Source organism: Schistocerca piceifrons, chromosome 11 (assembly GCF_021461385.2).
Source record: "Schistocerca piceifrons isolate TAMUIC-IGC-003096 chromosome 11, iqSchPice1.1, whole genome shotgun sequence".
Classification (NCBI taxonomy): Eukaryota; Metazoa; Arthropoda; class Insecta; order Orthoptera; family Acrididae; genus Schistocerca; species Schistocerca piceifrons.
In genome coordinates this window covers 124,624,265-124,768,443 of record NC_060148.1, presented here as the reverse complement: position 1 = coordinate 124,768,443, position 144,179 = coordinate 124,624,265, and the positions used below count along the sequence as shown (strand labels likewise).

The 144,179-nt window shown below is 46.7% G+C and overlaps 1 protein-coding gene and 1 long non-coding RNA gene across 3 annotated transcripts; one reads left to right on the top strand and one right to left on the bottom strand.

Moving 5' to 3' along the window:
* The first annotated feature begins 45,938 nt into the window (after positions 1-45,938).
* LOC124719787 lies at positions 45,939-124,501 on the top strand. Its single transcript, XM_047244984.1, has 2 exons — positions 45,939-46,386; positions 124,167-124,501. The coding sequence occupies exons 1-2, from the start codon at positions 45,939-45,941 to the stop codon at positions 124,499-124,501; spliced, it is 783 nt and encodes a 260-aa protein (XP_047100940.1).
* A 12,020-nt stretch (positions 124,502-136,521) lies between these two features.
* Positions 136,522-139,819, bottom strand: LOC124720350. Of its 2 annotated transcripts, none has more exons than XR_007006132.1 (3): positions 139,394-139,819; positions 139,057-139,191; positions 136,522-138,934 (listed from the first exon to the last, which is right to left on the bottom strand). It is a non-coding gene; the product is annotated as an uncharacterized LOC124720350 (long non-coding RNA). The 2 variants fall into 2 exon arrangements; XR_007006133.1 differs by having other exon boundaries at positions 139,081-139,191.
* Between the last annotated feature and the right edge of the window lie 4,360 nt (positions 139,820-144,179).

Below are 144,179 nucleotides of genomic sequence, written 5' to 3'. Positions count from 1 at the left end.
TGAAGCTCCAGTTACGCAGTATTTCATTCTTTTGCAGTTACATGGAATTTCTATATTTTTTTTAGTTTGTTTAATTTAAGCAGTATATTTTCCACCTTCATTTGCATTGTAAGGAAATGGAAATCCATCATTCTGGCAGAAACAGCTGTGCCTCATATGGCAGCTGAGGAAACTCGGGAAAGGAAAGCAGATAAACTGAAATAAATAATAGCCATAAAATCAAACATGAACCATGGATCTTGCCATTGGTGGGGAGGTTTTTGTGCCTCAGCGATACAGATGGCCGTACCATAGGTGCAACCACAACAGAGGGTTATCTGTTGAGAGGCCAGACAAACATGTGGTTCCTGAAGAGGGGCGGCATCATTTTTAGTAGTTGCAGGGGCAAGACTCTGGATGATTGATTGATTTGGCCTTGTAACACTAACCAAAATGGCCTTGCTGTGCTGGCACTGCGGACAGCTGAAGCAAGGGGAAACTACAGCCATAATTTTTCCAGAGGGCATGCAGCTTTACTGTATGATTAAATGATGATGGCATCCTTTTGGTTAAATATTCCGGAGGTAAAATAGTCCCCCATTCGGATCTCCAGGCGTGGACTACTCATGAGGACATCATTATGAGGAGAAAGAAAACTGACATTCTATGGATCAGAGCGTGGAATGTCAGATCCCTTAACCGGGCAGGTAGGTTAGAAAATTTAAAAAGGGAAATAGATAGGTTAAAGTTAGATATAGTGGGAATTAGTGAAGTTCGGTGGCAAGAGGAACAAGGCTTTTGGTCAGGCGAATACAGGATCATAAATACAAAATCAAATAGGGGTAATGCAGGAGTAGCTTTAATAATGAATAGGAAAATAGGAGTGCAGGTAAGGTACTACAAACAGCATAGTGAACGCATTATTGTGGTCAAGATAGACACGAAGCCCATGCCTACTACAGTAGTACAAGTTTTTATGCCAACTAGCTCTGCAGATGATGAAGAAATTGATTAAATGTATGATGAGATAAAAGAAATTATTCAGGTAGTGAAGGGAGACGAAAATCTAATAGTCATTGGTGACTGGAATTCGAGTGTAGGAAAAGGTATGGAAGGAAACATAGTAGGTGAATATGGATTGGGGCTAATAAATGAAAGAAGAGGCCGTATGGTAGAATTTTGCACAGAGCATAACTTAATCATAGCTAACACATGGTTCAAGAATCATGAAAGAAGGTTGTATACATGGAAGAATTGTAGATTAAACCTGAAGAAACTGCAAAGAGGTAGGAATTTAAGGAGATGAGCTCTGGATAAACTGAAAGAACCAGAGGTTGTACAGAGTTTCAGGGAGAGCATAAGGGAACAATTTACAGGAATGAGGGAAATAAATACAGTAGAAGAAGAATGGGTAGCTCTGAGGGATGAAGTAGTGAAGGCAGCAGAGGATCAAGTAGGTAAAAAGATAAGGACTGGTTGAAATCCTTGGGTAACAGAAGAAATATTGAATTTAATTGATGAGAGGAGAAAATATAAAAATGCAGTAAATGAAGCAGGTAAAAAGGAATACAAATGTCTCAAAAATGAGATCGATAGGAAGTGCAAAATGGCTAAGCAGGGATGGCTAGAGAACAAATGTAAGGATGCGGAGGCTTATCTCACTAGGGGTACGATAGATACTGCCTACAGGAAAATTAAAGAGACCTTTGGAGAAAAGAGACCCACTTGTATGAATATCAAGAGCTCAGATGGAATCCCAATTCTAAGCAAAGAAGGGAAATAAGAAATTGGAAGGAATATATAGCGGGTCTATACAAGGGGGATGTACTTGAGGACAATATTCTAAGCAAAGAAGGGAAAGCAGAAAGGCGGAAGGAGTATCTAGAGGGTCTATACAAGGGCAATGTACTGGAGGCCGATATTATGGAAATGGAAGAGGACGTAGATGAAGATGAAATGGGTGATACAATATTGTGTAAAGAGTTTGACTGAGCACTGAAAGACCTGAGTCAAAACAAGTCCCCGGGAGTAGAAAACATTCCATTAGAGCTACTGATAGCCTTTGGAGAGCCAGTCCTTACAAAACTATACCATCTGGTGAGCAAGATGTATGAGACAGGCGAAATACCCTCAGACTTCAAGAAGAATATAATAATTCCAATCCGAAAGAGAGCAGGTGTTCACAAAAGTGAAAATTACCGAACTATCAGTTTAATAAGTCACAGCTGCAAAATACTCACTTGAATTCTTTACAGACGAATGGAAAAACTGAAAGAAGCCAACCTCGGGGAAGATTACTTTGGATTCCGTAGAAATGTTGGAACATGTATAGCGATACTGACCTTACAACTTATCTTAGAAGAAAGATTAAGGAAAGGTGAACCTAGGTTTTTAGCATTTGTAGACTTAGAAAAAAGGTTTTGACAATGTTGACTGGAATACTCTCTTTCAAATTCTAAAGGTAGCAGGGGTAAAATACAGGGAGCGAAAGGATATTTTCAATTTGTACAGAAACCAGATGGCAGTTATAAGAGTAGAGGGACATCAAAGGGAAGCAGTGGATGGGAAGGGATTGAGGCAGGGTTGTAGCCTATCCTGTATATTGAGCAAGCAGTAAAGAAAAGTTTTGGTCCTTTTCATTTCTAATTTGATTCGACTGTCTCTCTGTAATCTCACTCCATCTTAAATATGTTCCTTCTTACACTACCTGTAAGATGCTCAGATAATCTGCCCTTCTCCCTCCTGTCCAGGTGCAGGCACTAATTAGCTTATTCCTATCTCCTAACTGGAGCAACAGGCATGGCTTGGATGTAAGTCTTCGTTTCAGTCAATAGCAATTGCCCTCAGGACTTTGCTTACACAGCTGATAACTGCATTAACTCAGTGCAGGTTGTGTTGTAGCAAAACCTCCGAAACCCCTCACAAATATGTGCTGTTGCTGCTCTTGTTTCATCCAGATAAGGTTTAATATTCTACGCTGTGTTGATACAACTGTTTAAGTTAAACAAGTCTGTGGCTCAATGTGGACTGTTTCTCTCCATGTTCTGTGTCTTTGTTCATAACCTATTTCCAAATTTTGTTATTTGAAGGAATGTTAAACATTTGTTGCAATTTACAGGTGGATAACATGACTATACAGTTCGCAGTACCAAAAGGCTCAATTGGACTGTTGACTGATGGTGAAAAAAGGAAAGTAAGAGAGGTACAGATACTTTGTTGTAATTCCAAGGTGGTATCATATTGTATCTCAAGTGACCTCTGTCATCCATTGTACAGCAGCATATGATACAACTCAAACAGATGATAAAAGAACATTGTTTCATGTAGTTTACACCACACTGAAAATATATTGAACATGAATTCATAATGCTAAAAGGGTAAGAGTAAGTTCGAGTAGTAATGCTGGTCATAATCAAACATTTTTATTTCTAATGAAACCGTTTAGTTTTGTATGCCAACCCAAAATATGTTTAGTATAATTCACAAGAAATTACATTCAAGGAAGTCCTCTATCGTACAGCAGTAAAGGTTTGTTGGAAATGATCAAGTTTTTTAAATTACTTTTTTGGTTCTTGAATATTTTTTACTTTTCAGGATATGGTTTTTCAGCTCTACTCCCTTACAGTTTCACCATTACTATACAGTTTAGTTGTATGGGGAACTAATCTTCTAACTTTGTTTGGCCTTGTGTCGTGTTGGGGACTCTCCAGGTACCTGTTCAGTCTGTTATGTGACCACTGTTCTAGATATGTGAAATGTTGCAGGATTAAAGTTAGCTTCTTACTTCTGTAGAGAAAACATAGACAAAGGAGGAGTTGCCAGTTTGTCATAAACTGTTTTGATTTCAAGAATATTGATATTAATAAATTTTGATCAGAGTGGCACTTAGAAGCTTGTGCAACAAAATTAGTGTTTTACAATAAGTCCTTTATAATAGAGGTATTTACAGATCACCTTCAGGAAATTTTAACCTCTTCTTAAGAATTATGAAAGGTCTATTGTCCCTTCTCACAGTAAAAAAAATGGATATAGTGATTACTGGTAATATCAATGTACTCGTAAGTTTATTGAAAAGCTCTTGTCAGAGAACAATTATGGCACTCAGTAACACTATCTTTCAATTTAGTTCCCACTGTGAACTTTGCAGCTAGGATATGTAAATGCTCAAAGATTGCCATTCATAATCTCAATGAAACCTTCCTCCAACCCCACCACTCCATCCACACCTCCCCCTATCTCCTCCACCGCTCCGATAATCCCCTCCCAGTTGCGCGTGGCGGAGTTGCCATTGGCCACCACCGCCAGATCCCCGTTCGGCTCCAGCCTCTCCTTCCCGACCCCACCGAACACCTGATCCTTAGTCTCTTCTTCCCCGGCCTTACCATTACCTGTGCCACCATCTATGTCCGCCCCAACGCCCCTCTTCCTTTCGACTTCCTCTCCCACATCGACCATACCTTCTCCTCCTATGTGATCGCCGCCGACCTCAACATCCATAGTCGCTCCGCTGCCCAGTTACGGCGGTGGCATCGGTTCCTCTCCTCCCTTCAAGGCGACCTCATCCCCATCCCCCAGCACACTCGTCCCGAATCCAACTCCACTCCCGATGTTATCCTCTCCTCCCCCAACCTCCTTGGTCGCATTACGGTGGATGTCCTGGAGCCTATTGGTAGCGACCATCTCCCTGTCCTCCTCACCGTTTCAGACGGCCGTCGCCCCTGCCCCGACCCTCGTCATGACCCTCCCCCTAAGTACATCCATGACTATTCCCGTGCCAACTGGAATGCCTACCGGGATACCCTCTCCACTCAGGTCGATAGCCACCCTCTCGCCTACCGCCGTCCCGATGATGTCACCCATGCCGCCTCCTTTCTCCAGCAGACCTTGTCTGAGGCCGTGGAGGCCCACGTCCCTACTGTTGCCATCCACCCCCACCGTCCTACCTTACCACCACAGGCCGTCCTCCTCCTCCGTGAATCCCGTCGTCTCTACCGTGCCTTCCTCCGCACGCGTGACCCGGACACCCTACGACGCCACCGGCAACTACAGCGACACATTCGAAATTTGCTCGCGGCCAGGAAACGCCGGGACTGGCGACAGACATGCACCCGTTTAAATGCTACCCTCCCTATAAACTCGTCCAAGTTCTGGACCGCCTTCCGTTGCCTTACCGGAACTAAACCCTCCCCCTACTATCCTCTTCTCCACGATGACCACCCCTTCCCTGACGCCCTTAGTAAGGCCAATCACTTTGCCTCCTACCTGTCCGATGTGTTTTCCATCCCTGATGATCCCCAGTTCGATTACTCCCTCTTCCCAGATATCCGCGATCGAACTGACACCTCTGTCCCTCCCCTCGCTCCTGGTTTCCAGTACGTGGACAACATTCCACACACGGACCTTAATGCCCCCATCACCACACAGGATCTCATCAATACACTTCGCACCAAACGCAACACCGCTCCTGGTCACGATCGTGTCACCTACCGTCACCTTCGTGAAGCTCCTGTCTCTTTTCTCTCCACCCTGGCCAGGCTCTACAATGTAGTCCTGTCCACCGGTTACTACCCCGACCTGTGGAAAACCTCCTGTATCCTCATGTTCCTCAAACCTGGCAAACCGCCGTCCGCCGTCTCCTCCTACCATCCCATCAGCCTTACCTCGGTCTTCAGCAAGGTCCTGGAATCTATCCTCACCCGCCGCATCCACCAGCATCTCCGCCAGCACCGCCTCCTCCCCGTTACCCAGTGTGGCTTTCGGCCGTCCTTCTCTTCCGACGATCTTCTCCTTCACCTCACTCATCTCCTTTCCGAACAGCTCAATTCCCGTCGCTCCGCAATCTTCCTCTCTCTTGACCTCGAACGCGCATATGACCGCGTATGGCATTCCGGTCTCCTCTTCATGCTCCAAACCTTCGCCCTTCCCATTAACTACGTTCGTCTGATCGGTTCCTTTCTCTCCCGCCGTCCTTCCCATGTCACCATCCATAACACCGATTCCTACACCTTTTTCCCCTCCGCCGGTGTGCCCCAAGGCTCCTTCCTCTCCCCCCTTCTGTACTTGTTGTACACGGCGGACATGCCGCCGCCGTCACCCCCCGTCCACCTTCTCCAGTTTGCCGATGACACCGCCTTTCTTGCCCTTGCCCCCACCCTGCGACGCTCCCAACACCTTCTCCAATCCCATCTTGACCGGTTCACCGCTTGGTGCAACCAGTGGTTGCTCAAGGTCAATCCTTCCAAAACCCAGGCGATCATTGTAGGCAAAACCACTCCCTCCTTCCGCCTCCTTGATTTCTATCTCACCGTTTATGGCCGTCCCATCGCTCTCACCCCCACCCTTAAGTACCTTGGCGTCACCCTCGACCGTCGCCTCTCCTGGACTCCCCATCTCCAGACAATCCTAGCCAAGGCACGTTCCCGACTCCGTCTCCTCAAGCTCCTTTCCGGCCGAACGTGGGGTCTGGACCCCTCCACCATCCTCCACACCTATAAGTCCCTCATCCGCCCTATCCTCTGTTACGCCCATCCAGCCTGGATCTCCGCCCCCCCTTCCTTTTATAAATCCCTCCAAATCCTTGAACGCCATGCTCTCCGCCTTGCCTATCACATCCGTCTCCCTTCCCCCACGCGGATCCTGTATGACCTTATCCCCTTCCCCCACCTCCTCCTCTTCCTCGGAAGGATCCGAATCCTATACACCTCCCGTAAACTCGATCCTCCTCACCCGCTCGTCTCCTCGATCCTCTCCCACCCCCGCCCGCTGCCGCGCCTGTACTCCCATGTCCCACCCGGTCTCCATCACTCCACCCTCCTTACCCTCTCCCAAGGTGGCTTCCGCCAGCTCCCCCTCCCTGATGATGCCCTCCTCCCCTCCATCTACCCCTCCTACCAACTTTGATCCTCCCGCCCTCCTCCTGTGCTTGCTCCTCAGGGCACCCTCCCTCCCTTCTCTCCCTTTTCCCTCCCTCCTCCTTTCCTCGTCCCTCGTCCCCCGGGCCCCCCCTCCCCTGTCCCTATCCTCCTGTCCCCGTCTCCTAAGCCATGGCATCCTCTTTTCCTCCCCTCTCCCCCTCCTCATCCCTGTTGCCCTCTTGGCAGGTCCCCGGACTCGCACACGCTCAGTGGACATTCGCGCGCCGGAGATCACCGCCATCAGTGTATCGTGTGTGCCGTCATGTTTAGTGTTCAGTTTCGCCGTCACGCTCCATTGTTCACCAGTGACTTTCAGTGTTTGTGCGTCGGGTCTCCAGTTCATAGTGTGGATTGTCCTCAAGTGTGAACGGCTTCTTGTGCTTTTATATTCTTGTGTCTCCTGTTTTTTTCCCGCCGTTTTTCTATGTAATGTCTCTTCTTTGTTTTATCTCCATGTACTCTCTTCGGCTGAAGAGCGGCGTATTGTGCTGCTGCCAGCCTACCTGGTTGTTCAGGTTTCAAAATTACAATAAAGAAAAAAAAAACCATTCATAATATCTTTGTATACAAATCAAGGGGAAAAAAGGCATATCACAAAACCAATAGTAAATGGGCTATCTGATCATGACATGCAGCATCTTGTGTTATATTTTGAAACTTCTCAGGATAAAAAAATCTATTAAATCTGAGTACAGGAGGATAATACATAAGTAAAAATTTTTATATTGCTCAAAAACGTGAACTGGATATATGCTTACAACACTTCTGACTCAAATGGAAAATACAAAGCATTCACTAATAAAGTTACCTCCACTTTTGAAAATTGTTGTTCTCTAAAGGTAACTCAAATCACACAGAAGTAAAACAATAAACCACGATTACACAAGGAATAAAGATATATTGTGGGACAAAAAGGAGACTGTATCTACCATCTAGGAACAACTCTGATGTTAACACTGTAATGTATTACAAAGAGTACTGCAAAATATTGAAGCAAGTAATCCAGATATCGAAGCAGGCTTATTATGAGAAAAAGATAAGTACATCAAACAACAAACCAAAAACTGTATGGGATATAGTGAAGACAGACCAGTGAGGCCAAAACGGAAGGGGAACAGATAGCTCTAAAAATAAATGAGACTTCAGTAACAAGTGCATGTAGTGTTGCAAACCTCTTAAACAAGTACTTCATTTCTGTTACAGACAGCTTGGTGTCATCAGGTTCGGTGGGCAGTGCAATTGTGTGTCCAAGACAAGTCTTTAAAAATAACTTCACTAAAATAGAAATGGTGCTCAGGTCTCCCAGAGAAGTAGCATCCATCATAAAGTCCTTCAAATGTAAGTATTCTAGTGGGTATGATAATATATCAAAAGAAGTTAATCAGGCTGGCCGCGGTGGCCGTGCGGTTCTAGGCGCTGCAGTCCAGAACCATGGGACTGCTACGGTCACAGGTTCGAATCCTGCCTCGGGCATGGATGTGTGTGATGTCCTTAGGTTAGTTAGATTTAAGTAGTTCTAAGTTCTAGGGGCCTGATGGCCTAAGATGTTAAGTCCCATAGTGCTCAAAGGCATTTGAACCATTTTTTAAAACAAGTTACACTTTTGGTGGCAAATAATTTTTAATGTGAGTGTTTTGTACCATTTACAACCCTCTTACAGGGCGCATAGTTTATGTGTTTGTGTGAGTTGTTAAAAATTTTAATTTAGGGTCATCTGGTGTGTTGCAGATTTGCACCAGTGTAGTCTTTAAGAGGTGTTGTGAGCGGTCGTGTCTACAGCCATGTTAAAAGGGAGTGACAAGGTTCTCAGCCCAAAAGCTCATACCACAAAAAAAAAAAATTGTTATTTCTGCCTCTGAATAGATTGCAACTTGATATTTAGAGGGTGCTTTCTGATTATAATTTTAAATCTGTTTAAAAAACATGCTTTTAGGAATAAAATTTCCATTTATTGAAAATAAAATTTTTAATTTGTTTTTTCAGTTACCATTGGTAACTACTTTCACGCTCGCATAGTCCAATTATATGTGTTAATGTTCTTCATGAATCACTAGTAAATAAAATAAATTCTTATGGATTTTCTTTGAAAATAAATCAGGTTCAATGGAGGAGGGGATACTGTGGGGAGGGTTGAGATACAGTAAGGTGATGGAAGGCTGACCAGTACGTGGATGAGTTTATAGTTAGCGTATCATTTAGGTAGGTGCAAGCCTGGCGCCAGTCCCAGCGTTTTTTGGCTGCAAGGAAATTACGGGCATGTCTTTGGAGTTTCCGGTGGCATCGGAGTGTATCCCGGTCCTGTGTGTAGAGAAAGGCATGGTGGAGATGATGGGATTCACAAAGGAGGATGGCATGTGGGGGTAAAGTGTGGTGGTGTGCACAAATGGTGGTAGTGGGGATGTGAGCCTCAATGGCCTCAGACAGGGCCTGTTGGAGAAAGGAGGCAGCATGCTGATATCATCCCGATGCTGGATGGTCAGAAGATGGCCACTGACCTGGGTATCTAGGGCTGCCCAGTAGCCATTCCAGTCAGCACGGGAGTAGTTATGGACGAAATTTGGGGGAGGATTGTTGTGAGAAGTGAGGCATGGGTTCTGTCCGTCTCTCACGGTAAGGAGGACACAGAGATGGTCGCTACCAGTGGGGTCTAGTACGTTCGCCATAATGTGTCGAAGGAGGTCACTGGAGGCCAGGACTACATCGTGAGTGGTATTGGAATCAGGGCAGGTGTGGCGGGGGAGTGGAGGAGCTCATCTTGCAGTGAGGCGAGGAACCGATGCCACCATTGTAGCTGTGGATCAGTACGATGGTGGATGTTTAAGTCAGTGGCAATCACATAGGAGGAGAAGGTGTGGTCAATGTGGCAAAGGAAGTCAAACAGGATGAGGGCAGTGGCACAGACATAGATGGTGGTGCTGTTTATGGTAAGGCCAGAGAACAAGAAGCTGAGGATAAGGTGTTCAGTGGGCTCAGGAAGGAGGGTTTGGAGCCCAACAGAGGTCTGGTGAAGGTAGCCGATGGCAACTCCACCATGCGCAATCAGGTGGGGATTATTGGATTGTTGAAGGGGGTATGGTGATGTGCTGATGATACATGGGGGCTGGAGAAATGTTTCATTGAGGAGGGAGGCATCCACAAGGTGGGTTGTAAGGATGTGCATGAAGAGTTGTTTGTTGGTAGGTAGAGAACGGATGTTATTGAACAAGATACGACGCTGCTGCGCCATGGTGGGGTTTAAACTAGGGTGTCGAGATGGGAGAAGGTAAAATGGGCTTGGTTATGGGAGTAGGTGGCGAAGGTGTTAGGGTGAAAGATTGAACGGCAGCTAGGGAGATCTGTTGGATGGTAAGGGGGCGTTGAAAATGGCGGATATTTTGTAGGATGATGGTTACGAATCTAACGATGTCCTCGACTGTGGGGAGAGGGCAAAGGCTGTTTCCAGGAGGTGTGGGATCGTAAATAGGTCAGACAGGGACAGTGAGTTAGGGAGATGTGTATGCGTGGGGGGGGGGGGGGGCGATCTGGCCTTACAGTTTTCAATAGTTTCTTTTTCCTTTATTGTAATTTCCATTCACGATTAGGGACAGGATGGCAGCAGCTTAAGCAGGAAGACATGTAAAACAATATAACGAAGGAAACATGGCGGAATATAGAAACAAAAAATCAAAAAACACACACTAGATTAAATGGCACCAGGCAAATTATGGAAACCAGGGGGTGGGGAGGATCTAGCCTGCAGACAGTGTAAAGGATGCAGATATGTTGGAGGAAAAGGAGGAGGTGGGGGAAGGGGATGAGGTCATAGAGGAGGTGTGTGGTGGAAGGAAGGAGGATATGGCGGGTAAGGCACAGCACATGCCATTTGATGATTTGGAGGGTCTTGTAAAAGCTGGTGGGTGCGGAGATCCAGGCAACACTGGCATAACAAAGGATGGGACAGATGAGGGATTTGTAGGTGTGGAGGATGTTGGAAGGATGTAACCCCATGTCCAGCCAGACAGGAGTTTCAGGAGGCGGAGGCATGAATGGGCTTTCTGCTGGATCGTCAAGAGGTGAGGGGTCCAGGCGATGTGAGGGTTGAGGGTGAGGCCAAGGTATCTCAGGGTGGGGGTGAGCTGGATGAGACGACCATAAAGGGTGAGGTAGAAGTCATGGAAGAAGCAGGTGGTGCGATCTATGATGATTGCCTGGGTTTTGGAGTGGTTGAGATGAAGGGACCACTGGTTACACCAAGTGGTGAACAGGTCAAGGTGGTTTTGGAGGGTGTGTTGAGACCATTGAAGGGTAGGATAGAAAGCCAGGAAGGTGGTGTAATCAGCATATTGGAGAAGGTGGACAGGTGGGGAATGCTTGGGCATATCAGCAGTGTACAGGAGGTAGAGGATAGGGGAGAGGATGGACCCTGGGGCACAGCACCAATGGGATAAAAGGTTGGTGTTGTGGAGGATGACACAGGAAGGACAGTGCGAGAGGAAGGAAGCGATCAGATGTACAAAATTGATAGGCAAGGTGTAGGTAGGTGTAGGTGGAGGAGACCGGGATGCCATACATGGCCATAGGAATTTTGGAGGTCGAAGGAAACAAAAATGGTGGAGCAAATGGAGTTAAGCTAGTGGAGATGAAGGTGAACTACGTTAAGGAGTTGGTTTTCTGCTGAGAAGCAGTGTTGGAAGCCACACTGGGTAAGTGGGAGGAGGTGGTGTTGATGAAGGTGCTGACAGATATGATGGGAGAGGATCGATTCGAAGATCTTACTGAAGATGGAGGTGAGGCAGATGGGACGATAGGAAGAGGCGACGGAAGGTGGTTTGTTGGGTTTGAGGAATAAAAGGATGGGGGTAGAGAGGATGACGTTATAGAAATGGGCAAGGACAGTCAAGAAGGAGATGGGGCTTTCTATAAGGTGGCAGTAGATGACACAGTCATGAGACAGTAGGCATTGTTGCATTTGGACCAGAGACGTTTAATGTCTTGTGCTGTGATTGGAGTGGAGAGAAACTGATGTCACTACTGAAGGGCGGCAGGGGAGCAGCTATGGATGTTTATGTCGATGGCTATTACAAATTTGCAGAAGGTGTGGTCAACGTGGGAATTGTTGGGATGGATGGGGGACAATAGGACAAACAGGGACAGTAGCCTCAGGGTGGTATGAGGGCGTTTACCTTTACACATGTGGCAGTAGGTGGGATGGGGGTGTTGCAGGTGTTACGGGAAGGAGGGGTGGCTAGATTGGGGCAGTTTTTAAGAAAGTGGGAGACCTTGCAATGGGGACAGCTGGGGACGTGAGGTGTAGGTGGGGGGACGATTGGGAGGCTGTGGCTGACAGGGAGAAGAAGAGGAGAGGAAGGGAGTCAGGGATGTGTGGGGGCCAAACATAATGTGCAGTAGTTTACGGAGGAGATCTGTGTGAAAGAAGGGGTCTCGATGAGGACTGAGTCCCTGCAAGGAATCGAAAAATGGTTCAAATAGCTCTGAACACTATGGGACTTAACATCTGTGGTCATCAGTTCCCTACAACCGGTGGTCCCGGTCGCCTACAATGGACTGGATGGCAGAGCGGTGACCTCCCCAGCTGTCAGGATGCTAGGAAATGGCTGTAAAAGCATCAGAAACGCCAAAGAAACATTATAATTCGTGTCGGTACAATGTGGCTTGGTGATATCAACGACCTTCCCCGAGTCCTCGCTGACTCGTAGCGATGACACCAGATCCGGGCCGCACCAGTCTTGTTAGCGCAGCGCTGCGTGCAGTGACGTAGCGGAGGAATGTCCTCACTTCGGCGGCGCGTGGTTGCCGGCGCCCCTCTGGTCAGCCAGCTCGCGGCAGACAGCAGGCTGCTGCATGTAGAGGCTCCGGGTTGGAGTCCCCGGCGGTGTCGGCACCAGAAGCGTTCTCGTAGTGCAGAGTGTACTCTATCCCACCCCATCTCCTTCCCTGTTCCTCCTGGGGGCTCGTCCACGGTGGACGGGCGGAACAGGCTGCAGTCCCCCAGCGTCGTTGGCTCACCCGGTTGTGATGGCGGATGCACAGGGCCTAGGCCCCGCACGATCTCGATGACGGTTCACTGATGTGGTCAGCATTGGCGGCGAGCGAGTCTGCCGCGATGTCTGCTAACCCTGGGTCGATGACTGACAGCGGCAGCAGAGATGACCAGAGCTGGTACTGTCCCCTCACGTCTGCTGCCGGATGGGCCGCCCTTACTGCAACATCTCCTTAATAAAGATTAACATGTCGATCACCGACGTGAGCGTTATGCAGCGACTCAGTACACATCTAACTGCAAGTCTAACTGCGAGTGCGAGTGCCCTGTTGCTATCAAAGCTGGCGTATTTAAAGGAAGCACGAGAGACGTCCTGACGTCATGCTCGTTTGTAATGACCACATTTGTTCCACTTATAGTGCTGACGTATCTGTCGTACTCGCCCCTTAGGTGTTCTTGCCACAGAGTTAGGCCTACGTGTTGTTTCGACAGACTTACGCGAAGTTGTGAAATGCAGTACAGCTGACGCTATACCTCTGTCTTGCACTCTACGAAAGTCTCCGTCTAACACAAACCCACGTGCAAAGCAATTCTCTCTCGCCTGTTGTGTGGAACCAGGACATTGCCCCTGCATGACGACACATTCCATACATATGCAATCCTCTTACTTCTTCGCAAACCTACTGCCTCTGGCTTTCGGCATAGGCAACGAAACCTTGACAATATTCCACATCTCCAACTCTTTATTATTCCGTGACACTACAGAACTACTTAAACCTAACTAATCTAAGGACATCACACACATCCATGCCCGAGACAGGATTCGAACCTGCGACAGTAACAGTTGCGCAGTTCCAGACTGAATCGCGCAGTACCAGTCGGTCACAGTGGCCGGCTGCAAGAAATCAGCTAAGAGATGCGAGCACCAGTGTCTGGGGTGGACAGGACGAAGGTTTGGAGGGTGGGGTGTGGGGTACGGTTGTCAGGAGGAGTGGTAGTGCCCATGGAGTCAATGGGGGAGGGGGAGGAGGTGGTGCCTTTTTGCTGGAGGGGTAGAGTCGGCAATGACGTGTTTGTGGGGTTTTTTGGAGACCATAGGCTGGGAGGAGGAGAGAGGGAGGTGGCGAGTGGCAGATCCTGTAGGCGTGGTGGACATGGTGGGAGAAGCAGCTGGTTCAGTGGCGGTGATTGTCGCATGGCATGGCGTGGTGAATGCGGTGGATGCAGATGATGAAGTGACAGGGGGTGAGAGGGAGCAAAGGGAGCAAACCGACAACCTGAGAGGTGGCAGCGGAGGTGGCAGCAGAGGTGTACTTGAGGGTGGGGGCAGGAGCTGTTGTTGGGGGAGGGGAAACGAGGTATAAGGAGGGAGGCGAGAAGCAGCACTCCAGGAAGGGACAGTGGAAGAGGGGTAGGGGGACGTGTAGATGACAGTGGAGGGGGGAAGGTTTATGATGGACGGATGGCGACGGACAGACGGACAGCAGGCAGCGTCGACGAAGGACAATGGATGGACAAATGGACAGAGGGACGGACAACTGGACAGCAGTTAGCATAGGCGATGGATGTCGGTGAACGGGCAGGTGGGCAGGCTGTCTGCCTGACATCCAGGGCCGCACTGACACCTCTCCCCCCACTTGCTCCTAGCTTCCAGTACTTGGGGGCCACACCACCATCCTATGTCAACACCCCCATCGTCACACAAGACATCGTCACCACACTACACACTAATCGTAATATGGCTCCCGGGCACGACCGTATTACATACTGCCAACTCAAAGAAGCCCCCCTCTCCTTCCTTACAGTCCTAACCACCCTCTATAATGTTATCCTCTCCACCAGCTTGTACCCTGACATTTGGAAGTCTTCCCGGATCCTTAATGTTTCTCAAACCTGCCAAACTCCATTCCAATTCCTCCTCCTAGCACCCTATGGGTCTCACGTCGGTTTTCAGCAAGGTCCTGGAGTACATCATTACCTGCCGCATTCACTACCACTTCCACCAGCACTGTCTCCTTCCCTTGACCCAATGTCGCTTCCAACCTTCCTTCTCTGTTGACGATCTCCTCCTCCACCTGACACATCTCCTTTCCACTCATCTGAATTCCCATTGCTCCGCCATCTATGTGTCCCTTTACCTAGAACGTGCCTATAACCGTGTATGGCATCCCAGGCTCCTCTTCGAACTCCAGACTTACACCTTCCCCATCAACTATGTTCGTGTGATAGCCTAGTTCTGCTCTCACTGCCCCTCCTATGTTACCATCCGCAACTCCAATTCTTACACCTTCTACTCCTCCACAGGCATGCCCCAAGGCTCCATCCTTTCCCCTCTCCTCCACCTGTTATACACGGCGGACATGCCGCAGCCTCCACCACCTGCCCATCTCTTGTAAAATGCCGATGACACTGCCTTCCTAGCTCTTGCCCCTCCCTCCAACACTCCCAGCCCCTCCTCCAGTCCCACCTTGACTTGTTCACCACATGGTGCAACCAATGGCTCCTTAAGATCAATCCCTTCAAGACCCAGGTAATCATCGTAGGCCACACCACCCCCTCCTTCCGCCTCCTAGATTTCCACCTTACCATCACTGGTTGTCCCATTGCCCTCACTCCCACTCTCAACTACCTTGGTATCACCCTCTACTGCCACCTTTCTAGGACCCCCTATCTCCTCACAGTCCAAGCCAAGGCACATATCCGACTCTGTCTCCTCCTTGGTCGAACATGGGGATTAGACCCACTATCCTACATACCTATAAGTCGCTCATCTGCGCCCTCCTATGTTATGCACACCCCACGATCTCCACCTCCCCCACCTATTACAAATCCCTCCAATTCATTGAGCGCCATGCACTCCACCTCACTTATTGCATCTGTCTCTTGTCCCCCATGCGGATCGTTTATGATCTGATTCCTTTCCCCCATCTTTCCTGTTCCTAGAATGGATACGGATCCTATAAGTCTACCACAAACTGGATCCCCCCCCATCCTTTGGTTTCTCCCATCCTCTCCCACCTTAGCCCACTGCCACACCTGCACCACAGTGTACCGCCTGGTCTCCATGTCCACACGCTCCATACCCTCGCCCAAGGTGGCTTCCGCCAACTCCCCCTTCTGGATGATGCCCTCATGTCTTCCATCTACCCCTCCTACCAGATCTAATCCCTACTTTTTCCCTCTCCTCAGGGCTCCCACCCTCTCCCCCTTCCCATCTTCTTCCTTTTCCCATGCCAAACACCTTCTTTTCCTTTTAACCTGCCCCTCCTTTCGTTCTCCCCTCCTTTGTCCCCTCTAACCCCTCCTTGTTTCGTCCTACCATCTCTACCCCCTTCTCTTCCCCTCTCATCCCTTCACCCAGTGGTAGGTCGCCTTCGGTGCAGTGATATTTATCGTTTTTGTTATGGTGTCAGCATTACTCTAGTGCCATGTGCAGTGTCGCCAGAATCACTCATTTGTGTTCACACTGTGGTATTTCTTTATTTTTGTGTCAAATTACAGTGTTCATTCTCCACATGGGTGTGTGGCTCCCGTCTATGTTGTTTTTAAATCTACCATTTATACTCATCTATTTTTGTTCTCGTTTCTTCATCACTTTATACCATTCTATGTTATGTGTTCTTTTCTCATTTGACTATGATTTTTCTGTAACTCTCTTGGCTGAAAAGCGGCGTATTGTGCCACTGTCAAGCGACCCCATTTTGGGGAGTGAAATATCAATAAAGAAAAAAACCATAAAAAACTTTGGGCTGGTATGGAAAATCGGGCCATGCGGCTGTCGCTTGGCGCCACTAACAGATGACAGGGCAGTAGCCGCACTTGACTTTGCTGCAGTGTCGGTCCGTTTCCCCACAGCATTTGACGCTAGTTTCGAAGAAAGAGCGAGTCAAATGTGTGAATTTGTGTCTACAATGTGATCGCCAGATAAAACAACTGACTAGGGACTTACCTATTAAGGTCGTTTCCCAGCAACAGCGGCGACAAATGCTTTCCGCGGTGACGCGGCTGTTTGAGGAATTGGCAGTCCCAGCTAGAAGCGGCAGACGCTGTTGTTGTTGTGGTCTTCAGTCCTGAGACTGGTTTGATGCAGCTCTCCATGCTACTCTATCCTGTGCAAGCTTTTTCATCTCCCAGTACCTAATGCAACCTACATCCTTCAGAATCTGCTTAGTGTATTCATCTCTTGGTCTCCCTCTACGATTTTTACCCTCCACGCTGCCCTCCAATACTAAATTGGTGATGCCTTGATGCCTCAGGACATGTCCTACCAGCCGATCCCTTCATCTGGTCAAGTTGTGCCACAAACTTCTCTTCTCCCCAATCCTATTCAATACTTCCTCATTAGTTATGTGATCTACCCATCTAATCTTCAGCATTCTTCTGTAGCACCACATTTCGAAAGCTTCTATTCTCTTCTTGTCCAAACTATTTATCGTCCATGTTTCACTTCCATACATGGCTACACTCCATACGAATACTTTCAAAAATGACTTCCTGACACTTAAATCAATACTGGATGTTAACAAATTTCTCTTCTTCAGAAACGCTTTCCTTGCCATTGCCAGCCTACATTTTATATCCTCTCTACTTCGACCATCATCAGTTATTTTGCTCCCCAAATAGCAAAACTCCTTTACTACTTTGAGTGTCTCATTTCCTAATCTAATTCCCTCAGCATCACCCGACTTAATTAGACTACATTCCATTATCCTCGTTTTGCTTTTGTTGATGTTCATCTTATATCCTCCTTTCAAGACACTGTCCATTCCATTCAACTGCTCTTCCAAGTCCTTTGCTGTCTCTGACAGAATTACAATGTCATCGGCGAACCTCAAAGTTTTTATTTCTTCTCCATGAATTTTAATACCTACTCCGAATTTTTCTTTTGTTTCCTTAACTGTTTGCTCAATATACAGATTGAACAACATCGGGGAGAGGCTACAACCCTGTCTTACTCCCTTCCCAACCACTGCTTCCCTTTCATGTCCCTCGACTCTTATAACTGGTTTCTGTACAAATTGTAAATAGCCTTTCGCTCCCTGTATTTTACCCCTGCCACCTTTAGAATTTGAAAGAGAGTATTCCAGTCAACATTGTCAAAAGCTTTCTTTAAGTCTACAAATGCTAGAAACGTAGGTTTGCCTTTCCTTAATCTTTCTTCTAAGATAAGTCGTAAGGTCAGTATTGCCTCACGTGTTCCAGTGTTTCTACGGAATCCAAACTGATCTTCCCCGAGGTTGGCTTCTACTAGTTTTTCCATTCGTCTGTAAAGAATTCGTATTAGTATTTTGCAGCTGTGACTTATTAAGCTGATAGTTCGGTAATTTTCACATCTGTCAACACCTGCTTTCTTTGGGATTGGAATTATTATATTCTTCTTGAAGTCTGAGGGTATTTCGCCTGTTTCATACATCTTGCTCACCAGATGGTAGAGTTTTGTCAGGACTGGCTCTCCCACGGCCGTCAGTAGTTCCAATGGAATATTGTCTACTCCGGGGGCCTTGTTTCGACTCAGGTCTTTCAGTGCTCTGTCAAACTCTTCACGCAGTATCGTATCTCCCATTTCATCTTCATCTACATCCTCTTCCATTTCCATAATATTGTCCTCAAGTACATCGCCCTTGTATAGACCGTCTATATACTCCTTCCATCTTTCTGCTTTCCCTTCTTTGCTTAGAACTGGGTTTCCATCTGAGCTCTTGATATTCATACAAGTCGTTCTCTTATCTCCAAAGGTCTCTTTAATTTTCCTGTAGGCGGTATCTATCTTAGCCCTAGTGAGATAGGCCTCTACATCCTTACATTTGTCCTCTAGCCATCCCTGCTTAGCCATTTTGCACTTCCTGTCGATCTCATTTTTGAAACGTTTGTATTCCTTTTTGCCTGTTTCACTTACTGCATTTTTATATTTTCTCCTTTCATCAATTAAATTCAGTATTTCTTCTGTTACCCAAAGATTTCTACTAGCCCTTGTTTTTTTACCTACTTGATCCTCTGCTGCCTTCACTACTTCATCCCTCAAAGCTTCCCATTCTTCTTCTACTGTATTTATTTCCCCCATTCCTGTCAATTGCTTCCTTATGCTCTCCCTGAATCTCTGTACAACCTCTGGTTCTTTTAGCTTATCCAGGTCCCATCTCCTTAAATTCCCACCTTTTTGCAGTTTCTTCAGTTTTAATCTACAGGTCATAACCAATAGATTGTGGTCAGAGTCCACATCTGCCCCTGGAAATGTCTTACAATTTAAAACCTGGTTCCTAAATCTCTGTCTTACCATTATATAATCTATCTGATACCTTTTAGTATCTCCAGGGTTCTTCCATGTATACAACCTTCTTTCATGATTCTTAAACCAAGTGTTAGTTATGATTATGTTGTGCTCTGTGCAAAATTCTACAAGGCGGCTTCTTCTTTCATTTCTGTCCCCCAATCCATATTCACCTACTATGTTTCCTTCTCTCCCTTTTCCTACACTCGAATTCCAGTCACCCATGACTATTAAATTTTCGTCTCCCTTCACAATCTGAATAATTTCTTTTATTTCATCATACATTTCTTCAATTTCTTCGTCATCTGCAGCGCTAGTTGGCATATAAACTTGTACTACTGTAGTAGGTGTGGGCTTCGTATCTATCTTGGCCACAATAATGCGTTCACTATGCTGTTTGTAGTAGCTTACCTGCATTCCTATTTTCCTATTCATTATTAAACCTACTCCTGCATTACCCCTATTTGATTTTGTGTTTATAACCCTGTAGTCACCTGACCAGAAGTCTTGTTCCTCCTGCCACCGAACTTCACTAATTCCCACTATATCTACCTTCAACCTATCCATTTCCCTTTTTAAATTTTCTAACTTACCTGCCCGATTAAGGGATCTGACATTCCACGCTCCGATCCATAGAACGCTAGTTTTCTTTCTCCTGATAACGACATCCTCTTGAGTAGTCCCCGCCCGGAGATCCGAATGGGGGACTATTTTACCTCCGGAATATTTTACCCAAGAGGACGCCATCATCATGTAATCATACAGTAAAGCTGCATGCCCTCAGGAAAAATTACGGCTGTAGTTTCCCCTTGCTTTCAGCCATTCGCAGTACCAGCACAGCAAGGCCGTTTTGTTTATTGTTACAAGGCCAGATCAGTCAATCATCCAGACTGTGACCCTTGCAACTACTGAAAAGGCTGCTGCCCCTCTTCAGGAACCACATGTTTGTCTGGCCTCTCAACAGATACCCCTCCGTTGTGGTTGCACCTACGGTACGGCTATCTGTATCGCTGAGGCACGCAAGCCTCCCCACCAACGGCAAGGTCCATGGTTCATGGGGGCGGCAGACGCTAGCAACAGAGAATGACTGTGCAGGTGGGGACCCACTCAGACACGTGATGAATTTCATTAACTATACCACGAACCTACACGAAAGAAAGACAGAGTTGCGTGAAGACATACGAAGTTTTCATTTTCTTTGCAAAATATTCTTCCACATCTTTCATTATTCATGTTTTCTTACTTCATCATAAAGAGACTGGACGAATTACTGTTCATGACTGTCCCATGTCTCATTATGTAGTGGACAATATTTAGGAAACCGATCACCCCAGAACTAAAACTTGCTGTGACTCTCATAACAACTTTTAGTATTGACACTTGCAGTACCGAAGTGCAGTTTACCATAATTATTGCACATCACCTCTTGTGGAGTAATATCTATAACCGAAAATGTGTGGCAGTTGATCCTTACTATATATGAAGAAGATATGTGTTAACCCCTTTGTTATTGAAACAATCAGTGAAGCAGTATCACAATACTTGGCTCCATCGCTAACCTGCCATTAACTTTATATGAAAAATAAACATAAATCCAAAATCCACACACCACAGTGGTACAAGTGAATATGCCTGTCAACACCACAGATGAACAGATTGAATCACTGTACGATGAGATAACAGTACTTATTCAGATAGTTAACAGGTCTTTGAGGAAGAGGCGGAGGGGAGGAGTGTGTTCCACACCTGTTTCCAGCTTCATGGTGGTGACAAAACCTGCCAGGTTATGTTGTGGCACAAGTACTATAAACTGGACAACATTTTGCTTGTCCTGCTCATCTGACTTGCTTTCTTCTCTACGCCATAAACATGGACCAATAGTCTGGTATTCTGCGCCGCAAATTTAGGTGTGTCCTGTATCTTGACGGAGAACTCGATAGCATGAAAGTTGTAACAATTACGAAAATCGAAGTACCTACCATATCGAGATGAACGCTGTGGTTTTTCCTCATAATTTTCTCACGAGCCTGGACTGACCATACAAAACAAGCCTTATGCTTTTCATTTTGAACATTAATGCATGGTGCTATATAGCTAGGCCCTGCATTTACCGGATCGTAGACGGATATGCAGTGGTACGACGAAAAAAATATATGGTCTGGTTACAATGGCGTTCCTGCCACTGCCGCTGCCGCTGCTGTTGTTGGCTTTCAAGAGCCAGGTTGTCAATTATCCGGTGGACATATACTGAAAGAAAACGAAATTCTTAATGAAAAGAAAAGAAGTAACGCTTAATCGATCTCTGAAATCGCCTACAACAACAATATACACTGAATCGCCAAAGAAACTAATACGGGTATTGCGTATTGAAATACAGAGATAATTAAGGAAGACTAAGGCGATGCAGTTGGCAACGCCTATATAAGACAACAAGTGGCTGGCGCAGTTGTTAGATCAGTTACTGCCGCTACAGTGGCAGGTTATCAAGATTTCAGTGCATTTGGGCGTGGTGTTACAGACGGTGCTCGAGGGATGCGATACAGAATCTTCGAGATAGCAATGAAATCGGGACTATCCCATAGGGGTATTTCAGAGTGTATCGTGAATATCAGGAATCGGTAAAACATCAAATCTCCGATATCGATGGGGCCGGAAAAAAATCCTGTAAGAATGGGATCAACTAAGACTCATGAGAATCGTCTAATGGGACATAAATGCAATCCTTTCGCAAATTGCTTCAGAATTGAATGCTGTGCCATCAAAAAGGGTCAGCATGCGAACCATTGTACGGAACATCATCGATACACTCTTTTGGAGGTGAAGTCCACTGGTGTACACTTGATGACTGCCAACACAAAGCATTACACCTCGTCTGGGCCCATCAACACTAACAGTGTACTGTTGATGACTTAAAAAATGTTGGCTGGTTGGATGCATCTCTTTTAAAATTGTATTGAGGGGACGGACATGTACAGGTACGGAGACAACCTCATGAACTCTGTTATGGTGTGGGGCTTGTGCAGTTGGAGTGATTTGGGAGCCGTGATATGTCTAGATACGACTCTGACAGGTGACACGTACATAATGATCCTGTCTTAATACCTGCATGCATTCACGTCCATTTGCATTCCGTCAGACTTGGGCAATTCCAGCAGGACAATGCGACAGCCCACACATCCAGAATTGCTACAGAGTGGCTCCAGCAACGTTAGTTTAAACACTTCCACTGGCCACCAAATTCCCCAGACATTATTGAGCATAACAGGCATGGCTTGAAACGTGATGTTCGGACGAGATCTCCACAAAAGATTGCTTTTATTTAACTCGAAGAATAAACAACTTCTTTCATGCAGATTTTTGAACCTCATGAATTCAGAATCACTACATAATCCTAAATAATTCTTCATTTCCATACTATTATTAAAGACAATTGGTCAGTTGGACGTCACATGGCACAAGCCAGCCGTTCTGCACCCAAGTGTGACATGAGTGTAAATGGGAGAATTATCTAACTCGTAGTTACCTTAGGATATAGAGCGATGTGAAACATATATTTTACAGTCTGAGAGGTGAATAAAGAAAAAAAAGGGTGCACAATGAACAACTTATGCAGATTGGTCACAAACTGAAACGAATATAGGAATCGGCAGAAAATACAAAATTATAAACTTTGGTGCCTGATGAATGAACATGTGACGCTGCAGTGCAATATCAACGCGTGACTGGCAAGGCTAGCAAACAGGGGATGTGTCGATACCAAGGTATAAAGTCTTTGTGAATTTCATTCTATGTACTCAGCTACGCAGTAAGTACGCCTGGCAGGTAGGCATGTGCACAATATACGCAGAAGTTAACATTTGAGAGAGTTCGTGTAGTTGGGTTAAAGAAGGTAGTCAGAGTAATTGGCAGATCACTCAACAACTGAGTGGGATGATGCCACTATTTGCTGATGGTAGCAAGAATGGGTGAAGCATGGAAGAAAAACACCATCAAGAAGGAAGCAGTCAACTTCGAGAGACGACAGAATGTGAGGACTGAGGAAATGTCAGAGAGGCGCTCATAGCCTACATCAGGGACAAGTATACATTCAGAGGCCAACGTATTGTTCTCTTTTGATTGACAGGTCATTAACCTTGTGTTCTGCTAATAGGATTATGACCCCATGGGGATTATCCTTCTCTTCGATTAACACGCCTTTAACCTAGTGTCCCCACCCATCACCCTACCCTTCCCTCCTCCCACGTCCATCCCCATCCCTCTGTGAACTCCCCTCGCTGATACGAGCACACTTTTGATATCTATTTGAATGATTGATTAATGATATCGATCAACTGATTAATCCCATCTGGGAAACCCCTCCCCCACTGTGAAATTCAGTGTATGGAGTATTGTTTAATTATTTGTATTTGTTTATTTATTTACTGAATTTAGTTGGGAAATCGATTGCAGAGTATGGAACATTGTTTAAACAGTTTAGGCAATATAGTTTATTTATTTAAAGAATTCAGTGGGAAATTGATGTTGGTTCATGGAATATTATGTGAAGAATTTAGACAATGTGTGGAATATTGTTAATTTAAGCAATTTATGAGATATGAATCTCTGAATGATATTTAGTTTATTTGTTTATGTATAGATTTTGGTGGGAAATCGATTGCAATGTATGGAATGCGTGCAATATTGTTTGTTTGTATAGTTCTTTATTTATATTATTGTTTATTTATCTAATTTATGGCACAGAAGGAAATGTATAGAAAATTTAAACGATTGCAATGCTTTTTCATTCATAATGCACAAGCAAACACATATTTACACTGTCACAGAGTGCTTAAACACATCTGGAAAACTTTCTTCCTTTTCACCACATGTGCAGGCTACCCGGATTTGGGACGCACTAGAGGAATTTAATTCGACTACAGTCCATTATTCTTGTTTTGCTTTTGTTGACTTTCATCTTGTATCTTCCTTTCAAGACACTGTCCATTCCGTTCAACTGCTCTTCCAGGTCCTTTGCTGTCTCTGACAGAATTGCAATGTCATCAGAAACCTTCAAGTTTTTATTTCTTCTCCATGGATTTTAATTCCTAATCCGAATTTTTCTTTTGTTTCCTTACTGCCTGCTCAATATACAGATTGATTAACATTGGGGATAGTCTACAAACCTGTCTCACTCCCTTCTCAACCACTGCTTCCCTTCCAGGCCCCTCAACTGTTAAAACTGCCATCTGGTTTCTGTACGAATTGGAAACAGCCTTAGACTCACTGTATTTGAACTCTACCACCTTCAGAATTTGAAAGAGTGTTTTCCAGTCAACATTGTCAAAAGCTTTCTCTAAGTCTACAAATGCTAGAAACGTAGGTTTGCCTTTCTTTAATCTATCTTCTAAGATAAGTCATAGGGTCAGTATTGCCTCACGTGTTCCGACGTTACTGTGGAATCCAAACTGAACTTCTGCGAGGTCGTCTTCTACCAGATTTTCCATTCACCTGTAAAGAATTCGTGTTAGTATTTTACAGCCATGACTAATTAAATTGATAGTTCGGTAGTTTGGCTTCTACCATATTTTCCATTCACCTGTAAAAAATTCGTTTTAGTATTTTACAGCCATGACTAATTAAATTGATAGTTTGGTAATTTTCACATTTGTCAACACCTGCTTTCTTTGAGAGTGGGATTATCATATTCTTCTTGAAGTCTGAGGATATTTCACGTGTCTCATACATCTTGCTCACCAGATGGTAGAGGTTTGTCAGGGCTAGCTCTCCCAAGGCTATCAGTAGTTCTAACGGAATGTTGTCTACTCCAGGGCCTTGTTTCGACTTAGTTCTTTCAGTGCTCTCTCAAACTCTGCACGCAGCATCATATCTCCCATTTGATCTTCCATTTCCATAATATTGTCTTCAAGTACATCGCCCTTATATAGACATACCATATACTCCTTCCACCTTTCTGCTTTCCACTCTTGGCTTTGGACTGGTGTAATGCACGTGCATTCCTGTCACGTGTTTAAGCCAAGTATTACACACATTTAAGCGATCGGGAATGTTCAGTAGCTGCCAGGCTACATGGACAGTCTTAGACATAAAACCTGACCGACAGCCAGCCACCACAGACACTAAGCCTGAGTTGCTCACTTAAGGTTCCCAATAGAACGGACCACCCCTGACAACGCTAAGTCCGACGCTCGGCACAATCTGGCAACACAGTAAGATGCGGAAGTGTCACGAGGAAAGGTTGTCTGCTTCCTAGGTGTTCTTGTGAAGTGTGATCCCGTGACCTAGTGGTATTTATAGTGCATTCTAAACTTATTGTCGTGTGTTTGTGTCCAACCATATGAACTTTTTCCCTGACGTATCGGCCCTCATGTAAAGTTATGAGTATGATTGAACCCACCAATAATAAAAAATACTTCAAGAAACAATTCCGCAAGACAGATCGTGGCTATGTCGCAATCAGAACAGCTTGCGCTTGAGCGTTTCCTAGTGCTGTGGCGGCTACCAGCCACTGGCCAGGGGCCCCATTCTGTATTGTTCATACCGATTGGTGTAGTAGATTTGTCTCGGTAGTGACGTCATTTTGGGTTCTTTACCGAAACATCCTATTCAGTAAGCTTCTGAGACCTGTTACCGAATGGACTTCCAACGATTTTACGACAATTGTAAGGAAAGGTTTTGGATTTCGGGTGGCCCTGTTGATCGGTGAGCTGTGGTTTATGTATACCTATAATTTGTTATTTTAAACATATTTATCGGTTTTAGCTTTCGATTTAGTGATTGTGTTACTAAAGAATCACCAAAGGATGCATCCAGTGTGAAAGTGAGTTCTTAATAGACAATTTTCCTTTGTTAGAGATATGGTTAGGTTAGGTTGTTTCTGTTAATGAGTACATAAAAAAATGTTTTGTGTCATTATTCTCTCAAAATACATGTTATTTTTATGCAAATAAGAGTTTGAAGGTCATTAAATATCAAGACATCGCCTCTGCTTACGTATATTACATGAGTGTGAACTGACGTTACTAGTGACTTCTTGTACTTTTTCCCACAAATGGTTTAGTTAGTAATAATCGAAACGTGTTTATAACTTTGAAGTAACAAAGGAAAGCAATTATTTGAAACCTGATACTGGAAACCTTCCAAACTATCATGTATTTATAACTTACGGAGCACCATTTGGCAACAAAGTCAGCCTACGTTACTCTGCACAATAGTACAAGAACTGAGCGCTATGTTTCTGTTGTTTGGTGTGGCCAAGTGGTAGCTGGCACGGTAGATCAGCGTGTTCGGTTAGAGGGTTAGCTACCCTCTGTAACAAAAAAACTGAGTTAATGGATCAAAAACAAACTGAAATGGATGTCTTTCTACGTCCGCACCGAGCAGATATAACGAACGAAAACGAACGAAATGAGAGTGTATAAAAGAAAATAGTGGTTAGCCCATGGGTATGCTGTATACAAGCATCTGGGTTCGCACATGGATGGGTGAAAAATTTTTTTCCGCTTCATGTATCCAGCACGTTGTGAAACATTGTTATTCGTGTAAGTTAAGATTTTTGAGCAATATTCGTTATTATTTACATGTAAGAGCGCACTTCCTCAGTAATGATTTAATGATTTGTGTGTGTTTAAAAAACGAAATAAGAAATTGCTGGAGATGAAATTGCTGTGGGTGAAACAACCGACAGTGGCCTTTATATTTTTTCTTGTCAGAAATAATTTTCCATTTTTTTCCTGAATATCCAGCTCGATGGTATGTGGCGTCATGCGTTATGGCTACGGAAGCGCAATTTTCGGTACTTGGAAGAATAGCGCGCCTGTGTCATGTGCTACCAACTTTGTGTCCATGGTGCTGTGTGTGTTGCAGTGTGCATGCGCAGATCTGCAGCTGCTTTTTTGATTGGCTTGCGCAACGCGAACCAACAACAGCGTTTCGGTTCTCTAGACCCGAACGTTATCACTACCGAAATGCATACTGAATAATGCAGGGGCTCTAATTCGAGTACTAGAGCTTTCGGTGCTCTGGAGTACCGAAACGATCGGCACAATGCCGGAAAGATATAGAATAGGCACCCAGAGGCCACCCACTGCATGGAATCCGGCGCCGCCCAGGTGAACGAGGCGCGATACTGTCGTGTATGTATCAACCGTCATTTTAGAATTTGAAGCTCTAGTTATATCTTGCAGTTAAGCATTGGATTTTGCATACTTGAAAATCATGAACTACAGTTAAGCGTTGTAAAATTTGTGTCGCAAGTGGAAAAAGGTATAACATCAGCAACAGAATATTTGCTTTTTGTATAATAGAGGGCTGAATGCAGAGGAGGCAACTCGAAAAATTTGAACTGTGTCTGGAGCGAGTGCTTTTGGTAAAAATACGCCAGAAAAAGATATTCTTGGTTCAACAAAGATCGTTCTGGCATTAATGATTTTCCACGTTAAGGAAGTCTCGACTACTGACATAAGTGATGAATTACCATTTAACCATCATGCGACATTTGTATTCAACAGGCAAGTTCAGAAGTCTGGTGTAGGAGTACTGAGTGCTCCAGTTCGAAACAACAAAAATCAATGGAATGAGTATTATAGCAGTTTGGCTTGAACGTCATCAGGTCGCTCATTGAGCATTCCTACGCAATTCTGTTACTGGTGCCGTGTTATGACGCTTTTATCGTTAACTTTCTAAGAAGAAATGAAAGGCTGAGTCCTACCAAAAGACGTAAACTCGAGCAAAGAGTAGTGTGAACATAATATTTTCCATCTGATAGCTCCAACAGTGTGTTTTGCACTACTACTACAGCTGGAATTTGTTGCCAAGAATTGAGACACCATTCGGTCGCAGTGTCTCTGCGTAATTGATTGGTGCATGTGTTGTTCAACAGACAGCAGTCGTCACTCTCACTGCAATCAGTGACTCTGTGTGTGTGTGTGTGTGTGTGTGTGTGTTTTCATGTTCGTGCCCGATCTGAATCAATACCATCAACATAAGAGAGAGACAAGCAACAATAAATATTGCATCAAATGTAACTGTTAACCATTGTAATGCAGTGGCTAGTTGCTACAAATTGAATTTTTACCCAACCCATATCCTGCAAGTTACGGTAAGCAAGTAAGATGTATAAACTCCATTATATCGTTGCCAGAGACAATGTGCTCTTGTTGTCGCGACCTGCGACAAGTGCAACGATTAGCAATGCCCAATGCCGTCACGATTTGTTTATGTTGGCTGAGCGTGGACGCTGCTGCAGACGCTTCTCCATAAACAGAAGGAAATAAACATGGCTCTGACTGCAGTGAGCGGACATCACTGCCTGCATTTTCTTATAGCAACAAACGTGAGACTCTACTCACAGTTGCATGGAGCAATTAGACCTGGTATCACGTCATTAGTCATCATGTTGTTAACCAGTTATGAAATTTCCACGCTCTTTGAATCCCAAAAGTCGGAACCTTCTCACAAAGTAATGTGAGATGATATCAAAATTTATCCAACACACAAAAATTAACTGCCGAGCTTTCATGCATGCAGTAGTTGCACACAAGGAAATATTATGTCTTGGAAGCGTATACTTCATTTCCTCCTCTCATATCAACGCCCTTGTTTTAGTATGAAGTGAGGAAATAAACACAAAAAGCTGAAGTTTCTGAGAGGCACGTAAGCCATTTTCCCTTCTCATATTATAGGTTTTGTTTTCGTATGAAGTAAAAAAATAAACAGTTTAGGGTTCTGAACTATAATATGACACCAGATCCTTGTCATACGATCTATCGGAAACGCAAAAAGCAGGGAGCTCTCCATTCTTTTGTCCAACAGTTTGTTTCCTTTCATGCATTACTACCCCACAGAGACTTATTTAAGGACTTGTGGGCATCAAGTTCTTAAGCAGAATGAGCCTTAAGTTATTTTGCTGATCACGGTACGAAAAAATGCAACAAAGACGAGTTGTCCTAGAGCAGTGAAGATATTTGCACATGTCTGTATTCAGAAATGACTGCCAGGATCGCACCTACATGGAACCTGGTACCTGAGCGTTACTACTGTGCAACGAGGGACTACCGAAGCAGCAGGACACCAGGTTAGTGATACTAAACCAGAGAAGTAAGGCAGAGTCGCTTCCTTCTCACTACAATGCCACTGTCGAAACTTAAGTAGGTAATTGTGGTTGCAGGAGTTACAATGAGTTCTTCCAGACGTATAGACGTATGTGGAAAAGAACTTGTATTTAGATGATCCCCTGAAAGAAACGGATTTAATATCAATCATTTTGATCAAGTTGCCTCTGAGGGTACAAGGAAAATTGATAGGAATATATAAGTCAGATGTAAAAGCAATTGTGCAAGCGCTGGACCAATTGGATTCATTTTCAGGGAACAATCAGAATCTAGAAGGTTGGAGAAGGAATCCCTGGGAAAATAACGGACCTAATGAAGGTAGGATACAAGGAGAACTGACAAACAGACAGATACAATATCCTCAACACACAGATAATGGAATAACTCAGCAGGAGACAATGATAGACAGGACACACACAACTGGTCAAAGGATCAACTGAAAACCTCAGTTGGCTGGGGTGGCCGAGAGGTTCTAGGCGCTACAGTCTGGAACCGAGCGACCGCTTCTGTCGCAGGTTCGAGTCCTGCCTCAGGCATGGATGTGTGTGATGTCCTTAGGTTAGTTAGGTTTAAGCAGTTCTATGTTCTAGGGGACTGATGACCTCAGAAGTTCAGTCCCATAGTGTTCAGAGCCATTTTTTTTAACCTCAGAGGGCGTAGTGTTCTGTGCAACACAAGGTGTTTAACAAACACCTGGCACTCAAGTTACTGACAATTTTATTTCAAAAAAAGGTTCAAATGGCTCTGAGCACTACGGGACTTAACATATGTGGTCATCAGTCCCTTAGAACTTATAACTACTTAAACCTGACTAACCTAAGGACATCACACACATCCATGCTCAAGGCAGGATTCGAACCTGCGACTGAAGCGAATATTATTTCAGTTTCCCTTCATATTGTCAATCTTAATCTTCTTTCAGTCAGAACTATTTACTATCATCTTTAATTCATCATATTGCCAATATTCCCTTGTTTCTGTCAAAATGATGCTGTATCATCAGTCCCTGCTTTATCTTAGAATATAGGAACATGGGAATAGTGAGTAACATTGGTAAGTGAAAAAAAGAGACGGTACAAAAAAGGAAAAGCTATTTATAAAATTGTGCTATCCTGTTGGAAAATGTTTAGCAAAATCTGAAATTATGTGATTATAACATGTTACAACCCTAAAAGACAGTCAGTACAACAAGGAGAAAGCTATGATTAGAGTAAACAAGGTATACAGAGACAAAGAATATTATCCTGTTGGAAACAAATTTAACAAATTCTAAAAAGACACCATGGAGACAGTGAACAAACAACTTAGCGAAAACAGGAAAAATAGATATAAGTGGGTATCATTCTGCAATTGTGCTTAGATAAGAGAACAGTAAAGAGATCGAATGGTAACAAAATTCGAAACATATGTTTAGCCAACTGACAAGGTAAATCGTGACCAAAGGATAAAGAGGTAAGTGCAGCAGAATAAGATGAAGAATTGAAGTTATGTAAGTATGGGAACTGGGTCCAAACCCCATAGAATAAAAGAAAGAAAAGGTATAAGTTAATGAGTGGCCAAGGATGGTATCACTATACATTATGAAGTATAAAGATGATGAGGGTCATACAAAGGTGTCCCCACATCCAACAATGGGTAATGGTAAACCGAGAGGTACCTTGAGTAAAGATAAGAAGTTTTGAAATAAGTTAGAGGGAATGCTTTATAGTTGTAATAGTGAGAAGGACGGTATTCGCTGGTGAAAAAGAAACAAAAAATAGTGAACCAGTGACTAATAGGACGGCAATTACTTAGCCAATGATTATGGAACATGTTCTTGTATGTAGTAGAAAATGGGCATTATAAAGTAAGATTAGCCAAATGCGAGTTTTATAAATTTTTGATTAACTTGGATGTAGAAATAATTAATATGTAAATGTTTAGATGAGCTAAAAGTAAGGGGCATATGAGTAGATGTTCCATCTCAGATAAAACAGAAGTGCATCAGAATAAGTATTCAATTTTAATTAAGGTATGTATTATATAGTGTTCATGGTATATTCAGAAATGATTTAAAGCTAAAATGGTGCCACTCTCAAGGCATCAGATAAAGATCGAATCAGATAACGATCAGAAGTAATTTTAAAGATACATACTCACTTCAATGGGACATGTATCTGTATAGCTATATCGTGTTAAGGATAGTGTAATAATAAGAACAGTAGTCGATAAGCAATGATTGTAGAGTATGTGTAAGATGAAGTAATACCAATGATTAAAGATGTAAACCGAGAGCAAGAGACACCCAACCGACAATATTTCAAAATTAAACAGGGTCTTCGAGCATATTGAATTTTGAAAATAAAAGAAGAGGGGGGGAATGTGTAATGCACGTGCAATCCCTTCACATGTTTAAGCCAAGTATTACGCTCAGTAGCAGCCAGGTTACATGTCCATTTGAGAATTAAGCGTCAACGAGGAGCATTAGTGATGAAACCATAGGAGGCAATGTTCTGCAACCTTAGTATGGACGAGATCTGTCTATTTGGGAGTAGGATCTTACAATCTGAGACAGTGTTACGAGACAAACTTCGGTCACAATTTCCGCAAACATGACGTCAGATCCGCCTAGCAACAACGATCTGAACGCCCATTGGCTGAAAGTTTGGATATATATATATATATATACATATATATATATATATATATGCGAGTGTGTAGGAAATGAGCGAAGTGTCCTCACTGGCTGAGAGAGAAAGGTGGTGTTTCTCTTGTCCATCGGGAAGAGAGGGCGAGTTAGTAGCGAGGCGCCACTGAAAAAGCACGTTCGAGTAACTGGGGGTGGCTCCAAAAGAACGATGACGAATTAATGTTCCAGCTGTTAAACATGAGATAGTGAAAGTTAGTTATCAGTGAACGCCACGTGTCGTGGGCAGTGTGTATTACGCTTATGGAAAGTTAGAAAAGTGTTAATGGGTTGTAAAGGGTTGAATAACGGCGTAGCCAAGAGCCGCCATATTGGAAGTTCGGTGAAGTGTGTTTCAAAGTATTTTCTTTATTAAAATGGGTATAGTACAAAGCGTTGTTGACATTTAACTACTGGCATCCAGAAACGCTCCACTTCAGCAAGATGGCCCCTTCATTGAACCTAGTGCCTGAGTGCTAATACTTGGGATGAGGGACTACCGAAGCAGCAAGACACCAGGTTAGTGATACATAAACCAGAGAAGTAAGGCAGAGTTGCTTCCTTCTCGCTACATTGTCACTGAGGGCATTGTACTGGGTTTCCATCTGCGCTCTTGATATTCAAACAAGTGGTGCTCTTTTCTCCAAAGGTCTCTTTAATTTTACTGTAGGCAGTATCTATTACTTCCCTGGAGATATATGTCTGTACCTCCTTTCTTTTGTCCTCAAGCCATCCATGCTTAGCCATTTTGCACTTCCTGTGGATCTCATTTTCGGGACGTTTGTATTCCTTTTTGCCTGCATCATTTACTGCATTTCTAAATTTTCTCCTTTCATCAATTAAATTCAATATTTCTTCTGTTATCCAAGGATTTCTAATAGCCCTCATCTTTTTACCTACTTGATCCTCCGCTGCCTTCACTATTCCATGTATCAAAGCTACTGATTCTTCTTCTACAGCATTTATTTCCCCCATTCTTGTCAAGCATTCCCTAATGGTCTCCCTGAAACACTCTACAACCTCTCGTTCTCCCAGTATATCCAGGTACCAAGTTCTTAAATTTCCCACCTTTTTGCACTTTCTTAATTTTTGATCTACAGTTCATAACCAATAGATTGTGGTCGAGTCCATGTGCGGATCTAGTTGGCACATAAACTTGTTCTATTGTGGCAGGTGTCGGCTTCATGTCTATCTTCGTTACAATAAGGTGTTAACTATGCTGTTCACTGTAGCTCACCCGCACTCCTATTTTTTAAATTCATTATTAGACCCTCTCCTGCATTATTCTATTTGATTTTTTATTTATAACCCTGTATTCACCTGACCAGAAATCTTGTACCTCCTGCCACTGAACTTGACTAATTCCCACTATATGTAACTTTAACCTATCCATTTCCCTTTATAAATTTTCTAACCTGCCTGCCTGATTAAGGGATCTGACATTCCACACTCCCATACATAGAACAACAATTTTTTTTCTCCTGATTGCGACGCCCTCCTCAGTAGTTCCCACCCAGAGATCCGAATGGCGGCTACTTTACCTCTGGAATATTTTACCCTAGAGGACACCATCATCATTTTACCATACACTGAAACCACACGCCCTCGGGAAAAATTACGACTGTAGTTTCCCCTTGCTTCCAGCCATTCCCAGTACCAGTACTAGAGGTGGCAAAAAATAACGTAACTGATAGAAATAACCAGTTACTGAGAAGTAACGGTTACTGCTATAACCGTTCCTCTGATACAGGCAGTTATTTCAATAACTGTCTAGTGTCAACAGTGCCTCACGCCGTCTGTTGACTAAAGATCATACTATGCTTTCCCGTCAACTCATCAGAGATCAGGCTACGAACGAAAGAGAGGGATACACCATTTGGAAGGCGTTCTATAGGCCATGGGAATAACTGTGAGACTGCGCGCCATCTATTGACAAGAGCTGTGTACTATTTTGTGTGCCTTCGTTACTTTTAGCACAAACAATTAAATAAAGTTAATGTCCGAGCAGTGGCTGATAGGAGCTGCAGTACAGGCATTAACAAGTACGGTTGTTCTCTTGAGCCACCGCCTTATATGTCAATTTAGCGTGGATGGGTAGTATAAAGAGAGTTACCATAAGGAATTCGAGCGACTATGGAAACATCTGTCAGCGATCCATAATTTCCTCAACGTCCGTCTGATTGGCCCCTTTCTCTCCCACCGTTCTTCCTACGTCACCATCCATAACACGGATTCCTACACCTTTTTTCTCTCCGCCAGTGTGCTCCAAGGCTCCATCCTCTCCCCCCTTCTGTACCTTTTGTATACGGCGGACATGCCGCCGCCGTCTCCCCCATCCACCTTCTCCAGTTTGCCGATGACACCGCCTTCCTTGCCCTTGAACCCAACCTGCAGCGCTCCCAACACCTTCTCCGATCCCATCTTGACCGGTTCACAGCTTGGTGCAACCAGTGGTTGCTCAAGGTCAATCCCTCCTTTTCCTCAAACGGATACGGGTCCTCTACACTTCCCGTAACCTCGATCCTCCTCACTTGCTTGTCTCTCCCATCCTCTCCCGACCCCGCCCGCTGCCGTGCCGGTATTTCCACTTCCCACAAGCTCTCCATCTCTCCACCCTCCTTACCCTCTCTCAAGGAGGCTTCCACCAGCTCCCCCTCCCAGATGATGCCCCCACCCCTCCATCTACCCCTCCTACCAACATTGATACTCCTCTCCCTCTTCTTGTGTAGGCAAAACCACCCCTTCCTTCCGCCTCCTCGATTTTTATCTAACCATATATCTCTGCTCTCCCCTCTCCCTCTCCCACCTCCCCACCTCCTCTCTTGGCAGGTCCCCGGATTCGCACACGCAGTGAACATTCGCGCACTGGATCACATCGCCATCAGTGTCTCGTGTGTGTGCCTTTGTTTTATGTTTAGTGTTCTTTCGCCACCACGCCACCACTGTTCACATGTGCCATCGCAGTCATCCTTGTTATGTGCGCTGTGTCAACTAGTGTTAGTGTTTTTTCTCGTCCAGCGTGACCAGCTTCATGTTTATTATTTTTGGTGTCTACAGTTTTTGCCCATCGTTTTTATTGTATTATCTGTGCCACCTATATGTAATACTTATTGTACGACTCACGGCTGAAGAGCAGCGTAATATGCTGCTGCCTGCCCGCCTTTGTATAAGGTGATCAAAATAACAATAAAAAAATTTAAAAAAATTTCCTAAAGGCTGACTGGAATACCTACCGGGATACCCTCTCACCTACCACAACCCTGATGATATTACCCGTGCTGTCCCCTTTCTCCTGCAGACCTTGTCTGAGGCCGTGGAGGCCCACATAACTTCCGTCGCCATCCACCCCCACCATCCTACTTTACTCCCACAGGCCGTCCTCCTTCTCTGTGAATGCCGCCGTCTCTACTGTGCCTTCCTTCACATGCATGAACTGGACACAGTACGACGCCACTCGCAACTACAACGACACATCAGAAACTTGCTCACAGCTAAGAAACACCGGTACTGGCGACAGACATGCACCCGTTTTAGTGCTACACTTCCTATCAACTCGTCCAAGTACTGGTCAGCCTTCCGCTACCTTACCGGATCTAAACCCCCTCCCTACTACTCCTTCATGATGATGACCCCTTCCCTGACAACCTTAGTAAGGCCAATCACTTTGCGTCCTACCGCTCCGATGTCTTTATCATCCCTGACGATCCCCAGTTCGATTACTCCCTCTTCGCAGATGCCCACGATCGAACTCACACCTCTGTCCCTCCCCTAGCCCCTGGTTTCCAGTACTTGGACAACATTGCACACACCAAATTCAATGACCACATCACCACTCAGGATATCATCGCTATCTTCCTCTCCCTTGACTTTGAATGCACCTATGACCAGTTGTGGCATTCCAGTATCCCCGTCAAGCTCCAGACCTTCGCCCTTTCTATTAACTACGTCCGTCTGATCGGGTCCTTTCTTTCCCAACGTCCAACCTACCTCAGCATCCATAACACAGATTCCTACACCTTTTCCCCTCTGCCGGTGTGACCAAAGGTTCCGTCATCTCCCCTCTTCTGTACCTTTTGCATACGGTGGACATGTCGCCGCCTTCACCACAAATCCACCTTCTCCAGTACGCCGATGGCACCGCCTTCCTTGCCCTCGCCCCCACCCTGAAGCGTTCCCAACACCTACTCCAGTCACATCTTGACCGGTTCACCACATGGTGCAACCAGTGGTTGCTTAAGGTCAAACCCTCCAATACCTAGGAGATCATTGTAGGCAAAACCACCCCTACCTTCTGCCTCCTCGACTTCTATGTCACCATCTATGGCCGCCCTATCGCCCTCACCCCTACCCTTAAATACCATGGCATCACCCTTGACTGTAGCCTCTTCTGGCCCCCCACCTCCAGACAATCCAAGCCAAGGCACGCTCCCAACTCCGTCTCCTCAAGCTCCTTCCTGGCCGTACATGGGGTTTGGACCCCTCCACCATCCTCCACACCTATAAATCCCTCATATGCCCTATCCTCTGCTACGTCCACCCTGCCTGGATTTCCGATCCTCCTACCTTTACAAATCTCTTCAGATCCTTGAACGCCATGCTCTTCGCCTCGCCTATCACATCCGTCTCCCCTCCATAATGTGGATCCTGTCCAACCTTATTTCATTCACCCACCTCCTCCTTTTCCCCGAATGGATACGGGTTCTTCTACACTTCCCGTAACCTCAATCCTCCTCTCCTGCTTGTCTCTCCCATCCTCTCCCAACCCCGCCTGCTGCTGTGCCTGTATTTCCACCTCCCACAGGCTCTCCATCTCTCCACTCTTCTTACCCTCTCTCAAGGAGGCTTCCACCAGCTCCCCCTCCCTGATGATGACCTCCTCCCCTCCATCTACCCCTCCTACCAACATTGATACTCCTCTCCCTCTTCCTGTGTTTGTTCCTATGGGTACCCTCTCTCCCTTCTTTCCCCCTTCCCTCCCTCCTCCTTTTCCCCCCTCCTCCCCAGCTTCCCCTGCGCCCATACCTTCATTCCTCCCACCATCTCCTCTGCCATTGGCATCTTCGCTCTCCCCTCTCCCTCCCCCACCACCTTCTTCCCCTCTCGGCAGGTCCCTGGACTCGCACAAGTTCAGTGGACATTTGCACGCCAGATATCATCGCCATCAGTTTCTTGTGTGTGTGCCATTGTGTATGCGATTTAGTGTTTTTCGCCACCACGTTCCTTCGTTCACTTGTACCGTCTAAGTCATCAGTGTCTGTGCATAGTGCTGACAGTTTCTTGTGTTTTTCGTCGAGTGTGAATGCCTTTGTGTTTTTAATTTTTGTATCTATTTTTTTTAACCACCAATCTGTTACTTTCCTGTCTTCATTGTCTCTTTTATTGTAATGCTTGTGGCTGAAGAACACAGTAGATTTATCCGCTGCAAGCCCACATTTGTATAAGGTGAAAAATAACAATAAAGAAAAAAATAATAATTTCCTCTCGGCCAACTGGAATCCCTACCAGGATACCCTCTCTATCCAAGTCGATAGCCACCCGTTCACCTACCACCACCCTGATGATATTACCTGTGCCGCCTCCTTTCTCCTCCAGACATTGTCTGAGGTTGTGGAGGCCCAGTCCCTTCCATCGCCATCCACCCCCATTGTCCTACTTTACCATCACTTCCATTTCCGTTAATCACGCCGTCCCTACCGTTCCTTCCTTCACACGTGTGACCCGGACACACTACAACGCCACCGGCAACTACAACGACACATCAGAAACTTGCTCACGGCTAAGAAATGCTGGGACTGGCGACAGACATGCACCCATCTTAATGCTACACTTCCTATCAACTCGTCCAAGTACTGGTCAGCCTTCTGCCGCCTTACCGGATCTAAACCCCCTCCCTACTACCCTCTCCTTCATGATAATCAATCCTTCCCTGACAACCATAGTAAGGCCAATCACTTTGCCTCCTACCTCTCCGATGTCTTTACCATCCCAGATGGTATCCACTTCCATTACTCCCTCTTGCCAGATGTCCGCAGTCGAACTGACACCTCTGCCTCTCCTCTCGCTCCTGGCTTCCAGTTCTTGGACAATATTGCACAGAACGAATGCAATGCCCCATCACTACTCAGGATCTCATCACTGCACTCCGCATGAAACGCAACACCACTCTTGGTTACGATTGTGTCACCTATTGCCAACTTTGTGAACCTCCTGCCTCCTTCCTCTCCACTCTGGCCAGGCTCTACAATGTAGTTCTGCCGCCGACTACTACTCAGACCTGTGGAAAACCTCCCCCATCCTGATGTTCCTTAAACCTGACAAACCACCATCTGCTGTCTCCTCCTACAGTCCCAGCAGCCTTACCTCGGTCTTCAGCAAGGTCCTGGAATCCATCCTCACCTGACTCATCCACCAGCATCTCCGCCAGCACCGCCTCCTTCCCGTTACCCAGTGTGGATTTCGGCCGTCCTTCTCTACCGATGACCTTTTCCTTCACCTCACTCATCTCCTCTCCAAACCTTTGCCCTTAGTCTTAACTACATCCGTCTGATTGGGTCCTTTCTTTCCCAACGTCCTACCTAGGTCACTATCCATAACACGGATTTCTACACCTTTTTCCCCTCCACTGGTGTGCCCCAAGTTTCTGCCTTCTCCTCTCTTCTGTATCTTCAGTATACGGCGGACAATCCGGCACCTTCACCCCCCCGTCCACCTTCTCCAGTACGCCGATGACACCGCCTTCCTTGCCCCCACCCGCACCCTGCAGCGCTCCCAACACCTTCTCCAATCCCATCCTAACCAATTCACCACTTGGTGTTACCAGTGGTTGCTCAAGGTCAATCCGTCCAAGACCCAGGCGATCATTGTAGGCAAATCCACCCCTTCCTTCCGCCTCCTCGACTTCTATGTCACCATCTATGGCCGTCCTATCGCCCTCACCCCCACCCTTAAGTACCTTGGCGTCACCCTTGACCATTGCCTCTCCTGGACCCCCATCTCCAGACAATTCAAGCCAAAGCACGCCCGTGACTCCGTCTCCTCAAGCTCCTTTATGGTCGCACTTGGGGTCTGGACCCCTCCACCATCCTCCACACCTATAAATCCCTCATCCACCCTATCTTCTACTACGCCAACCCTGCCCAGATCTCCGTCCCTCCTACCTTTTTCAAATCCCTTCAAATCCTTGAACGCCATGCTCTCCGCCTCACCTATCACATCTGTTTCCCCTCCCCCACGTGCATCCTGTACGATATTAATCCATTCCCACACCTCCTCCATTTCCTCAAACGGATACAGATCCTCTACACCTCCTGTAATCTAGATCCCCCTCACTCACTTGTCTCTCCCATCCTCTCCCACCGCTGTCCACTGTCGCACCTGTATTGCCACATCCCACCTCCTCTCCATCTCTCCACTCTCCTAACCCTCTCCCAAGGTGGCTTCCACCAGGTGCCCTACCTTGATGATGCCCTCCACCCCTCCATCTACCCCTACTATCAACTTTGATCTTCCTCTTCCACTTCCAGTGTTTTTTCCTCAGGGCACCCTCCCTCCCTTCTGTCCCTCCTCCCTCCCCCAGACATCCCATACCCGAACACCTTCTAATGTTATTTAAAATCCGTCTTGATTCCAAATTTTTTATTCATATGACCGGTTTCGGTTCATTCAGAACCATCTTCAGATCTGTAAAAATAATGATACTATTTTACTATTTCACGGAAGCAAATCTTTTTCATCCTATCTAATCAACATCAAATGTACCAGAACGTACCTGATATTTCAGTTACAGGAGTAACCCATCCAAATCCAGTACGATCTAAAAAACATAGGGCGATTTATATATTTATGGTGCTGGTGGGAACTTGTTTTCCTCTACGGTCGATCTGCTTCCGCGGTTTCCGCCATTTCGGTGTTGTGCCGCGGTCCGCTCAGACGTCTGATGTCCATCACCGCGGGCAAGAGGGCTGCACAGGAGGGCCCCGTCAACGACGCCAGGCGCTGCACGCGTCTTCCGGCTTCTCCACCGCGCACCATCTCTCATCCCTCGGTCTGATCTCCACACGCAATCTCTTAGTAGGTCGTCATAAGTGCTAAAATAGGCGTTACGATTGAATTCGCTTTGCTCGTTGAGGATTAAATCCGGATCTTTATTTTTGTGGGTGTATATTTGAATTTCTTCCAAAATGTTAAGAAACCGTCCCTTATGAGCTCTATGCAGTATGTCTAACTTGTTCGTGACTGAGTGCTTTGTCGCAGCCATATGCACCCCAAAAGCTGTTTTGTTTTGAGAGTAGGTGTGCTCCCTGAATCTGGTTTCAAAGTTCCTACCAGCCTGCCCTATACATTGTTTACAGCAGTCATTCCATTTGATCTTATATACCCCTGAATCCTGAAATTTATTCCTACTATTACATATTCTATGCCGGAGCTTCAATTTTAACGTGTTATTTGTTCGGAACCCTATTCAAACGTCGGATTTACGAAAGCATCTTTCAATTTTATCTGTAATTCTTCCATTGTACGTGAGAGCTACATATTTTTTCTTGTTGTTCCTCTTAACTGCTACTTGACTTCCTTCTATTTGTTCCACTTTCCTCTTCTTTGTCTTCCTATAAATATTCATCACCTGCTTACACGTATATCCGTTCGCTACGGTCACTTCTTTTAAAATACTTAACTACTTTTCTAATACCTGTTAGCTTAGTGGCAATCTTAGTAGCCTGTATACCATCCAAGTAAAATATGCCCATTTGTATCGCGGTGGAGGTGGAGGTGGAGGTGGAGAGAGGGGGGGATACAGTGATACAGGTGCGGCAAACGGGCGGGGGGTGGAGAGGAAGGAGGAATCCAGTGGGTGGGGGGGATCAAGCCTGGGAACAATGTAAAAGATGCAGAGATGTTGGAGGAACAGGAGGAGGTGGGGGAAGGGGATCAGTTCATACAGGAGCCGTGTGGGGGAAGGAAGGCAGATACGGAAGGATAGGCGGAGTGTATGGCGTTCAAGGATTTGGAGGGCCTTGTAAAAGCGAGTGGGGGCGGAGATCCAGGCAACGCTGGCATAACAGAAGATAGGACGGATGAGGGATTTGTAGGTGTGGAGGGTGGTAGAAGGATGCAATCCCCATGTCCGGCGAGACAGGAGTTTCAGAAGGCGGAGGCGGGATTGGGTTTTCTGTTGGACGGTCTGGAGATGAGGATTCCAGGTGAGGTGTCGGTCGAGGGTGAGGCCAAGGTATTTCAGGGTGGGGGTGAGCTGGATAGGACGACCATAAAGGCTGTGGTAGAAATCATGAAGGCGAAAGGAGCGAGTGGTGTGGCCTATGATGATTGCCTGGGTTTTGGTGGGGTTGAGACGGAGGAACCACTGGTTACACCAAGTGGTGAACTGGTTAAGGTGGGTTTGGAGGGTACCTTGAGACCGTTCTTTATTGTAATTTTAAGCACCTCATACAAGGCGGGCTGTCAGCAGCATATTACGCCGCTCTTCAGCCTTAAGGGGTACAATAATATGACATAGAGGTGACACAAACAATACAAGAAAAACGGCGGGCAAAGAAATGTAGATACAAAAACAATAAACATGAAGCCGTTCACGCTGGACGAAAAAACACTAACACTTGTTGACACGGAGCACAGAATAAGGACTACTGCGACGGCACACGTGAACAGTTTAGGCGTGCCAACGAAAGAACACTAACCGCAGACGAGGCACCCACACGAGACACTGGTGGCAATGATCTCAGGCGTTCGAATGTTCACTGAGTGCGTGCGAGTCTGGGGACCTGCCAAGATGGGAGGAGTGGGGGTGGGAGAGGGAGAGGGGAGAGCAGATGCCCTGGGCAGGGGAGATAGGGGGAAGAGATGAAGGGGGAGGGGAAGCCCAGGGCAAGAGTGGTGGAGGCAGGGTACAGGGGAAAAGGAAAGAGAAGTGAGGGAGGGTGCCTAAAGGAAAGGACACAGGAAGCTGGGGGGAGGATCAAAGTTGATAGGAGGGGTAGATGGAGGGGAGGAGGGGATCATCAGGGTGGGGGAGCTGGCGGAAGCCACCTTGGGAGAGGGTGAGGAGGGTGGAGAGATGGAGACCGGGTGGGACGTGGGAATACAGGTGCGGAAGTGGGCGGGGGCGAAAGAGGATGGGTGAGACAAGCAGATGAGGAGGATCGAGTTTGTGGGAGGTGTACAGGATCCATATCCTTTCAAGGAAGAGTAGGAGGAGGGGGAAGGGGATGAGATCATACAGGATCCGCGTGGGGGAGGGGAGACGGATGCGATAGGCGAGGCGGAGAGCATGGCGTTCATGGATTTTGGAGGGATTTATAAAAGGTAGGGGGGGCGGAGATCCAGGCCGGATGGGCGTAACAAAGGATAGGGCGGATGAGGGATTTATAAGTGTGGAGGATGGTGGAGGGGTCCAGACCCCACGTACGGCCGGAAAGGAGCTTGAGGAGACGGACTCGGGAGCGTGCCTCGGCTAGGATTGTCCTGAGATGGGGAGTCCAGGAGAGGCGACGGTCGAGGGTGACGCCAAGGTACTTAAGGGTGAGGGCGATAGGACGGCCATAGATGGTGAGATAGAAATCAAGGAGGCGGAAGGCAGGGGTGGTTTTGCCTACAATGATCGCCTGGGTTTTGGAGGGATTGACGTTGATCAACCACTGGTTGCACGAAGCAGTGAACTGGTCAAGATGGGATTGGAGAAGGTATTGGGAGCGCTGCAGGTTGGGGGCAAGGGCAAGGAATGCGGTGTAATCGGCAAACTGGAGACGGTGGACGGGGGGGTGACGGCGGCGGCATGTGCGCCGTGTACAATAAGTACAGAAGGGGAGAGAGGACGGAGCCTTAGGGCACACCGGCGGAGGGGAAAAAGGTGTAGGAATCCGTGTTATGGATGGTGGCATAGGAAGGACGGCGGGAGGGAAAGGAGCCGATCAGACGGACGTAGTTAATGGGAAGGGCGAAGGTTTGGAGCTTGAAGAGGAGACCGGAATGCCATACGCGGTCATAAGCACGTTAGAGGTCCAGGGAGAGGAAGATTTCGGGAAGCTGTTCGGAAAGGAGATGAGTGAGGTGAAGGAGAAGGTCGTCGGAAGAGAAGGACGGCCGAAAGCCACACTGGGTAACGGGGAGGTGGCGGTGCGTGCGGAGATGCGGGTGGATGCATTGGGAGAGGATAGATTCCAGGACCTTGCCGAAGACCGAGGAGAGTAGGGGGAGGGTTTAGTTCCGGTAAGGCGACGGAAGGCTGACTAGAACTTGGACGAGTTGATAGGTAGGGTATCAGTTAAATGGGTGCATGTCTGTCGCCAGTCCCGGCGTTTCTTAGCCACGAGCAAATTACGAATGTGTCGCTGTATTTGCCGGTGGCGTCGTAGTGTGTCCAGGTCATGCGTGCGGAGGAAGGCACGGTAGAGACGGGGCGGGATTCACGGAGGAGGAGGATGGCTTGTGGGGGTAAGGTAGGACGGTGGGGGTAGATGGCGACAGTAGGGATGTAGGCCTCCACGGCCTCAGACAAGGTCTGCTGTAGAAAGGAGGTGGCATGGGTGACATCAGCGGGGTGGTGGTAGGTGAAAGGGTGGCTATCGACCTGGGTGGAGAGAGTATCCCGGTAGGCATTCCAGTTGGCAGGGGAATAGTCATGGACGTACTTAGGTGAAGGGTCATTACGAGGGTCGGAGCAGGGGCGACGACCGTCTGAAATGGTGAGGAGGACAGGGAGATGGTCGCTAACAATAGGCTGCAGGACATCCACTGTTATGCGGCCAAGGAGGTTGTGGGAGGAGAGGATAACATCGGGAGTGGAGTTGGATTCGGGACGGGTGTACTGGGGGATGGGAATGAGGTCGACTTGAAGGGAGGAGAGGAACCAATGCCACCGCCTTAACTGGGCAGCGGAACGACTATGGATGTTAAGGTCAGCGGCGATCACGTAGGAGGAGAAGGTACGGTCGATGTAGGAGAGGAAGTCGAAGGGAAGAGGGTCGTTGGGGCGGACATAGATGGTGGCGCATGTAATGGTAAGGCCGGGGAAGAAGAGACTAAGGAACAGGTGCTCGGTGGGGTCGGGAAGGAGACGTTGGAGCCGAATGGGGATCTGGCGGTAGTGCCCAGGAGGAGGAGGAGGAGGATATTAGTGTTTAACGTCCCGTCGACAACGAGGTCATTAGAGACGGGGTGGTGCCCGATGGCAACTCCGCCACTCGCAATCGGGAGGGGATTATCAGAGCAGTGGAGGAGGTATGACGAAGTGTGGATGGTGTGATGGGGCTTCAGGAAAGTTTCATTGAGGACGAAGGCATCCACGCAGTGGGTGGCAAGGGTGCGCAGGTAGAGGTTTTTGTTGGTGGGAAGGGAGCGGATGTTGTTGAAAAGGATATGGTGCTGCCGCGTCATGACAGGGATTTAAACGAGTGTGTCAAGACGGGAGAAGGTGAAATGGGCCTGGTTCTTGGAGTAGGTGGCGTACATTCAGAGTTGGAAAACGGAACGGGCGGCGAGGGAGATCTGTTGGAGGGTGTGCGGGCGCTGAAAAGGATGAACATTCTGAAGGACAATGGTGAGGAATCTGAAGATGTCCTCAGCGGTAGGGGGTGGGTGAAGGGAGTTACCGGGAGGGGTGGGGGCGTCCAGAGGGCGGACAGGAATGGTGAGTTCAGGAGTGGTAGGAGGGGGCCGGGCCTTACACTTCTGGGAGTAGGTAGGATGAGGGAGGTTACAGGTATTACAGGGTGGGGGGGACTGGAGATTGGGGCACTGCCGTAAAAAGTGGGCTTGCCTACAGTGCGTGCAGGTGGGGGCCTCGCGGCACTCAGATGTTGGGTACGCATGATACCACAAGCACCTTTGGCAGCGGAGGGATTGAGGAGGGGAACGGGAGGGGTCAACCTTATAACGCTGGTTAAAAAGGAGGGCACCCTCCTTCAGGAGACGGTCTATTTAGGGGGTGTGCCCAGAAAAAACCCGCATAAGGCTGGTGGGTTCGGCAGTGTTGTGGATGCGGCGAGCAGCACGCACCTCCAGATGGGGATGGGCCTGGAGCTCCGCCAACACCTCCTCCTCTGTGATCACTGGACTGAGCCGAGTGATCACGGCGGTGAGGGTCGGTGGGCGATGCGGGGGTTGGGGTTGGCGGAAGGGAGCTGGGGAAGGAGCAGGGGTGAGGGAGGCATGAGGGTCAAAGCAGGTGACAGGGATGTGGGAAGGAGATCGTTGTGGAGGGTAGGGCTGGGGGAGGAGGTTAGTACCGAATCACGGTGAGGAGTGAGGAGGGAGACTCGGGCACCAGGAAAATTCTGGTGAAGGAAAAGGGTGAGGTTCCGGGCTTCAAGGAGGGAGGGATCAGTACGGGAGATGAGGTAGTGGCAGGAGGAGAGGGTAGGGGAAGAGGAGGAGGGGGCAGGGACAGGTGGAGAGACATCCATGGCATCAGGGGTGGGGAAAGGGGGATGAGGCGGAGCCTTTTTGGGAGCAGAAGAGGCAGGGGTGCCACTGGGGCGCTTGACGGCGGTGGAGGAGGTGGGGGGGATGGGAACAACTGGAATGTGGCGGGTAGTGGCAGGTCCCAGGGCGGGAGTCGGCGTCGGAGATGGTGAGGGCGATGGCGAAGGCGATGGCGAAGACGATGACGAGGACGATGAAGATGAAGGTGAAGAGGAGAGCGGAGCATGGGCCGTAGCCCGCCTGGCGACCACCCTGGCGGGGGCCGCAGAAACGGAAGGAGCAGAGGGAGGGAGTGGAGGGAAGGGATCAGAGGAGGCGTGGAAGGGAGGAGCCGGGGACGGGGCGACAAATAGGGAGGGAGATGAGAGAGTGAGGATTGGGGGGATGGACTGAGGGGGGAGTGAAGCGGCACACCACGTGATAGTGGTGGCAGCAGCAGAGGGAGAGGTGTATATAATGGCAGTGGTGGTGGCTGTAGAGGAGGTGGTGGGGCTTGACATTATGATAAGGGGAAAAAAAACACAGTACTAGACAAAGGAGCAAACAAGAGACGGGCAGGGCAACGAGAGACACAGAGGAGAAAGGGATGGAGAATGACGAAGGAGACCGGGGCCTAAGCACCACTCTGCTGCCACTGGGGAGGGGGGGACCCGGCTGGCTGGCTGGCTGGTGGGGACTCCTCTGCTGCTGCTGCTGCTGCTGCTGCTGGTGGTGGATAGTGGGGGCAGCTAGGACCACAGCTGGGCGCTGGCTGCGACCACTAGTGGCGGGGACTGCTGCTGGCTACTGGCTGCAGCTGGCGCAGGCGAGGACCGCTGCTGGCTGCTGGCATAGACCGCTGCTGGCTGCCAGTGGTGACCGCTGCTGGCTGCCGGCGGGGACCTCTGCTGGCGAGGACCGCCGCTGGCAGAGACCGCTGCTGGCTGCTTCCTGCTGCGTGCTGGCTGGACTGACGCACGCCGACAGGCTGGCTGACTGGCTGGCTGGCTGGCTGGCTGGCTGGCTGGCACCTGCAACACCTATCACTTCGATCGGTACCAGAATAGCACAAATCGAATTCAAACGAATTACCGCCGGAGATGACACTACTACTTGCGATTGCATTTATGAATAGCATTTGCCGTAAATAGCAGAAACGAGTATGAAGCCGTCGTCAGGAACCATTCAATCTAATTCTCACTCACATGATTATCATTAAAGAATAAATATCTTTCTTATCTAAAAGAATAAATATCCGAACAGGGGCCGTAAACCCGACTTTTACGTTAGGCAGGTATCGAAGAATGGCACCACTCCTGCCGTCATCAACAGATGGACGCACAGTAGCCACTCTTGCAATTGCTGCAGTGCCGATTCTTTCTCCCTTCAGTTTTGACTCCAGTTTAGAAGAAAGAGTGAGTTGAATGATTTAATTAGGGTCTGAACGTGTTCGCCAGAAAAAGATAACAGACTACCGCCATATGTATTAAGGCAGTTCCCAGTAATTGCGTGACAAATGCTTTCTACTGTGATGCAGCTGCTTCAGGAAATTGGCGATGTCACCTGAAAGTGGCAACCTCCTGTATCCTGATGTTATCCAAACCAAACAAGCCTCCATCTGATTCCTCTTCCTACCGTCCTATCTGTCTCACATCGGTGTTCAGCAAACTCTTGGAATCCATCCTTACCCGGCGCATCCATCACCACCTCCACCAAAACCACCTCCTCCCTGACACCCAATGTGGCTTTCGACCTTCCTTCTCCACCGATGACCAACTCCTCCACCTCACTCATTTCCTCTCCCTCCAGCTTAACTCCCATCGCTCCGCCATTTTTGTCTCCCTTGACCTCGAAAAGGCCTACGACCATGTCTGGCATCCCGGTCTCCTGTTTAAACTCCAAACCTACACCATTGCTGTCAACTACATCCGACTGATGGCCTCCTTCCTCTCCCGCCGCCCCTCCTACATTACCATCCATAATCCCAATTCCCGCACCTTCTACCCCTCTGCCGGTGTGCCCCAGGGTTCTGTCCTCTCCCCTCTCCTCTACCTCCTGTACATGGCAGATATGCCCCAACCCCCTACCAGTACACCTCTTGCAATATGACGATGACACCACATTCCTCGCCCTCACTCCTACCCACCAACAGTCCCAAAGCCTTCTCCAGAATCACCTTGTCCTTTTTTCCGCATGGTGTAACCAGTGGCTCCTGAAAATCAATTCCTCCGAGACCCAGGCAATCATCATAGGTCATACCACTCGGTCCTTCTGGCTCCTGGATTTCTCCCTTACCATCTGTGCCCGTCCTTTCCACCTCAACCCCACCCTCGCCTACCTTGGCCTCACCATTGACCGTCACTTCACTTGGATCCCTCATCTCCACTCCATCCAATCCAAGGCCCACAACTGCCACCCACTCATCAAACTCCTCTCTGGCCGGACATGGGGGTTGCACCCCTCTACCATCCTCCACACCTACAAATGCTTAATCCGTCCCATCCTCTGTTATGCCAGTCCCGCCTGGATATTTGCTCCCCCCAAATGCTATAAGTCCCTCCAGATCCTTGAGTGTCATGCAGTCCCCCTCGCCTTCTGTATACGCCTCCCATCCCCCATGCGGATCCTCTATGACCTCATTCCTTTCCCCCATCTGCTCCTATTCCTCAAACATATCCGCATACTCTACACCTCCCGCCGCCTAGATCCCCCTCACCCCCTGGTTGCTTCTCTCCTCTCCCATCCCCACCCCCTGCCACCTCTCCACTGTTGAGTCACCCTACCCTCCATCTCTACACTCTTCATCTCCTTTCCCAAGGTGGCTTCCATCAACTCCCCCTCCCTGATGATGCCCTCTCTCTCTCCATTTATCCCTCCTATCAACTCTGATTCTCACCCCCTCCTTACCTCCGTCCTTTTCCTGGGCTCCCCTTCCATCCTCTTTTTTCTCCACCTACCATCTCTGTGCCTGCCTTCTCTCCCCTGAGTCCTCTTGCATTTCCATTCTCTGCCTTTTCCCATTCCCTCTCGCATCTGCCCTGCCCCTCCCCCCCTTATGAGTCCTCTACCTCCTTTGGTTCCTCCCCCTTTCGTTTTTCCTCTCCTCCCTCCTTGTTTTACCCCCCCCCCCCCAATCTGTCCAGCCCCCCTATCAGCCCTCGGCTATGGTGTGACATCTTTGTGCCAACATTTTAGTGCAATGTTTACAGTGAGTTCAAATGGTTCAAATGGCTCTGAGCACTATGGGACTAAACTGCTGTGGTCATCAGTCCCCTAGAACTTAGAACTACTTAAACCTAACTAACCTAAGGACATCACACACATCCATGCCCGAGGCAGGATTCGAACCTGCGACCGTAGCAGTAGCACAGTTCCGGACTGCGCGCCTAGAACCGCGAGACCACCGCGGCCGCCTTACAGTGAGTGTTCAGTGTTGTGTGTCTTTTCCGAAGCGCTGTGAACAGACGTCATACTGTCGCTGGGTGTGATTTTTATATCTCTTGCGAACAGAAACCAGACTGTGGCCGTATTTTTTAATTGTCTGTTTACTATGTTACCTGTCTGCTTCCTGTGTATCTAATTGGCTTTGCCAACCGTTTGCTTTATGTTTTAGCTTTCCACAATTTTCCACCGTTTTACAATTTAAGTCACCGTTTTATCCCCTGCTTTTATTGTTTCTTATTTTCTTCTTACGTTTTAAAAAGTCTGTAGGCTGCAGAGCAGCGTACTAAGCTGCTGCCAGCCCCCCCCTTAGGGTGGAATCGAGATTCAATAAAGGAAAAAAAAAAAAAGAAATGGAAGTGGCAGACGCTAGCGGTAGACATGGCGTTATGGATATGGAGTTCATCATAAGAATAAACCTGGTGTAAAAAAAACACAATCGGGATGATAGGTTAGAAGCATTAGCAGACGTACACTGGTGTTATTACGTTCTTGGAAGTAGGTCCTCCTTACGTATTAGCTACATTAAATGAAACATTATGATGTTCAAATCTATTGAGAGCCACCAACCTTTTTCTTAATAACGCTTTAGCTACGTATTTAAATTTAATTTCAAAAATGCTCGTCCGCAGCTCGTGGTCGTGCGGTAGCGATCTCGCTTCCCACGCCCGGGTTCCCGGGTTCGATTCCCGGCGGGGTCAGGGATTTTCTCTGCCTCGTGATGACTGGGTGTTGTGTGACGTCCTTAGGTTAGTTAGCTTTAAGTAGTTCTATGTTCTAGGGGACTGATGACCATGGCCGTTAAGTCCCATAGTGCTCAGAGCCATTTGAACCAGCCAAAAATGCTCTACAGTCACAGCCTCTTTATTGTTGAGCTCTGATTGTCGGGGTGTTAATACGCGGAATGAAAATACCTGAGGCTGCAGACTGTTCCATAGTGAAACAGGGTTAAACAGAGGGCCGAAAAATAGACTGTTCTTAATGTTTTTCATAAATTTACAGAGGTAATCGGCTTTGAACTTTTCTGAGGGACTGTGTTAGACACAGTGCAGTTACGCATCTAAACTGCAGGTTTCGCTGAATGGTAGCCTGCTGTGGGCGTTTGTTCCCTGGTTACAATTTCCCCATAGTAATTTTTTTCTCATTCGATTTGAAATAGCTACATCCCGTAATTGTAGAACTCATCATAACTTTTTATGAATAATGTACGAATTCTTCTTTCTAATTACATATTACATGCGAAATTCTCGTTTTTATTGGGTATATAAATTCTGAATTATCGATTTTTATAAATGACTGTTAACAAAAGTTGCTTAAATTATGAAAACATAAGAATATAAGTTTTAAGACAAAAATGAAAAACCAAACACTTTTTATTTGAATTATCTTCATCGTTTTATACCACAGATGTAGATAAGCCTCGTAGAAACATGAAAAACAATTCTTTTCACAGCATCGAGCATGGCATACAGATTCTAGATTTTTACATTTGTCACTGTACCATTACAATACGAACTCAGCAGAACTGATATGCTGCCAAATGAAGGGAATTGGCCCAAGAAATAACAAGACTTGCCAACTGCCAGACGTAGACTACTGGTACAAACGCACGCAGATTTTTCACACGTCACGCAGTACGCTGGCGGGATACAGAACGGCTCATCAAAAAAGAAGAAAAGAAAATGGGGCGGCTGTTTGGCATCGTGTATTCTGATGTCGATAGGGTCGTTATCAACGTAGCAGGTGACACTTCTAGAAATGAAATGTATTTCTCCGACTCCGATAACGCAGGAGCTAAGAGATCACCAGATGACTGACTATAATAAATACATTAGTGGTTTCAGTGTTCAACAGTACGATGAAATCCCTGCAGTATTCTTTTACATTACACACAGCTCGCTATGTTTAAGTTGGAAATTTTCATCACTCTTGTTAGTAAATAGAACACCATGTCAGGTGACAACAATTGCATTTCATGCTTGCCGTCTGGTGACTGAGAAGTGAGCGGTAGTGGTGGAGTTTCTCCAAATATAGTTTCATTCTGTTTAAAAATTAAATGACATTCGAAGCTATCTTGTTTCTTTCCTCGTCTCGTTTTACATCTGAACTGCAACTGTTCACATCATTGCAGGTAAGTTGGACTGCTGGCTGGCCAGTGCTGTCCAAGTTTGATGCTCCGGTATAGCTGTTGTCCCGCATTATCGCTCCGTCTGTGTGTGTGTAACACAGCACAAAACGTATCCTTATGATCTTACTTGACTGTACTGGTCTGAGATTGGTTTCCGCTCCACGTGAAACGAAATCCAAGTATATTGAAGCAAACATACAAGAATACATGACGTAATGGTTACATCAGTTTTATTCTTATGATGAACAGATTATACTGACGCTGTGCAGTCTTCCAGCATCGTCATTATATCTGGCCGGCGAGTGCATTGATAGACGACATTCTTTGGAGGCAAACGACCGATCTGAATACTACACGGTTCGCGTTATAACATTGCCCCGATTTTGAGAGAAAAACATACATAAAAATAATCTCAGGGACGTATGAATCAGAATGTGATTGATTAAACTGCGAATGACCGCTAACAGTGTTCGGCCATGACCCCCAAACAATCCCAGAAACAACTTCTCTCCAATACAGCCCGAAACTGCACTAAGAAATCCATACTAAACTCATGTGTAACGTGAACAGCAAGGAAAGGGATCTTCAAATGAAACACGGCTACTTAAGATGAAATTGACATAATTATTTCACTACACTACACAGCTTATCTCGGTACCGCAGGACAAAAGAGAGAGGGGAAAACAAGTCGCCTTCCGCTTTCTTGTCATATCGTTAGACAAACGAGCGTACCTACTACATTTTGTTTCAACATTTTAACTCAAAGATACTTCTTTACAAAATAATTCATAAATAACTAGAAATACATCATCTCATTAGTACATCGTTTCTTTCAATTATAAACAAATATATTTTTATATGCAAAATTATTTACGATATTTTCAGGCGATGATTAAGACCAGGGCTACTTCTTTATACATTTATAACGTAACATTTCAGCACGCTATCTGAACGTGCGTGAAGGGATGTGGCGGGACCGCATGTGATGACCAGTTATGAAAGAAAATGTAGCACTATGGATGTTCGGACATACAACCACCTACATGGTTGAGAACAGCGATGCTACATCCTTCGAATATCTGCCCTACGTTGAAGGGGAATATTTTCGGTTGGCGCACGATGACAATCATTGGAAAACTTTTGGCAACATGCTGCATATCATGACCATGGAATCCGCGCAAGTACTCTCGATTGCTGCACTTAACCCATAACCGACACGCTATAGAAGAATTCCGTACAATGCTATAGCCTGTTCATGTGGGTGATATAGGTGCCCAAGCACTTCATTTGTGTATATGGGAGAATTTATCTAATTAGTAGTTACTTTATTATATAGAGTGGTACGAAACATGCAGATACATTTTACACTGTGACAGGGGAAAAAGAAGAAAAAGGTGCACCACAAACAACTTGTGCAGATTGGTCAAAAATTGAAATGAATGCAGATATCGACAGAAAATGCAAATTTGTAAACTTTGGTGGTCGATGAATGAATGTGTGACGCTGCAGAGCAATTTCAACGCGCAACTGGCGAAGTTAGTAAACGAGGGACATGTCGGCAGGAAAAAATACAATCTTTACGAATTTCATTCTGTGTACTCTTCTGGACAGCAATTATGCCTGGCAGACAGGTACGTAGACACTATATACAGCTGTAATCATTTGGGAGACTTGTTGGGCCGAAAGAAGGCAGTTGGAGTAATAGACGAATCGCTCGTCATCTGAGGGGAGTGATGGCACTATTTTCCTATGTTAGCAGGAATGGGTAAACAGTGGCCAAACATAGCATCAAGAAGGAAGCGCTTGACCTCGGGAGATGACAGAACGTGAGGTCGGAGCAGTCATCAGAGAGACACTCAGAGCGCCGGATTTATCATTATTGTCGAGCTGACGTGCAACTGGTACTTCATTTACTGCAGGGACTATTAACAGGCGGCTCACAGAAAGGAGCTGTGGCCACGTCGCCCCTGTACAGAATCAAGCTCGTATTCAGTGGTGTCGGGCACATTCGGCCTGGAATCTCATTGAGTCGAGTAGAATTGTCTTCAGTGATTAGTCACACTTCAAACTGAGCCCCGAATACCAACGAACACTTGTCTGGAGATGCTGCAGACAGTGGTGGGATATCAAACAGACAGTCCCAGCATACGGGAACACAATCAGGTGTTATTGTCTGGGGTGCTACTACATTTCCCAGGGTATTTGACAATCTCTCTGTTCAACCAGTTCTCACACATCTGGACTCAATAAAGGGACATAGATGGTTAATTTACGGCCTTTCCCAATCGTACTTCATGATATCTTCTCGCTTGCAAAAGGATGTGCGAAGTACAGGGTTATTACAAATGATTGAAGCGATTTCACAGCTCTACAATAACTTTATTATTTGAGATATTTTCACAATGCTTTGCACACACATACAAAAACTCAAAAAGTTTTTTTAGGCATTCGCAAATGTTAGATATGTGCCCCTTTAGTGATTCGGCAGACATCAAGCCGATAATCAAGTTCTTCCCACACTCGGCGCAGCATGTCCCCATCAATGAGTTCGAAAGCATCGTTGATGCGAGCTCGCAGTTCTGGCACGTTTCTTGGTAGAGAAGGTTTAAACACTGAATCTTTCACATAACCCCACAGAAAGAAATCGCATGGGGTTAAGTCAGGAGAGGGTGGAGGCCATGACACGAATTGCTAATCATGATCTCCACCACGACCGATCCATCGGTTTTCCAATCTCCTGTTTAAGAGATGCCGAACATCATGATGGAAGTGCAGTGGATCACCATCCTGTTGAAAGATGAAGTCGGCACTGTCGGTCTCCAGTTGTGGCGTGAACCAATTTTCCAGCATGTCCAGATACACGTGTCCTGTAACGTTTTTTTCGCAGAAGAAAAAGGGCCCGTAAACTTCAAACTGTGAGATTGCACAAAACACGTTAACTTTTGGTGAATTGCGAATTTGCTGCATGAATGCGTGAGGATTCTCTACCGCCCAGATTCGCGCATTGTGTCTGTTCACTTCACCATTAAGAAAAAATGTTGCTTCATCACTGAAAACGAGTTTCGCACTGAACGCATCCTCTTCCATGAGCTGTTGCAACCGCGCCGAAAATTCAAAGCGTTTGACTTTGTTATCGGGTGTCAGGGCTTGTAGCAATTGTAAACGGTATGGCTTCTGGTTTAGCCTTTTCCGTAAGATTTTCCAAACCGTCGGCTGTGGTACATTTAGCTCCCTGCTTGCTTTATTCGTTGACTTCCACGGGCTACGCGTGAAACTTGCCCACATGCATTCAACCATTTCCTCGCTCACTGCAGGCCGACCCGTTGATTTCCCCTTACAGAGGCATCCAGAAGCTTTAAACTGCGCATACCAACGCCGAATGGAGTTAGCAGTTGGTGGATCTTTGTTGAACTTCGTCCTGAAGTGTCGTTGCACTGTTATGAGTGACCGATGTGAGTGCATTTCAAGCACGACATACGCTTTTTCGGCTCCTGTCGCCATTTTGTCTCACTGCGCTCTCGAGCGCTTTGGCGGCAGAAACCTGAAGTGCGGCTTCAGCCGAACAAAACTTTATGAGTTATTCTACGTATCTGTAGTGTGTCGTGACCATATGCCAATGAATGGAGCTACAGTGAATTTATGAATCGCTTCAATCATTTGTAATAGCACTGTATATTCACGTAAAAGCTTGAAAATTAGCAGCAGTTTCCCCCTACGAAACATACACTATATGATCAAAAGTATCCGGAAACCTGGCTGAAAAAGACTTACAAGTTCGTGGCGCCCTCCATCGGTTATGCTGGAATTCAGTACAGTGTTGGCCCACCTTTAGCCTTGATCACAGCTTCCACTATTGCAGGCATACGTTCAATCAGGTGCTGGAAGGTTTTTTCGGGAATGACAGCCCATTCTTCACGGCGTGCTGCACAGGAGAGGTATTGATGTCGGTCGGTGAGGCCTGGCACGAAGTTGACGTTCCAAAATATCCCAAAGGTGTTCTGTAGGATTCAGGTCGAGACTCTGTGCGGGCCAGTCCTTTAGAGGGATATTATTGTCGTGTAACCACTCCCCCACAGGCCGTGCGTTACGAATAGGTGCTCGATCGTGTTGAAAGGTGCAATCGCCACCCCCGACTTGATCTTCAACTGTGGGAGCAAGAAGGTGTTTAAAACATCAATGTAGGCCCGTGCTGTGAAAGTGCAACACAAAACAACAAGGAGTGCAAGCCTCCTCCATGAAAAACACGACCACTCCATAACACCACCACCTCCGAAGATTACTGTTGGCATTACATACGCTAGCAGATGACGTTCACCAGACATTCGCCATACCCACACCCTGTTCATTGGATCGCCAGATTGTGTACCACGATATGTCACTCAACACAACGTTTTTCCACTGTTCAATCGTCCAATGTTTACTCTCCTTACACCAAACGGGGCGTCGTTTGGCATTTACCGGCGTGATGTGTGGCTTATGAACAGCTGCTCGACCATGAAATCCATGTTTTCTCACCTGCTGCCTGACTTTCATAGTACTTGCAGTGGATCCTGATGCAGTTCTGATTTCCTGTGTGACAGTCAGGATAGATGTCTGCCTACTACACATAACGATCCTCTCCAATTGACGGCGGTCTCAGCGAGTCAACAGACGAGATCGGTCTGTACACTTTTGTGCTGTATATGTTACTTCTAGTTTCCACTCCACTATCACATCGGAAACAGTGCACCTAGGTATGTTTAGGAGTGTGAAAATTTCGCATACAGACGTATGACGCAGGTGATACCCAATCACTTGACCATGTTCAAAGTCTGTGAGTTCCGCGGAGCGTCCCGTTCTGCTCTCTCATGATGTCATTGATATGGAGTACCTGGCAGTAGGTAGCTGCACAATGCAGCACAGAGCTGGTTGATGTGGTGAATGGTATCTGTGGATCTGAATGCCATCATAAAAATTAGAAATCTAGATTCCAGATTAGTATTATTTTGTCAAATAAAGGGCGCTCAGCCCAATCATGTCGATTTGTCATTCCACTCCCAGCATCATTGTACATACATTTATCCATTTGCTGCCATGGATTAAGTAGCTAGAATTGTCTGTGATTGCTGTGTGTTTTCGCACTAAGAAAAGCCTGGCTTTCCGTTCCAATCTATCACGTAGTCTTTTGGCACTCTGCGCAGCACTCAGAATGGGCCTGTATGTGGTTGGTAGAAATCAGACACGTGTTCTTCAGACGATAGTTTCGTTGTTTTGTCTGTCAGTAGCTCAGCAGAGTGGGAGGGGAAAAGCAGAGAGGAGCTTAAACAAGTGTCTAGGCATATGAAGATAAAGTGGCCCTGGTTGTGAGAGTAAGTGGCGTAGCTATTGAAATGGAAGACGGAGCAGCAGCAAGGGAGATCTGCTGGATCGTGTGGGGATGTTGCAGTGGGTGGATTTCTGCAGAAGAATGGTCAGGAACCAGATGTCTTCAGCTGTAGGGGGAGAGTGGAGGAAATTGATGGGATGGATGGGCTGGTCAGTGTGGTGAATGGGGACAGTGAGCTCAGGATTTGCATTTGGAGTAGTGGGTGGGGTGGAATTCGTAGCAGGTGTTGCAGGAAGGACGAGGCCAAGGTTAGGACATTGTTTAAGGTAGTGGGAGGCACTCCACGAGGTAATGGTGGATGCGGGGCAAGTAGAGGTGTAAATGATGGTGCTAGTGGGTGTGTCCATGATGGAATTCGTTGTCCACTGGCAATAGGAGTCACTGAAATGGGGAAATAGACAAATATGGAGGGTGGCTGTGATGAGGACAGGGGGATGTCGGCGGCGGTGGTGGTGGGGAGCACCGGGCGGCAGCCAGCAGACAGATGGCAAAGGCACCTTGAGAGCAGCCCGGGTGGCATAATCCTCCAATTTGGAAGTGAGGGGATCCAACCCTCGAGATGTTAATTTTTTCCCCTTACTGAATGTCAATCCCCCCTGGCGATAGATGCGTAAAGCCCAAATAAGAAAAGAGAGAAAAAAAACACATTATGGGAAGATAACAAACGATATAAAAAGGCAATACAACGGTGACTTTGTTAAAAACGGTAAAGTGGCGGAAAAGTTGCAGAAGTTAAAACAGAGAAAATATGGGGTTGATGACGCTAATGAAGACATACAGAAAGTACACAGGCAAAATTTAAAAAACATGGCGACGGTACGTTTTCTGTTTGCAACAACCATGCGTGTGACCCCGCCGGCGACTGTTTCAACAAACCTATTCGTACTTCTCCTATCAACACCACCAAGAAACAAAGCTTCACAACGCCGCTGTGACGTCACAGCTCTGCGACTGAGTTCAGAAACTAGCACTGAAGTAGCTCAAGGGAATGCACATTCGCTATTTAACTAATGATAGAAGTAACGAAAACAATGAAGCCTTCAACTAAGAGAGTACTGCATACTGTATCAAATAGTTTGTAAATGATGAATTGTGGCGTAACACGATCGAGTGAAAAAGATTTATATAAATATTGGATCCTGTATCTTCAAAGGCAGTTCATATAGCCACAACTACCTACTTTTTAGAATTTTAAGCACTTATAGCGTCACCTTGCTGCTGATTAGATCTTACAATTAGGTAACCAACGCAATATTTCGACTACCTAAGGAATAATGATTTTCCTTGAATACAAAAAAAACATAAATAAATAAAAAAAATACACTATGACCTTCAAAATTCGCCTACAAATAAAATAAATCATTTATCCTATTTTTTCAGTCACCACTACCTACTTTTTATGCGACGTAAAATTTTAAGCACTTACAGCATTGCCTTGCTGCATATTCGATTTTATAATTAGGTAACCTTCCACATGATAGTTGAGACTACATAAGTAATAATGATTTTCCTTGATTGTTAATAAAATTACACTAGGACCTTAAAAATTCACCGCAAATAATGTAAATCATTTATTAAAAGTTTTTTCATTTAATAACTCATGAAAAAGGGGCATGTGATACTTAACAAGCTTCACTTTAATAGGTAAATGTCCAGAAAACATTTATTTCACAATTTTTTGTGACAAGGAGTCAGATGTCAAGACTTTTTCATTCTTTTGTAAATACTTACATCTTTTGTCACACACACATCATTTTTTCGTTTTATAAAGTTGTTTAGTAAAATATTTGCGCTGCAAGTCAATATACAATGTATGATAGATTCAAGAGTGTGACCTTTTAAACAATGGAAACCAAGAAGTAAGTCTTTTGGCACATTAATGGCTGCTTCTTTCACAAGCACATTTCTTTGATTTACTTGTTGCAGGAACAAATTTTTCCTTTTCTTTAAGAATTTTTTGTAGTGTTAAGTATACATAGGAAACACATGTGACTACATCACTGCTAGGGTATGTTAAACCTCCCCTGTCATTTGCCATTATCAAATCATCTGCTTGTCTTGTTTCTTCCGCTGTTACAAATCCTTCACAATATGGACAATTTATTTTAGATGCACTTGGTGTGAGCAATATAATGGAGTAATGGCCAAGTGTTTTCGTCTATTTCATCAACATCACTATCATCAACTACTACATTTAATAGCTCTGGGTTGTCGATATCTTGAAAGCCTGGGATTCTACAACAAGCAGCATCAACATTATTAGGTCTAACAACAACATCACCAAACACTTTGGACTTTAATACAAGAGAAAACATACTCTGGGCCCTTTCTTTTCCTTGTGTTTCAAATACCTGCCTTAGCGATACATGGTAACTTCCCCCATTAAGTTGGCGGTATTTCCCAAACCTGTCCTTCAAACTGTCTGTCTGTATTTTCCCAAAGAGCAAATATGTTCTCTTCTTCTCACACAGCCAGTATTAACTAAAATCAATAAAGGCTGCAGTAGTATGTTTGAGAGCAAAGTGTGTTTCTCTGGTCAATTTCTTTCCTCCATTGCAACACAACCACGAGAGAAAGTTTCTCAAAAAGTCATGAATATGTTTTGAATTGAGAGTAATCTGTTCTTGGTAAACATTTCTTAGCCTTTTACCCTTCAGCAGCGTTTCAACATTTAAAATCAAACCACTGACTTATTATTTTTACAAATGTGGCAATACTCTCCCAGTTTTCAAATTCTTTCTTGCACCTAGTTGTTGCATTGCAACAACTGTCGTGTTATTAAAAATACGCAATACTAATTTCACATTTTGCCATTCAAAAGAATTTGGATATGGTGACTTAAGTGTTAAAGTGCTGCCATACTGCAATAGTTCACATTTTTCTAGTAATTGTAGTTCCTTCAGTGCTGTAACAGAAGCAAGACCTCCCTTCAAGCTATCACTAAAAGAAGGAAAGCACAAAATTTGGTCCTTTTCGTTACCCCAGTTGTTCCGTTTACATTTTAAAATGTATACAGTATCTACAAAATAGTAAATTGGGCGGTCTGCAGAAGTCAGCTACTACTATTACCTGAAATCCCACTGCTTCTAGTTTAATTGAATTGTGTGAACTGGGAGAATATGCACCACATCTTTGTACACTGAATCCATACTCTGGATCATAAAAACATAAGTACTAGTTGCACACAAAACCACATCTGTGTTAAAAGCACCACCTACAACATTGCCACCTTTATGGTCAAGTTGTGACTTTAAATAAATCTCATCCATCAACAGGACAGTTTTATCATTCACAGATAAAGCACCAACTTTTTGTGGTATGTAACTGAGAAACTGCTCACTCTGAAGCTCAATGATTGGGTTAGTTGGAAGTTTACTGCAAAGTTTTGACAAAGTACTGGGACTTGGAATGGAAAATTTACGAGCACTCGTCAAAAACCTATATGCATGTGGCCTGATAGAATAAGCTAATGACCATAAAATCATTGAAACACTCCCTACCTAATCTCTGTTGGACTATTAAATCCTGGAAATGAAACTTGTTCCTTCAAAAATTTAATTTTATGCTCACTTTCTGGTAATTTTTCTTACAAGTTTTCCAAAATGTCTTCAATGCAAGGCAAACTTGCCTCAAATGGAGCCTCATTTATATGAAACATCACATACAACTCTTTCAAAATATTGCTAACTGTACCAGTATCACTTAGTTGGTTTGATAATTTAATCTTACCAGCACAAATTAGCTCAGCTTCCTTCCCAAATGCACTTAACACTAAATCACTATTTATAACGACATGATACACAACACTTAGATAAGGAGCATCTTTTAACACCCGTGACGCAGTCACTGTGCTTTTCACAATCAGATAATTTTGATTTAAAATCTTCTAAACTAGCAAATGAACTCTTCTCCATCATTTTTCGTGTGATCCCACACTCTGCTCAATGACTTTCTCAAGTGCTTGGTTCCCCAAACGTTCGCGACCCTCTGGATCTTCTCGAGCTGGTGCTTGTTTTGAAGATAAATACGTAGGTCTTCCTGGCAACTTTGATGGTACAGCATCTGCACATAGAGAGAGATAAACATGAGATTCGTATAGCAATGTTTAATGATCTGAGATATTTAACAATATCGTAAGATAATTAAGGAACCTGTACTTTAATCTGTAAACTGATTACAAGTACCCTTTACGATAAATTTTCACGAACGTTTCTTTAAACGTGGACTGTCCAAAGGTGATATAAACTGTAAAGAGTTTGCCAGTTTTGGGTCGTAAGCACTGGTAATTTTCTCAATGACGTCTGCAGTGAAATGCAGTTCACATATCAGAAAAGAAGCATATATTTCACTGTTAACGTAAGGCAGAATGTAAACTGACAAATGAAATCTAACTGAGGACTGCATAAAGTGAGCTTAAAAGTATTATGCTTCGTTATAGATAGGCTATTGATTTGAATATTCAGTTCTGTGACATAACAGTATTAAAAAGGGTAACAATATAGAAATAAATTTAAATTACAGATACTTACAACGAACTGTTTACTGGGTTCCCAGTCATTCCTACGAACTGCAGTTTTTTTTTTTTTTTTTTTTTTTCTTTATTGTAATTTTGAAACCTGAACAACCAGGTAGGCTGGCAGCAGCACAATACGCCGCTCTTCAGCCGAAGAGAGTACATGGAGATAAAACAAAGAAGAGACATTACATAGAAAAACGGCGGGAAAAAACAGGAGACACAAGAATATAAAAGCACAAGAAGCCGTTCACACTTGAGGACAATCCACACTATGAACTGGAGACCCGACGCACAAACACTGAAGAAGACGATGTCACTGGTGAACAATGGAGCGTGACGGCGAAACTGAACACTAAACATGACGGCACACACGATACACTGATGGCGGTGATCTCCGGCGCGCGAATGTCCACTGAGCGTGTGCGAGTCCGGGGACCTGCCAAGAGGGCAACAGGGATGAGGAGGGGGAGAGGGGAGGTAAAGAGGATGCCATGGCTCAGGAGACGGTGACAGGAGGATAGGGACAGGGGAGGGGGGGCCCGGGGGACGAGGGACGAGAAAAGGAGGAGGGAGGGAAAAGGGAGAGAAGGGAGGGAGGGTGCCCTGAGGAGCAAGCACAGGAGGAGGGCGGGAGGATCAAAGTTGGTAGGAGGGGTAGATGGAGGGGAGGAGGGCATCATCAGGGAGGGGGAGCTGGCGGAAGCCACCTTGGGAGAGGGTAAGGAGGGTGTAGAGAGATGGAGACCGGGTGGGACATGGGAGTACAGGCGCGGCAGCGGGCGGGGGTGCGAGAGGATCGGGGAGACGAGCGGGTGAGGAGGATCGAGTTTACGGGAGGTGTATAGGATTCGTATCCTTTCGAGGAAGAGGAGGAGGTGGGGGAAGGGGATAAGGTCATACAGGATCCGCGTGGGGGAAGGGAGACGGATGCAATAGGCAAGGTGGAGAGCATGGCGTTCAAGGATTTGGAGGGATTTATAAAGGGAAGGGGGGTCGGAGATCCAGGCTGGATGGGCGTAACAGAGGATAGGGTGGATGAGGGACTTATAGGTGTGGAGGATGGTGGATGGGTCCAGACCCCACGTTCGGCCGGAAAGGAGCTTGAGGAGACGGAGTCGGGAACGTGCCTTGGCTTGGATTGTCTGGAGATGGGGAGTCCAGGAGAGGCGACGGTCGAGGGTGACGCCAAGGTACTTAAGGGTGGGGGTGAGAGCGATGGGTCAGCCATAAACGGTGAGATAGAAATCAAGGAGGCGGAAGGAGGGAGTGGTTTTGCCTACAATGATCGCCTGGGTTTTGGAAGGATTGACCTTGAGCAACCACTGGTTGCACCAAGCGGTGAACCGGTCAAGATGGGATTGGAGAAGGTGTTGGGAGCGTCGCAGGGTGGGGGCAAGGGCAAGGAAGGCGGTGTCATCGGCAAACTGGAGAAGGTGGACGGGGGGGTGACGCGAACTGCAGCGATCCGTTTCAATCTTAATGCTTCATCAGACGGGAATGAAAAGACGCTAACTTTTAAACCGTTGTCGTAGTTTCCCCTACAATAGGGCATACAGCACTTGCATGGCATTTTGAGCAGATGCTCAATAACAATCCGAATCGCATATGACAGTGAGAACAAGATTTCCGCCACAAATGTTACAAAAACAAAGCCATGCTTTCAGTCATTGCTACGAAAACAAACCAATGCTGAATGCAGTGACCACGCTTCCAAACATGAAACACCGATTCTACCACAGATAGCACTGCTCAACTGCAGAACGCTAACGTCACAGCTCCCACAGAATTGTGTGCGTAAGCTTTGTTTTTAGGTGTAGTTGCTACAATGCGACTCGTTTTCGGCCAGTCACGAATTGCAGACGGAGCTAAAATGATAGCCATATTTTCTGAGGTGGCGCCTCGCAGTGACATCTGTTGGCAGCGCCCAGCAACACTGAAGTATTCATGCGCTGCTTATTTAATTTACAAGTTCAGCACGAAAATATTGAGAGTGAGAAACAATTCCGTAGTTATATCAAGTATTTATTTCTATACTGCTAATAAAATAACAATAACCACCCTCGCCCTTGGTCTGTCTGTCAAGAATGTATTGCATACCCACAAAATTTCTTGGTAAGGTATTCTTTAGATACAGCAACTTTCTGATGGAACGATCATCTCCGGCGGTACACCGCAAGGTTACCGCCCTTCGATTGTGCCTTTTTCGCGCTAATCGAAGTGTTAGGGGTTCCAGGTGCCAGCCAGCCAGCCAGCCAGCCAGCCAGCCAGCCAGCCAGCAGTTCCCGGTCCCGGCCTGCAGCAGTGGTCCCGCAGCCAGCCAGCCAGCCAGCCAGCCAGCCAGCCAGCCAGCCAGCCAGCCAGCCAGCCAGCCAGCCCGCCAGCGAGCCAGCCAGCCAGCCAGCCAGCCCGCCCGCCCTCCGGTGGCAGCAGCAGTCCAGCCAGCAGCAGTCCAGCCAGCAGCAGTCCAGCCAGCAGCAGCAGCAGCAGCAGCAGCAGCCGCCGCAGCCGCCCCGGCCCCGTCCGCGGCAGCAGCGTCCCTGCCTCTCGCCGTCGCCGTCGCCGTCGCCGTCGCCGTCGCCGTCGCCGTCGCCGTCGCCGTCGCCGTCGCCGTCGCCGTCGCCGTCGCCGTCCGTCGTCCCCCAGTGTGTGTCCTGTCCTTTTAGTGCTGTGTTTTTCTTTCTTCTTCTTGTCGTCATGTCCGCCCCCACCACCACCGTCACTACTACCACCACCGCCATCGTGTATACGTCCCCTTCCGCCGCCTCCACCACTATCACTTGGTGTGCCCAATCCCACCCCCCTCCTTCCATCCCTCCCCTCCTCTCTATCCCTTCGCCCTCGCTCTTTGTCTCCCCGTCTCCCGCCTCTTCCTCTCGTTCTGATCCCTTCCCCCCACTCCCCCAGCCTGTCACTGCAGCTCCGGCTAGGGTGGTGGCCCGTCGGGCCACTGCCCACGCCCAGCTCTCCCCATCGCCATCGCCATCGCCATCACCGCCACCACCGTCATCATCGTCACCATCACCATCACTGCCACATTCGCCTGCACCGTCACAGTCACTATCTCCGGCGCCGCCTGCTGCGTCCGTGCCGGGACCTGTCCCTTCCCACCACCTCCCCATCGTTCCCGTCCCTCCTGTCACCACCCGCCCATCTGCCGCTGTCAAACGCCCTAGTGGCGCCTCCACTTCCTCTGCTCCTAAAAAGGCTCCACCCCGCCCGCCATCCCCACCCCAAAATGCCATGGACGTCTCCCCCCCAGGCCCCGCTCCCTCCTCCTCCTCCTCCTCCTCCTCCCCACCCGGTCTCTACAAATATCTCCTGTCCCGTCCCGATCCTTCATTCCTCGAGGCCCGGAATCTCTCCCTCCTCCTCCGCCAACATTTCCCTGGCGCCCCCATCTCTCTCCTTACTCCCAGACGGGATTCCGTTCTCATCTCCTCCCCCAGCCCAACCCTCCATACTGACATCCTCTCCCGCCTCCCCATCACCCGTTTTGGCCCTAACGCCTCCCTCACCCCTGCTCCCTCCCCATCTCCTACCCGCCAACCCCAACCCCCGCGTCGCCCGCCGACCCTCACCGCCGTGATCACTCGGCTTAGTCCGTCGATCACGGAGGAGGAGGTGTTGGCGGAGCTGAAGGCCCATCCCACCCTGGAGGTGCGGGCAGTCCGCCGCATTTTTAACGCGACCGGCCCCACCCGCCTTATGCGGGTGTTCTCTGAGGACGCCCCCTCCATTGACCGTCTCCTGAAGGAGGGTGCCCTCCTCTTCAATCAGCGGTACAAAGTCGACCCCTCCCGTTCCCCCCCTCAATCCCTGCGCTGCCAGAGATGTCTGCGCTACAATGCACACACAACAGCCGAGTGCCGCGAGGCCCCCACATGCCCGCATTGTCGCCAAGCGCACTTCCTCCGGCAGTGCCCCAACCTCCAATCCCCTCCCTCCTGTAATACCTGCAGCCTCCCCCACCCTACCTACTCCCAAAAGTGTAAAGCCCGGCCCCCTCCCACCACCCCTGAACTCACCGTCCCTGTCCGTCCCCTGGACGCCCCCACCCCTCCTGGCAATTCCCTTCGTCCCCCTCCCACTGCTGAGGACATCATCAGGTTCCTCACCATTGTCCTCCAAAACGTCCATCCCTTTCAGCGCCCCCACACCCTCCAACAGATCTCCCTCGCCGCCCGTTCCATATTCCACCTTAAAATGTACGCCACCTTTTCCAATAACCAGGCCCATTTCACCTTCTCCCGCCTTGACACCCTCGTATAAGTCCTTATCATGGCGCGACAGCATCGTATCCTTTTCAACAATATCCGCTCCCTTCCCGCCAACAAGAACCTCTTCCTGCACACCCTTGCTACCCACCGTGTGGATGCCTTCCTCCTCAACGAAACCTTCCTCCAACCCCACCACTCCATCCACACCTCCCCCTATCTCCTCCACCGCTCCGATAATCCCCTCCCAGTTGCGCGTGGCGGAGTTGCCATTGGCCACCACCGCCAGATCCCCGTTCGGCTCCAGCCTCTCCTTCCCGACCCCACCGAACACCTGATCCTTAGTCTCTTCTTCCCCGGCCTTACCATTACCTGTGCCACCATCTATGTCCGCCCCAACGCCCCTCTTCCTTTCGACTTCCTCTCCCACATCGACCGTACCTTCTCCTCCTATGTGATCGCCGCTGACCTCAACATCCATAGTCGCTCCGCTGCCCAGTTACGGCGGTGGCATCGGTTCCTCTCCTCCCTTCAAGGCGACCTCATCCCCATCCCCCAGCACACTCGTCCCGAATCCAACTCCACTCCCGATGTTATCCTCTCCTCCCCCAACCTCCTTGGTCGCATTACGGTGGATGTCCTGGAGCCTATTGGTAGCGACCATCTCCCTGTCCTCCTCACCGTTTCAGACGGCCGTCGCCCCCGCCCCGACCCTCGTCATGACCCTCCCCCTAAGTACATCCATGACTATTCCCGTGCCGACTGGAATGCCTACCGGGATACCCTCTCCACTCAGGTCGATAGCCACCCTCTCGCCTACCGCCGTCCCGATGATGTCACCCATGCCGCCTCCTTTCTCCAGCAGACCTTGTCTGAGGCCGTGGAGGCCCACGTCCCTACTGTTGCCATCCACCCCCACCGTCCTACCTTACCACCACAGGCCGTCCTCCTCCTCCGTGAATCCCGTCGTCTCTACCGTGCCTTCCTCCGCACGCGTGACCCGGACACCCTACGACGCCACCGGCAACTACAGCGACACATTCGAAATTTGCTCGCGGCCAAGAAACGCCGGGACTGGCGACAGACATGCACCCGTTTAACTGCTACCCTCCCTATAAACTCGTCCAAGTTCTGGACCGCTTTCCGTCGCCTTACCGGAACTAAACCCTCCCCCTACTATCCTCTTCTCCACGATGATCACCCCTTCCCTGACGCCCTTAGTAAGGCCAATCACTTTGCCTCCTACCTGTCCGATGTGTTTTCCATCCCTGATGATCCCCAGTTCGATTACTCCCTCTTCCCAGATATCCGCGATCGAACTGACACCTCTGTCCCTCCCCTCGCTCCTGGTTTCCAGTACTTGGACCACATTCCACACACGGACCTTAATGCCCCCATCACCACACAAGATCTCATCAATACACTCCGCACCAAACGCAACACCGCTCCTGGTCACGATCGTGTCACCTACCGTCACCTTCGTGAAGCTCCTGTCTCTTTTCTCTCCACCCTGGCCAGGCTCTACAATGTAGTCCTGTCCACCGGTTACTACCCCGACCTGTGGAAAACCTCCCGTATCCTCATGTTCCTCAAACCTGGCAAACCGCCGTCCGCCGTCTCCTCCTACCGTCCCATCAGCCTTACCTCGGTCTTCAGCAAGGTCCTGGAATCTATCCTCACCCGCCGCATCCACCAGCATCTCCGCCAGCACCGCCTCCTCCCCGTTACCCAGTGTGGCTTTCGGCCGTCCTTCTCTTCTGACGATCTTCTCCTTCACCTCACTCATCTCCTTTCCGAACAGCTCAATTCCCGTCGCTCCGCAATCTTCCTCTCTCTTGACCTCGAACGCGCATATGACCGCGTCTGGCATTCCGGTCTCCTCTTCAAGCTCCAAACCTTCGCCCTTCCCATTAACTACGTTCGTCTGATCGGTTCCTTTCTCTCCCGCCGTCCTTCCTATGTCACCATCCATAACACCGATTCCTACACCTTTTTCCCCTCCGCCGGTGTGCCCCAAGGCTCCGTCCTCTCCCCCCTTCTGTACTTGTTGTACACGGCGGACATGCCGCCGCCGTCACCCCCCGTCCACCTTCTCCAGTTTGCCGATGACACCGCCTTCCTTGCCCTTGCCCCCACCCTGCGACGCTCCCAACACCTTCTCCAATCCCATCTTGACCGGTTCACCGCTTGGTGCAACCAGTGGTTGCTCAAGGTCAATCCTTCCAAAACCCAGGCGATCATTGTAGGCAAAACCACTCCCTCCTTCCGCCTCCTTGATTTCTATCTCACCGTTTATGGCCGTCCCATCGCTCTCACCCCCACCCTTAAGTACCTTGGCGTCACCCTCGACCGTCGCCTCTCCTGGACTCCCCATCTCCAGGCAATCCAAGCCAAGGCACGTTCCCGACTCCGTCTCCTCAAGCTCCTTTCCGGCCGAACGTGGGGTCTGGACCCCTCCACCATCCTCCACACCTATAAGTCCCTCATCCGCCCTATCCTCTGTTACGCCCATCCCGCCTGGATCTCCGCCCCCCCTTCCTTTTATAAATCCCTCCAAATCCTTGAACGCCATGCTCTCCGCCTTGCCTATCGCATCCGTCTCCCTTCCCCCACGCGGATCCTGTATGACCTTATCCCTTTCCCCCACCTCCTCCTCTTCCTCGAAAGGATACGAATCCTATACACCTCCCGTAAACTCGATCCTCCTCACCCGCTAGTCTCCCCGATCCTCTCCCACCCCCGCCCGCTGCCACGCCTGTACTCCCACGTCCCACCCGGTCTCCATCTCTCCACCCTCCTTACCCTCTCCCAAGGTGGCTTCCGCCAGCTCCCCCTCCCTGATGATGCCCTCCTCCCCTCCATCTACCCCTCCTACCAACTTTGATCCTCCCACCCTCCTCCTGTGCTTGCTCCTCGGGGCACCCTCCCTCCCTTCTCTCCCTTTTCCCTCCCTCCTCCTTTTCTCGTCCCTCGTCCCCCGGGCCCCCCCTCCCCTGTCCCTATCCTCCTGTCCCCGTCTCCTAAGCCATGGCATCCTCTTTTCCTCCCCTCTCCCCCTCCTCATCCCTGTTGCCCTCTTGGCAGGTCCCCGGACTCGCACACGCTCAGTGGACATTCGCGCGCCGGAGATCACCGCCATCAGTGTATCGTGTGTGCCGTCATGTTTAGTGTTCAGTGTTTACCGTCACACTCCATCGTTCACCAGTGCCATCGTCTCCTTCAGTGTTTGTGCGTCGTCTCAACAGTTTGCAGTGTGGCTTATCGTCGAGTGTGAACGGCTCCGTGTTTGTTTCTCTGTGTCTCCTGTTTTATTGCCCACCATTTTGTAACTTTTATGTTTTTCTCCTGTTTTTGCTGATTGTACCTTCTATGGCTGAAGAGCAGCGTAGTATGCTGCTGACAGCCTGCCTGCTGTCCAGGCTTTAAAATAACAATAAAGTAAAAAAAAAAAAAAAAAAAAAAAAAAAAAAAAAGATGGAACGATCGTCACCATCTCCGGCGGTACACCGCAAGGTTAACGCCCTTCGATAGTGCCATTTTCGCGCTAATCGAAGTGCTAGGGGTTCCAGGTGCCAGCCAGCCAGCCAGCCAGCCAGCCAGCCAGCCAGCAGTTCCCGGTCCCGGCCTGCAGCAGTGGTCCCGCAGCCAGCCAGCCAGCCAGCCAGCCAGCCCTCCGGTGGCAGCAGCAGTCCAGCCAGCAGCAGTCCAGCCAGCAGCAGCAGCAGCAGCAGCAGCAGCCGCCGCCGCCGCCGCCGCACCGGCCCCGTCCGCGGCAGCAGCGTCCCTGCCTCTCGCCGTCGCCGTCCGTCGTCCCCCAGTGCGTGTCCTGTCCTTTTAGTGCTGTGTTTTTCTTTCTTCTTCTTGTCGTCATGTCCGCCCCCACCACCACCGTCACTACTACCACCACCGCCATCGTGTATACGTCCCCTTCCGCCGCCTCCACCACTATCACTTGGTGTGCCCAGTCCCACCCCCCTCCTTCCATCCCTCCCCTCCTCTCTATCCCTTCGCCCTCGCTCTTTGTCTCCCCATCTCCCGCCTCTTCCTCTCGTTCTGATCCTTTCCCCCCACTCCCCCAGCCTGTCACTGCAGCTCCGGCTAGGGTGGTGGCCCGTCGGGCCACTGCCCACGCCCAGCTCTCCCCATCGCCATCGCCATCGCCATCGCCATCACCGCCACCACCGTCATCATCGTCACCATCACCATCACTGCCACATTCGCCTGCACCGTCACAGTCACTATCTCCGGCGCCGACTGCTGCGTCCGTGCCGGGACCTGTCCCTTCCCACCACCTCCCCATCGTTCCCGTCCCTCCTGTCACCACCCGCCCATCTGCCGCTGTCAAACGCCCTAGTGGCGCCTCCACTTCCTCTGCTCCTAAAAAGGCTCCACCCCGCCCGCCATCCCCACCCCAAAATGCCATGGACGTCTCCCCACCAGGCCCCGCTCCCTCCTCCTCCTCCTCCTCCTCCTCCCCACCCGGTCTCTACAAATATCTCCTGTCCCGTCCCGATCCTTCCTTCCTCGAGGCCCGGAATCTCTCCCTCCTCCTCCGCCAACATTTCCCTGGCGTCCCCATCTCTCTCCTTACTCCCAGACGGGATTCTGTTCTTATCTCCTCCCCCAGCCAAACCCTCCATACTGACATCCTCTCCCGCCTCCCCATCACCCGTTTTGGTCCTCACGCCTCCCTCACCCCTGCTCCCTCCCCATCTCCTACCCGCCAACCCCAACCCCCGCGTCGCCCGCCGACCCTCACCGCCGTGATCACTCGGCTTAGCCCGTCGATCACGGAGGAGGAGGTGCTGGCGGAGCTGAAGGCCCATCCCACCCTGGAGGTGCGGGCGGTCCGCCGCATTTTCAACGCGACCGGCCCCACCTGCCTTATGCGGGTTTTCTCTGAGGACGCCCCCTCCATTGACCGTCTCCTGAAGGAGGGTGCCCTCCTCTTCAATCAGCGGTACAAGGTCGACCCCTCCCGTTCCCCCCCTCAATCCCTGCGCTGCCAGAGATGTCTGCGCTACAATGCACATCCAACAGCAGAGTGCCGCGAGGCCCCCACCTGCCCGCATTGTCGGCAAGCGCACTTCCTCCGGCAGTGCCCCAACCTCCAATCCCCTCCCTCCTGTAATACCTGCAGACTCCCCCACCCCACCTACTCCCAAAAGTGCAAAGCCCGACCCCCTCCCACCACTCCTGAACTCACCGTACCTGTCCGTCCCCTGGACGCCCCCACCCCTCCTGGCAATTCCCTTCGTCCCCCCCCCACTGCTGAGGACATCATCAGGTTCCTCACCATTGTCCTTCAAAACGTCCATCCCTTTCAGCGCCCCCACACCTTACAACAGATCTCCCTCGCCGCCCGTTCCATATTCCACCTTAAAATGTACGCCACCTTTTCCAATAACCAGGCCCATTTCACCTTCTCCCGCCTTGACACCCTCGTCTAAGTCCTTATCATGGCGCGACAGCATCGTATCCTTTTCAACAATATCCGCTCCCTTCCCGCCAACAAGAACCTCTTCCTGCACACCCTTGCTACCCACCGTGTGGATGCCTTCCTCCTCAATGAAACCTTCCTCCAACCCCACCCCTCCATCCACACCTCCCCCTATCTCCTCCACCGCTCCGATAATCCCCTCCCAGTTGCGCGTGGCGGAGTTGCCATTGGCCACCACCGCCAGATCCCCGTTCGGCTCCAGCCTCTCCTTCCCGACCCCACCGAACACCTGATCCTTAGTCTCTTCTTCCCCGGCCTTACCATTACCTGTGCCACCATCTATGTCCGCCCCAACGCCCCTCTTCCTTTCGACTTCCTCTCCCACATCGACCGTACCTTCTCCTCCTATGTGATCGCCGCCGACCTCAACATCCATAGTCGCTCCGCTGCCCAGTTACGGCGGTGGCATCGGTTCCTCTCCTCCCTTCAAGGCGACCTCATCCCCATCCCCCAGCACACTCGTCCCGAATCCAACTCCACTCCCGATGTTATCCTCTCCTCCCCCAACCTCCTTGGTCGCATTACGGTGGATGTCCTGGAGCCTATTGGTAGCGACCATCTCCCTGTCCTCCTCACCGTTTCAGACGGCCGTCGCCCCCGCCCCGACCCTCGTCATGACCCTCCCCCTAAGTACATCCATGACTATTCCCGTGCCAACTGGAATGCCTACCGGGATACCCTCTCCACTCTGGTCGATAGCCACCCTCTCGCCTACCGCCGTCCCGATGATGTCACCCATGCCGCCTCCTTTCTCCAGCAGACCTTGTCTGAGGCCGTGGAGGCCCACGTCCCTACTGTTGCCATCCACCCCCACCGTCCTACCCTACCACCACAGGCCGTCCTCCTCCTCCGTGAATCCCGTCGTCTCTACCGTGCCTTCCTCCGCACGCGTGACCCGGACACACTACGACGCCACCGGCAACTACAGCGACACATTCGAAATTTGCTCGCGGCCAAGAAACGCCGGGACTGGCGACCGACATGCACCCGTTTAACTGCTACCCTCCCTATAAACTCGTCCAAGTTCTGGACCGCCTTCCGTCGCCTTACCGGAACTAAACCCTCCCCCTACTATCCTCTTCTCCACGATGATCACCCCTTCCCTGACGCCCTTAGTAAGGCCAATCACTTTGCCTCCTACCTGTCCGATGTGTTTTCCATCCCTGATGATCCCCAGTTCGATTACTCCCTCTTCCCAGATATCCGCGATCGAACTGACACCTCTGTCCCTCCCCTCGCTCCTGGTTTCCAGTACTTGGACAACATTCCACACATGGACCTTAATGCCCCCATCACCACACAGGATCTCATCAATACACTCCGCACCAAACGCAACACCGCTCCTGGTCACGATTGTGTCACCTACCGTCACCTTCGTGAAGTTCCTGTCTCTTTTCTCTCCACCCTGGCCAGGCTCTACAATGTAGTCCTGTCCACCGGTTACTACCCCGACCTGTGGAAAACCTCCCGTATCCTCATGTTCCTCAAACCTGGCAAACCGCCGTCCGCCGTCTCCTCCTACCGTCCCATCAGCCTTACCTCGGTCTTCAGCAAGGTCCTGGAATCTATCCTCACCCGCCGCATCCACCAGCATCTCCGCCAGCACCGCCTCCTCCCCGTTACCCAGTGTGGCTTTCGGCCGTCCTTCTCTTCCGACGATCTTCTCCTTCACCTCACTCATCTCCTTTCCGAACAGCTCAATTCCCGTCGCTCCGCAATCTTCCTCTCTCTTGACCTCGAACGCGCATATGACCGCGTATGGCATTCCGGTCTCCTCTTCAAGCTCCAAACCTTCGCCCTTCCCATTAACTACGTTCGTCTGATCGGTTCCTTTCTCTCCCGCCGTCCTTCCTCTGTCACCATCCATAACACCGATTCCTACACCTTTTTCCCCTCCGCCGGTGTGCCCCAAGGCTCCGTCCTCTCCCCCCTTCTGTACTTGTTGTACACGGCGGACATGCCGCCGCCGTCACCCCCCGTCCACCTTCTCCAGTTTGCCGATGACACCGCCTTCCTCGCCCTTGCCCCCACCCTGCGACGCTCCCAACACCTTCTCCAATCCCATCTTGACCGGTTCACCGCTTGGTGCAACCAGTGGTTGCTCAAGGTCAATCCTTCCAAAACCCAGGCTATCATTGTAGGCAAAACCACTCCCTCCTTCCGCCTCCTTGATTTCTATCTCACCGTTTATGGCCGTCCCATCGCTCTCACCCCCACCCTTAAGTACCTTGGCGTCACCCTCGACCGTCGCCTCTCCTGGACTCCCCATCTCCAGACAATCCAAGCCAAGGCACGTTCCCGACTCCGTCTCCTCAAGCTCCTTTCCGGCCGAACGTGGGGTCTGGACCCCTCCACCATCCTCCACACCTATAAGTCCCTCATCCGCCCTATCCTCTGTTACGCCCATCCCGCCTGGATCTCCGCCCCCCCATCCTTTTATAAATCCCTCCAAATCCTTGAACGCCATGCTCTCCGCCTTGCCTATCGCATCCGTCTCCCTTCCCCCACGCGGATCCTGTATGACCTTATCCCCTTCCCCCACCTCCTCCTCTTCCTCGAAAGGATACGAATCCTATACACCTCCCGTAAACTCGATCCTCCTCACCCGCTCGTCTCCCCGATCCTCTCCCACCCCCGCCCGCTGCCGCGCCTGTACTCCCACGTCCCACCTGGTCTCCATCTCTCCACCCTCCTTACCCTCTCCCGAGGTGGCTTCCGCCAGCTCCCCCTCCCTGATGATGCCCTCCTCCCCTCCATCTACCCCTCCTACCAACTTTGATCCTCCCGCCCTCCTCCTGTGCTTGCTCCTCAGGGCACCCTCCCTCCCTTCTCTCCCTTTTCCCTCCCTCCTCCTTTTCTCGTCCCTCGTCCCCCGGGCCCCCCCCTCCCCTGTCCCTATCCTCCTGTCCCCGTCTCCTAAGCCATGGCATCCTCTTTTCCTCCCCTCTCCCCCTCCTCCTCCCTGTTGCCCTCTTGGCAGGTCCCCGGACTCGCACACGCTCAGTGGACATTCGCGCGCCGGAGATCCCCGCCATCAGTGTATCGTGTGTGCCGTCATGTTTAGTGTTCAGTGTTTACCGTCACACTCCATCGTTCACCAGTGCCATCTTCTCCTTCAGTGTTTGTGCGTCGTCTCAACAGTTTGCAGTGTGGCTTATCGTCGAGTGTGAACGGCTCCGTGTTTGTTTCTCTGTGTCTCCTGTTTTATTGCCCACCATTTTGTAACTTTTATGTTTTTCTCCTGTTTTTGCTGATTGTACCTTCTATGGCTGAAGAGCAGCGTAGTATGCTGCTGACAGCCTGCCTGCTGTACAGGCTTTAAAATAACAATAAAGTAAAAAAAAAAAAATAAAAAGATGGAACGATCATCTCCGGCGGTACACCGCAAGGTTACCGCCCTTCGATAGTGCCATTTTCGCGCTAATCGAAGTGCTAGGGGTTCCAGGTGCCAGCCAGCCAGCCAGCAAGCAGCAGCAGCAGCAGCAGCAGTTCCCGGTCCCGGCCTGCAGCAGTGGTCCCGCAGCCAGCCAGCCAGCCCTCCAGCCAGCAGCAGCAGCAGCAGCAGCAGCCGCCGCCGCCGCCCCGGCCCCGTCAGCAGCGTCCCTGCCTCTCGCCGTCGCCGTCGCCGTCGCCGTCGCCGTCGCCGTCGCCGTCGCCGTCCGTCGTCTCCCAATGTGTGTCCTGTCCTTTTAGTGCTGTGGTTTTTCTTTCTTCTTCTTGTCATCATGTCCGCCCCCTCCACCACCGTCACTACTACCACCACCGCCATCGTGTATACGTCCCCTTCCGCCGCCTCCACCACTATCACTTGGTGTGCCCAGTCCCACCCCCCTCCTTCCTTCCCTCCCCTCCTCTCTATCCCTTCGCCATCGCTCTTTGTCGCCCCCTCTCCCGCATCTTCCTCTCGTTCTGATCCTTTCCCCCCACTCCCCCGGCCTGTCACTGCAGCTCCGGCTAGGGTGGTGGCCCGCCGGGCCACTGCCCACGCCCAGCTCTCCCCGTCGCCATCGCCATCACCGCCGCCACTGCCACCGCCACCGCCACCACCGCCACCACCGTCATCATCGTCACTATCACCATCACTGCCACATTCACCTGCACCGTCACAGTCACTATCTCCGGCGCCGACTGCTGCGTCCGTGCCGGGACCTGTCCCTTCCCACTACCTCCCCATCGTTCCCGTCCCTCCTGTCACCACCCGCCCATCTGCCGCTGTCAAACGCCCTAGTGGCGCCTCCACTTCCTCTGCTCCTAAAAAGGCTCCACCCCGCCCCCCAACCCCACCCCAAAATGCCATGGACGTCTCCCCACCAGGCCCCGCTCCCTCCTCCTCCTCCTCCCCACCCGGTCTCTACAAATATCTCCTGTCCCGTCCCGATCCTTCCTTCCTCGAGGCCCGGAATCTCTCCCTCCTCCTCCGCCAACATTTCCCTGGCGCCCCCATCTCTCTCTTTACTCCCAGACGGGATTCTGTTCTTATCTCCTCCCCCAGCCCAACCCTCCATACTGACATCCTCTCCCGCCTCCCCATCACCCGTTTTGGTCCTCACGCCTCCCTCACCCCTGCTCCCTCCCCATCTCCTACCCGCCAACCCCAACCCCCGCGTCGCCCGCCGACCCTCACCGCCGTGATCACTCGGCTTAGCCCGTCGATCACGGAGGAGGAGGTGCTGGCGGAGCTGAAGGCGCATCCCACCCTGGAGGTGCGGGCAGTCCGCCGCATTTTCAACGCGACCGGCCCCACCCGCCTTATGCGGGTTTTCTCTGAGGACGCCCCCTCCATTGACCGTCTCCTGAAGGAGGGTGCCCTCCTCTTCAATCAGCGGTACAAGGTCGACCCCTCCCGTTCCTCCCCTCCATCCCTGCGCTGCCAGAGATGTCTGCGCTACAATGCACATCCAACAGCAGAGTGCCGCGAGGCCCCCACCTGCCCGCATTGTCGGCAAGCGCACTTCCTCCGGCAGTGCCCCAACCTCCAATCCCCTCCCTCCTGTAATACCTGCAGCCTCCCCCACCCCACCTACTCCCAAAAGTGTAAAGCCCGACCCCCTCCCACCACTCCTGAACTCACCATACCTGTCCGTCCCGTGGACGCCCCCACCCCTCCTGGCAATTCCCTTCGTCCCCCCCCCCCCACTGCTGAGGACATCATCAGGTTCCTCACAATTGTCCTCCAAAACGTCCATCCCTTTCAGCGCCCCCACACCTTACAACAGATCTCCCTCGCCGCCCGTTCCATATTCCACCTTAAAATGTACGCCACCTTTTCCAATAACCAGGCCCATTTCACCTTCTCCCGCCTTGACACCCTCGTATAAGTCCTTATCATGACGCGACAGCATCGTATCCTTTTCAACAATATCCGCTCCCTTCCCGCCAACAAGAACCTCTTCCTGCACACCCTTGCTACCCACCGTGTGGATGCCTTCCTCCTCAATGAAACCTTCCTCCAACCCCACCACTCCATCCACACCTCCCCCTATCTCCTCCACCGCTCCGATAATCCCCTCCCAGTTGCGCGTGGCGGAGTTGCCATTGGCCACCACCGCCAGATCCCCGTTCGGCTCCAGCCTCTCCTTCCCGACCCCACCGAACACCTGATCCTTAGTCTCTTCTTCCCCAGCCTTACCATTACCTGTGCCACCATCTATGTCCGCCCCAACGCCCCTCTTCCTTTCGACTTCCTCTCCCACATCGACCGTACCTTCTCCTCCTATGTGATCGCCGCCGACCTCAACATCCATAGTCGCTCCGCTGCCCAGTTACGGCGGTGGCATCGGTTCCTCTCCTCCCTTCAAGGCGACCTCATCCCCATCCCCCAGCACACTCGTCCCGAATCCAACTCCACTCCCGATGTTATCCTCTCCTCCCCCAACCTCCTTGGTCGCATTACGGTGGATGTCCTGGAGCCTATTGGTAGCGACCATCTCCCTGTCCTCCTCACCGTTTCAGACGGCCGTCGCCCCCGCCCCGACCCTCGTCATGACCCTCCCCCTAAGTACATCCATGACTATTCCCGTGCCAACTGGAATGCCTACCGGGATACCCTCTCCACTCAGGTCGATAGCCACCCTCTCGCCTACCGCCGTCCCGATGATGTCACCCATGCTGCCTCCTTTCTCCAGCAGACCTTGTCTGAGGCCGTGGAGGCCCACGTCCCTACTGTTGCCATCCACCCCCACCGTCCTACCTTACCACCACAGGCCGTCCTCCTCCTCCGTGAATCCCGTCGTCTCTACCGTGCCTTCCTCCGCACGCGTGACCCGGACACCCTACGACGCCACCGGCAACTACAGCGACACATTCGAAATTTGCTCGCGGCCAAGAAACGCCGGGACTGGTGACAGACATGCACCCGTTTAAATGCTACCCTCCCTATAAACTCGTCCAAGTTCTGAACCGCCTTCCGTCGCCTTACCGGAACTAAACCCTCCCCCTACTATCCTCTTCTCCACGATGATCACCCTTTCCCTGACGCCCTTAGTAAGGCCAATCACTTTGCCTCCTACCTGTCCGATGTGTTTTCCATCCCTGATGATCCCCAGTTTGATTACTCCCTCTTCCCAGATATCCGTGATCGGACTGACACCTCTGTCCCTCCCCTCGCTCCTGGTTTCCAGTACTTGGACAACATTCCACACACGGACCTTAATGCCCCCATCACCACACAGGATCTCATCAATACACTCCGCACCAAACGCAACACCGCTCCTGGTCACGATCGTGTCACCTACCGTCACCTTCGTGAAGCTCCTGTCTCTTTTCTCTCCACCCTGGCCAGGCTCTACAATGTAGTCCTGTCCACCGGTTACTACCTCGACCTGTGGAAAACCTCCCGTATCCTCATGTTCCTCAAACCTGGCAAACCGCCGTCCGCCGTCTCCTCCTACCGTCCCATCAGCCTTACCTCGGTCTTCAGCAAGGTCCTGGAATCTATCCTCACCTGCCGCATCCACCAGCATCTCCGCCAGCACCGCCTCCTCCCCGTTACCCAGTGTGGCTTTCGGTCATCCTTCTCTTCCGATGATCTTCTCCTTCACCTCACTCATCTCCTTTCCGAACAGCTCAATTCCCGTCGCTCCGCAATCTTCCTCTCTCTTGACCTCGAACGCGCATATGACCGCGTATGGCATTCTGGTCTCCTCTTCAAGCTCCAAACCTTCGCCCTTCCCATTAACTACGTTCGTCTGATCGGTTCCTTTCTCTCCCGCCGTCCTTCCCATGTCACCATCCATAACACCGATTCCTACACCTTTTTCCCCTCCGCCGGTGTGCCCCAAGGCTCCGTCCTCTCCCCCCTTCTGTACTTGTTGTACACGGCGGACATGCCGCCGCCGTCACCCCCCGTCCACCTTCTCCAGTTTGCCGATGACACCGCCTTCCTTGCCCTTGCCCCCACCCTGCGACGCTCCCAACACCTTCTCCAATCCCATCTTGACCGGTTCACCGCTTGGTGCAACCAGTGGTTGCTCAAGGTCAATCCTTCCAAAACCCAGGCGATCATTGTAGGTAAAACCACTCCCTCCTTCCGCCTCCTTGATTTCTATCTCACCGTTTATTGCCGTCCCATCGCTCTCACCCCCACCCTTAAGTACCTTGGCGTCACCCTCGACCGTCGCCTCTCCTGGACTCCCCATCTCCAGACAATCCAAGCCAAGGCACGTTCCCGACTCCGTCCCCTCAAGCTCCTTTCCAGCCGAACGTGGGGTCTGGACCCCTCCACCATCCTCCACACCTATAAGTCCCTCATCCGCCCTATCCTCTGTTACGCCCATCCAGCCTGGATCTCCGCCCCCCCTTCCTTTTATAAATCCCTCCAAATCCTTGAACGCCATGCTCTCCGCCTTGCCTATCGCATCCGTCTCCCTTCCCCCACGCGGATCCTGTATGACTTTATCCCCTTCCCCCACCTCCTCCTCTTCCTCGAAAGGATACGAATCCTATACACCTCCCGTAAACTCGATCCTCCTCACCCGCTCGTCTCCCCGATCCTCTCGCACCCCCGCCCGCTGCCGCGCCTGTACTCCCATGTCCCACCCGGTCTCCATCTCTCCACCCTCCTTACCCTCTCCCAAGGTGGCTTCCGCCAGCTCCCCCTCCCTGATGATGCCCTCCTCCCCTCCATCTACCCCTCCTACCAACTTTGATCCTCCCGCCCTCCTCCTGTGCTTGCTCCTCAGGGCACCCTCCCTCCCTTCTCTCCCTTTTCCCTCCCTCCTCCTTTTCTCGTCCCTCGTCCCCCGGGCCCCCCCTCCCCTGTCCCTATCCTCCTGTCCCCGTCTCCTACGCCATGGCATCCTCTTTTCCTCCCCTCTCCCCCTCCTGATCCCTGTTGCCCTCTTGGCAGGTCCCCGGACTCGCACACGCTCAGTGGACATTCGCGCGCCGGAGATCACCGCCATCAGTGTATCGTGTGTGCCGTCATGTTTAGTGTTCAGTTTCGCCGTCACGCTCCATTGTTCACCAGTGACATCGTCTTCTTCAGTGTTTGTGCGTCGGGTCTCCAGTTCATAGTGTGGATTGTCCTCAAGTGTGAACGGCTTCTTGTGCTTTTATATTCTTGTGTCTCCTGTTTTTTCCCGCCGTTTTTCTATGTAATGTTTCTTCTTTGTTTTATCTCCATGTACTCTCTTCGGCTGAAGAGCGGCGTATTGTGCTGCTGCCAGCCTACCTGGTTGTTCAGGTTTCAAAATTACAATAAAGAAAAAAAAAAAAAAAAAAGATGGAACGATTTGTACTTATCTTTATTAATGATCAATTTTTGTAAGGTACGGATTGTATATCCGTCCCTATATAAGAAGCCCAAATTGAGTATCGGTAATTCTTCAGTGCTTTACTATACGTGAAAGATATCTTCTCCTTCCAACATTTGCCTTATCAACTGCAATATGGGGCTGACGTATTTGTATTTATCCCTGGTCTCCCAGTAATTCCCAACAAGCAACTCCTCAAGCTAAGGGTCAAATCGGGTAAACTGGTAGTATTTCCAAACTTCGACTTTCGAAGAAGTCGGAAACTTAGTTTTAAACCTATATCGAGTTTACAGTAAAGCAACCACCTTTCTTTTATTTTCGTGTTTATCTTCCTTGTCTGCCCAGTTTGTAAATTTCATCGATTTAATGGTTGCATGATAGTTTAGTTTTTTGTATGAAATTCCAAGGGTACTATCGCCTTCCCTCGCTCCAGTATTTAAATTACAGTAAGCTTTTCTTTCGTCGAAGGCGCACAGCTTTGGAAATCCAGGCAAGTAGATCCTATTTAGTAATGGGCTTTGTGAGTTCTAAGGGACGAAAAGCGGAACACAAAATTGTTACAGAGAAAACAGGAAATGTAATGTACATTCGGATTCTGGGATGCAAACAGGCTGATCGGTTAATATGATTGTGGCTAGAATATCGTATTTTCCCATAGCATATAAATGTATAGGATCTGTTTAGACTGTGACGTATGTACTAAAGCTGCACGTGAAGTGTTGTACTCATGAACTTTATAAACGGCAGATTTAGTTTCATAGCTGTGTTGTATGCAACTTACTACTGTTGTAGTGGCATCCGTCATATTCATTCCTGAACAAAAAACAACAACTGATTAATTTTACTAAAATTACCACACTATCTACAATAAACAACACTATATTAAGCTTAACACAAAATCGTTAACTCAATGAAACGAATTCCACTACAAACACAGCCGACACTCGAACAATTCTGGATAATGAGCAAAAGCAAACTGCGCCCATTACAGCACACAAACGAAAACCCTGAACACACCACAAGAGAGCACAACAAACCACAACACGACAACATCTACAAACACGCCACACTCACAAGGCAAACTCCGCGCCGTCATGACGTCACACGACAACACCCGTACGTCACGGGTCAAAGCCGACGCGTGGTATCGGACGCTTCTGTCGTCCCCTCTCAGATTATATTAGTGAATTATGTTTTCTTCTAAATTTTGATTAAAATAACCTCATGGCTGGCAGACAGCTATGGTGGTGAAGGGTCATTCATTATTTACATCATTCCACATGGAATGAGCAAGAGCTGCGCATGCAATGCAAATAGAGCAAAACATACATTCAGATTTATTGTTGTCATTGTCAGCAGCAGTGGGAAGTACATCAGTGGGGATTGTGGATAGAGCAACAGTTGGCTCTCGCCTTCCTGTGCATCGTACTGCAGCTGAGATTGCTGTGTGGTGCCTAAAAATCAGTCATTATAGTGGGCACATAGGTGTCAAGAAAGAACAGCAGTTGGCTGACTCTTAGTCACTCCCACAATCACAGTTACTTTAATCAAGGCGTAGTGTGGTTGTGAAAAAATCATTTCATGCTGAAATTTGATCTGCACTATCAATACAAGACAGAAATATAACTTTTGTGTAAACTTTGCATCCTTAACTAAGATTTAACAAAGTTATGTATTATGGTATGAAGATATTTGAGAAGCTCCCATCTAACATACAAGAAATTAGTTATCTCAGGAAATTCAAAGGAAAATTTAAAAAATACGTCAGTAGTGACTCCTTCCATTGATTATCTTAGTGCAAGGATTTCATTCCTACTTTAGGTGGATGGCAGGTAGTGTGCTGTAAACTGTCCTATGTAATTACATATGTAGGTTACTGTTTTTTCTAAAAAAATACTTGATTAATGAACTAAATATCATGTTTCTTATAAGGCATCCTGAAGGTAACTAATGTGACTGAAGTAGCAGCAGCTTTCTTTCTAATTCACTAGAACACATTTAACTGGCATAAAAAGAACTAGCATTAAGCAGTATTGTGATATTTTCTTGTTAATATAGTGTACAGCTTAAACAATGTTTGGTTGTCTTTTGTTAATGTTTACCTTCACTTACTCCCTGTAGGTTCACTTCCTTGGTGGTAGAGTAGAAGAAATTCCTATTCTTTTTCACCTTCTTGGTCGGATGATGAATGAGTAGAATAAATTTCTATTCTTTTGAAATTGTGATGGTTTATTTATGTCAAGAAATGTTAGTAAATGTATATAATGTGAAGGTGATATTAGAACACGTACCTATATAATGAGTGTCGATAAATCCATAGCATCACTATCTTCAGCTGTCTAGTTGCAGTGTGAATGCAATACATGATCAGATTAGCTGACTAAATGTGCCACCATTTGACAACTTAATATGTAGTTAAATGTAGGAGTTTTTTGAAAATGATTTGAACCTAATTGGCCACAGAGTGGTGTATTGTACATACAAAATTCATATTGCTGATCAGTACATACATAATTCTTTTCTAATTTGACATGTATTGCTGTTATTCTAATTTGACATCTAATGATGCTATTCTACTCACGTTTGTTCTTTCCGTTACTGCCAGGTTCTATCTTAAAATATGCAATAATTCATTCAATATATCTCTGATGTATTTTCAGAAACACATTGCAAATCCAGTACCCCAACAGAGTGACTACAGGATTTCACAAACAAACGTTCTCAGCCAACACCCTATATTTTCTGGGATGATTACTAGAGATAGGCAACAGCCAGTACCCAAGATCATTATTTTTATTTTACCATCTGTGTCAAATTAATGTGTCTGGTAATATATTAATAATGTTATATCACTGTCTGTAGTAGTATCATAGATACACTTTAAGAAAATGAAATGGTTTACATTCCACTGTGAAAACCCATGTCATAAAATGTTTACTGCCGTGAATGACACGTGTATCTCTTGTGTTGGAGTTACTGTTGCAGTGAATGTGATTTTTTAGTATGACATGTTAAAAACAACAGCAGTAAAATAAATTTGTTTATTGCAAAAGGAGTTACCGGTGTGTCTTTTACATATGTTGTATTGTCCCATCTTATACATGTGTTGCTCACAATCCCTGCTCCCGTCCCCACCCACAGAAAGTAATTACAGAATCATGAATCTGTGTTGTGATTGGTTCTGCGTGGAATGTTGTTATAATATATTAAATTATTCAAAATTTGTTTGCTTACTGTGAACTATTAGACATCAGCTGTATTAGGTATATTAGTGACATGTGAAAATTTGTGCCAGAGTGCAACTTGAGCCTCATCAAAGATTCACTGTGTATATATTTAAAAGAAGGTATAATGAGCTAATTGTAACACATTCGGCCAGTGATACACAGCTTCTTATATGGCATGTGTTCAGTTCTTTTTCTTTGATTCATTCCACGAATCACCTCTCCTCTGCTTGTAACTTCAGATTGATCAGTCTGTGAGAGTACATAATGGGCTATGAAAATGAACACTTATTTACAACAGTTCCTACTAGATAAGTTCAGTTTGGTTTGATCTTCTGGATGTGACATGATCTCGAATAAAACAAGTTGAAGTAGTAACAGTTATGACCAGTGCTTGATTTATAAAAAAGAAGAGGTACCAGTACTTTGGCTTGTCAGAGGTATCAGTATGGCATACCATCACAAATCGAGCACTGGTTGTAACAACCAAAGCAGTTGTTTGGTTTAGAATAGTGATGGCAGTAACTGTACCTGGATTGCTTCGTCTTGTCACAGCAATGAAACATGAAGATATGTGTTAGACAGTTTTATGAAAAGGATAGTTGCTACCCACCACAAAGTGGAGTCGCTGATTCGCAGATAGGCACAACAAAAAGACTGTCAAACACAGCTTTCAGCTAAACAGGTCTTCATTAGATTTAAACAGCACACAACACAACACACAAACACAACATTCGCAGACGCGGCCACAGTCTCTGGCTGCCAAGGGAAGACTTTTAGCGTCTTTCACTGCTGTTCACATTCTGGCCTTGGCAGCCAGATGCTGAGGCCAGGTATGTGTGTTTGTGTTTACGCACACTGCCGCTGCCACTCAAACAAACTGATATACAAAATAGGTCTTATGAATTTTTGTGTGGTGGAGGGGTTGGAGGCAGAGGGGAAAGTTTGCACTGCTCACATGCAAAAATCTATCTTAGTATGTATTAATTAAGAAATCCCAACCTAATCATGAATCTGCCACTATAGATTTAGCATTGCGTTAACATACCAGAATTAAACAATTATTTGAAAGTGATGAATGAAATCAGAACATTTTGTGATTGGCTCTGTATGGGATCTGATCCCTGTCACATTCATCTTTTTTTGTTGTAATATATATGGTTACACTGACGCAAAACTTCAGAAAGAGTACACAAGATGAATACTCCATAAAACAAGATTGATGGAAAAAAGGAAGTTAACTGTTTAGTATTTCAAAAAGAATCACCATAGCTGTGAATACATTTATGCCCCTGTGAGACAAGATGGTCAATCGCTTCATGGAAAAATGTTTGTGGTGTACTACGAACTCTTGGTGTGAACCAAACGAATGACCAAGAATGGTTCTTTAGGGCTCCAAAAATATGGAAATCACATGAGGAGAGATTGGGACTGTATGGAGGTTGTGTGAAAGCTTCCCAGACAAAACTCTGCATCATAGTTTAAGCAACCTGCCAGTAAAATGCCTGCCAAGACTATATAGGGTATGTTGCAGAAGTTTTGCTGGGAAACACATATTCTCCATAAAGCCCCAATGTCTCTCCATGTGATTTCCATATTTTTAAAGTGCTGAAGAAAGGCATTCATGGCTGTCCCTTTGCTTCAGATAAAGAGGTGTGTGTCTGGCAACATTTTTCCACAAAGGCATTGACCATTGTAAGGCAATTACAGTGGAATAAATGTGTTAACAACTATGGCAAGTACTTCAGTATTAATGAGTAGGTAACTTACATTTTTCCACATTTTTCATATTTGACTGCCCTTGTATGCCACTCTCATAAGTTTGCTTTTGTAGCTCTGTGTACTACGTACACAAGTACTCTATTATTATTTGACAGCATTTTTTCTAATGCCATGTTCCCTTCATGATCTTGCAGCGGTGTGCTGGGTTAAAGCTATCCCAAATTTGGTAGGTTTTCATAATGTAGCTAGATTTATCTGCAGTGCTAAAGCAATCAACAGTAGCTTCAGAAACACTGATTGACATGCATGCACCATTTTGGATTTGAGAACTGTAGACTCACTTTTTTAAGGTGGGAACAGTAGAATACGTACTTCTATTTTACAGTTGACGAACTTGATACTTGTGAAGTTGGAGTAACTGCATTTTGTATAAATCTACTACTTAAATAACTTTCTTATTTCTTTTTTTTATATTCCACTGGCTGTGGATGTGCCACATTTGCACAAAGCACAAAAATTCCTATTTAAGTGATGTTTCAGTAAAATTCATTATCTGTCAGTTTAACTGAGTTCTGCTAATGTAATCATTGCATGTGTTCTTTTAAGAGAAATCTGTAATTTGCATATTGTGAGCTAACAATTGTTTATTTTCAGAATGACATAAATTATTTGAAAGACCTCATTTCACTCTATCAGTAAACATTTTATTATTTGTGAAAATTAATTAACTAAAATGTCATTCACAATTAAATTTCCACATACTGAAAATAATATTATTATTTGGACCTCTGCAAGCCTTCCTGCACTTCAATGCTGCCTTCCAGCTTCTCAGCCTCCATACAGACAAATAGCCTCACATAACTACTGAAGCTCCAGTTACGCAGTATTTCATTCTTTTGCAGTTACATGGAATTTCTATATTTTTTTTTAGTTTGTTTAATTTAAGCAGTATTTTTTCCACCTTCATTTGCATTGTAAGGAAATGGAAATCCATCATTCTGGCAGAAACAGCTGTGCCAAATATGGCAGCTGAGGAAACTCGGGAAAGGAAAGCAGATAAACTGAAATAAATAATAGCCATAAAATCAAACATGAACCATGAATCTTGCCATTGGTGGGGAGGTTTTTGTGCCTCAGCGATACAGATGGCCGTACCATAGGTGCAACCACAACAGAGGGTTATCTGTTGAGAGGCCAGACAAACATGTGGTTCCTGAAGAGGGGCGGCATCATTTTTGGTAGTTGCAGGGGCAAGACTCTGGATGATTGATTGATTTGGCCTTGTAACACTAACCAAAATGGCCTTGCTGTGCTGGCACTGCGGACAGCTGAAGCAAGGGGAAACTACAGCCATAATTTTTCCCGAGGGCATGCAGCTTTACTGTATGATTAAATGATGATGGCATCCTTTTGGTTAAATATTCCGGAGGTAAAATAGTCCCCCATTCGGATCTCCAGGCGTGGACTACTCATGAGGACATCATTATGAGGAGAAAGAAAACTGACATTCTACGGATCAGAGTGTGGAATGTCAGATCCCTTAACCGGGCAGGTAGGTTAGAAAATTTAAAAAGGGAAATAGATAGGTTAAAGTTAGATATAGTAGGAATTAGTGAAGTTCGGTGGCAGGAGGAACAAGGCTTTTGGTCAGGCGAATACAGGATCATAAATACAAAATCAAATAGGGGTAATGCAGGAGTAGCTTTAATAATGAATAGGAAAATAGGAGTGCAGGTAAGGTACTACAAACAGCATAGTGAACACATTATTGTGATCAAGATAAACACGAAGCCCATGCCTACTACAGTAGTACAAGTTTATATGCCAACTAGCTCAGCAGATGATGAAGAAATTGATGAAATGTATGATGAGAGAAAAGAAATTATTCAGGTAGTGAAGGGAGACGAAAATCTAATAGTCATTGGTGACTGGAATTCGAGTGTAGGAAAAGGTATTGAAGGAAACATAGTACGTGAATATGGATTGGGGCTAAGAAATGAAAGAGGAGGCCGTATGGTAGAATTTTGCACAGAGCAAAACTTAATCATAGCTAACACATGGTCCAAGAATCATGAAAGAAGGTTGTATACATGCAAGAATTGTAGATTAAACCTGAAGAAACTGCAAAGAGGTAGGAATTTAAGGAGATGGGCTCTGGATAAACTGAAAGAACCAGAGGTTGTACAGAGTTTCAGGGAGAGCATAAGGGAACAATTTACAGGAATGAGGGAAATAAATACAGTAGAAGAAGAATGGGTAGCTCTGAGGGATGAAGTAATGCAGGCAGCAGAGGATCAAGTAGGTAAAAAGATAAGGACTAGTTGAAATCCTTGGGTAACAGAAGAAATATTGAATTTAATTGATGAAAGGAGAAAATATAAAAATGCAGTAAATGAAGCAGGTAAAAAGGAATACAAACGTCTCAAAAATGAGATCGATAGGAAGTGCAAAATGGCTAAGCAGGGATGGCTAGAGAACAAATGTAAGGATGCAGAGGCTTATCTCACTAGGGGTACGATAGATACTGCCTACAGGAAAATTAAAGAGACCTTTGGAGAAAAGAGACCCACTTGTATGAATATCAAGAGCTCAGATGGAATCCCAATTCTAAGCAAAGAAGGGAAATCAGAAAGGTGGAAGGAATATATAGCGGGTCTATACAAGGGGGATGTACTTGAGGACAATATTCTAAGCAATGAAGGGAAAGCAGAAAGGCGGAAGGAGTATCTAGAGGGTCTATACAAGGGCAATGTACTGGAGGACGATATTATGGAAATGGAAGAGGACGTAGTTGAAGATGAAATGGGTGATACAATATTGTGTAAAGAGTTTGACTGAGCACTGAAAGACCTGAGTCAAAACAAGTCCCCGGGAGTAGAAAACATTCCATTAGAGCTACTGATAGCCTTTGGAGAGCCAGTCCTTACAAAACTATACCATCTGGTGAGCAAGATGTATGAGACAGGCGAAATACCCTCAGACTTCAAGAAGAATATAATAATTCCAATCCGAAAGAAAGCAGGTGTTCACAAAAGTGAAAATTACCGAACTATCAGTTTAATAAGTCACAGCTGCAAAATACTCACTTGAATTCTTTACAGACGAATGGAAAAACTGAAAGAAGCCAACCTCGGGGAAGATTACTTTGGATTCCGTAGAAATGTTGGAACATGTATAGCAATACTGACTTTACAACTTATCTTAGAAGAAAGATTAAGGAAAGGCAAACCTAGGTTTTTAGCATTTGTAGACTTAGAAAAAAGGTTTTGACAATGTTGACTGGAATACTCTCTTTCAAATTCTAAAGGTAGCAGGGGTAAAATACAGGGAGCGAAAGGATATTTTCAAATTGTACAGAAACCAGATGGCAGTTATAAGAGTAGAGGGACATCAAAGGGAAGCAGTGGATGGGAAGGGATTGAGGCAGGGTTGTAGCCTATCCTGTATATTGAGCAAGCAGTAAAGAAAAGTTTTGGTCCTTTTCATTTCTAATTTGATTCGACTGTCTCTCTGTAATCTCACTCCATCTTAAATATGTTCCTTCTTACACTACCTGTAAGATGCTCAGATAATCTGCCCCTCTCCCTCCTGTCCAGGTGCAGGCACTAATTAGCTTATTCCTATCTCCCAACTGGAGCAACAGGCATGGCTTGGATGTAAGTCTTCGTTTCAGTCAAAAGCAATTGCCCTCAGGACTTTGCTTACACAGCTGATAGCTGCATTAACTCAGTGCAGGTTGTGTTGTAGCAAAACCTCCGAAACCCCTCACAAATATGTGCTGTTGCTGCTCTTGTTTCATCCAGATAAGGTTTAATATTCTACGCTGTGTTGATACAACTGTTTAAGTTAAACAAGTCTGTGGCTCAATGTGGACTGTTTCTCTCCATGTTCTGTGTCTTTGTTCATAACCCATTTCCAAATTTTGTTATTTGAAGGAATGTTAAACATTTGTTGCAATTTACAGGTGGATAACATGACTATACAGTTCGCAGTACCAAAAGGCTCAATTGGACTGTTGACTGATGGTGAAAAAAGGAAAGTAAGAGAGGTACAGATACTTTGTTGTAATTCCAAGGTGGTATCATATTGTATCTCAAGTGACCTCTGTCATCCATTGTACAGCAGCATATGATACAACTCAAACAGATGATAAAAGAACATTGTTTCATGTAGTTTACACCACACTGAAAATATATGAAACATGAATTCATAATGCTAAAAGGGTAAGAGTAAGTTCGAGTAGTAATGCTGCTCATAATCAAACATTTTTATTTTTAATGAAACCGTTTAGTTTTGTATGCCAACCCAAAATATGTTTAGTATAATTCACAAGAAATCACATTCAAGGAAGTCCTCTATCGTACAGCAGTAAAGGTTTGTTGGAAATGATCAAGTTTTTTAAATTACCTTTTTGGTTCTTGAATATTTTTTACTTCTCAGGATATGGTTTTTCAGCTCTACTCCCTTAAAGTTTCACCATTACTATACAGTTTAGTTGTATGGGGAACTAATCTTCTAACTTTGTTTGGCCTTGTGTCGTGTTGGGGACTCTCCAGGTACCTGTTCAGTCTGTTATGTGACCACTGTTCTAGATATGTGAAATGTTGCAGGATTAAAGTTAGCTTCTTACTTCTGTAGAGAAAACATAGACAAAGGAGGAGTTGCCAGTTTGTCATAAACTGTTTTGATTTCAAGAATAATGATATTAATAAATTTTGATCAGAGTGGCACTTAGAAGCTTGTGCAACAAAATTAGTGTTTTACAATAAGTCCTTTATAATAGAGGTATTTACAGATCACCTTCAGGAAATTTTAACCTCTTCTTAAGAATTATGAAAGGTCTATTGTCCCTTCTCACAGTAAAAATATGGATGTAGTGATTACTGGTAATATCAATGTAAGTTTACTGAAAAGCTCTTGTCAGAGAACAATTATGGCACTCAGTAACACTATCTTTCAATTTAGTTCCCACTGTGAACTTTGCAGCTAGGATATGTAAATACTCAAAGATTGCCATTCATAATATCTTTGTATACAAATCAAGGGGAAAAAGGCATATCACAAAACCAATAGTAAATGGGCTATCTGATCATGACATGCAGCATCTTGTGTTATATTTTGAAACTTCTCAGGATAAAAAAATCTATTAAATCTGAGTACAAGAGGATAATACATAAGTAAAAATTTTTATATTGCTCAAAAACATGAACTGGATATATGCTTACAACACTTCTGACTCAAATGGAAAATACAGAGCATTCACTAATAAAATTACCTCCACTTTTGAAAATTGTTGTTCTCTAAAGGTAACTCAAATCACACAGAAGTAAAACAATAAACCACGATTACACAAGGAATAAAGATATCATGTGGGACAAAAAGGAGACTGTATCTACCATCTAGGAACAACTCTGATGTTAACACTGTAATGTATTACAAAGTGTACTGCAAAATATTGAAGCAAGTAATCCAGAAATCGAAGCAGGCTTATTATGAGAAAAAGATAATTACATCGAACAACAAACCAAAAACTGTATGGGATATAGTGAAGACAGACCGGTGGGGCCAAAAAGGAAGGGGAACATATAGCTCTAAAAATAAATGAGACTTCAGTAACAAGTGCATGTAGTGTTGCAAACCTCTTAAACAAGTACTTCATTTCTGTTACAGACAGCTTGGTGTCATCAGGTTCGGTGGGCAGTGCAATTGTGTATCCAAGACAAGTCTTTAAAATCAACTTCACTAAAATAGAAATGGTGCTCAGGTCACCCAGAGAAGTAGCATCCATCATAAAAGAAGTTAATCAGGCCGGCCGCGTTGGCTGTGCGGTTCTAGGCGCTGCAGTCCAGAACCATGGGGCTGCTACGGTCACAGGTTCGAATCATGTCTCGGGCATGGATGTGTGTGATGTCCTTAGGTTAGTTAAATTTAAGTAGTTCTAAGTTCTAGGGGCCTGATGGCCTAAGATGTTAAGTCCCATAGTGCTCAAAGACATTTGAACCATTTTTTTGAAGTTAATCAAAGAGTGCTCGTGCGAGTTGAGTTCTATCTTAAGTTGTTTCTGTAATCCTCAAGCACCTGACTGTAAATAATATACTGTCAAAGTCACAGTGTGTGTTACTTAAATGTTCTGATATAGTGAAAGCTATTAGAGGCTACTGGCATTTTCTTTGACCTGTCAAAATCCTTTGACTATGTGAACCACACCATTCTCTTAAGTAAGTTACAATATTATGGTGTCACTGGCAGTGCTGTGAAATTGTTAGTCTCTTATCTAACAGGAAAGAAAGGGTGTTGTTGTGAAAAACCTAAGCAGTCAGCCTTCATCCGATTGGGAAGTAATTACATGTGGTGTTAAAGGTTCCATCTTGGGTCCACTGTTTTTTTCTTGTTTACATTAATGACCTCATCTGTTACATTGCCTACTCAGATTTTCACTGACATTGAAAAGTGATAGTGTTGGAGGTACTGCGCCAGGTCTTCGCCAGAAATCGCAGTTCATTAGAAGTTGAGTGATTGGAGATATGTTGTTTCATTTACTTGTTAAATTATACTAGTTTTCTTGGTGAGGTCACCAGCTGCTTTGTTTTGTAATCGTCCCACCATTCTTCTCCACTTGCCCACCCATGGGAAATTGGTTATTTATGAATTGGGTCGTCCATTTTCCCTTGTGGAGTGGGGGCAACTTAGAGCAATCTGCAGTTCAGGTTGTTCAGTAATCCCCCTGTCAATCTGCCATACGTTAATAGCTGCCTCTGTCATGTTTGTTGGATTCGGTGTTAATGAATTTATTGCTTAAGGTGTAAAGGCCAAATTCCTGAAATATGTTTTTATCTTGTCTATCATCTTGCGAGGTGGTATATGTGTAATGTAGAGCATGTTGGTACATTTTATGCAAAATTGCATTTCATGGATTTTATTTAAATGGTCAATTAATCATATAAAGTTGCCACCCTTCCACCGTAAGGGTTCTTTTAAAACAAGTTACACTTTTGGTGGCAAATAATTTTTAATGTGAGTGTTTTGTACCATTTACAACCCTCTTACAGGGCGCATAGTTTATGTGTTTGTGTGAGTTGTTAAAAATTTTAATTTAGGGTAATGTGGTGTGTTGCAGATTTGCACCAGTGTAGTCTTTAAGAGGTGTTGTGAGCGGTCGTGTCTACAGCCATGTTAAAAGGGAGTGGCAAGGTTCTCAGCCCAAAAGCTCATACCACAAAAAAAAAATTGTTATTTCTGCCTCTGAATAGATTGTAACTTTATATTTTACAGGGTGCTTTCTAATTATAATTTTAAATCTGTTTAAAAAACAGGCTTTTAGGAATAAAATTTCCATTTATTAAAATAAATTTTTTAATTTGTTTTTTCAGTTACCATTGGTAACTACTTTCACGATCGCATAGTCCAATTAAATGTGTTAATGTTCTTCATGAATCGCTAGTAAATAAAATAAATTCTTATGGATTTTCTTTGAAAATAAATCAGGTTCAATGGAGGAGGGGATACTGTGGGGAGGGTTGAGATACAGTAAGGTGATGGAAGGCTGACCAGTACTTGGATGAGTTTATAGTTAGGGTATCATTTAGGCAGGTGCAAGCCTGGCGCCAGTCCCAGCGTTTTTGGCTGCGAGGAAATTACGGGCATGTCTTTGGAGTTTCTGGTGGCATCGGAGTGTATCCTGGTCCTGTGTGTGGAGAAAGGCATGGTGGAGATTATGGGATTCACAAACGAGGATGGCATGTGGGGGTAAAGTGTGGTGGTGTGCGCAAATGGTGGTGGTGGGGATGTGAGCCTCAATGGCCTCAGACAGGGCCTGTTGGAGAAAGGAGGCAGCATGCTGATATCATCCAGATGCTGGATGGTCAGAAGATGGCCACTGACCTGGGTATCTAGGGCTGCCCAGTAGCCATTCCAGTCAGCACGGGAGTAGTTATGGACGAAATTTGGGGGAGGATTGTTGTGAGGAGTGAGGCATGGGTTCTGTCGGTCTGTCACAGTAAGGAGGACACAGAGATGGTCGCTACCAGGGGGGTCTAGTACGTTCGCCATAATGTGTCGAAGGAGGTCACTGGAGGCCAGGACTACATCGTGAGTGGTATTGGAATCAGGGCAGGTGTGGCGGGGGAGTGGAGGAGCTCATCTTGCAGTGAGGCGAGGAACCGATGCCACCATTGTAGCTGTGCATCAGTACGACGGTGGATGTTTAGGTCAGTGGCAATCACATAGGAGGAGAAGGTGTGGTCAATGTGGCAAAGGAAGTCAAACAGGATGAGAGCAGTGGCACAGACATAGATGGTGGTGCTGTTTATGGTAAGGCCAGAGAACAAGAAGCTGAGGATAAGGTGTTCAGTGGACTCAGGAAGGAGGGTTTGGAGCCCAACAGAGGTCTGGTGAAGGTAGCCGATGGCAACTCCACCATGCGCAATCAGGTGGGGATTATTGGATTGTTGAAGGGGGTATGGTGATGTGCTGATGATACATGGGGGCTGGAGAAATGTTTCATTGAGGAGGGAGGCATCCACAAGGTGGGTTGTAAGGATGTGCATGAAGAGTTGTTTGTTGGTAGGTAGAGAACGGATGTTATTGAACAAGTTACGAGGCTGCTGCGCCATGGTGGGGTTTAAACTAGGGTGTCAAGATGGGAGAAGGTAAAATGGGCTTGGTTATGGGAGTAGGTGACGAAGGTGTTAGGGTGAAAGATTGAACGGCAGCTAGGGAGATCTGTTGGATGGTACGGGGGCCTTGAAAATGGCGGATATTTTGTAGGATGATGGTTACGAATCTAACGATGTCCTCGACTGTGGGGAGAGGGCAAAGGCTGTTTCCAGGAGGTGTGGGATCGTAAATAGGTCAGACGGGGACAGTGAGTTAGGGAGATGTGTATGTGCGTGGGGGGGGGGATCTGGCCTTACAGTTTTCAATAGTTTCTTTTTCCTTTATTGTAATTTCCATTCACGATTAGGGACAGGCTGGCAGCAGCTTAAGCAGGAAGACATGTAAAACAATATAACGAAGAAACATGGCGGAATATAGAAACAAAAAATCAAAAAACACACACTAGATTAAATGGCACCAGGCAAATTATGGAAACCAGGGGGTGGGGAGGATCTAGCCTGCAGACAGTGTAAAGGATGCAGATATGTTGGAGGAAAAGGAGGAGGTGGGGGAAGGGGATGAGGTCGTACAGGAGGTGTGTGGTGGAAGGAAGGAGGATATGGAGGGTAAGGCACAGCACATGCCATTTGAAGATTTGGAGGGTCTTGTAAAAGCTGGTGGGTGCGGAGATCCAGGCAACACTGGCATAACAAAGGATGGGACAGATGAGGGATTTGTAGGTGTGGAGGATGTTGGAAGGATGTAACACCATGTCCGGCCAGACAGGAGTTTCAGGAGGCAGAGGCATGAATGGGCTTTCTGCTGGATGGTCAAGAGGTGAGGGGTCCAGGCGATGTGAGGGTTGAGGGTGAGGCCAAGGTATCTCAGGGTGGGGGTGAGCTGGATGAGACGACCATAAAGGGTGAGGTAGAAGTCATGGAAGAAGCAGGTGGTGCGATCTATGATGATTGCTTGGGTTTTGGTGTGGTTGAGATGAAGGGACCACTGGTTACACCAAGTGGTGAACAGGTCAAGGTGGTTTTGGAGGGTGTGTTGAGACCATTGAAGGGTAGGATAGAAAGCCAGGAAGGTGGTGTAATCAGCATATTGGAGAAGGTGGACAGGTGGGGAATGCTTGGGCATATCAGCAGTGTACAGGAGATAGTGGATAGGGCAGAGGATGGACCCTGGGGCACAGCACCAATGGGATAAAAGGTTGGTGTTGTGGAGGATGACATAGGAAGGACAGTGTGAGAGGAAGGAAGCGATCAGATGTACAAAATTGATAGGCAAGGTGTAGGTAGGTGTAGGTGGAGGAGACCGGGATGCCATACATGGCCATAGGAATTTTGGAGGTCGAAGGAAACAAAAATGGTGGAGCAAATGGAGTTAAGCTAGTGGAGATGAAGATGAACTACGTTAAGGAGTTGGTTTACTGCTGAGAAGCAGTGTTGGAAGCCACACTGGGTAAGTGGGAGGAGGTGGTGTTGATTAAGGTGCTGACAGATATGATGGGAGAGGATCGATTCGAAGATCTTACTGAAGATGGAGGTGAGGCAGATGGGACGATAGGAAGAGGCGACGGAAGGTGGTTTGTTGGGTTTGAGGAATAAAAGGATGGGGGTAGAGAGGATGACGTTATAGAAATGGGCAAGGACAGTCAAGAAGGAGATGGGGCTTTCTATAAGGTGGCAGTAGATGACACAGTCATGAGACAGTGGGCCTTGTTGCATTTGGACCAGAGAAGTTTAATGTCTTGTGCTGTGATTGGAGTGGAGAGAAACTGATGTCACTACTGAAGGGCGGCAGGGGAGCAGCTATGGATGTTTATGTCGATGGCTATTACAAATGTGCAGAAGGTGTGGTCAACGTGGGAATTGTTGGGATGGATGGGGGACAATAGGACAAACAGGGACAGTAACCTCAGGGTGGTATGAGGGGGTTTACCTTTACACATGTGGCAGTAGGTGGGATGGGGGTGTTGCAGGTGTTACGGGAAGGAGGGGTGGCTAGATTGGGGCAATTTTTAAGAAAGTGGGAGACCTTGCAATGGGGACAGCTGGGGACGTGGGGTGTAGGTGGGGGGACGATTGGGAGGCTGTGGCTGACAGAGAGAAGAAGAGGAGAGGAAGGGAGTCAGGGATGTGTGGGGGCCAAACATAATGTGCAGTAGTTTACGGAGGAGATCTGTGTGAAAGAAGGGGTCTCGATGAGGACTGAGACCCTGCAAGGAATCGAAAAATGGTTCAAATAGCTCTGAACACTATGGGACTTAACATCTGTGGTCATCAGTTCCTTACAACCGGTGGTCCCGGTCGCCTACAGTGGGCTGGATGGCCGAGCGGTGACCTCCCCAGCTGTCAGGATGCTAGGAAATGGCTGTAAAAGCATCAGAAACGCCAAAGAAACATTATAATTCGTGCCGGTACAATGTGGCTTGGTGATATCAACGACCTTCCCCGAGTCCTCGCTGACTCGTAGCGATGACACCAGATCCGGGCCGCACCAGTCTTGTTAGCGCAGCGCTGCGTGCAGTGACGTAGCGGAGGAATGTCCTCACTTCCGCGGCGCGTGGTTGCCGGCGCCCCTCTGGTCAGCCAGCTCGTGGCAGACAGCAGGCTGCTGCATGTAGAGGCTCCGGGTTGGAGTCACCGGCGCTGTCGGCACCAGAAGCGTTCTCGTATTGCGGATTGTACTCTATCCCACCCCATCTCCTTCCCTGCTCCTCCTGGTGGCTCGTCCGCAGTAGACTGGCGAAACAGGCTGCAGACCCCCAGCGTCGTGGGCTCACCGGGTTGTGATGGCGGATGCACAGGGCCTAGGCCCCGCACGATCTCGACGACGGTTCACTGATGTGGTCAGCATTGGCGGCGAGCGAGTCTGCCGCGATGTCTGCTAATCCTGGGTCGATGGCTGACAGTGGCAGCGGAGAGGACCAGAGCTGGTACTGTCCCCTCACGTCTATTGCTGGACGGGCCGCCCTTACTGCAACATCTCCTTAATAAAGATTAACATGTCGATCACCGCCGTGAGCGTTATGCAGCGACCCAGTACACATCTAACTGCAAGTCTAACTGCGAGTGCGAGTGCCCTGTTGCTATCAAAGCTGGCGTATTTAAAGGAAGCACGAGAGACGTCCTGACGTCATGCTTGTTTGTAATGACCACATTTGTTCCACTTATAGTGCTGACGTATCTGTCATACTCGCCCCTTGGGTGTTCTTGCCACAGAGTTAGTCCTACGTGTTGTTTCGACAGACTTACGCGAAGTTGTGAAATGCAGTACAGCTGACGCTATACCTCTGTCTTGCACTCTACGAAAGTCTCCGTCTAACACAAACCCACGTGCAAAGCAATTCTCTCTCGCCTGTTGTGTGGAACCAGGACATTGCCCCTGCATGACGACACATTCCATACATATGCAATCCTCTTACTTCTTCGCCAACCTACTGGCTCTGGCTTTCGGCATAGGCAACGAAACCTTGTCAATATTCCACATCTCCAACTCTTTATTATTCCGTGACACTACAGAACTACTTAAACCTAACTAATCTAAGGACATCACACACATCCATGCCCGAGACAGGATTCGAACCTGTGACAGTAACAGTTGCGCAGTTCCAGACTGAATCGCGCACTACCACTCGGTCACAGTGGCTGGCTGCAAGAAATCAGCTAAGAGATGCGAGCACCAGTGTCTGGGGTGGACAGGACGAAGGTATGGAGGGTGGGGTGTGGGGTACGGTTGTCAGGAGGAGTGGTAGTGTCCATGGAGTCAATGGGGGACGGGGAGGAGGTGGTGCCTTTTTGCTGGAGGGGTAGAGTCGGCAATGACGTGTTTGTGGGGTTTTTTGGAGACCATAGGCTGGGAGGAGGAGAGAGGGAGGTGGCGAGTGGCAGATCCTGTAGGCGTGGTGGACATTGTGGGAGAAGCAGCTGGTTCAGTGGCGATGATTGTCGCATGGCATGGCGTGGTGAATGCGGTGGATGCAGATGATGAAGTGACAGGGGGGGTGAGAGGGAGCAAAGGGAGCAAACCGACAACCTGAGAGGTGGCAGCGGAGGCGGCAGCAGAGGTGTACTTGAGGGTGGGGGCAGGAGCTGTTGTTTGGGGGAGGGAAACGAGGTATAAGGAGGGAGGCGAGAAGCAGCACTCCAGGAAGGGACAGTGGAAGAGGGGTAGGGGGACGTGTAGATGACAGTGGAGGGGGGAAGGTTTATGATGGACGGATGGCGACGGATAGACGGACAGCAGGCAGCGTCGACGATGGACAATGGATGGACAAATGGACAAAGGGAAGGACAGCTGGACAGCAGTTAGCATAGGCGATGGATGTCGGTGAACGGGCAGGTGGGCAGGCTGTCTGCCTGACATCCAGGGCCGCACTGACACCTCTCCCCCCCACTTGCTCCTAGCTTCCAGTACTTGGGGGCCACACCACCATCCTATGTCAACACCCCCATCGTCACACAAGACATCGTCACCACACTACACACCAATCGTAATATGGCTCCCGGGCACGACCGTATTACATACTGCCAACTCAAAGAAGCCCCCCTCTCCTTCCTTACAGTCCTAACCACCCTCTATAATGTTATCCTCTCCACCGGCTTGTACCCTGACATTTGGAAGTCTTCCCGGATCCTTAATGTTTCTCAAACCTGCCAAACTCCATTCCAATTCCTCCTCCTAGCGCCCTATGGGTCTCACGTCGGTTTTCAGCAAGGTCCTGGAGTACATCATTACCTGCCGCATTCACCACCACTTCCACCAGCACCGTCTCCTTCCCTTGACCCAATGTCGCTTCCAACCTTCCTTCTCTGTTGACGATCTCCTCCTCCACCTGACACACCTCCTTTCCACTCATCTGAATTCCCATTGCTCCGCCATCTTTGTGTCCCTTTACCTAGAACGTGCCTATAACCGTGTATGGCATCCCAGGCTCCTCTTCGAACTCCAGACTTACACCTTCCCCATCAACTATGTTCGCGTGATAGCCTAGTTCTGCTCTCACTGCCCCTCCTATGTTACCATCCGCAGCTCCAATTCTTACACCTTCTACTCCTCCACAGGCATGCCCCAAGGATCCATCCTTTCCCCTCTCCTCCACCTGTTATACACGGCGGACATGCCGCAGCCTCCACCACCTGCCCATCTCTTGTAAAATGCCGATGACACTGCCTTCCTTGCTCTTGCCCCTCCCTCCAACACTCCCAGCCCCTCCTCCAGTCCCACCTTGACTTGTTCACCACATGGTGCAACCAATGGCTCCTTAAGATCAATCCCTCCAAGACCCAGGTAATTATCGTAGGCCACACCACCCCCTCCTTCCGCCTCCTAGATTTCCACCTTACCATCACTGGTTGTCCCATCGCCCTCACTCCCACCCTCAACTACCTTGGTATCACCCTCTACTGCCACCTTTCTAGGACCCCCTATCTCCTCACAGTCCAAGCCAAGGCACATATCCGACTCTGTCTCCTCCTTGGTCGAACATGGGGATTAGACCCACTATCCTACATACCTATAAGTCGCTCATCTGCGCCCTCCTATGTTATGCACACCCCACGATCTCCACCTCCCCCACCTATTACAAATCCCTCCAATTCATTGAGCGCCATGCACTCCACCTCACTTATTGCACCTGTCTCTTGTCCCCCATGCGGATCGTTTATGATCTGATTCATTTCCCCCATCTTTCCTGTTCCTAGAATGGATACGGATCCTATAAGTCTACCACAAACTGGATCCCCCCCATCCTTTGGTTTCTCCCATCCTCTCCCACCTTAGCCCACTGCCACACCTGCACCACAGTGTACCGCCTGGTCTCCATGTCCACACGCTCCATACCCTCGCCCAAGGTGGCTTCCGCCAACTCCCCCTTCTGGATGATGCCCTCATGTCTTCCATCTACCCCTCCTACCAGATCTAATCCCTACTTTTTCTCTCTCCTCAGGGCTCCCACCCTCTCCCCCTTCCCACCTTCTTCCTTTTCCCATGCCAAACACCTTCTTTTCCTTTTAACCTGCCCCCTCCTTTCGTTCTCCCCTCCTTTGTCCCCTCTAACCCCTCCTTGTTTCGTCCTACCATCTCTACCCCCTTCTCTTCCCCTCTCATCCCTTCACCCAGTGGTAGGTCGCCTTCGGTGCAGTGATATTTATCGTTTTTGTTATGGTGTCAGCATTACTCTAGTGCCATGTGCAGTGTCGCCAGAATCACTCATTTGTGTTCACACTGTGGTATTTCTTTATTTTTGTGTCAAATTACAGTGTTCATTCTCCACATGTGTGTGTGGCTCCCGTCTATGTTGTTTTTAAATCTACCATTTATACTCATCTATTTTTGTTCTCGTTTCTTCATCACTTTATACCATTCTATGTTATGTGTTCTTTTCTCATTTGACTATGATTTTTCTGTAACTCTCTTGGCTGAAAAGCGGCGTATTGTGCCACTGTCAAGCGACCCCATTTTGGGGAGTGAAATATCAATAAAGAAAAAAACCATAAAAAACTTTGGGCTGGTATGGAAAATCGGGCCATGCGGCTGTCGCTTGGCGCCACTAACGGATGACAGGGCAGTAGCCGCACTTGATTTTGCTGCAGTGTCGGTCCGTTTCCCCACAGTATTTGACGCTAGTTTCGAAGAAAGAGCGAGTCAAATGTGTGAATTTGTGTCTACAATGTGTTCGCCAGATAAAACAACTGACTAGGGACGTATCTATTAAGGTCGTTTCCCAGCAACAGCGGCGACAAATGCTTTCCGCGGTGACGCGGCTGTTTGAGGAATTGGCAGTCCCAGCTACAAGCGGCAGACGCTAGCAACAGAGAATGACTGTGCAGGTTGGGACCCACTCAGACGCGTGATGAATTTCATTAACTATACCACGAACCTACACGAAAGAAAGACGGAGTTGCGTGAAGACATACGAAGTTTTCATTTTCTTTGCAAAATATTCTTCCACATCTTTCATTATTCATGTTTTCTTACTTCATCATAAAGAGACTGGACGAATTACTGTTCATGACTGTCCCCTGTCTCATTATGTAGTGGACAATATTTAGGAAACCGATCATCCCAGAACTAAAACTTGCTGTGACTCTCATAACAACTTTTAGTATTGACACTTGCAGTACCGAAGTGCAGTTTACCATAATTATTGCACATCACCTCTTGTGGAGTAATATCTATAACCGAAAATGTGTGGCAGTTGATCCTTACTATATATGAAGAAGATATGTGTTAACCCCTTTGTTATTGAAACAATCAGTGAAGCAGTATCACAATACTTGGCTCCATCGCTAACCTGCCATTAACTTTATATGAAAAATAAACATAAATCCAAAATCCACCCACCACAGTGGTACAAGTGAACGTGCCTGTCAACACCACAGATGAACAGATTGAATCACTGTACGATGAGATAACAGTACTTATTCAGATAGTTAACGGGTCTTTGAGGAAGAGGCGGAGGGGTCGAGTGTGTTCCACACCTGTTTCCAGCTTCATGGTGGTGACAAAACCTGCCAGGTTATGTTGTGGCACAAGTACTATAAACTGGACAACATTTTGCTTGTCCTGCTCATCTGACTTGCTTTCTTCTCTACGCCATAAACATGGACCAATAGTCGGGTATTCTGCGCCGCAAATTTAGGTGTGTCCTGTATCTTGACGGAGAACTCGATAGCATGAAAGTTATAACAATTACGAAAATCGAAGTACCTACCATATCGTGATGAACGCTGTGGTTTTTCCTCATAATTTTCTCACGAGCCTGGACTGACCATACAAAACAAGCCTTATGCTTTTCATTTTGAACATTAATGCATGGTGCTATATAGCTAGGCCCTGCATTTACCGGATCGTAGACGGATATGCAGTGGTACGATGAAAAAAATATATGGTCTGGTTACAATGGCGTTCCTGCCGCTGCCGCTGCCGCTGCTGTTGCTGGCTTTCAAGAGCCCGGTTGTCAATTATCCGGTGGACATATACTGAAAGAAAACGAAATTCTTAATGAAAAGAAAAGAAGTAACGCTTAATCGATCTCTGAAATCGCCTACAACAACAATATACACTGAATCGCCAAAGAAACTAATACGGGTATTGTGTATTGAAATACAGAGATAATTAAGGAAGAATAAGGCGATGCAGTTGGCAACGCCTATATAAGACAACAAGTGGCTGGCGCAGTTGTTAGATCAGTTACTGCCGCTACAGTGGCAAGTTATCAAGATTTCAGTGCATTTGGGCGTGGTGTTACAGACTGTGCTCGAGGGATGCGATACAGAATCTTCGAGATAGCAATGAAATCGGGACTATCCCATAGAGGTATTTCAGAGTGTATCGTGAATATCAGGAATCGGTAAAACATCAAATCTCAGATATCGATGGGCCCGGAAAAAATCCTGTAAGAATGGGATCAACTAAGACTCTTGAGAATCGTCTAATGGGACATAAATGCAATCCTTTCGCAAATTGCTTCAGAATTGAATGCTGTGCCATCAAAAAGGGTCAGCATGCGAACCATTGTACGGAACATCATCGATACACTCTTTTGGAGGTGAAATCCACTGGTGTACACTTGATGACTGCCAACACAAAGCATTACACCTCGTCTGCGCCCATCAACACTCACAGTGTACTGTTGATGACTTAAAAAATGTTGACTGGTTGGATGCATCTCGTTTAAAATTGTACTGAGGGGACGGACATGTACAGGTACGGAGAGACAACCTCATGAACTCTGTTATGGTGTGCGGCTTGTGCAGTTGGAGTGATTTGGGAGCCGTGATATGTCTAGATACGACTCTGACAGGTGACACGTACATAATGATCCTGTCTTAATACCTGCATGCATTCACGTCCATTTGCATTCCGTCAGACTTGGGCAATTCCAGCAGGACAATGCGACAGCCCACACATCCAGAATTGCTACAGAGTGGCTCCAGCAACGTTAGTTTAAACACTTCCACTGGCCACCAAATTCCCCAGACATTATTGAGCATAACAGGCATGGCTTGAAACGTGATGTTCGGACGAGATCTCCACAAAAGATTGCTTTTATTTAACTTGAAGAATAAAAAATTTCTTTCATGCAGATATATTTATTTTTCTGCACATTTGCAGAAGAAAGGATTTTTTAACCTCATGAATTCAGAATCACTACATAATCCTAAATAATTCTTCATGTCCATACTATTATTAAAGACAATTGGTCAGTTGGACGTCACATGGCACAAGCCAGCCGTTCTGCACCCAAGCATGACATGAATGTAAATGGGAGAATTATCTAACTCGTAGTTACTTTAGCATATAGTGCGATGTGAAACATACATTTTACAGTCTGAGAGGTGAATAAAGAAAAAAAGGGTGCGCAATGAACAACTTATGCCGATTGCTCACAAACTGAAACGAATACAGGTATCGGCAGAAAATAAAAAATTATAAACTTTGGTGCCTGATGGATGAACATGTGACGCTGCAGTGCAATATCAATGCGTGACTGGCAAGGCTAGCAAACAGGGGATGTGTCGATACCAAGGTATAAAGTCTTTGTGAATTTCATTCTATGTACTCAGCTACGCAGTAAGTACGCCTGGCAGGTAGGCATGTGCACAATATACGCAGAAGTTAACATTTGAGAGAGGACGTGTAGTTGGGTTAAAGAAGGTAGTCAGAGTAATTGGCAGATCACTCAACATCTGAGTGGGATGATGCCACTATTTGCTGATGGTAGCAGGAATGGGTGAAGCATGGAAGAAAAACACCATCAAGAAGGAAGCAGTCAACTTCGAGAGACGACAGAATGTGAGGACTGAGGAAATGTCAGAGAGGCGCTCATAGCCTACATCAGGGACAAGTATACATTCAGAGGCCAACCTATTGTTCTCTTTTGATTGACAGGTCATTAACCTAATGTTCTGCTAATAGGATTATGACCCCATGGGGATTATCCTTCTCTTCGATTAACAGGCCTTTAACCTAGTGTCCCCACCCATCACCCTACCCTTCCCTTCTCCCACGTCCATCCCCATCCCTCTGTGAACTCCCCTCGCTGATACGAGCACACTTTTGATATCTATTTGAATGATTGATTAATGATATCGATCAACTGATTAATCCCATCTGGGAAACCCCTCCCCCACTGTGAAATTCAGTGTATGGAGTATTGTTTAATTATTTGTATTTGTTTATTTATTTACTGAATTTAGTTGGGAAATCGATTGCAGAGTATGGAACATTGTTTAAACAGTTTAGGCAATATAGTTTATTTATTTAAAGAATTCAGTGGGAAATTGATGTTGCTTCATGGAATATTATGTGAAGAATTTAGACAATGTGTGGAATATTGTTAATTTAAGCAATTTATGGGATATGAATCTCTGAATGAAATTTAGTTTATTTGTTTATGTATAGATTTTGGTGGGAAATCGATTGCAATGTATGGAATGCGTGCATTATTGTTTGTTTGTATAGTTCTTTATTTATATTATTGTTTATTTATGTAATTTATGGCACAGAAGGAAATGTATAGAAAATTTAAACGATTGCAATGCTTTTTCATTCATAATGCACAAGCAAACACATATTTACACTGTCACAGAGTGCTTAAACACATCTGGAAAACTTGCTTCTTTTTCACCACATGTGGAGGCTACCCGGATTTGGGACGCACTAGAGGAATTTAATTCGACTACAGTCCATTATCCTTGTTTTGCTTTTGTTGACTTTCATCTTGTATCTTCCTTTCAAGACACTGTCCATTCCGCTCAACTGCTCTTCCAGGTCCTTTGCTGTCTCTGACAGAATTGCAATGTCATCAGAAACCTTCAAGTTTTTATTTCTTCTCCATGGATTTTAATTCCTATTCCGAATTTTTCTTTTGTTTCCTTACTGCTTGCTCAATATACAGATTGAATAACATTGGGGATAGTCTACAAACCTGTCTCACTCCCTTCTCAACCACTGCTTCCCTTCCATGCCCCTCAACTGTTAAAACTGCCGTCTGGTTTCTGTACAAATTGGAAACAGCCTTAGACTCACTGTATTTGAACTCTACCACCTTCAGAATTTGAAAGAGTGTATTCCAGTCAACATTGTCAAAAGCTTTCTCTAAGTCTACAAATGTTAGAAACGTAGGTTTGCCTTTCCTTAATCTATCTTCTAAGATAAGTCATAGGGTCAGTATTGCCTCATGTGTTCCAACGTTACTGTGGAATCCAAACTGAACTTCTGCGAGGTCGTCTTCTACCAGATTTTCCATTCACCTGTAAAGAATTCGTGTTAGTTTTTTACAGCCATAACTAATTAAATTGATAGTTCAGTAGTTTGGCTTCTACCATATTTTCCGTTCACCTGTAAAAAATTTGTGTTAGTATTTTACAGCCATGACTAATTAAATTGATAGTTCGGTAATTTTCACATTTGTCAACACCTGCTTTCTTTGAGATTGGGATTATCATATTCTTCTAGAAGTCTGAGGATATTTCACGTGTCTCATACATCTTGCTCACCAGATGGTAGAGGTTTGTCAGGGCTGGCTCTCCCAAGGCTATCAGTAGTTCTAACGGAAAGTTGTCTACTCCAGGGCCTTGTTTCGACTTAGTTCTTTCAGTGCTCTGTCAAACTCTGCACGCAGCATCATATCTCCAATTTGATCTTCCATTTCCATAATATTGTCTACAAGTACATCGCCCTTATATAGACATACCATATACTCCTTCCACCTTTCTGCTTTCCACTCTTGGCTTTGGACTGGTGTAATGCACGTGCATTCCTGTCACGTGTTTAAGCCAAGTATTACACACATTTAAGCTATCGGGAATGTTCAGTAGCTGCCAGGCCAGCCACCACAGAGACTAAGCCTGAGTTGTTCACTCAAGGTTCCCAATAGAACCGACCACCCCTGACAACGCTAAGTCCGACGCTCGGCACAATCTGGCAACACAGTAAGATGCGGAAGTGGCACGAGGAAAGGTAGTATACCTATAATTTGTTATTTTAAACATATTTATCGGTTTTAGCTTTGGATTTAGTGATTGTGTTACTAAAGAATCACCAAAGGATGCATCCAGTGTGAAAGTGAGTTCATAATAGACAATTTTCCTTTGTTACAAATATGGTTAGATTAGGTTGTTTCTGTAACGAGTACATAAAAAAATGTTTTCGGTCATTATTCTCTCAAAATACATGTTATTTTTATGCAAATAAGAGTTTGAAGATCATTAAATATCAAGACATCGCCTCTGCTTACGTATATTACATGAGTGTGAACTGACGTTACTAGTGACTTCTTGTACTTTTTCCCACAAATGGTTTAGTTAGTAATAATCGAAACGTGTTTATAACTTTGAAGTAACGAAGGAAAGCAATTATTTGAAACCTGATACTGGAAACCTTCCAAACTATCATGTATTTATGACTTACGGAGCACCATTAAGCAACGAAGTCAGCCTATGTTACTCTGAACAATAGTATAAGAACTGAGCGCTATGTTTCTGTTGTTTGGCGTGGCCAAGTGGTAGCTGGCACGGTAGATCAGCGTGTTCGGTCAGAGGGTTAGCTACCCTCTGTAACAAAAAAGCTGAGTTAATGGATGAAAAACAAACTGAAATGGATGTCTTTCTACGTCCACGCCGAGCAGATATAACGAACGAAAAGGAACGAAATGAGAGTGTATAAAAAAAAATAGTGGTTAGCGTATGGGTATGCTGTATACAAGCATCTGGGTTCGTACATGGATGGGTGAAAAAATTTTTTTCCGCCTCATGTATCCAGCACGTTGTGAGACATTGTTATTCGTGTAAGTTAAGATTTTTGAGCAATATTCGTTATTACTTACATGTAAGAGCGCACTTCCTCAGTAATGATTTCGTGATTAGTGTGTGTTTAAAAAACGAAATACGAAATTGCTGGAGATGAAATTGCTGTGGGTGAAACAACCGACAGTGGTCTATATATTTTTTCTTGTCAGAAATAATTTTCCATTTTTTTCCGAATATATAGAGATTTCCTAGTTTCGGTTAGACAGGAATCTAAGAGCACAACTTAAATTACTGGGAATGTAACTAGCAGCAGTCATCTTCAGAAGCTTTCTTGTCACAACTGTTTATCTGCGATTGAATCCTCAACCACAGTAGACAGAGATGAATGGTCTCCATCGTAATATTTTTGGACTGTAGCGCCATATACGAAACGTTTTCATTCATAAGATGCATATTATAAACTTCGACGAACTGCAGGAGCTCCCTAAAATGTTTTTTTTTCAGTTTTGTTTTTACGACCCAAATCGTTGACCTATCATATAGGGAAGTGGGCTACTTAATCATGTGAATCTCTAGGAGTGAGTTATAACAACATTCTGTTCATCATCTTATTCTTTGAAACTCTCAGAATCAATTTTTCTGGTGTTTTTTAGGTATATTAGTACAATGTGGTACTTCACAGTATTCCTTAACTCATTTTCCGAAATGTAAACTCCACCATAACCCAATGTCAGTGTCAATGAGAATAAGATGACATAATGCAGCCTTTACGACAATCTGCAGAATACAGCCAAATACGCTATCGTTATTATGCATGCATGGAAACATGCCGACAGAGAAACTGTAAAAATTTCTATGCATTTCAGCTGAGGAACATGGAAATGAATATACTGCGCCTGATACTTTTAAGGAGGAGGCACGACCGATGAAGGCAGACACATCAGCTCGATGGAATGCGGCGTCATGCGTTATGGCAACGTAAGCGCAATTTTCGGTACTTGGAAGAATAGCGCGCCTGTGTCATGTGCTACCAACTTTGTGTCCATGGTGCTGTGTGCGCTGCAGTGTGCATGCGCGGATCTGCAGCTGCTTGCTTTTGATTGGCTTGCGCAACGCGAACCGACAACAGCGTTTTGGTTCTCTAGACCCGAACGTTATCACTACCGAAATGCATACTGAATAATGCAGGGACTCTAATTCGAGTACTAGAGCTTTCGGTGCTCTGGAGTACCGAAACGATCGGCATAATGCCGAAAAGATACAGAATAGGCACCCAGAGGCCACCCACTGCATGGAATCCGGCGCCGCCCAGGTGAACGAGGTGCGATACTGTCGTGTATGTATCAACCGTCATTTTAGAATTTGAAGTTCTAGTTATATCTTGCAGTTAAGCATTGGATTTTGCATACTTGAAAATCATGAACTACAGTTAAGCGTTGTAAAATTTGTGTCGCAAGTGGAAAAAGGTATAACATCAGCAACACGATATTTGCTTTTTGTACAATAGAGGGCTGAATGCAGAGGAGGCAACTCGAAAAATTTGAACTGTGTCTGGAGCGAGTGCTTTTGGTAAAAATACGCCAGAAACAGATATTCTTGGTTCAACAAAGATCGTTCTGGCATTAATGATTTTTCACGTTAAGGAAGTCTTGACTACTGTAATAAGTGATGGATTACCATTTAACCGTCATGCGACATTTGCGTTCAACAGGCAAGGTTCAGAAGTCTGGTGTAGGAGTACTGAGTGCTCTAATTCGAAACAACAAAAATCAATGCAATGAGTATTATTACGGTTTGGCTTGAACGTCATCAGGTCGCTCATTGAGCATTCCTATGCAATTCTGTTACTGGTGACGTGTTATGATGCTTTCATCGTTAACTTTCTAAGAAGAAATGAAAGGCTGAGTCCTACCAAAAGACGTAAACTCGAGCAAAGAGTAGTGTGAACATAATATTTTCCATCTGATAGCTCCAACAGTGTGTTTTGCACTACTACTACAGCTGGAATTTGTTGCCAAGAATTGAGACACCATTCGGTCGCAGTGTCTCTGCGTAATTGATTGGTGCATGTGTTGTTCAACAGACAGCAGTCGTCACTCTCACTGCAATCAGTGACTCTGTGTGTGTGTGTGTGTGTGTGTGTGTGTGTGTGTGTGTGTGTTTCCATGTTCGTGCCCGATCTGAATCAATACCATCAACATAAGAGAGAGACAAGCAACAATAAATATTGCATCAAATGTAACTGTTAACCACTGTAATGCAGTGGCTAGTTACTACAAATTGAATTTTTACCCAACACATGTCCTGCAAATTACGGTAAGCAAGTAAGATGTATAAACTCCATTACATCGTTGCCAGAGACAGTGCGCTCTTGTTGTCGCTACCTGCGACAAGTGCAACGATTAGCACTGCCCATTGCCGTCACGATTTGTTTATGTTGGCTGAGCGTGGACGCTGCTGCAGACGCTTCTCCATAAACAGAAGGAAATAAACATGGCTCTGACTGCAGTGAGTGGACATCACTGCCTGCATTTTCTTATAGTAACAAACGTGAGACTCTACTCACAGTTTCATGGAGCAATTAGAACTGATATCACGTCATTAGTCATCATGTTATTAACCAGTGATGAAATTTCCACGCTTTTTGAATCCCAAAAGTCGGAACCTTCTCACAAAGTAATGTGAGATGATATCAAAATTTATCCAACACACAAAAATTAACTGCCGAGCTTTCATGCATGCAGTAGTTGCACACGACGAAATATTATGTCTTGGAAGCGTATACTTCATTTCCTCCTCTCATATCAACGCCCTTGTTTTAGTATGAAGTGAGGAAATAAACACAAAAAGCTGAAGTTTCTGAGAGGCACGTAAGCCATTTTCTCTTCTCATATTATAGGTGTTGTTTTCGTATGAAGTAAAAAAATAAACAGTTTAGGGTTCTGAAGTATAATATGACACCAGATCCTTGTCATACGATCTATCGGAAACGCAAAAAGCAGGGAGCTCTCCATTCTTTTGTCCAACAGTTTGTTTCCCTTCATGCATTACTTCCGCATGGAGATTCTTATTTAAGGACTTGCGGGCATCAAGTTCTTAAGCAGAATGAGCCTTAAGTTATTTTGCTAATTACGGTACGAAAAAATGCAACAAAGACGAGTTCTCCTAGAGCAGTGAAGATATTTGCACATGTCTGTATTCAGAAATGACTGCCAGGATCGCACCTACATGGAACCTGGTACCTGAGCGTTACTAATGTGCAACGAGGGACTACCGAAGCAGCAGGACACCAGGTTAGTGATACTAAACCAGAGACGTAAGGCAGAGTCGCTTCCTTCTCACTACAATGCCACTGTCGAAACTTAAGTAGGTAATTGTGGTTGCAGGAGTTACAATGAGTTCTTCCAGACGTATAGACGTATGTGGAAAAGAACTTGTATTTAGATGATCCCCTGAAAGAAACGGATTTAATATCAATCATTTTGATCAAGTTGCCTCTGAGGGTACAAGGAAAACTGATAGGAATATATAAGTCAGATGTAAAAGCAATTGTGCAAGCGCTGGACCAATTGGATTCATTTTCAGGGAACAATCAGAATCTAGAAGGTTGGAGAAGGAACCCCTGGGAAAATAACGGACCTAATGAAGATAGGATACAAGGAGAACTGACAAACAGACAGATACAATATCCTCAACACACAGATAATGGAATAACTCTGCAGGAGACAATGATAGACAGGACACACACAACTGGTCAAATGATCAACTGAAAACCTCAGTTGGCTGGGGTGGCCGAGAGGTTCTAGGCGCTACAGTCTGGAACCGAGCGACCGCTTCTGTCGCAGGTTCGAGTCCTGCCTCAGGCATGGATGTGTGTGATGTCCTTAGGTTAGTTAGGTTTAAGCAGTTCTATGTTCTAGGGGACTGATGACCTCAGAAGTTCAGTCCCATAGTGTTCAGAGCCATTTTTTTTTAACCTCAGAGGGCGTAGTGTTCTGTGCAACACAAGGTGTTTAACAAACACCTGGCACTCAAGTTACTGACAATTTTATTTCAAAAAAAGGTTCAAATGGCTCTGAGCACTACGGGACTTAACATATGTGGTCATCAGTCCCTTAGAACTTATAACTACTTAAACCTGACTAACCTAAGGACATCACATACATCCATGCTCAAGGCAGGATTCGAACCTGCGACTGAAGCGAATATTATTTCAGTTTCCCTTCATATTGTCAATCTTCATCTTCTTTCAGTCAGAACTATTTACTATCATCTTTAATTCATCATATTGCCAATATTCCCTTGTTTCTGTCAAAATGATGCTGTATCATCAGTCCCTGCTTTATCTTAGAATATAGGAACATGGGAATAGTGAGTAACATTGGTAAGTGAGAAAAAGAGACGGTACAAAAAAGGAAAAGCTATTTATAAAATTGTGCTATCCTGTTGGAAAATGTTTAGCAAAATCTGAAATTATGTGATTATAACATGTTACAACCCTAAAAGACAGTCAGTACAACAAGGAAAAAGCTATGATTAGAGTAAACAAGGTATACAGAGACAAAGAATATTATCCTGTTGGAAACAAATTTAACAAATTCTAAAAAGACACCATGGAGACAGTGAACAAACAACTTAGCGAAAACAGGAAAAATAGATATAAGTGGGTATCATTCTGCAATTGTGCTTAGATAAGAGAACAGTAAAGAGATCGAATGGTAACAAAATTCGAAACATATGTTTAGCCAACTGACAAGGTAAATCGTGACCAAAGGATAAAGAGGTAAGTGCAGCAGAATAAGATGAAGAATTGAAGTTATGTAAGTATGGGAACTGGGTCCAAACCCCATAGAATAAAAGAAAGAAAAGGTATAAGTTAATGAGTGGCCGAGGATGGTATCACTATACATTATGAAGTATAAAGATGATGAGGGTCATACAAAGGTGTCCCCACATCCAACAATGGGTAATGGTAAACCGAGAGGTACCTTGAATAAAGATAAGAAGTTTTGAAATAAGTTAGAGGGAATGCTTTATAGTTGTAATAGTGAGAAGGACGGTATTCGCTGGTGAAAAAGAAACAAAAAATAGTGAACCAGTGACTAATAGGACGGCAATTACTTAGCCAATGATTATGGAACATGTTCTTGTATGTAGTAGAAAATGGGCATTATAAAGTAAGATTAGCCAAATGCGAGTTTTATAAATTTTTGATTAACTTGGATGTAGAAATAATTAATATGTAAATGTTTAGATGAGCTAAAAGTAAGGGGCATATGAGTAGATGTTCCATCTCAGATAAAACAGAAGTGCATCAGAATAAGTATTCAATTTTAATTAAGGTATGTATTATATAGTGTTCATGGTATATTCAGAAATGATTTAAAGCTAAAATGGTGCCACTCTCAAGGCATCAGATAAAGATCGAATCAGATAACGATCAGAAGTAATTTTAAAGATACATACTCACTTCAATGGGACATGTATCTGTATAGCTATATCGTGTTAAGGATAGTGTAATAATAAGAACAGTAGTCGATAAGCAATGATTGTAGAGTATGTGTAAGATGAAGTAATACCAATGATTAAAGATGTAAACCGAGGGCAAGAGACACCCAACCGACAATATTTCAAAATTAAACAGGGTCTTCGAGCATATTGAATTTTGAAAATAAAAGAAGAGGGGGGGAATGTGTAATGCACGTGCAATCCCTTCACATGTTTAAGCCAAGTATTACGCTCAGTAGCAGCCAGGTTACATGTCCATTGAAACCATAGGAGGCAATGTTCTGCAACCTTAGTATGGACGAGATCTGTCTACTCGGGCGTAGGATCTTACAATCTGAGACAGTGTTACGAGACAAACTTCGGTCACAATTCCCGCAAACATGATGTCAGATCCGCCTAGCAACAGCGATCTGAACGCCCATTGGCTGAAAGTTTGGATATATATATATATATATATATATATATATATATATATATATATATATATATATATATATATGCGTGTGTGTAGGAAATGAGCGAAGTGTCCTCACTGGCTGAGAGAGAAAGGTGGGGTTTCTCTTGTCCGGCGGGAAGAGAGGGCGAGTTAGTAGCGAGGCGCCACTGAAAAAGCACGTTCGAGTTACTGGGGGTGGCTCCAAAAGAACGATGACGAATAAATGTTCCAGCTGTTAAACATGAGATAGTGAAAGTTAGTTATCAGTGAACGCCACGTGTCGTGGGCAGTGTGTATTACGATTATGGAAAGTTAGAAAAGTGTTAATGGGTTGTAAATGGTTGAATAACGGCGTAGCCAAGAGCCGCCATATTGGAAGTTCGGTGAAGTGTGTTTCAAAGTATTTTCTTTATTAAAATGGGTATAGTACAAAGCGTTGTTGACATTTAACTACTGGCATCCAGAAACGCTCCACTTCAGCAAGATGGCCCCTTCATTGAACCTAGTGCCTGAGTGCTAATACTTGGGATGAGGGACTACCGAAGCAGCAAGACACCAGGTTAGTGATACATAAACCAGAGAAGTAAGGCAGAGTTGCTTCCTTCTCGCTACATTGTCACTGAGGGCATTGTACTGGGTTTCCATCTGCGCTCTTGATATTCAAACAAGTGGTGCTCTTTTCTCCAAAGGTCTCTTTAATTTTACTGTAGGCAGTATCTATTACTTCCCTGGTGATATATGTCTGTACCTCCTTTCTTTTGTCCTCAAGCCATCCCTGCTTAGCCATTTTGCACTTCCTGTGGATCTCATTTTCGGGACGTTTGTATTCCTTTTTGCCTGCATCATTTACTGCATTTCTAAATTTTCTCCTTTCATCAATTAAATTCAATATTTCTTCTGTTATCCAAGGATTTCTAATAGCCCTCATCTTTTTACCTACTTGATCCTCCGCTGCCTTCACTATTCCATGTATCAAAGCTACTGATTCTTCTTCTACAGCATTTATTTCCCCCATTCTTGTCAAGCATTCCCTAATGGTCTCCCTGAAACACTCTACAACCTCTCGTTCTCCCAGTATATCCAGGTACCAAGTTCTTAAATTTCCCACCTTTTTGCACTTTCTTAATTTTTGATCTACAGTTCATAACCAATAGATTGTGGTCGAGTCCATGTGCGGATCTAGTTGGCACATAAACTTGTTCTATTGTGGCAGGTGTCGGCTTCGTGTCTATCTTCGTTACAATAAGGTGTTAACTATGCTGTTCACTGTAGCTCACCCGCACTCCTATTTTTTAAATTCATTATTAGACCCTCTCCTGCATTATTCTATTTGATTTTTTATTTATAACCCTGTATTCACCTGACCAGAAATCTTGTACCTCCTGCCACTGAACTTGACTAATTCCCACTATATGTAACTTTAACCTATCCATTTCCCTTTATAAATTTTCTAACCTGCCTGCCTGATTAAGGGATCTGACATTCCACACTCCCATACATAGAACAACAATTTTTTTTCTCCTGATTGCGACGCCCTCCTCAGTAGTCCCCACCCAGAGATCCGAATGGTGGCTACTTTACCTCTGGAATATTTTACCCTAGAGGACACCATCATCATTTTACCATACACTGAAACCGCACGCCCTCGGGAAAAATTACGACTGTAGTTTCCCCTTGCTTCCAGCCATTCCCAGTACCAGTACTAGAGGTGGCAAAAAATAACGTAACTGATAGAAATAACCAGTTACTGAGAAGTAACGGTTACTGCTATAACCGTTCCTCTGATACAGGCAGTTATTTCAATAACTGTCTAGTGTCAACAGTGCCTCACGCCATCTGTTGACTAAGATCATACTATGCTTTCCCGTCAACTCATCAGAGATCAGGCTACGAACGAAAGAGAGGGATACACCATTTGGAAGGCGTTCTATAGGCCATGGGAATAACTGTGAGACTGCGCGCCATCTATTGACAAGAGCTGTGTACTATTTTGTGTGCCTTCGTTACTTTTAGCACAAACAATTAAATAAAGTTAATGTCCGAGCAGTGGCTGATAGGAGCTGCAGTACAGGCATTAACAAGTACGGTTGTTCTCTTGAGCTACCGCCTTATATGTCAATTTAGCGTGGATGGGTAGTATAAAGAGAGTTACCATAAGGAATTCGAGCGACTATGGAAACATCTGTCAGCGATCCATAATTTCCTCAACGTCCGTCTGATCGGCCCCGCTCTCTCCCACCGTCCTTCCTACGTCACCATCCATAACACGGATTCCTACACCTTTTTTCCCTCCGCCAGTGTGCTCCAAGGCTCCATCCTCTCCCCCCTTCTGTACCTTTTGTATACGGCGGACATGCCGCCGCCGTCTCCCCCCATCCACCTTCTCCAGTTTGCCGATGACACCGCCTTCCTTGCCCTTGAACCCAACCTGCAGCGCTCCCAACACCTTCTCCAATCCCATCTTGACCGGTTCACAGCTTGGTGCAACCAGTGGTTGCTCAAGGTCAATCCCTCCTTTTCCTCAAACGGATACGGGTCCTCTACACTTCCCGTAACCTCGATCCTCCTCACTCGCTTGTCTCTCCCATCCTCTCCCGACCCCGCCCGCTGCCGTGCCTGTATTTCCACTTCCCACAAGCTCTCCATCTCTCCACCCTCCTTACCCTCTCTCAAGGAGGCTTCCACCAGCTCCCCCTCCCTGATGGTGACCTCCTCCCCTCCATCTACCCCTCCTACCAACATTGATACTCCTCTCCCTCTTCCTGTGTTTGTTCCTATGGGCACCCTCTCTCCCTTCTTTCCCCCTTCCCTCCCTCCTCCTTTTCCCCCCTCCTCCCCAGCTTCCCCTGCGCCCATACCTTCATTCCTCCCACCATCTCCTCTGCCATTGGCATCTTCGCTCTCCCCTCTCCCTCCCCCACCACCTTCTTCCCCTCTCGGCAGGTCCCTGGACTCGCACAAGTTCAGTGGACATTTGCACGCCAGATATCATCGCCATCAGTTTCTTGTGTGTGTGCCATTGTGTATGCGATTTAGTGTTTTTCGCCACCACGTTCCTTCGTTCACTTGTACCGTCTAAGTCATCAGTGTCTGTGCGTAGTGCTGACAGTTTCTTGTGTTTTTCGTCGAGTGTGAATGCCTTCGTGTTTTTAATTTTTGTATCTATTTTTTTTAACCACCAATCTGTTACATTCCTGTCTTCATTGTCTCTTTTATTGTAATGCTTGTGGCTGAAGAACACAGTAGATTTATCCGCTGCAAGCCCACATTTGTATAAGGTGAAAAATAACAATAAAGAAAAAAATAATAATTTCCTCTCAGCCAAATGGAATCCCTACCAGGATACCCTCTCTATCCAAGTCGATAGCCACCCGTTCACCTACCACCACCCTGATGATATTACCTGTGCCGCCTCCTTTCTCCTCCAGACCTTGTCTGAGGTTGTGAAGGCCTGGTCCCTTCCATCGCTATCCACCCCCATTGTCCTACTTTACCATCACTTCCATTTCCGTTGATCACGCCGTCCCTACCGTTCCTTCCTTCACACGTGTGACCCGGACACACTACAACGCCACCGGCAACTACAACGACACATCAGAAACTTGCTCACGGCTAAGAAATGCTGGGACTGGCGACAGACATGCACCCATCTTAATGCTACACTTCCTATCAACTCGTCCAAGTACTGGTCAGCCTTCTGCCGCCTTACCGGATCTAAACCCCCTCCCTACTACCCTCTCCTTCATGATAATCAATCCTTCCCTGACAACCATAGTAAGGCCAATCACTTTGCCTCCTACCTCTCCGATGTCTTTACCATCCCAGATGGTATCCACTTCCATTACTCCCTCTTGCCAGATGTCCGCAGTCGAACTGACACCTCTGCCTCTCCTCTCGCTCCTGGCTTCCAGTTCTTGGACAATATTGCACAGAACGAATGCAATGCCCCATCACTACTCAGGATCTCATCACTGCACTCCGCATGAAACGCAACACCACTCTTGGTTACGATTGTGTCACCTATTGCCAACTTTGTGAACCTCCTGCCTCCTTCCTCTCCACTCTGGCCCGGCTCTACAATGTAGTTCTGCCGCCGACTACTACCCCGACCTGTGGAAAACCTCCCCCATCCTGATGTTCCTTAAACCTGACAAACCACCATCTGCTGTCTCCTCCTACAGTCCCAGCAGCCTTACCTCGGTCTTCAGCAAGGTCCTGGAATCCATCCTCACCCGACTCATCCACCAGCATCTCCGCCAGCACCGCCTCCTTCCCGTTACCCAGTGTGGATTTCGGCCGTCCTTCTCTACCGATGACCTTTTCCTTCACCTCACTCATCTCCTCTCCAAATCTTTGCCCTTCCTCTTAACTACATCCGTCTGATTGGGTCCTTTCTTTCCCAGCGTCCTACCTAGGTCACTATCCATAACACGGATTTCTACACCTTTTTCCCCTCCACTGGTGTGCCCCAAGTTTCTGCCCTCTCCTCTCTTCTGTATCTTTAGTATACGGCGGACAATCCGGCACCTTCACCCCCCGTCCACCTTCTCCAGTACGCCGATGACACCGCCTTCTTTGCCCCCCCCGCACCCTGCAGCACTCCCAACACCTTCTCCAATCCCATCTTGACCAATTCACCACTTGGTGCTACCAGTGGTTGCTCAAGGTCAATCCTTCCAAGACCCAGGCGATCATTGTAGGCAAATCCACCCCTTCCTTCCGCCTCCTCGACTTCTATGTCACCATCTATGGCCGTCCTATCGCCCTCACCCCCACCCTTAAGTACCTTTGCGTCACCCATGACCATTGCCACTCCTGGACCCCCATCTCCAGACAATTCAAGCCAAAGCACGCCCGTGATTCCGTCTCCTCAAGCTCCTTTATGGTCGCAATTGGGGTCTGGACCCCTCCACCATCCTCCACACCTATAAATCCCTCATACACCCTATCTTCTACTACGCCAACCCTGCCCAGATCTCCGTCCCTCCTACCTTTTTCAAATCCCTTCAAATCCTTGAACGCCATGCTCTCCGCCTCACCTATCACATCTGTTTCCCCTCCCCCACGTGCATCCTGTACGATATTAATCCATTCCCACACCTCTTCCATTTCCTCAAACGGATACAGATCCTCTACACCTCCTGTAATCTAGATCCCCCTCACTCACTTGTCTCTCCCATCCTCTCCCACCGCTGTCCACTGTTGCACCTGTATTCCCACATCCCACCTCCTCTCCATCTCTCCACTCTCCTTACCCTCTCCCAAGGTGGCTTCCACCAGGTGCCCTACCTTGATGATGTCCTCCACCCCTCCATCTACTCCTACTATCAACTTTGATCCTCCTCTTCCACTTCCAGTGTTTTTTCCTCAGGGCACCCTCCCTCCCTTCTGTCCCTCCTCCCTCCCCCAGGCATCCCATACCCCCACGCCTTCTAATGTTACTTAAAATCCGTCTTGATTGCAAATTTTTTATTCATATGACCGGTTTCGGTTCATTCAGAACCATCTTCAGATCTGTAAAAATAATGATATTCTTTTACTATTTCACGGAAGCAAATCTTTTTCATGCTATCTAGTCAACATCAAATGTACCAGAACGTACCTGATATTTCAGTTACAGGAGTAACCCGTCCAAATCCAGCAACTTTCACATGCTACGTCACATAAAATTGGTTGGCAGAGTGCCCGCCATTTATATTAATTATAACACTATTACCGACAGGTAGCGTCTGGTACATTTGTTACATTCCATTTGCACATACTGTATTCAGTAGATCTTTTTTTATATTAAAAATACTTAATTAAAATATGCAGATGTCAAGGTTAAAATCTGTACTTGTCAGAATTCAAAAACAGTAAAATTATCGTTTTTATACGATCTAAAAAACATAGGGCGATTTATATATCTATGGTGCTGGTGGGAACTTGTTTTCCTCTACAGTCGGTCTGCTTCTGCGGTTTCCGCCATTTCGGTGTTGTACCGCGGTCCGCTCAGTCGTCTGATGTCCATCGCCGTGTGCAAGAGGGCTGCACAGGAGGGCCCCGTCAACGACGCCAGGCGCTGCACGCGTCTTCCGGCTTCTCCACCGCGCACCATCTCTCATCCCTCGGTCTGATCTCCACACGCAATCTCTTAGTAGGTCGTCATAAGTGCTAAAATAGGCGTTACGATTGAATTCGCTTTGCTCGTTGAGGATTAAATCCGGATCTTTATTTTTGTGGGTGTATATTTGAAATTCTTCCAAAATGTTAAGAAACCGTCCCTTATGAGCTCTATGCAGTATGTCTAACTTGCGTTCAATGTTCGTGACTGAGTGCTTTGTCGCAGCCATATGCGCCCCAAAAGCTGTCTTGTTTTGAGAGTAGGTGTGCTCCCTGAATCTGGTTTCAAAGTTCCTACCAGCCTGCCCTATACATTGTCTACAGCAGTCATTCCATTTGATCTTATATACCCCTGAATCCTGAAATTTATTCCTACTATTACATATTCTATGCCGGAGCTTCAATTTTAACGTGTTATTTGTTCGGAACCATATTTTAACGTCGGATTTACGAAAGCATCTTTCAATTTTATCTGTAATTCTTCCATTGTAAGTCAGAGCTACGTTTTTTTTTTGTTGTTCCTCTTAACTGCTACTTGACTTCCTTCTATTTGTTCCATTTTCCTCTTCTTTGTCTTCCTATAAATATTCATCACCTGCTTGCACGTATATCCGTTCGCTACGGTCACTTCTTTTAAAATACTTAACTACTTTTCTAATACCTGTTAGCTTAGTGGCAATCTTAGTAGCCTGTATACCATCCAAGTAAAATATGCCCATTTGTATCGCGGTGGAGGTAGAGGTGGAGGTGGAGAGAGGGGGGGATACAGTGATACAGGTGCGGCAAACGGGCGGGGGGTGGAGAGGAAGGAGGAATCCAGTGGGTGGGGGGGATCAATCCGGCGAACAATGTAAAGGATGCGGAGATGTTGGAGGAACAGGAGGAGGTGGGGGAAGGGGATCAGTTCATACAGGAGCCGTGTGGGGGAAGGAAGGCAGATACGGAAGGAAAGGCGGAGTGTATGGCTTTCAAGGATTTGGAGGGCCTTGTAAAAGCGAGTGGGGGCGGAGATCCAGGCAACGCTGGCATAACAGAAGATAGGACGGATGAGGGATTTGTAGGTGTGGAGGGTGGTAGAAGGATGCAATCCCCATGTCCGGCCAGACAGGAGTTTCAGAAGGCGGAGGCGGGATTGGGTTTTCTGTTGGACGGTCTGGAGATGAGGATTCCAGGTGAGGTGTCGGTCGAGGGTGAGGCCAAGGTATTTCAGGGTGGGGGTGAGCTGGATAGGACGACCATAAAGGCTGTGGTAGAAATCATGGAGGCGAAAGGAGCGAGTGATGCGGCCTATGATGATTGCCTGGGTTTTGGTGGGGTTGAGACGGAGGAACCAATGGTTACACCAACTGGTGAACTGGTTAAGGTGGGTTTGGAGGGTACCCTGAGACCGTTCTTTATTGTAATTTTAAGCACCTCATACAAGGCGGGCTGTCAGAAGCATATTACGCCGCTCTTCAGCCTTAAGGGGTACAATAATATGACATAGAGGTGACACAAACAATACAAGAAAAACGGCAGGCAAAGAAATGTAGATACAAAAACAATAAACATGAAGCCGTTCACGCTGGACGAAAAAACACTAACACTTGTTGACACGGAGTACAGAATAAGGACGACTGCGATGGCACACGTGAACAGTTTAGGCGTGCCAACGAAAGAACACTAACCGCAGACGAGGCACCCACACGAGACACTGGTGGCAATGATCTCAGGCGTTCGAATGTTCACTGAGTGTGTGCGAGTCTGGGGACCTGCCAAGACGGGAGGAGTGGGGGTGGGAGAGGGAGAGGGGAGAGCAGATGCCCTGGGCAGGGGAGATAGGGGGAAGAGAGGAAGGGGGAGGGGAACCCGGGGGAAGAGTGGTGGAGGCAGGGTACAGGGGAAAAGGAAAGAGAAGGGAGGGAGGGTGCCTAAAGGAAAGGACACAGGAAGTTGGGGGAGGATCAAAGTTGATAGGAGGGGTAGATGGAGGGGAGGAGGACATCATCAGGTAGGGGGAGCTGGCGGAAGCCACCTTGGGAGAGGGTGAGGAGGGTGGAGAGATGGAGACCGGGTGGGACGTGGGAATACAGGTGCGGAAGTGGGCGGGGGCAGAAGAGGATGGGTGAGACAAGCAGATGAGGAGGATCGAGTTTGTGGGAGGTGTACAGGATCCATATCCTTTCAAGGAAGAGTAGGAAGAGGGGGAAGGGGATGAGATCATACAGGATCCGCGTGGGGGAGGGGAGACGGATGCGATAGGCAAGGCGGAGAGCATGGCGTTCAAGGATTTGGAGGGATTTATAAAAGGTAGAGGGGGCGGAGATCCAGGCCGGATGGGCGTAACAAAGGATAGGGCGGATGAGGGATTTGTAAGTGTGGAGGATGGTGGAGGGGTCCAGACCCCACGTACAGCCGGAAAGGAGCTTGAGGAGACGGACTCGGGAGCGTGCCTCGGCTAGGATTGTCCTGAGATGGGGAGTCCAGGAGAGGCGACGGTCGAGGGTGACGCCAAGGTACTTAAGGGTGGGAGTGAGGGCGATAGGACGGCCATAGATGGTGAGATAGAAATCAAGGAGGCGGAAGGCAGGGGTGGTTTTGCCTACAATGATCGCCTGGGTTTTACAGGGATTGACGTTGAGCAACCACTGGTTGCACGAAGCAGTGAACTGGTCAAGATGGGATTGGAGAAGGTATTGGGAGTGCTGCAGGTTGGGGCAAGGGCAAGGAATGCGGTGTAATCGGCAAACTGGAGAAGGTGGACGGGGGTTGACGGGGGCGGCATGTCCGCCGTGTACAATAAGTACAGAAGTGGAGAGAGGACGGAGCCTTAGGGCACACCGGCGGAGGGGAAAAAGGTGTAGGAATCCGTGTTATGGATGGTGGCATAGGAAGGACGGCGGGAGGGAAAGGAGCCGATCAGACGGACGTAGTTAATGGGAAGGGCGAAGGTTTGGAGCTTGAAGAGGAGACCGGAATGCCATACGCGGTCATAAGCACGTTCGAGGTCCGGCGAGAGGAAGATTTCGGAGCGACGGGAAGCTGTTCCGAAAGGAGATGAGTGAGGTGAAGGAGAAGGTCGTCGGAAGAGAAGGACGGCCGAAAGCCACACTGGGTAACGGGGAGGTGGTGGTGCGTGCGGAGATGCGGGTGGATGCATTGGGAGAGGATAGATTCCAGGACCTTGCTGAAGACAGAGGTAAGGCTGATGGGACGGTAGGAGGAGACGGCGGACAGCGGTTTGCCAGGTTTAAGGAACATGAGGATACGGGAGGTTTTCCACAGGTCGGGGTAGTAACCGGTGGACAGGACTACATTGTAGAGCCTGGCCAGGGTGGAGAGGAAAGAGACAGGAACTTCACGAATGTGACGGTAGGTGACACGATCGTGACCAGGAGCGCTGTTGCGTTTTGTGCGGAGTGCAGCAATGAGATCCTGTGCAGTGATAGGGGCATTGAGTTCCGTGTGTGCAATGTTGTCCAAGTACTGGAAACCAGGAGCGAGGGAAGGGACAGAGGTGTCAGTTCGATCGCAGATATCCGGGAAGAGGGAGTAATCGAACTGGGGATCATCAGGGATGGAAAAGACATTGGAGAGGTAGGGAGTCAGGGAAAGGGTGATCATCATGCAGAAGAGGAGAATAGGGGGAGGGTTTAGTTCCGGTAAGGCGACGGAAGGCTGACCAGAACTTGGACGAGTTGATAGGTAGGGTATCAGTTAAATGGGTGCATGTTTGTCGCCAGTCCCGGCGTTTCTTAGCCGCGAGCAAATTACGAATGTGTCGCTGGAGTTGCCGGTGGCGTCGTAGTGTGTCCAGGTCACGCGTGTGGAGGAAGGCACGGTAGAGACGGGGCGGGATTCACGGAGGAGAAGGATGGCCTGTGGGGGTAAGGTAGGACGGTGGGGGTAGATGGCGACAGTAGGGACGTGGGCCTCCACGGCCTCAGACAAGGTCTGCTGTAGAAAGGAGGTGGCATGGGTGACATCAGCGGGGTGGTGGTAGGTGAAAGGGTGGCTATCGACCTGGGTGGAGAGAGTATCCCGGTAGGCATTCCAGTTGGCAGGGGAATAGTCATGGACGTACTTAGGTGAAGGGTCATTACGAGGGTCGGAGCAGGGGCGACGACCGTCTGAAATGGTGAGGAGGACAGGGAGATGGTCGCTAACAATAGGCTGCAGGACATCCACTGTTATGCGGCAAAGGAGGTTGGGGGAGGAGAGGATAACATCGGGAGTGGAGTTGGATTCGGGATGGGTGTGCTGGGGGATGGGAATGAGGTCGACTTGAAGGGAGGACAGGAACCGATGCCACCGCCATAACTGGGCAGCGGAACGACTATGGATGTTAAGGTCAGCGGCGATCACGTAGGAGGAGAAGGTACAGTCGATGTAGGAGAGGAAGTCGAAGGGAAGAGGGTCGTTGGGGCGGACATAGATGGTGGCGCATGTAATGGTAAGGCCGGGGAAGAAGAGACTAAGGAACAGGTGCTCGGTGGGGTCGGGAAGGAGATGTTGCAGCCGAACGGGGATCTGGCGGTGGTGCCCAGGAGGAGGAGGAGGAGGATATTAGTGTTTAACGTCCCGTCGACAACGAGGTCATTAGAGACGGGGTGGTGCCCGATGGCAACTCCGCCACGCGCAATCAGGAGGGGATTATCAGAGCAGTGTAGGAGGTATGACGAAGTGTGGATGGTGTGATGGGGCTTCAGGAAAGTTTCATTGAGGATGAAGGCATCCACGCAGTGGGTGGCAAGGGTGCGCAGGAAGAGGTTTTTGTTGGTGGGAAGGGAGCGGATGTTGTTGAAAAGGATATGGTGCTGCTGCGCCATGACAGGGATTTAAACGAGTGTGTCAAGACGGGAGAAGGTGAAATGGGGCTGGTTCTTGGAGTAGGTGGCGTACATTTAGAGTTGGAAAACGGAACGGGCGGCGAGGGAGATCTGTTGGAGGGTGTGCAGGCGCTGAAAAGGATGAACATCCTGAAGGACAATGGTGAGGAATCTGAAGATGTCCTCAGCGGTAGGGGGTGGGTGAAGGGAGTTAGCGGGAGGGGTGGGGGCGTCCAGAGGGCAGACAGGAATGGTGAGTTCAGGAGTGGTAGGAGGGGGCCGGGCCTTACACTTCTGGGAGTAGGTAGGATGAGGGAGGTCACAGGTATTACAGGGGGGGGGGGGGACTGGAGATTGGGGCACTGCCATAAAAAGTGGGCTTGCCTACAGTGCGGGCAGGTGGGGGCCTCGCGGCACTCAGATGTTGGGTACGCATTATACCGCAAGCACCTTTGGCAGCGGAGGGATTGAGGAGGGGAACGGGAGGAGTCAAACTTATAACACTGGTAAAACGGAGGGCACCCTCCTTCAGGAGACGGTCTATTTAGGGGGTGTGCCCAGAAAAAACTGCATAAGGCGGGTGGGTTCGGCAGTGTTGTGGATGCGGCGAGCAGCACGCACCTCCAGATGGGGATGGGCCTGAAGCTCCGCCAACACCTCCTCCTCTGTGATCACTGGACTGAGCCGAGTGATCACGGCGGTGAGGGTCGGTGGGCGATGCGGGGGTTGGGGTTGGCGGAAGGGAGGTGGGGAAGGAGCAGGGGTGAGGGAGGCATGAGGGCCAAAGCAGGTGACAGGGATGCGGGACGGAGATCGGTGTGGAGGGTAGGGCTGGGGGAGGAGGTTAGTACCGAATCACGGTGAGGAGTGAGGGGGGAGATTCGGGCACCAGGAAAATTCTGGTGAAGGAAATGGGTGAGGTTCTGGGCTTCAAGGAGGGAGGGATCAGGACGGGAGATGAGGTAGCGGCAGGAGGAGGGGGTAGGGGAAGAGGAGGAGGGGTCAGGGACAGGTGGAGAGACATCCATGGCATCAGGGGTGGGGGAAGGGGGATGAGGCGGAGCCTTTTTGGGAGCAGAAGAGGCAGGGGTGCCACTGGGGCGCTTAACGGCGGTGGAGGAGGTGGGGGGATGAGAACAACTGGAATGTGGCGGGTAGTGGCAGGTCCCAGGGCGGGAGTCGGCGTCGGAGATGGTGGGGTGATGGCGAAGGCGATAGTGAAGACGATGACGAGGACGATGAAGATGAAGGTGAAGAGGAGAGCGGAGCATGGGCCGTAGACCGCCTGGTGACCACCCTGGCGGGGGCCGCAGAAACGGAAGGAGCAGAGGGAGGGAGTGGAGGGAAGGGATCAGAGGTGGCGCGGAAGGGAGGAGCCGGGGGCAGGGCGACAAATAGGGAGGGAGATGAGAGAGTGAGGATTGGGGGGATGGACTGAGGGGGGAGTGAAGCGGCACTCCACGTGATAGTGGTGGCAGCAGCAGAGGGGGAGGTGTATATAATGGCAGTGGTGGTGGCTGTAGAGGAGGTGGTGAGGCTTGACATTATGATAATGGGGAAAAAACACAGTACTAGACAAAGGAGCAAATGAGAGACGGGCAGGGCAACGAGAGACACAGAGGAGAAAGGGACTGAGAATGACGAAGGAGACTGGGGCCTAAGCACCACTCTGCTGCCGCTGGGGAGGGGGGGGGACCCGGCTGGCTGGCTGGCTGGTGGGGACTCCACTGCTGCTGCTGCTGCTGCTGCTGGTGGATAGTGGGGGCAGCTAGGACCACAGCTGGCCGCTGGCTGCGACCACTGGTGGCGGGGACTGCTGCTGGCTACTGGCTGCAGCTGGCGCAGGCGAGGACCGCTGCTGGCTGCTGGCATAGACCGCTGCTGGCTGCCAGTGGGGACCGCTGCTGGCTGCCGGCGGGGACCTCTGCTGGCGAGGACCGCCGCTGGCAGAGACCGCTGCTGGCTGCTGCCTGCTGCGTGCTGGCTGGACTGACGCACGCCGACAGGCTGGCTGACTGGCTGGCTGGCTGGCTGGCTGGCTGGCAGGCTGGCTTTCACCTGCAACACCTATCACTTCGATCGGTACCAGAATAGCACAAATCGAATTCAAACGAATTACCGCCGGAGATGACACTACTACTTGCGATTGCATTTATGAATAGCATTTGCCGCAAATAGCAGAAACGAGTATGAAGCCGTCGTCAGGAACCATTCAGTCTAATTCTCACTCACATGATTATCATTAAAGAATAAATATCTTTCTTATCTAAAAGAATAAATATCCGAACAGGGGCCGTAAACCCGACTTTTACGTTAGGCAGGTATCGAAGAACGGCACCACTCCTGCCGTCATCAACAGATGGACGCACAGTAGCCACTCTTGCAATTGCTGCAGTGCCGATTCTTTCTCCCTTCAGTTTTGACTCCAGTTTAGAAGAAAGATCGAGTTGAATGATTTAATTAGGGTCTGAACGTGTTCGCCAGAAAAAGATAACAGACTACCGCCATATGTATTAAGGCAGTTCCCAGCAATTGCGTGACAAATGCTTTCTACTGTGATGCAGCTGCTTCAGGAAATCGGCGTTGTCACTTGAAAGTGGCAACCTCCTGTATCCTGATGTTATCCAAACCAAACAAGCCTCCATCTGATTCCTCTTCCTACCATCCTATCTGTCTCACATCGGTGTTCAGCAAACTCTTGGAATCCATCCTTACCCGGCGCATCCATCACCACCTCCACCAAAACCACCTCCTCCCTGACACCCAGTGTGGCTTTCGACCTTCCTTCTAAACCGATGACCAATTCCTCCACCTCACTCATTTCCTCTCCCTCCAGCTTAACTCCCATCGCTCCGCCATTTTTGTCTCCCTTGACCTCGAAAAGGCCTACGACCATGTCTGGCATCCCGGTCTCCTGTTTAAACTCCAAACCTACACCGTTGCTGTCAACTACATCTGACTGATGGCCTCCTTCCTCTCCCGCTGCCCCTCCTACATTACCATCCATAATGCCAATTCCCACACCTTCTACCCCTCTGCCGGTGTGCCCCAAGGTTCTGTCCTCTCCACTCTCCTCTACCTCCTGTACATGGCAGATATGCCCCAACCCCCTACCAGTACACCTCTTGCAATATGACGATGACACCACATTCCTCGCCCTCACTCCTACCCACCAACGGTCCCAAAGCCTTCTCCAGAATCACCTTGTCCTTTTTTCTGCATGGTGTAACCAGTGGCTCCTGAAAATCAATCCCTCCGAGACCCAGGCAATCATCGTAGGTCATACCACTCGCTCCTTCTGGCTCCTGGATTTCTCCCTTACCATCTGTGCCCGTCCTTTCCACCTCAACCCCACCCTCGCCTACCTTGGCCTCACCATTGACCATCACCTCACTTGGATCCCTCATCTCCACTCCATCCAATCCAAGGCCCACAACTGCCACCCACTCATCAAACTCCTCTCTGGCCGGACATGGGGGTTGCACCCCTCTACCATCCTCCACACCTACAAATCCTTAATCCGTCCCATCCTCTGTTATGCCAGTCCCGCCTGGATATCTAATCCCCCCGAATTCTATAAGCCCCTCCAGATCCTTGAGTGTCATGCAGTCCCCCTCGCCTTCTGTATACGCCTCCCATCCCCCATGCGGATCCTCTATGACCTCATTCCTTTCCCCCATCTGCTCCTATTCCTCAAACATATCCGCATACTCTACACCTCCCGCCGCCTAGATCCCCCTCACCCCCTGGTTGCTCCTCTCCTCTCCCATCCCCGCCCCCTGCCACCTCTCCACTGTTGAGTCACCCTACCCTCCATCTCTACACCCTTCATCTCCTTTCCCAAGGTGGCTTCCATCAACTCCCCCTCCTTGATGATGCCCTCTCTCTCTCCATTTATCCCTCCTATCAACTCTGATTCTCACCCCCTCCTTACCTCCGTCCTTTTCCTGGGCTCCCCTTCCATCATCTTTTTTCTCCACCTACCATCTCTGTGCCTGCCTTCTCTCCCCTGAGTCCTCTTGCATTTCCATTCTCTGTCTTTTCCCATTCCCTCTCGCATCTGCCCTGCCCCTCCCCCCCTTATGAGTCCTCTACCTCCTTTGGTTCCTCCCCCTTTCGTTTTTCCTCTCCTCCCTCCTTGTTTTACCCCCCCCCCCCAATCTGTCCAGCCCCCCCATCAGCCCTCGGCTATGGTGTGACATCTTTGTGCCGACATTTTAGTGCAATGTTTACAGTGAGTTCAAATGGTTCAAATGGCTCTGAGCACTATGGGACTAAATTGCTGTGGTCATCAGTCCCCTAGAACTTAGAACTACTTAAACCTAACTAACCTAAGGACATCACACACATCCATGCCCGAGGCAGGATTCGAACCTGCGACCGTAGCAGTAGCACAGTTCCGGACTGCGCGCCTAGAACCGCGAGACCACCGCGGCCGGCTTACAGTGAGTGTTCAGTGTTGTGTGTCTTTTCCGAAGCGCTGCGAACAGACGTCATACTGTCGCTGGGTGTGATTTTTATATCTCTTGCGAACAGAAACCAGACTGTGGCCGTATTTTTTAATTGTCTGTTTACTATGTTACCTGTCTGCTTCCTGCGTATCTAATTGGCTTTGCCAACCGTTTGCTTTATGTTTTAGCTTTCCACAATTTTCCACCGTTTTACAATTTAAGTCACCGTTTTATCCCCTGCTTTTATTGTTTCTTATCTTCTTCTTACGTTTTAAAAAGTCTGTAGGCTGCAGAGCAGCGTACTAAGCTGCTGCCAGCCCGCCCCCTAAGGGCGGAATCGAGATTCAATAAAGGAAAAAAAAAAGAAATGGAAGTGGCAGACGCTAGCGGTAGACGTGGCGTTATGGATATGGAGTTCATCATAAGAATAAACCTGGTGTAAAAAAACACAATCGCGATGATAGGTTAGAAGCATTAGCAGACGTACACTGGTGTTATTACGTTCTTGGAAGTAGGTCCTCCTTACGTATTAGCTACATTAAATGAAACATTATGATGTTCAAATCTATTGAGAGCCACCAACCTTTTTCTTAATAACGCTTTAGCTACGTATTTAAATTTAATTTCAAAAATGCTCGTCCGCAGCTCGTGGTCGTGCGGTAGCGATCTCGTTTCCCACGCCCGGGTTCCCGGGTTCGATTCCCGGCGGGGTCAGGGATTTTCTCTGCCTCGTGATGACTGGGTGTTGTGTGACGTCCTTAGGTTAGTTAGCTTTAAGTAGTTCTATGTTCTAGGGGACTGATGACCATGGCCGTTAAGTCCCATAGTGCTCAGAGCCATTTGAACCAGCCAAAAATGCTCTATAGTCACAGCCTCTTTATTGTTGAGCTCTGATTGTCGGGGTGTTAATACGCGGAATGAAAATACCTGAGGCTGCAGACTGTTCCATAGTGAAACAGGGTTAAAAAGAGGGCCGAAAAATAGACTGTTCTTAATGTTTTTCATAAATTTACAGAGGTAATCGGCTTTGAACTTTTCTGAGGGACTGTGTTAGACACAGTGCAGTTACGCATCTAAACTGCAGGTTTCGCTGAATGGTAGCCTGCTGTGGGCGTTTGTTCCCTGGTTACAATTTCCCCATAGTCATTTTTTTTCTCATTCGATTTGAAATAGCTACATCCCGTAATTGTAGAACTCATCATAACTTTTTATGAATAATGTACGAATTCTTCTTTCTAATTACATATTACATGCGAAATTCTCGTTTTTATTGGGTATATAAATTCTGAATTATCGATTTTTATAAATGACTGTTAACAAAAGTTGCTTAAATTATGAAAACATAAGAATATAAGTTTTAGGACAAAAATGAAAAACCAAACACTTTTTATTTGAATTATCTTCATCGTTTTATACCACAGATGTAGATAAGCCTCGTAGAAACATGAAAAACAATTCTTTTCACAGCATCGAGCATGGCATACAGATTCTAGATTTTTACATTTGTCACTGTACCATTACAATACGAACTCAGCAGAACTGATATGCTGCCAAATAAAGGGAATTGGCCCAAGAAATAACAAGACTTGCCAACTGCCAGACGTAGACTACTGGTACAAACGCACGCAGATTTTTCACACGTCACGCAGTACGCTGGCGGGATACAGAACGGCTCATCAAAAAAGAAGAAAAGAAAATGGGGCGGCTGTTTGGCATCGTGTATTCTGATGTCGATAGGGTCGTTATCAACGTAGCAGGTGACACTTCTAGAAATGAAATGTATTTCTCCGACTCCGATAACGCAGGAGCTAAGAGATCACCAGATGACTGACTGTAATAAATACATTAGTGGCTTCAGTGTTCAACAGTACGATGAAATCCCTGCAGTATGCTTTTACATTACACACAGCTCGCTATGTTTAAGTTGGAAATTTTCATCACTCTTGTTAGTAAATAGAACACCATGTCAGGTGACAACAATTGCATTTCATGCTTGCCGTCTGGTGACTGAGAAGTGAGCGGTAGTGGTGGAGTTTCTCCAAATATAGTTTCATTCTGTTTAAAAATTAAATGACATTCGAAGCTATCTTGTTTCTTTCCTCGTCTCGTTTTACATCTGAACTGCAACTGTTCACATCATTGCAGGTAAGTTGGACCGCTGGCTGGCCAGTGCTGTCCAAGTTTGATGCTCCGGTATAGCTGTTGTCCCGCATTACCGCTCCGTCTGTGTGCGTGTAACACAACACAAAACGTATCCTTATGATCTTACTTGACTGTACTGGTCTCAGATTGGTTTCCGCTCCACGTGAAACGAAATCCAAGTATATTGAAGCAAACATACAAGAATACATGACGTAATGGTTACATCAGTTTTATTCTTATGATGAACAGATGATACTGACGCTGTGCAGTCTTCCAGCATCGTCGTTATATCAGACCGGCGAGTGCATTGATAGACGACATTCTTTGGAGGCAAACGACCGATCTGAATACTACACGGTTCGCGTTATAACATTGCCCCGATTTTGAGAGAAAAACATACATAAAAATAATCTCAGGGACGTATGAATCAGAATGTGATTGATTAAACTGCGAATGACCGCTAACAGTGTTTGGCCATGACCCCCAAACAATCCCAGAAACAACTTCTCTCCAATACAGCCCGAAACTGCACTAAGAAATCCATACTAAACTCATGTGTGACATGAACAGCAAGGAAAGGGATCTTCAAATGAAACACGGCTACTTAAGATGAAATTGACATAATTATTTCACAAAAGCACACATGTGACACTACAGAGCTTATCTCGATACCGCAGGACAAAAGAGAGAGGGGAAAACAAGTCGCCTTCCGCTTTTTTGTCGTATCGTTAGACAAACGAGCGTACCTACTACATTTTGTTTCAACATTTTAACTCAAAGATACTTCTTTACAAAATAATTCATAAATAACTAGAAATACATCATCTCATTAGTACATCGTTTCTTTCAATTATATACAAATATATTTTTATATGCAAAATTATTTACGATATTTTCAGGTGATAATTAAGACCAGGGCTACTTCTTTATACATTTATAACGTAACATTTCAGCACGCTATCTGAACGTGCGTGAAGGGATGTGGCGGGACCGCATGTGATGACCAGTTATGAAAGAAAATGTAGCACTATGGATGTTCGGACATACAACCACCTACATGGTTGAGAACAGCGATGCTACATCCTTCGAATATCTGTCCTACGTTGAAGGGGAATATTTTCGGTTGGCGCGCGATGACAATCATCGGAAAACTTTTGGCAACATGCTGCATATCATGACCATGGAATCCGCGCAAGTACTCTCGATTGCTGCACTTAACCCATAACCGACACGCTATAGAAGAATTCCGTACAATGCTATAGCCTGTTCATGTGGGTGATATAGGTGCGAGACTAGTTATAGAAGTGGGCAGCACGGGGGAAACAAGCACATGGATCAAAGGCACTTCATTAAAAATAGAAACAAATCAAACGTGACATATGCTTAAATTCATGTCATCCTGACGATGACGATGGGGGCTATCGTCGAAAGCTCGCGATTTTATCCCGAATTGATGCGGCAAGAAAACCGAGAACGTTTTACATATAAATGCCGTTGCGAAAGACTTTTTTCTCATGATGATTAAATTCAGTCCGCTATTTATCTTCAACTAAGGAATTTTGTTACTTACCAAGTCAGAAGAACGACGAAATCCTATCTATTTCTTCATTTCCATATCATTATTTTAAAAAATTGGCAGTTGACAAAAGGCTGCCCAAGCACTTCATTTGTGTATATGGGAGAATTAATCTAATTAGTATTTACTTTATTATACAGCGTGGTGTGAAACATACAGATATTTTTTACACTGTGACAGGGGAAAAAGAAGAAAAAGGTGCACCACAAACAACTTGTGCAGATTGGTCAAAAATTAAAATGAATGCAGATATTGACAGAAAATGCAAATTTGTAAACTTTGGTGGTCGATGAATGAATGTGTGACGCTGCAGAGCAATTTCAACGCGCAACTGGCGAAGTTAGTAAACGAGGGACATGTCGGCAGGAAAAAATACAATCTTTACGAATTTCATTCTGTGTACTCTTCTGGACAGCAATTATGCCTGGCAGACAGGTACGTAGACACTATATACAGCTGTAATCATTTGGGAGACTTGTTGGGCCGAAAGAAGGCAGTTAGAGTAATAGACGAATCGCTCGTCATCTGAGGGGAGTGATGGCACTATTTTCCTATGTTAGCAGGAATGGGTAAACAGTGGCCAAACATAGCATCAAGAAGGAAGCGCTTGACCTAGGGAGATGACAGAACGTGAGGTCGGAGCAGTCATCAGAGAGACACTCAGAGCGCCGGATTTATCATTATTGTCGAGCTGACGTGCAACTGGTACTTCATTTACTGCAGGGACTATTAACAGGCGGCTCACAGAAAGGAGCTGTGTCCACGTCGCCCCTGTACAGAATCAAGCTCGTATTCAGTGGTGTCGGGCACATTCAGCCTGGAATCTCATTGAGTCGAGTAGAATTGTCTTCAGTGATTAGTCACACTTCAAACTGAGCCCTGAATACCAACGAACACTTGTCTGGAGATGCTGCAGACAGTGGTGGGATATCAACAGTCCCAGCATACGGGAACTCAGTCAGGTGTTATTGTCTGGGGTGCTACTACATTTCCCAGGGTATCTGACAATCTCTCTGTTCAACCAGTTCTCACACATCTGGACTCAATAAAGGGACATAGATGGTTAATTTACAGCCTTTCCCAATCGTACTTCACGATATCTTCTCGCTTGCAAAAGGATGTGCGAAGTACAGGGTTATTACAAATGATTGAAGCGATTTCACAGCTCTACAATAACTTTATTATTTGAGATATTTTCACAATGCTTTGCACACACATACAAAATCTCAAAAAGTTTTTTTTAGACATTCGCAAATCTTAGATATGTGCCCCTTTAGTGATTCGGCAGACATCAAGCCGATAATCAAGTTCTTCCCACACTTGGCGCAGCATGTCCCCATCAATGAGTTCGAAAGCATCGTTGATGCGAGCTCGCAGTTCTGGCACGTTTCTTGGTAGAGGAGGTTTAAACACTGAATCTTTCACACAACCCCACAGAAAGAAATCGCATGGGGTTAAGTCAGGAGAGGGTGGAGGCCATGACACGAATTGCTAATCATGATCTCCACAACGACCGATCCATCGGTTTTCCAATCTCCTGTTTAAGAGATGCAGAACATCATGATGGAAGTGCAGTGGATCACCATCCTGTAGAAAGATGAAGTCGGCACTATCGGTCTCCAGTTGTGGCGTGAGCCAATTTTCCAGCATGTCCAGATACACGTGTCCTGTAACGTTTTTTTCGCAGAAGAAAAAGGGCCCGTAAACTTTAAACCGTGAGATTGCACAAAACACATTAACTTTTGGTGAATTGCGAATTTGCTGCACGTTTGCGTGAGGATTCTCTACCGCCCAGATTCGCGCATTGTGTCTGTTCACTTCACCATTAAGAAAAAATGTTGCTTCATCACTGAAAACGAGTTTCGCACTGAACGCATCCTCTTCCATGAGCTGTTGCCACCGCGCCGAAAATTCAAAGCATTTGACTTTGTCATCGGGTGTCAGGGCTTGTAGCAATTGTAAACGGTATGGCTTCTGGTTTAGCCTTTTCCGTAAGATTTTCCAAACCGTCGGCTGTGGTACGGTTAGCTCCCTGCTTGCTTTATTCGTTGACTTCCACGGGCTACGCGTGAAACTTGCCCGCACGCGTTCAACCATTTCCTCGCTCACTGCAGGCCGACCCGTTGATTTCCCCTTACAGAGGCATCCAGAAGCTTTAAACTGCGCATACCAACGCCGAATGGAGTTAGCAGTTGGTGGATCTTTGTTGAACTACGTCCTGAAGTGTCGTTGCTCTGTTATGAGTGACCGATGTGAGTGCATTTCAAGCACGACATATGCTTTCTCGGCTCCTGTCGCCATTTTGTCTCACTGCGCTCTCGAGCGCTTTGGCGGCAGAAACCTGAAGTGCGGCTTCAGCCAAACAAAACTTTATGAGTTTTTCTACGTATCTGTAGTGTGTCGTGACCATATGCCAATGAATGGAGCTACAGTGAATTTATGAATCGCTTCAATCATTTGTAATAGCACTGTATATTCACGTAAAAGCTTGAAAATTAGCAGCAGTTTCCCCCTACGAAACATACACTATATGATCAAAAGTATCCGGAAACCTGGCTGAAAATGACTTACAAGTTCGTGGCGCCCTCCATCGGTAATGCTGGAATTCAGTACAGTGTTGGCCCACCTTTAGCCTTGATCACAGCTTCCACTATTGCAGGCATACGTTCAATCAGGTGCTGGAAGGTTTTTTCGGGAATGACAGCCCATTCTTCACGGCGTGCTGCACAGGAGAGGTATTGATGTCGGTCGGTGAGGCCTGGCACGAAGTTGCCGTTCCAAAATGTCCCAAAGGTGTTCTGTAGGATTCAGGTCGAGACTCTGTGCAGGGCAGTCCTTTAGAGGGATATTATTGTCGTGTAACCACTCCCCCACAGGCCGTGCATTACGAATAGGTGCTCGATCGTGTTGAAAGGTGCAATCGCCACCCCCGACTTGATCTTCAACAGTGGGAGCAAGAAGGTGTTTAAAACATCAATGTAGGCCCATGCTGTGAAAGTGCAACACAAAACAACAAGGAGTGCAAGCCTCCTCCAAGAAAAACACGACCACTCCATAACACCACCACCTCCGAAGATTACTGTTGGCATTACATATGCTAGCAGATGACGTTCACCAGACATTCGCCATACCCGCACCCTGTTCATTGGATCGCCAGATTGTGTACCACGATACGTCACTCAACACAACGTTTTTCCACTGTTCAATGGTCCAATGTTTACTCTCCTTACACCGAACGGGTCGTCGTTTGGCATTTACCGGCGTGATGTGTGGCTTATGAACAGCTGCTCGACCATGAAATCCATGTTTTCTCACCTGCTGCCTGACTTTCATAGTACTTGCAGTGGATCCTGATGCAGTTCTGATTTCCTGTGTGACAGTCAGGATAGATGTCTGCCTACTACACATAACGGTCCTCTCCAATTGACGGCGGTCTCAGCGAGTCAACAGACGAGGTCGGTCTGTACGCTTTTGTGCTGTATATGTTACTTCTAGTTTCCACTCCACTATCACATCGGAAACAGTGCACCTAGGTTTGTTTAGGAGTGTGAAAATTTCGCATACAGACGTATGACGCAGGTGATACCCAATCACTTGACCATGTTCAAAGTCTGTGAGTTCCGCGGAGCGTCCCATTCTGCTCTCTCATGATGTCATTGATATGGAGTACCTGGCAGTAGGTAGCTGCACAATGCAGCACAGAGCTGGTTGATGTGGTGAATGGTATCTGTGGATCTGAATGCCATCATAAAAATTAGAAATCTAGATTCCAGATTAGTATTATTTTGTCAAATAAAGGGCGCTCAGCCCAATCATATCGATTTGTCATTCCACTCCCAGCATCATTGTACATACATTTATCCATTTGCTGCCATGGATTAAGTAGCTAGAATTGTCTGTGATTGCTGTGTGTTTTTGCACTAAGAAAAGCCCGGCTTTCCGTTCCAATCTATCACGTAGTCTTTTGGCACTCTGCGCAGCACTCAGAATGGGCCTGTATGTGGTTGGTAGAAATCAGACACGTGTTCTTCAGACGATAGTTTCGTTGTTTTGTCTGTCAGTAGCTCAGCAGAGTGGGAGGGGAAAAGCAGAGAGGAGCTTAAACAAGTGTCTAGGCATATGAAAATAAAGTGGGCCTGGTTGTGAGAGTAAGTGGCGTAGTTATTGAAATGGAAGACGGAGCAGCAGCAAGGGAGATCTGCTGGATTGTGTGGGGATGTTGCAGTGGGTGGATTTCTGCAGAACAATGGTCAGGAACCAGATGTCTTCAGCTGTAGGGGGAGGGTGGAGGAAATTGATGGGATGGATGGGCTGGTCAATGTGGTGAATGGGGACAGTGAGCTCAGGATTTGCATTTGGAGGAGTGGGTGGGGTGGAATTCGTAGCAGGTGTTGCAGGAAGGACGAGGCTAAGGTTAGGACATTGTTTAAGGTAGTGGGAGGCACTCCACGAGGTAATGGTGGATGCGGGGCAAGTAGAGGTGTAAATGATGGTGCTAGTGGGTGTGTCCATGATGGAATTCGTTGTCCACTGGCAATAGGAGTCACTGAAATGGGGAAATAGACAAATATGGAGGGTGGCTGTGATGAGGACAGGGGGATGTCGGCGGCGGCGGTGGTGGTGGGGAGCACCGGGCGGCAGCCAGCAGACAGATGGCAAAGGCACCTTGAGAGCAGCCCGGGTGGCATAATCTGCCAATTTGGAAGTGAGGGGATCCAACCCTCGAGATGTTAATTTTTTCCCCTTACTGAATGTCAATCCCCCCTGGCAATAGATGCGTAAAGCCCAAATAAGAAAAGAGAAAAAAAACACATTATGGGAAGATAACAAACGATATAAAAAGGCAATACAACGGTGACTTTGTTAAAAACGGTAAAGTGGTGGAAAAGTTGCAGAAGTTAAAACAGAGAAAATATGGGGTTGATGACGCTAATGAAGGCATACAGAAAGTACACAGGCAAAATTTAAGAAACATGGCGACGGTACGTTTTCTGTTTGCAACAACCATGCGTGTGACCCCGCCGGCGACTGTTTCAACAAACCTATTCGTACTTCTCCTATCAACACCAAAAAGAAACAAAGCTTCACAACGCCGCTGTGACGTCACAGCTCTGCGACTGAGTTCAGAAACTAGCACTGAAGTAGCTCAAGGGAATGCACATTCGCTATTTAACTAATGATAGAAGTAACGAAAACAATGAAGCCTTCAACTAAGAGAGTACTGCATACTGTATAACCTAGTTTGTAAATGATGAATTGTGGCGTAACACGATCGAGTGAAAAAGATTTATATAAATATTGGATCCTGTATCTTCAAAGGCAGTTCATATAGCCACAACTACCCACTTTTTAGAATTTTAAGCACTTATAGCGTCACCTTGCTGCTGATTAGATCTTACAATTAGGTAACCAACGCAATATTTCGACTACCTAAGGAATAATGATTCTCCTTGAATACAAAAAAAAACATAAATAAATAAAAAAATACACTAGGACCTTCAAAATTCGCCTACAAATAAAATAAATCATTTATCCTATTTTTTCAGTCACCACTACCTACTTTTTATGCGACATAAAATTTTAAGCACTTACAGCATTGCCTTGCTGCATATTCGATTTTATAATTAGGTAACCTTCCACATGATAGTTTAGACTACATAAGTAATAATGATTTTCATTGATTGTTAATAAAATTACACTAGGACCTTAAAAATTTACCACAAATAATGTAAATCATTTATTAAAAGTTTTTTCATTTAATAACTCATGAAAAAGGGGCATGTGATACTTAACAAGCTTCACTTTAATAAGTAAATGTCCAGAAAACATTTATTTCACAATTTTTTGTGACAAGGAGTCAGATGTCAAGACTTTTTCATTCTTTTGTAAATACTTACATCTTTTGTCACACACACATAATTTTTTAGTTTTACAAAGTTGTTTAGTAAAATATTTGCACTGCAAGTCAATATACAATGTATGATAGATTCAAGAGTGTGACCTTTTAAACAATGGAAACCAAGAAGTAAGTCTTTTGGCACAATAATGGCCGCTTCTTTCACAAGCACATTTCTTTGATTTACTTGTTGCAGGAACAAATTTTTCCTTTTCTTTAAGAATTTTTTGTAGTGTTAAGTATACATAGGAAACACATGTGACTTCATCACTGCTAGGGTATGTTAAACCTCCCCTGTCATTTGCCATTATCAAATCATCTGCTTGTCTTGTTTCTTCGGCTGTTACAAACCCTTCACAATATGGACAATTTATTTTAGATGCACTTGGTGTGAGCAATATAATGGAGTAATGGCCAAGTGTTTTCGTCTACTTCATCAACATCACTATCATCAACTACTACATTTAACAGCTCTGGGTTGTCGATATCTTGAAAGTCTGGTATTCTACAACAAGCAGCATCAACATTATTAGGTCTAACAACAACATCACCAAACACTTTGGACTTTAATATAAGAGAAGACATACTCTGGGCCCTTAATTTTCCTTCTGTTTCAAATACCTGCCTTAGCGATACATGGTAACTTCCCCCATTAAGCTGGTGGTATTTCCCAAACCTCTCCTTCAAACTGTCTGTGTGTATTTTCCCAAAGAGCAAATATGTTCTCTTCTTCTCACACAGCCAGTGTTCACAATAAAGGTTGCAGTAGTATGTTTGAGAGCAAAGTGTGTTTCTCTGGTCAATCTCTTTCCTCGATTGCAATCTTCCCATGAACACAACCACGAGAGAAAGTTTCTCAAAAAGACATGAATATGTTTTGAATTGAGAGTAATCTGTTCTTGGTAAACATTTCTTAGCCTTTTACCCTTCAGCAGCGTTTCAGCATTTAATATCAAACCACTGACTTATTATTTTTACAAATGTGGCAGTACTCTCCCAGTTTTCAATTTCTTTCTTGCACCTAGTTGTTGCATTGCAACAACTGTCATGTTATTAAAAATATGCAATGCTAATTTCACATTTTGCTGTTCAAAAGAATTTGGATATAGTGACTTAAGTGTTAAAGAGCTGCCATACTGCAACAGTTCACCTTTTTCTAGTAAATATAGTTCCTTCAGTGCTGTAACAGAAGCAAGACCTACCTTCAAGCTATCACTAAACGAAGGAAAGCATATAATTTGGTCCTTTTCATTACCCCAGTTGTTCCGTTTACATTTTAAAATGTGTACAGTATCCACAAAATAGTAAAGTTGGCGGTCTGCATAAGTCTGCTCAGGATGAACATATTTTATCTGTACACTAGGAGGGAGAGGGGGGGGGGAAGAAAAGTACGAAATAGCTTTCTTATTGATAGCATTATTGTCAGCTACTACTCCTATTACCTGAAATCCCACTGCTTCTAGTTTAATTGAATTGTGTGAACTGGAAGAATATGCACCACATCTTTGTACACTGAATCCATACTCTGGATCATAAAAACATAAGCACTAGTTGCACACAAAACCACATCTGTGTTAAAAGCACCACCTACAACATTGCCACCTTTATAGTCAAGTTGTGACTTTAAATAAATCTCATCCATCAACAGCACAGTTTTATTATTCACAGATAAAGCACCAACTTTTTGCGGTATGTAACTGAGAAACTGCTCGCTCTGAAGCTCAATGATTGGGTTAGTTGGAAGTTTACTGCAAAGTTTTGACAAAGTACTGGGACTTGGAATGGAATAATTACGAGCACTCGTCAAAATCCTATATGCATGTGGCCGGATAGAATAAGCTAATGACCATAAAATCATTGAAACACTCCCATACCTAATCTCTGTTGGACTATTAAATCTTGAAAATGAAACTTGTTCCTTCAAAAATTTAATTTTATGCTCACTTTCTGGTAAATTTTCTTACAAGTTTTCCAAAATGTCTTCAATGCAAGACAAACTTGCCTCAAATGGAGCCTCATTTATATGAAACATCACATACAACTCTTTGAAAATATTGGTAACTGTACCAGTATCACTTACTTGGTTTGGTAATTTAATCTTACCAGCACAATTTAGCTCAGCTTCCTTCACAAATGCACTTAACACTAAATCACTATTTATAACGACATGCCACACAACATTTAGATAAGGAGCATCCTTTAACACAAGACACAAATTATTTGATTTGGTTACCGTGACCCAGTCACTGTGCTTTTCACAATCAGTTAATTTTGATTTAAAATCTTCTAAACTAGCAAATGAACTCTTCTCCAACATTTTTTGTGTGATTCCACACTCTGCTCAATGACTTTCTCAAGAGCTTGGTTCTCCAAACGTTCGCGACTCTCTGGATGTTCTCGAGCTAGTGCTTGTTTTGAAGATAAATACGTAGGTCATCCTGGCAACTTTGATGGTACAGCATCTGGAAATAGAGAGAGATAAACATGAGATTCGTATAGCAATGTTTATTGATCTTAGATATTTAACAATATCGTAAGAAAATTAAGGAACCTGTACATTAATCTGTAAACTGATTACAAGTACCCTTTACGATAAATTTTCACGAACGTTTCTTTAAACGTGGACGGTCCTAAGGTGCTGTAAAGAGTTTGCCAGTTTTGGGTCGTATGCACTGGTAATTTTGTCAATGTCGTCTGCAGTGAAATGCAGTTCACATATCTGAAAAGAACCATATATTTTACTGTTAACGTAAGAGCAGAATGTAAACTGACAAATGAAATCTAACTGAGGACTGCATAAAGTGAGCTTAAAAGTATAATGCTTCGTTATAGATAGGCTATTGATTTGAATTTTCAGTTCTGTAACATAACAGTATTAAAGAGTAACAATATAGAAATAAAGTTAAATTACAGATACTTACAACGAACTGTTTACTGGGTTCCCAGTCATTCCTATGAACTGCAGCGATCCGTTTCAGTCTCAATGCTTCATCAGACAGAAATGAAATGACGCTAACTTTTAAGCCGTTGTCGTAGTTTCCCCTACAATAGGGCATACAGCACTTGTGTGGCATTTTGAGCAGATTCTCAATAACAATCCGAATCGCATATGGCAGTAAGAACAAGATTTCCGCCACAAATGTTACGAAAACAAAGCCATGCTTTCAGTCACTGCTACGAAAACAAACACATGCAGTGACCACGCTTCCAAACATGAAACACCGCTTCTACCACAGATAGCACTGCTCAACCGCAGAACGCTAACGTCACAGCTCCCACAGAATTGTGTGCGTAAGCTTTGTTTTTAGGTGTAGTTGCTCCAATGCGACTCGTTTTCGGCCAGTCACGAATTGCAGACGGAGCTAAAATGATCGCCATATTTTCTGAGGTGGCGTCTCGCAGTGACATCTGTTGGCAGCGCCCAGCAACACTGAAGTATTCAAGCGCTGCTTATTTTACTTTACAAGTTCAGCACGAAAATATTGAAAGTAAGAAACAATTCCTTAGTTATATCAAGTATTTATTTCTATGCTGCTAATAAAATAGCAATAACCACCCTCGCCCTTGGTTTGTCTGTCAAGAATATATTTCACACCCACAAAATTTCTTGGTAAGGTATTCTCTAGATATGGTAACTTTCTGCTGTAACCTGTCATACATTTGTTCTTTCAATTTTCGTAAGGTACGGATTGTATATTCCGTCCCTATATATGATGCACGAAGTGAGTATCGGTATCTTGGGAGATGAGGAAGCTTGCACAGGATAGAGTAGCATGGAGAGCTGCATCAAGCCAGTCTCAGTTCTGAGGACCACCACGACAACAACAACTGATTGAGATTAATAACCTTAGGTGAACCAGTAGTAATTTTGCGGTTCACCCGTGTCAGTTCTCACTGCTGATTGCTAAAGTGGCCCAAGGGTAGCGGCTAATTGCTAAAGTGGCCCAAGGGTAGGAGGGCGGAAATCGTCTGCCGGATTGAGGTGTTTTTCTGTGACCAGTAAAGCATCCACACGATAGCCATTACAACAATAATTGACCAAGCCCCTTCACGGTAACACACCATATTGCGAGGGCGGAAATCGTCTGCCGGATTGAGGTGTTTTTCTGTGACCAGTAAAGCATCCACACGATAGCCATTACAACAATGTGAAATATATCTTCTCCTTACAACATTGCTCTTCTCAACTGCAATATGGTTTGCTAGTGCGTTATGGGGCCTGACGTATTTGTATATATCCCTGTCTCCCCCAGTAATTCCCAAAAAGCAACTCCTCAAGCTAAGGGTCAAATCGGGTAGACTGGTAGTATTTTCAAACTTCGACTTTCGAAGAACTCGGAAACTTAGTTTTAAACCTACATCGAGTTTACAGTAAAGCAACCACCTTTCTTTTATTTTCGTGTTTATCTTCCTTGTCTGCCCAATCTGCAACTTTCATCGATTTAATGGTTGCATGATAGTTTAGTTTTTTTTATGAAATTCCAAGGGTACTTTCGCCTTCCCTCGCTCCAGTATTTAAATTACAGTAAGCTTTTCTTTCGTCGACGGCGCACAGCTTTGGAAATCCAGGCAAGTAGATCCTATTTAGCAATGGGCCTTGTGAGTTCTAAGGGACGAAAAGCGGAACACAAAATTGTTAGAGAGAAAACAGGAAATGTAATGTACATTCGGATTCTGGGATGCAAACAGGCTGATCGGTTAATAAGATTGTGGCTAGAATATCGTATTTTCCCACAGAATATAAATGTATAGTATCTGTTTAGAGTGTGACGTATGTACTTAAGCTGCACGTGTAATGTTGTACTCATTAACGTTATAAACGGCAGATTTAGTTTCATAGCTGTGTTGTATGCAACTTACTACTGTTGTAGTGGCATCCATCATATCCATACCTGAACAAAAAACAACAACTGATTAATTTTACTAAAATTACCACACGATCTACAATAAACAACACTATATTAAGCTTCACACAAAATCGTTAACTCACTGAAACGAATTCCACTACAAACACAGTTGACACTCGAACAATTCTGGATAATGAGCAAAAGCAAACTGCGCCCATTACAGCACACAAACGAAAACCCTGAACACACCACAAGAGAGCACAACAAACCACAACACGACGACATCTACAAACACGCCACACTCACAAGGCAAACTCCGCGCCGTCATGACGTCACACGACAACACCTGTGCGTCACGGGTCAAAGCCGACGCGTGGGATCGGACACTTCTGTCGTCCCCTCTCAGATTATATTAGTGAATTATATAAGAAAACTTTTGTGGTTGTTGTTGAACGCATTTGTGAACCTTTGGCAGACTTAGTGATAAACAATTGTTATGTTTTCTTCTAAATTTTCATTAAAATAACCTCATGGCTGACAGACAGCTATGGTGGTGCAGGGTCATTCATTATATACAACATTCCACATAGAATGAGCAAGAGCTGCACATGCAATGCAAATAGAGCAAAACATACATTCAGATTACTTTTATTGTTGTCATTGTCAGCAGCAGTGGGAAGTACATCAGTGGGGTGGTGGATAGAGCAACAGATGGCTCTCACCTTCCTGTGCATCGTACTGCAGCTGAGAAAGCTGTGTGGTGCCTAAAAATCAGTCATTATAGTGGGCACATAGGTGTCAAGAAAGAACAGCAGTTGGCTGACTCTTAGTCATTCCCACAATCACAGTTACTTTAATCAAGGCGTAGTGTGGTTGTGAGAAAATCAGTTCATGCTGAATTTTGATCTGCACTATCAATACAAGACAGAAATATAACTTTTGTGTAAACTTTGCATCCTTAACTATGATTTAACAAAGTTATGTATTATGGTATGAAGATATTTGAGAAGCTCCCATCTAACATACAACAAGAAATTAGTTATCTCAGGAAATTCAAAGGAAAATTTAAAAGATAAGTCAGTAGTGACTCCTTCCATTGATTATCTTAGTGCAAGGATTTCATTCCTTCTTTAGGTGGATGGCAGGTAGTGTGTTGTAAACTGTCCTATGTAATTACATATGTAGGTTACTGTTTTTTCTAAAAGATCCTTGATTCATGAACTAAATATCAAGTTTCTTATAAGGCATCCTGAAGGTAACTAATGTAACTGAAGTAGCAGCAGCTTTCTTTCTAATTCAGTAGAACACGTTTAACTGGCATAAAAAGAACTAGCATTAAGCAGTATTGTGGTAGTTTCTTGTTAATATAGTGTACAGCTTAAGCAATTTTTGGTTGTCTTTTGTTAATGTTTACCTTCACTTACTCCCTGTAGGTTCACCTCCTTGGCGGTAGAGTAGAAGAAATTTATATTCTTTTTCACCTTCTTGGTGGGATGTACAGAATATGATGAATGAATAGAATAAATTTCTGTTCTTTTGAAATTGTGATGGTTTATTTATGTCAAGAAATGTTGGTAAATGTATATAATGTGAAGGTGATATTAGAACACGTACCTATATAATGAGTGTCGGTAATCCGTAGCATCACTATCTTCAGCTGTCCAGTTGCAGTGTGAATGCAATACATGATCAGATTAGCTGATTAAATGTGCCACCATTTAACAACTTAATATGTAGTTAAATGTGGGAGTTTTTTGAAAATTATTTGCACCTAATTGGCCACAGAGTGGTGTATTCTACATACAAAATTCATATTGCTAATAAGTACATACATAATTCTTTTCTAATTTGACATGTATTGATGTTATTCTAATTTGACATCTAATGATGTTATTCTACTCATGTTTGTTCTTTCCATTACTGCCAGGATCTATCTTAAAATATGCAATAATTCATTCAATATATCTTTGATGTATTTTCAGAAACACATTGCAAATCCAGTACCACAACAGAGTGACTACAGGATTGCACAACCAAACGTTCTCTGCCACCACCCTATATTTTCTGGGATGGTTACTAGGGATAGGCAACAGCCAGTACCCAAGATAATTATTTTTATTTTATCATCTGTGTCAAATTAATGTGTCTGGTATCGCCCTCACTCCCACCCTTAAGTACCTTGGCGTCACCCTCGACCGTTGGGTCTCCTGGACTCCCCACCTCCGGAAAATCCAAGCCAAGTCACGCTCCCGACTCAGTCTCCTCAAGCTCCTCTCCGGCCGTACGTGGGGTCCGGACCCCTCCACCATCCTCCACACCTATAAATCCCTCATCCGCCCTATCCTTTGTTATGCCCATCCGGCTTGGATCTCCGCCCCCCTCCCTTTTATAAATCCCTCCAAATCCCTGAACACCATGCACTCCGCCTCGCCTATCGCATCCGTCTCCCCTCCCCCACGCGGATCCTGTATGATCTAATCCCCTTCCCCCACCTCCTCCTTTTCCTTGAAAGGATACGGATCCTGTACACCTCCCATAAACTCGATCCTCCTCACCCGTTCATCTCCCCGCTCCTCACCCATCTCCGCCCACTGCCGTGCATGTATTCCCATGTCCCACCCGGTCTCCATCTCTCCACCCTCCTTACCCTCTCCCAAGGTGGCTTCCGTCAGCTCCCCTTCCCTGATGATGTCCTCCTCCCCTGCATCTACCCCTTCTATCAACTTTGATCCTCCCCCCCACCTCCTGTGTCCTTTCCTTTAGGCACCCTCCCTCCCTCCTTTCCCTTCCCTTCTGTTTTTTCTTTCCCCCCTCCCTCCTCCCCTCTCCCCTGGGCTTCCCCTCCCCCTTCCTCCCTCCC

Bases quoted from the DNA above. Each gene is read 5' to 3' on its own strand.
- LOC124719787 (XM_047244984.1), top strand. From the start codon at position 45,939: ATGGAGAATGACGAAGGAGACCGGGGCCTAAGCACCACTCTGCTGCCA. The intron at 46,387-124,166 runs GTACCAGAATAG...GCTGGTGGATAG, and splicing joins AACACCTATCACTTCGATCG to TGGGGGCAGCTAGGACCACA.